The 127,020-nt window shown below is 32.5% G+C and overlaps 12 protein-coding genes, 1 long non-coding RNA gene and 3 other non-coding genes across 27 annotated transcripts; 8 read left to right on the top strand and 8 right to left on the bottom strand.

The window, feature by feature from the left end:
- Positions 1 to 222: 222 nt before the first annotated feature.
- Positions 223 to 21,557, bottom strand: fand (fandango). Its single transcript, XM_962992.4, has 3 exons — positions 21,383 to 21,557; positions 20,277 to 21,333; positions 223 to 1,744 (listed from the first exon to the last, which is right to left on the bottom strand). The coding sequence occupies exons 1-3, from the start codon at positions 21,434 to 21,436 to the stop codon at positions 282 to 284; spliced, it is 2,574 nt and encodes an 857-aa protein (XP_968085.1). The 5' UTR covers positions 21,437 to 21,557; the 3' UTR covers positions 223 to 281.
- LOC107397912 (uncharacterized) lies at positions 5,243 to 8,007 on the top strand. Of its 2 annotated transcripts, XR_010334197.1 has the most exons (5): positions 5,243 to 5,706; positions 5,879 to 5,968; positions 6,015 to 7,332; positions 7,381 to 7,470; positions 7,517 to 8,007. It is a non-coding gene; the product is annotated as an uncharacterized LOC107397912 (transcript). The 2 variants fall into 2 exon arrangements; XR_010334196.1 differs by having other exon boundaries at positions 5,243 to 5,968.
- LOC107397911 (uncharacterized) lies at positions 11,056 to 13,155 on the top strand. The gene is made up of 7 exons (XR_010334195.1): positions 11,056 to 11,170; positions 11,220 to 11,297; positions 11,346 to 11,435; positions 11,482 to 12,734; positions 12,781 to 12,861; positions 12,912 to 13,001; positions 13,048 to 13,155. It is a non-coding gene; the product is annotated as an uncharacterized LOC107397911 (transcript).
- Positions 21,558 to 21,735: 178 nt separating the features above from the next.
- Nup43 (Nucleoporin 43kD) lies at positions 21,736 to 25,553 on the bottom strand. The gene is made up of 3 exons (XM_962917.4): positions 25,230 to 25,553; positions 24,691 to 25,159; positions 21,736 to 22,134 (listed from the first exon to the last, which is right to left on the bottom strand). Exons 1-3 carry the CDS (start codon positions 25,449 to 25,451, stop codon positions 21,776 to 21,778), a joined length of 1,050 nt encoding a protein of 349 aa, XP_968010.1. The 5' UTR covers positions 25,452 to 25,553; the 3' UTR covers positions 21,736 to 21,775.
- A 2,348-nt stretch (positions 25,554 to 27,901) lies between these two features.
- On the top strand, positions 27,902 to 44,877 carry Zmynd8 (Zinc finger MYND-type containing 8). 5 transcript variants are annotated; one of them, XM_008201088.3, is made up of 15 exons: positions 27,903 to 28,117; positions 28,204 to 28,550; positions 28,728 to 28,888; positions 31,495 to 31,667; positions 31,719 to 31,803; positions 31,860 to 32,040; positions 32,190 to 32,882; positions 35,565 to 37,201; positions 39,890 to 40,167; positions 40,225 to 40,426; positions 40,484 to 40,540; positions 40,591 to 44,131; positions 44,217 to 44,408; positions 44,457 to 44,562; positions 44,610 to 44,877. In XM_008201088.3, exons 2-12 carry the CDS (start codon positions 28,412 to 28,414, stop codon positions 40,837 to 40,839), a joined length of 3,855 nt encoding a protein of 1,284 aa, XP_008199310.1. In that variant the 5' UTR covers positions 27,903 to 28,117; positions 28,204 to 28,411; the 3' UTR covers positions 40,840 to 44,131; positions 44,217 to 44,408; positions 44,457 to 44,562; positions 44,610 to 44,877. The 5 variants fall into 5 exon arrangements, with proteins under 5 accessions (XP_008199308.1, XP_064212788.1, XP_008199307.1 ...); XM_008201086.3 differs by having other exon boundaries at positions 27,902 to 28,117; positions 28,191 to 28,888; XM_064356718.1 differs by having other exon boundaries at positions 27,902 to 28,117; positions 28,204 to 28,888; positions 44,177 to 44,408.
- A 2,836-nt stretch (positions 44,878 to 47,713) lies between these two features.
- RagA-B (Ras-related GTP binding A/B) lies at positions 47,714 to 49,041 on the bottom strand. The gene is made up of 3 exons (XM_962757.4): positions 48,892 to 49,041; positions 48,742 to 48,841; positions 47,714 to 48,693 (listed from the first exon to the last, which is right to left on the bottom strand). Exons 1-3 carry the CDS (start codon positions 48,901 to 48,903, stop codon positions 47,879 to 47,881), a joined length of 927 nt encoding a protein of 308 aa, XP_967850.1. The 5' UTR covers positions 48,904 to 49,041; the 3' UTR covers positions 47,714 to 47,878.
- A 2,025-nt stretch (positions 49,042 to 51,066) lies between these two features.
- Positions 51,067 to 61,429, top strand: Pak (p21-activated kinase). 2 transcript variants are annotated; one of them, XM_015979979.2, is made up of 11 exons: positions 51,067 to 51,255; positions 51,369 to 51,633; positions 51,720 to 51,731; positions 55,722 to 55,890; positions 55,944 to 56,113; positions 56,871 to 57,163; positions 57,220 to 57,397; positions 58,112 to 58,313; positions 58,366 to 58,481; positions 60,361 to 60,579; positions 60,631 to 61,429. In XM_015979979.2, exons 2-11 carry the CDS (start codon positions 51,370 to 51,372, stop codon positions 60,712 to 60,714), a joined length of 1,707 nt encoding a protein of 568 aa, XP_015835465.1. In that variant the 5' UTR covers positions 51,067 to 51,255; position 51,369; the 3' UTR covers positions 60,715 to 61,429. The 2 variants fall into 2 exon arrangements, with proteins under 2 accessions (XP_015835465.1, XP_967769.1); XM_962676.4 differs by lacking the exon at positions 51,720 to 51,731 and having other exon boundaries at positions 51,068 to 51,255.
- A 44-nt stretch (positions 61,430 to 61,473) lies between these two features.
- Positions 61,474 to 66,647, bottom strand: SelR (Selenoprotein R). Of its 2 annotated transcripts, none has more exons than XM_008201082.3 (4): positions 66,506 to 66,647; positions 66,352 to 66,456; positions 66,144 to 66,305; positions 61,474 to 61,838 (listed from the first exon to the last, which is right to left on the bottom strand). In XM_008201082.3, the coding sequence occupies exons 1-4, from the start codon at positions 66,591 to 66,593 to the stop codon at positions 61,687 to 61,689; spliced, it is 507 nt and encodes a 168-aa protein (XP_008199304.1). In that variant the 5' UTR covers positions 66,594 to 66,647; the 3' UTR covers positions 61,474 to 61,686. The 2 variants fall into 2 exon arrangements, with proteins under 2 accessions (XP_008199304.1, XP_008199303.1); XM_008201081.3 differs by having other exon boundaries at positions 61,474 to 61,874.
- Positions 66,648 to 67,084: 437 nt separating this feature from the next.
- Positions 67,085 to 67,454, top strand: LOC103314622 (hypothetical protein). Its single transcript, XR_010334145.1, has 2 exons — positions 67,085 to 67,225; positions 67,274 to 67,454. It is a non-coding gene; the product is annotated as a hypothetical protein (transcript).
- Positions 67,455 to 70,707: 3,253 nt separating this feature from the next.
- Positions 70,708 to 83,729, top strand: LOC655887 (uncharacterized protein). Its single transcript, XM_962447.4, has 4 exons — positions 70,708 to 70,974; positions 71,025 to 71,486; positions 75,961 to 76,584; positions 81,154 to 83,729. Exons 1-4 carry the CDS (start codon positions 70,893 to 70,895, stop codon positions 81,690 to 81,692), a joined length of 1,707 nt encoding a protein of 568 aa, XP_967540.1. The 5' UTR covers positions 70,708 to 70,892; the 3' UTR covers positions 81,693 to 83,729.
- Positions 83,730 to 86,295: 2,566 nt separating this feature from the next.
- LOC655802 (uncharacterized protein) lies at positions 86,296 to 102,079 on the bottom strand. 4 transcript variants are annotated; one of them, XM_064356720.1, is made up of 3 exons: positions 101,948 to 102,079; positions 89,132 to 89,439; positions 86,296 to 86,711 (listed from the first exon to the last, which is right to left on the bottom strand). In XM_064356720.1, the coding sequence occupies exons 2-3, from the start codon at positions 89,427 to 89,429 to the stop codon at positions 86,488 to 86,490; spliced, it is 522 nt and encodes a 173-aa protein (XP_064212790.1). In that variant the 5' UTR covers positions 89,430 to 89,439; positions 101,948 to 102,079; the 3' UTR covers positions 86,296 to 86,487. The 4 variants fall into 4 exon arrangements, 3 of the variants coding, with proteins under 3 accessions (XP_064212790.1, XP_015835536.1, XP_015835535.1); XM_015980050.2 differs by lacking the exon at positions 101,948 to 102,079 and adding an exon at positions 96,069 to 96,208; XM_015980049.1 differs by lacking the exon at positions 101,948 to 102,079 and adding an exon at positions 90,924 to 90,955.
- On the top strand, positions 87,832 to 88,890 carry LOC135266288 (uncharacterized). The gene is made up of 2 exons (XR_010334198.1): positions 87,832 to 87,966; positions 88,000 to 88,890. It is a non-coding gene; the product is annotated as an uncharacterized LOC135266288 (long non-coding RNA).
- On the bottom strand, positions 95,258 to 95,630 carry LOC135266287 (uncharacterized protein). The gene has a single exon (XM_064356722.1). It carries the CDS (start codon positions 95,628 to 95,630, stop codon positions 95,349 to 95,351), a length of 282 nt encoding a protein of 93 aa, XP_064212792.1. The 3' UTR covers positions 95,258 to 95,348.
- Positions 95,636 to 96,132, bottom strand: LOC135265222 (uncharacterized protein). Its single transcript, XM_064356721.1, has one exon. The coding sequence runs from the start codon at positions 95,960 to 95,962 to the stop codon at positions 95,636 to 95,638; it is 327 nt and encodes a 108-aa protein (XP_064212791.1). The 5' UTR covers positions 95,963 to 96,132.
- Positions 101,518 to 107,734, top strand: Atg3 (Autophagy-related 3). Its single transcript, XM_008201077.3, has 5 exons — positions 101,518 to 101,763; positions 101,818 to 102,150; positions 104,805 to 105,071; positions 105,128 to 105,255; positions 107,456 to 107,734. Exons 1-5 carry the CDS (start codon positions 101,692 to 101,694, stop codon positions 107,604 to 107,606), a joined length of 951 nt encoding a protein of 316 aa, XP_008199299.1. The 5' UTR covers positions 101,518 to 101,691; the 3' UTR covers positions 107,607 to 107,734.
- Meics (Meiotic central spindle) lies at positions 107,704 to 126,488 on the bottom strand. 2 transcript variants are annotated; one of them, XM_008201078.3, is made up of 9 exons: positions 126,317 to 126,488; positions 125,964 to 126,225; positions 122,019 to 122,474; positions 121,736 to 121,962; positions 116,773 to 116,935; positions 116,321 to 116,679; positions 108,590 to 109,016; positions 108,029 to 108,369; positions 107,704 to 107,970 (listed from the first exon to the last, which is right to left on the bottom strand). In XM_008201078.3, exons 1-9 carry the CDS (start codon positions 126,455 to 126,457, stop codon positions 107,791 to 107,793), a joined length of 2,556 nt encoding a protein of 851 aa, XP_008199300.1. In that variant the 5' UTR covers positions 126,458 to 126,488; the 3' UTR covers positions 107,704 to 107,790. The 2 variants fall into 2 exon arrangements, with proteins under 2 accessions (XP_008199300.1, XP_967201.2); XM_962108.4 differs by having other exon boundaries at positions 116,321 to 116,935.
- Positions 126,489 to 127,020: the final 532 nt, after the last annotated feature.

Consider the following 127,020-nt stretch of genomic DNA (forward strand, 5'->3'; position numbering starts at 1 on the left):
TATTACTACTCAATCTTGTCCCTCATAAATTAGACTGAAATTCCCTATGAATAATGTCAAAATGGCTTTTAATCAAATTCTAACTATTTTTTTCAAGTTAAATTTTTCCAGAATAATTTTATTTCGCATTTCCGATCCATTGATGTAAAAAACAGCCAATGTGATTTTTTGGTCAAATGGTTTTTTTCTTTTTTATTGAACAAATAAGTAAAACAGTAGTAGTAAAAGTAAAACACTTTATTTATCCTTAAATACACATCAGTAATAATAGATTAACCCATTCATCCCTCATCCTGTTCCCCCTGATCATCCTTCTTCTTCAACCCACCAAACACTTCCGACGGAATACTCTGCTTCTCAACCGGCACATCCTCCCCTTCGTCCTCATTCTCCTCCTCGTCGTCATCATCCCCAATATCAATCTCATCCGGATTAACAACCTTATCCTTATTATCCCCTTGCGTCTCTCCCCTCACAAACATAATATTCCCAGGCCGGACCCCACTCGACGTCCCTGCCATTTCCGCCGCCTTCGCCTCAAGCAACCGCATCCCATCCTTAACCCCCGGCGCCAGATCAGCAACAGTCCCCGCCACGGAACTCGCCGAACTCAGCATCTGAGCCGACATCATATTAATCTGAGTGTTGTACATCGCTTGGATACTCCTCTTGATCCTCAACATCTCTCTCATCGTGTCCTCATTCCCGTGCCTCACCTCAAACTCCTTCCAGATCTGCCAGAACTCAGTCGTGACCCTCGGGTCGCAAATCTGGCTACAGTGCGAGTAGATGGCGCGAGCTCGGTCGATCTCGCCCAACTTCGTCTCCATATCGGCGAAACGGACGCACATCTCCCGAGTTTTGTCCTCCGGAAGGACCTCAATCGCTTTCTCGTAAATCTGGCGCGTTTTGGGAATCCCGTAAATTTCGGCCGCCCTTTTGATGTAAATGTTGAATATTTCGAACATTTCCTCCTGAGGGACAGCGTTTGTGGCCCTTTCGTACACAGCCATGGCGTGTCGGGCCATTCCGTGCTCCTCCTCCAACTTCGCGTAAAGGAGGTAGAGGGGTTTGGCGAATTGTGGAGGACAGTTCTCCAAACACTGCTCGAACAAATCGCGCGCCCTCTCCAACTTGCTCCCCCCATAACGCTTCAAGAACTTGCTCAAGTACGTGTTCCAAATGTCGTAAACGTTCGGCCACTTGAACAGCGAAATCCCCTTCTCATAGGCCCGGAACGCCTCCTCAAAATAATTATTCTCCTCTAGGAACAACCCGTAATTGATAATAATCTGCGGGGTTGCAATTTTCAAGTCAATAATCCTGTCGTAGACCGCTTTGCATGACTTAAACGTCCCGAAACTCTCCTCCAAGTCGGCCAACATCGACCAGACTTTCAGCGACTTGTACAGTCTGGCTTGCACGGTCTCGGTGTCGTCATGATAGGCCACTTTGCGTGATGGCATGGTGCTAGCTCTGTGCATGAGTTTGAGGGCTTGCTCGTAGTTTTCGTTTCGTATCTCCATTTCGGCCCATTCGCACCAAACCGTCGCCAAATCGTCCACTTTCACGTACGCCACTTGAGTGGCTTTCTCGAAAATGAGACGAGCGTCCTCGATTTGTTTGTTGGTTTCGTAGAATTTGGCGAATTCGACCCAGAGGGTGTGCAGTTTGCCTACGGCGAGTTTGGGGTCGACGGTTTGCACCGCCTCGGTGTAGGTGTTGATGATTTCGTGTGGTTTTCCTGAACACAAAACAAAGAAAATGTTTTGTAACTCCTGACTTTAGGTTTGATGATTTAAAAAGAACAATTTTTATGAGAAAACAAAAAATAACAGTCCAATAAATTTTGCTATTACTTGACGTTCTTTTGTGTTAAAAAATTATTTTTACAAGGAGACCGATGTTATCTATAGGGTCTATTAAGAGTAATTTTTTACTAAATACAGTGTGACCCAGGGGTGCGTAATCATAATCAATCCATAACTTTTTTGTTATTTGAAATATTGCCATGCCATTTTAATCATCCGATAGATAGTCCGACAGATCGATAGATGGTCCACAAACTAAAAATATTTTTATTGTACACAGAGTGGTGAAGTTATTTTTTTTATGAAACACCCTATATAGTTTTACATAATATGATTCTATTCAAAAAAACTAATGTAAATTTATATAGTTCATTTTTTTTAAATAATCAACTGTCAATGTCAAAATTCTGATAAAGACCAGACTGTATCACCCTAAAAGTTCATGTCCAACCGCTTTTGAAACTAGCTGTATTCTGTATTTGACATTTTGAACACCAGATTTGACATTTTTGAAAATGGGTCGTTAGTGTTAATCGTTAATTCGTTAGTCTAAAGGTGGTCTAAAACAACTACATGTGTTTTTTACGTGTTTTAAACTAGAGACAACTTAAAAAATTTGGAAATTGAATTTTTCAGCTACTCACATTACACCAACCTTAATTCAAAAAAATTACTATCAATGATAATGCCAACCCGACAGTTCTTAGACAGTTGATTATAAAAAAAAATCGACTATATAATCTATTATGGGTCTGTCTTTTTTTGTTTAGGACTTATTTAATTTTTGTTTTAAAAAAAACCAACATTTTTTAAAAATCACTACAAAGTCCCTTACGAATATTTTCCGATAAATTGAAAAATTTAGAATACCTTGTAATTTTAGCAAATAGTCGACTTTTAGTTAAAGCACGCACGTGATATACAGAGTGTAGCAAAAAGCAAAAAGCTGAATAACTATTTTTTTTCAAATGCACCACCATATATCTTTGTCCATGTATCGATAGCATTTTTGATAAGCTTTCTAATAGTATGGGGTTTGCATAGCAAATTTTTGAATATTTTTGAGAATTTTTCAAAAAAACAATTTTAGTACAAGAAAATCTGTTATCCTAGAATCTAGTAAGTCAAATGGTAATTTATTTCTTGATATGTACTAATGTGAGTAATTACATTAGTAATCTAATTATTAGATGATACATAAATGAAGTTTACTTATCAAGAATTAATAACAAAATAAAGAAAAAAATTTTTTTGAGCACTAAGAAATATTTAAAATTTGCTATTACAAACCGCATACGGAACGCAACGGAAAAAAGCTCATAAGGAAAGAAGCGCACAGTGAAAAACCCCATATGGAAAGAAACCCACACCGAAAAAAGCCCACACAGATAAAAACTTACATTAAAAAAAACTCACGCAGAAAACAAAAGCTTAAAGTTCGAGGGCTAACACCCAGGAACTTTAAGCGTTTTCGCATAAGTGTTATTCAATTTTTTTTGTTGGAACATTTCAATTTAAAAAATGTTGCTATTCAGAAGTAAAATTAACTAGACGCCCTCTGGTGATGACTTTTGAACTATGTCGAAAACAGTAAAGAAATTTTCGTAATTCCACATTTAACTGACATTTAATGAATTGTTCAACAATTTTGCGTGTATAGTGTTAATTACTTACAATAGAAAGAATTACTTTAAAAGTACGTACTAGCGTTGACTTTGGTTCTGTAGTTTTTCGTGGTATAAAGTGTTTATTGTTGGAACTTGAAAGTGGATAAAAAAGTGAAAAATATTTAAATTTTGATTACAAAGTGTTATCAAACAGTTGTCTAGTTAAAGATTATAAGTAATGGATCACAGCGAACACAAAGTTTGGCTCAAGAAACCAATAAATTAGTGAAGTGTGTGAATTTTAGGTTAGAATTTTCCACTGAAAAAATCATGAAATGCTGCGGTAAATCTACAAAACTACAATTAAGATTAACAACTGCTGATACATTTAAACGTAAATTATGCCAAAAGGTAGGCTTTTCAATGTCTTTGTAATAATTTTCCAATAAAGAAAGTGAACCAAACAGTCATTCGTTATTCGTGTTTTCCTCGTCATCTCTCATTTGTCAACATAAGTTTCTTGCATCAAATATACAATAATTATTCCGCATAGGCAATGCAATAATTGTGAAGCCTCAAAATTCGTACAACGCTCAAAATATCCGAATAAACATTTTCCCGCCATTTATGGGTACTGTTTTCGACCTAGCTCAGTGGCGCCCCCAACGGTAATTTTATTTCCGAATAGAAAGCGTGTTTTAAAATAGTGTTTATAATCTAGGAATCAGATATTAAAAAGGGCTTAAAATGTTACCATCAAAAAAATACTTACTGAAAAACCCACAGAAAAAAGTTTAAGCGGTGTTTAATGTAAATAGATAGCATGTGATCATTTGAATTTATAATTAGAGTAGACTTTATAAATGTATTAACTTTGATGAAAACGCCGATTCTTATAATTAATCAAGTTGAAGGGTCAAATAATAATGTTTTGAACGATAACATTTAAATTAAACAAACGTAATTTTGGTAGCAAAAATTTTTATAAGAATTTTTTGTTCAAAAACATCAGTTAAGCATTATTGTTTAAGAATAACACTAAATCATAAAATTTCGATTAATTAATATTCTCATATTTTTAATTTTATTAACATTAATATTCTTTATTAATTAATTTTAATTATAAGGAAGGGGGATAACTTCTGAAATTCACATACGAGTACGAGTACACAGAGAAAAACATTAAGGGCGGGTTTACAGAACGTATTTAAGTATTTAACAGCAGCTGCAAACGCTAAATTCGATGAGATTATTAGTTTTCGAGATATAATAGTGAAAGATACTTTTAGCAGACCATCTCGTATACTTTAAAAAGCTATAGCATAGTGCTTTACTTGTGATACTAATTTAATTATCATTTTCTACATTAAACGATTAGTAGTAGCACAATACATATTTAATTGATGAGAAAATACAGAAAACTATTGCTAGTCACTTATTCCTAAAGCTAATAAAATGAACATTACAGAAACCGCAATAATTATTTGTAAAATATGAAGTTTTACTTGTTTGCCACAATTCAAACACAAAAATATAAAATTTGAGTATAAGAAATCGAAATCGAAATATTGCGTTATTCATCAAATTCTTGAACGTGGCAAACAATTTACAGTTTAATCTGAGTATTTTACAAACAGGTTCATTATATGCATTAGACACTGGTTTGAATATTTATTCATATTTAAAAAAACGAAAAATTGCGATAATTCTAAACGACTTGTTAATGGTAAAGAAAATAGTGTGTCGCATCTCTAAAAAAATAATCTCTCTCAAAATAGATTTCCAAGCCATTGTTTTGGTACATGATTGTACAAGTGCTATTTGTAGTAGGTGAATTTTAGGAATCTTTTTATTGCTTTCATTTGAAGTGGAAATTTACATCAACGTGATGTTCTACAACTTGGCGACAATATTTAGTTACAACTTGAACCTGTTCATATTTTACTACGAGCACATGATAGTTTTACGAACTGTATACACATCATATTTCAATACAGTAACAAGTAATAGCACCAACGATCCAAAAACTGTTATTCGAATTTTTACCAAGCCTTATAAAATATCTAACGATATTAACAAAACGTTTCAAATTCCTATTCTTTTACGAATTTTCACCGACTTTGTTCTAACCATAACCATAGTGTTTTTTTACTTGTCAGTGGCACTGTGTTTTTTTCCTGGAATAACTTTTAACTTACTATGTGGTGTTGGAAATAATTGTCTGGTTAACAAAAATCTTATTTGCCATTTTTATCATGGCGAATTTTTTCGACCAAACTACCGAAATGGTAAGCAATAAAAACATTACAATAATTAATTGCCTTGATCTTATAGAAAAATACAATGACTGAAATAATCGACGATTTACCATCGTCACACTCACTGAGTAAAATGCTTTCCAATTATAAAAAAGTCGTACAGAAATTGGTTAACACATAAAATTTTACAATTTCATTTCAGAAAGAATTGCTTCGCTTAAAACTAAAACACGAAGATGTCTGTTTCAATGTTTGTGGCTTCTTCCCTTTAAATAATTCTTTTATTTATATGGTAAACATACAAATGAACAAGATGTCACATTACTTGTATCTTTTAGGTGGTATCTGGTATCACAACATACACGATTTATTTAGTACAGTTTGGGCCAATCAATAATCCAAAATTTAATCCAGTGCAAAATACACAAATTAATTAATATTTTAACAAACCGAAGTAATTATGAAATTTCGTTCAAACAAATGTTCTTTTATAACTTTGTTTCTGTATGTAGGACATAGTTAATACAGTTGATGGTGTTTATTACTTTAATTTAATTATCTTTTATTACTTGATAGTTGTCTCTTGTTGCATTAAATGATTAGCAGTACAATATAAATTCAACTGAAAAGACTTGTATTCAAAAGCTTATAGCTTTGAACACTTGCAAAACCAGTGCGAGATGAACATAACCGAAACCGCTATACTGATATGTAAAATTTGGGGTTTTACTGGTTTACCACAGTTTAAATTCGAAAATGGAAAATTTGAATATAAGAAATCAAAATCATCGATAATTTTAATTTTTATTGTAATACTAAGCATTGTGTTTTTTATTAAGTCCTTACACACGACAAAGGACTTATTATTTTATTTAACTATTTTACAAACAGGTTCATTATATTTATTAGTCACTGGTTTGGGGATTCATTCATATTTAAAAAAAAGACAAATTGCAATAATTCTAAACGATTTGATAATGGTAACAAAAATGGTGTGTCAATTCTCTAGAAATAATGATCTCCTTCGGAACAGCGTTTCGAAGCCATTGTTTTGGTATTTAATTGTACAAGTGGCCATAACTGGAAACAAGATTTTGGGAGCTGTTTTAACAATCTCACCTGACGCTGAAGTTTACCTAAACGTTCTCTTCTACAACTTTGCGGAATTGTTTAGTTACAATATAAACATACTCATATTTTTCTACTTGATAATTTTTCAAAATGCATACACATCATATTTTAAAGCAATAACACGTAAAAACACCTACAACGATCCGAAAATTGTTGTTCAAATTTTTTACAAATTTTACGAGATTTCCAACAATATTAACGAAACCCTCCAAGTGCCTATTCTTTTGAGAATTTTCACCGACTTTGTTTTTACTATATCTTCAATGTTTTACTTATCGGTTTTTTTGTATATTATACCCGAATTATCTTTCTTTGTTCTGGCAAAAATGGTTCTTTGGTTAGTAAATACCTTATTCGCCATTTTTATCATGGCGTATTTTTTCGACCAAATGACAGAAAAGGTAAGTTTCAAAAAATTACAATTAATATTACTTAAAATTACAGAGAAATACAATAATGGAAACGCTTGAGGACTTACCATCGTCACACACTCTTATCAGTAAATTTCATTCCTCTTACAAAAGAGTAAGTATTCGTTAATTTATTGCAAATGATTGAAACAAATAATTTCAGAAAGAACTACTTCGGTTAAGACTAAAACACGAACGGTTCTGTTTTAATGTATGTGGTTTTTTTCCTTTGAATAATTCTTTCATCTACTTGGTAAAAATGCAATCAAGCAAAATGTCACACTGCTTGTTTCTTTTAGATGATAGCTGGAATCGTAACGTACACGACTTATCTAGTGCAGTTCGGAAAAGCCGCAAATGCAAAACAATAGAAATGTAGTAATTGTACAGTAAACAGATCTGAAAATGTCTCCATAAAACAAACCCCTGCTATTAGTGTCGTCCTTCTGAACGCAACCATTGCCAGCAATAAATCATTATCGCTTCGTAAACTTGAAAATACCCTCAGAGAAATTTGGCGAGTTTTGTAATCACAAATATTTGATTGCAATTTTATGTAATTAATAAATTAGTGTAAATAAAGTAAAATTATTTAATAATGGCCCGAATTCTTATCTCATCATTAAGGATGTGATTAGCTAAATACGCTATTAAACTAAACATAAAACGATATAGATTTATGTAAATCTAATGTTGTAGAAAGAGATGCAAACGTTGCCATGGAAGTTAGAGACGTTATTAAATTTAATAATGGGATAAGAATTCGGGCCAATGTGTTTAAATTCTTCTGGTATAATAATACTTAATTAAAAAATAAAGGTAGGTATTTATAAAATAAAAAATATTAAATCTTAATTAATCGAAATTTTATTTCAACGGTGTATTTTGCTGCGTACCTAACGGCAAAGCCGGTTTGGTGTTGACTTTAAGAAAAAAATTCTTAATAACAATTTTTACAAACTTCTTGCATTTTAGGGACCAGTTTACAGAAACGTCATTAATTTAATTCGCAATTAATTGCGTGATTAACTGATCACATGACCAAATTGAACAAATGTGATTGGTGCAATCGCGTTGTTAACTTTTAAAAACAAATTAAATTTTAACAAAGCTTTCTATAAACCGGCCCTAGGTGTTCAAAATAAGCATAAGAAATAATAAGTTTTGCAGCGTCTTGATATTAATTTGATTACGATTTTATACAATTAATGAATTAGTAACTGTTAAAAAAAAACAATCAGTAAACTGTCTTGGAAATTTTATTGATGTTACGAAAATATCAAGAGCCGGTTTACAGAACATTTTAATTGCAATTAAATCTTAATCGCGATTAACTTGATATTTGTCAATGCATTTTAAATGGCAGCTTAATTCAAATTAGTTTAATTCTGAATTAAATATTAATTTCGATTTCTGTAAATCGGTCCTTAATCAAGTGTTCAAATTTTTTTTTAAATCCTGCCAATAAAATAATAACTTTTTAATATTATTAAAATTAAAAAAAACTATCGGTCGGTTTACAGAAAGCGAAATTAAAATTTAATTCCGAATTAAACTAATTCGACATTAAGTTGCCATTTAAAATGCATTGACAAATGTTAAGTTACTCACGAATTAAAATTTAATTCTATTCGTATTTAAAATGTTCTGTAAACTTGTGTGTTTATGGTTTCATACACAGCTATCCTAGAAACAGTAACCCAGTAGGCAATTAAGGTATAATCCTGCTTTTTCCAAAACTTTATGCTAATGTGAAAAGGGTTAGTTGGTTTGATCTCCCGGTGATTTCCGGGGCAAATTGTTTCCCCACTTACAGAATTAGTTATCACTCATAATGCAACAATAATTAATAAAAAGACAAAATCATTTATTAAAGAATGTTGGCACATTAATTTAACTACAGAGTTTACTAAAAGTATAGTTAACATTTTCTCATAAACTAATTAATCACACAGAAATCAGAGTTTTCTATTAATAACTTTTTTTCGGATTGTTTTATTTTTCTACATTTCCTTAAATAAACATTAATTACTAAAAAATTATATTAATCAAATTTAAAATATTATTACGTGTAATTAATTAATTATTAATTTTATCATTTCAATAGTGTTTTTCTAAATCAACAATGCTTAAATGATATTTTAAGCAAAAAATTCTTAATAAAATTGTTGCTAGCCTAAAAATTTCGATCAATGAACTTTTAATATTTTTTATTGTTTATTAATATTTATTATTATTTTTTAATTAATTAAAGGCCAGTTTTATCATCGAATTTAAAGGAGCATTACATTAAATGTTGTTTAGAATGAGAAATGTTTGTCAACAAATCCGTTGTAACCAGCACATTATAAACAACTTTTAATTTAATGCTCCTTTATGATCGATTGTGAAATTAGCCCTTACATTTTATTACAAAAATTTTTTGAACATCTTATTAAATATTTTCGTTAACATCAATAATACTTCCATGTCAGTTTTTTGATTGAACATTCACTAATTTATTAATTACATAAAATCACAATCAAATATTTGTGAATACAAACCTGACCAAATTTCTCCGAGAGTATTTTCAAGTTTACGAAGCAGAGGGACGACGGCATTAGTTGGGGTTTGTTTTGTGAAGACGACATCTTCAGATCGGTTTACTGTAGTCTATTGTTTTATAAGAGCTACTTAAAATTATTGGAAATTTCAAAATTTAGTAACAGAAGCAAACATATTAACACTATATTTCATTTCATAAAAGATTTTTGGAAGAATAAAGAAATAATTTTTAAATATTGTCCTACAGAAGCAATGGATGCAGATATCTTAACAAAGCCCTAAGCTGCAACACGTATGAAATATATTGTTGAATATTGAATTAATTGGTTTGGAATGAATGAAATTCATTGTTTATAGTTCAATTTTTTAAAAAAAGACTGAAAACTTTTACTTCGTGTCTTCTACAAATTTAGGTACAACAATTCGGAACTCTAATTTCGTTACCATCTCATTTTCCACATTAAACGATCAATAGCACAATACACACTTAACTGATGAGAAGGTAGACAAAATTGTTGTTAGTTATTTATTGCTAGTCACTTATTGCTAGAGCTAATAATATGAACATAACAGAGACGGCAATAATCATTTGTAAAATATGGAGTTTTACTGGTTTACCACAATTCAAATACAAAAATGGGAAATTTGAATATAAGAAAACAAAATCATACGTAATTTTAACTTTGGTTGTGATGACCAACATTGCGTTTTTCATCAAGTCCTTGAATGTGACAAACGATTTAATGTTTTATCTGAGTATTTTACAAACAGGCTCACTTTATTCATTGGACATTGGTTTGATTATTTATTCGTATTTAAAAAAACGAAAAATTGTGATAATCCTAAACGACTTGTTAATGGTAACGAAAATGGTGTGTCGCGTCTCCAGAAATAATAATCTCTCTCAAAATAATATTTCCAAGTCCTTGTTTTGGTACATAATTGTACAAGTGATATTAGTGGCAGCTGAATTTTTAGGAATCTTAGTATTTTTCACATTGGAAGCCAAAGTTTACGTCAATCTTGTGTTCTACAACTTCGCGACATTTTTCAGCTACAATTTGAACGTCCTTATATTTTTCTATCTGATAGTTGTGCGAACTATATACACATCATATTTTAATGCAATAACAAGTAATAGCACCAACGATCCAAAAACTGTTATTCGAATTTTTACTAAACTTTATGAAATATCTCACAATATTAACGAAACGTTTCAAGTACCTATTCTTTTAAGAATTTTCACTGACTTTGTTCTATCCGTGACCACGGTGTTTTACTTGTCAGTGACACTGTATTTTTTCCCCGGTGTATCTTATTATGTAGTGTTGGTAACAGTTGCCTGGTTAACAAATATCCTATTTGCCATTTTTATGATGGCGTATTTTTTCGACCAAACAACAGAAATGGTAATAAGCAATAAAAACATTACAATAATTAATTGCCTTGACCTTGCAGAGAAATACAATGACTGAAATAATCGACGATTTACCATCGTCACACTCACTGAGTAAAATGCTTTCCAATTATAAAAAAGTCGTACAGAAGTTGGTTAACACATAAAATTTTACAATTTCATTTCAGAAAGAATTGCTTCGCTTAAAACTAAAACACGAAGATTTCTGTTTCAATGTTTGTGGCTTCTTCCCTTTAAATATTTCCTTTATTTATATGGTAAACATACAAATGAACAAGATGTCACATTACTTGTATCTTTTAGATGGTAGCTGGTATAACAATGTACACGATTTACTTACTGCAGTTTGGGCCAATCAATAATCAAAAATTAAATCCACAAGTGCAAAATATTGGGAATTAATAAATATTTAATGCAAATGATAAACGAACCGAAGAAATTGAGAAATTTTATATTCTAATTTTATATTAAATCATAAAAAGGACAAGTCTTACAAACCACACAATGTTCTTTCGTGACTTTATTTCTACGTAGGTATAGGTGCAGGACGTACTCAATATAGTTGATGGTGTTTGTTATTATCATTTAATAATTTTTTTCTTATATAGGCGTCACTTGTTGCATTAAATGATTCAGTACAATACAAATTTAATTGAAAAGGCTGGTTATTCATTAGCTTTGTACACTTACAAAGGCAGTGCGATATGAACATAACCGAAACCGCCATACTGATATGTAAAATATGGAGTTTTATTGGTTTACCATATTTTAAATTCGAAAATGGAAAATTTGAATATAAGAAATCAAAATCATCGATAATTTTAATTTTTATTGTGATAGCAAAAATTGTGTTTTTTATCAAGTCCATCGAATTGTCAAATGACTTATTTTTTTATTTAACTATTTTACAAACAGGTTCATTATATTTATTAGTCATCGGTTTGGGAATTTATTCATATTTAAAAAAAAGACGAATCGCAATAATTCTAAACGATTTGATAATGCTAACGAAAATGTTGTGTCATTTTTCGAGAAATAATGATCTCCTTCGAAGTAACGTTTCGAAACCAGTAATTTGGTATTTAATTGCACAAGTGACCATAACTGTAAGTAAAATTTTGGGAGTTGTTTTAACAATTTCACCTGTAGCTGAAGTTTACTTAAACCTTTTCTTCTACAACTTTGCGGAATTGTTTAGTTACAATATAAACCTACTCATATTTTTCTATTTGATAATTTTTCAAAATGCTTACACATCATATTTTAATGCAATAACAAGTAAAAACACCCACAACGATCCGAAAACAGTTGTTGAAATTTTTTACAAATTTTACGAGATTTCCAACAATATTAACAAAACCCTCCAAGTGCCTATTCTTTTGAGAATTTTCACCGACTTTGTTTTTGCGATAGCTTCAATGTTTTACTTAGCGGTTTTGTTGTATATTATGCCCGAATTACCTTTCTTTGTTGTGGCGGAAATGGTTCTTTGGTTAGTAAATACATTATTTGCAATTTTTATTATGGCGTATTTTTTCGACCAAATGACAGAAAAGGTAAGTTAAAAAATACAATTATTAATATTATTTTTTTAACTTATAGCGGAATAAAATGATGGAAATAATTGACAACTTACCATCGTCACACACTCTCATTAGTAAATTTCTCTCCTCTTACAAAAAAGTAATAAGCATTGGTTAATTCACTGCAATGGAATAAAACAATCATTTTAGAAAGAACTACTTCGATTAAGACTAAAACACGAACGGTTCTGTTTCAATGTATGTGGTTTTTTCCCTCTGAATAATACTTTCATCTACTTGGTAAAAATGAAATCAAACAACATGTCACACTACTTGTTTCTTTCAGATGATAGCTGGTATCGCAACTTACACGACTTACCTACTGCAGTTTGGGAAAATTTTCCTTCAAAAATTTTAGCCCTCAAATGCACAATAATACGAATAAAAATGTATGGTAGCGCTCAGCTCCATTTGCGTGTGCGTCATCTGACATTTCTGTCACTACGTTTACATAGCAGGGGCATAGCGGTGACAAATTATCAAATATTTTTTGAGGTTACGAAGTGTTTAAATTATGAGTTGTTACAAAAAATACAGATTCACAAAACAAGAACTAATAAACGCAGAATCAAAAACCTAACGAAACGCAAATCACAAAACACAATAAACGAACGTAAAATACTTGCGATTAACACCGATAACACTTTCGACAACCATGCGACGACGTCTATAATTTACTGTCAATGTCAGTTTGACAAATTCGTGACACTTGACGGTGTTGTCGAAGTGCACATGTAAATTAATGTTCAAGGATACCACCCTTAGATAGCCCTTAGCTGTTTAAATTTGCATTGTTTTTGATAATTTTTTATAGCTTTGTGTTGGTAATGAAAAAATGAAATTGATGACGCACACGCAAATCGAGCTGACCGCCACTATAGTAAATGAACTCTATCGTTTTGTTATTTAATTAATATTTAGGCACAATATTTGATGAAATTATTATCTAAACTAAATTTTCCAGCTGTATTGATAATTCTATAATTAACTAAACCGTATTTAATGGATCCTGCAGCTAGTGCTCCCTTCTACATTAAATTGATTGAATAACACATTACTTTGAATAAATCAATACATTAGAACAGTAAATAAAATAGTCACTCATTATTATTCAGAGTAATTTCTCAAATACGGTATGAACTTAACAAAAACAGCTGTACCCAGTAGTTTGTCAAAGGAGTTTCAGTGGTGTGCCCCAATCATGAAGGGCCCCAATACACAATGCAGAATGGAAAAAATGAATTCAAAAAATCAAAATCGTACATACTTTTAATCTTCGTCATATTAGCAAATTTTTCATCAAATACATTGCAATTTTTCAATCGACATGCATCTATCTATTAGTCCAAAACTATAAAAACGCCAACCTCGCATTTTGCCAAATTAATTTTTTTTAATAAATTTGATAAAATTGTAAAACAGTAATTACTAATCAATGATTAGATCTCTCATTTAAAGTATAAATGACATTAGCTATTATTTTTTTAAAGTGCATGAATAATTAATAACAGCTAATTTTAAGAGCAAATGCGACGTTTTAATAGTTTTAAAACGGCTAATATTTACATGTTATGCATAACTTTAATTATTTACGCATATTTGAGTGAGAAAAAGGAAAATTGCACAAATCCTCAACTATTTGATTATGATAACCGAAATTGTCTGTCGACTAACCCGAAATAATAATAACTTTTCCCAAATCACAGTACAAGCAATTTGTTTCGGTAGTGAAAAATCGGTTGTGTACAGGGTGCTGCATTTTAGATGTCCGAATAGGGAATCTCCGAAACTGAGAGGTATATAGAAAAACGAGTGACACATTCTCGGGACCGTTTTTTGAGAAAAGAATTTTTGTCATAACCGCATTCCGCTAATGTCTTTTGTTTTCGACTTATAAACAAAAGTTGACATTTTAGTGAAGTCTTAAAAAATGTATATCTTCCTTATCATAAAAGATACACATTTGAAATAAAGACATTATGCAGGCACTTTTTTACAGAGAATTTAATAATGTTATCCTTTTTTTAATCATTCGTTTAGCTGTCATAACATAAAATTGTATTTTTTTAAATAGGAATAGTGGGCTATGCGATTTTCAAAAAGCTTATTTTTTTCTGAACTGAAAACAATATAAATAGAGTTTGATATTTTTATATATACTTTTGATAAAAAACATATTTAAAATTGATGAAAGTAGTTGACCATGAAAAAATTATTTCACTTAAAAGGTGTGAATAATCTTGAAATTTTGTGAAAAGTTATTAAAGTAAAAAATGTCAAATTATAAAAAATTATAAAGTTATTTTCAAATGAACAAACATACGATCGTCGCAGATTTCAATTACATAAAAAATGTGAGAACGATGTGTCACTACACTTTTTTATGATTTAGTGAAGTGCAATGGAGGTGACGTTGATAATGTTATGCATTTTTTTTACCCCAGATGGGATTTGATTTTGGTGTTTGGATTGTCATTTTTTTGTAAAATAAAATTTTACTGACAGTCAATCAAATAATTAATACAATTTTTTTTCTGACATTTCATGTTTAATTAGAAAATAGATGACAATGTACTGCTTGCCATTTTAAATCTAAAAACAAATAATTTTTATTGATCGCAAAAATAATAATAATGATGTAATAATAATTTATTATGCTGTTTTTGAATTAATTAGTGTTTAAAAAATCATTAAATTATAAATACTTGTTGGGTAATATATTTTTCATAGTTTTAATTGAAAATACTACTTTTTTTCATGGCCTGCTATAAAGAAAAAGCGAAATGTTATGTGTATTTTAAATATTCAAAAATAATTTATTACACAAATAGACATTTCAAATCAGAAAAAATAAGCTTTTAAAAAATATTATAGCCGCCAATGATTTCTATTTAAAAAAATTAAACTTTACGTTATTACAGCCAAACGAAAGTCTTAAAAAATCGCTGATAACATTATTAACTTCTCTGTAAAAAAGTATCTTCGTTTCAAATGTGTATCTTTTATAATAAAGAAGATATGATTTTTTTTTAATTTGGTAAAATGTCAAAATAATTTTCTCAAAAAACAGACCCAAAAATGTGTCACTCGTTTTTTTTTAAACCCTTAAATCAATACTTTTGAAAATTAATATTGATTTTGTTCTCATCACAACTGCTTTCTATTATTCGTTTCCAGTATTTTCCTACTTTTCCAAATTAGCTGTGTTGATAGCTAACATTCTAATGGCCTCTTTTACGACGGCGCGGCGTATGTTTTAGGGGATTTATCAGAAAATGTAAACGCTAAAAAAATAGTTACTAATTTTAGTTTTGCATTTTTACAGAGAAATGATATGATGGACATTATACACAATTTACCAACGTCACACACGTTCAATAAATTATTTAATTCAAATCGTAAAAAAGTTACCTAAATATAATTTAATTATTGCGTTATTTATTAAATTTAATTGAATTATTATTTCAGAATGAATTACTTGAATTAAGACAAAACACGAAAGCCCAAACTTTATCATCTTCTTTCATCTACATGGTAATAAATACAGTATACAAAAGTTTACAAACTTATAAATTATTGTTTTTAGATGATATCTTAGATGGTAATTTAGGGTTTATTTAGCTCAATTTGCACAAATGAAGTAAAATACGTTACACGAAATTTACATTTTACAGCTTGTGTGAAAATATTTTCTTTAATTAATTTAATACAAACAACAATTAAAAATAATCAACAATTAAGTGGATTTCTTCTTATTATATCTGTACAAATTATTCCAACAAAAACAACATTAGTAATGTTGGCTATTTCAGGAACAGATTAAACCAATCAATGGCGGTCATCAAATAAACATTGTAAACAATATAATTGTTTTATCTCTCATTATTTCACCAGAGATGCAACAAAATTGAGTGTGGTGGTCCGAAAAATGAATCCGAAATCACTGTTTTTGCTAGTTTTTGTGACTATTTTGGGTGTAACATCCAGTGAAGTGTCATTCAAAAATGTTACCCTTTGGACGTGGGAGAAAAATATCAACACCATCGATTCCGCAAACAATCTCGGGACTTATTTACCTAAAAAGTGGACTTCGACAATTATTGTAATCGGAACAATACCAATTTTACATGAAAATTCCGTCACAAACGTTGAAAATGTGAAGGAACTTCAATTCCTCAAAAATCAAATCGTTGAAATACGTCCAGGTGCGTTCAAAAATTTAAACAGTGTGAAAACATTGAAAATTAATGGAAGCAACATCACAACCATCGCTGGAGTTTTTGATAATCTCACTTTAGAGCAGCTCAACTTAAATAACAACCAAATCTCGGTAATCCCAAAAGGAGTTGTGAAAAATCCCAATTTGAAAGGACTGAGCTTTGCCGGTAATTTAATCGAAACTATTGAAGAAAGTGCTTTTGACCATCTTCCAAACTTGGAAACGTTGGATTTATTTCAAAATTTACTCTCAGATCTTCCACTCGGAATTTTCAAACATTTACCCCATCTCACGATTGTTTCGTTAAGCAATAATAAATTCACCACAATCAAGGAAGAAATTTTCGACAGCTCGTCAATACGTTACCTATATTTGGATGGTAATTTACTGAAAACCGTTCCAGAAAATTTCATGGGCCGAATGCCAAATTTACAGGGAATTTACCTAAATCGAAACCACTTAAAAACAATTCCTGCTGGCATCTTCAATAACAAAACTTTGCTTCACATAGAGCTAGCCAATAACGAAATTTCCCACATTGCACCAGATGCATTCAACAACATGCCCAACCTGGCAAATTTAATTTTGTCGAGTAATAAATTGGCGCAATATAACAACAACTGGTTGCGTAATTGTCCGAACATCTATCGCCTATTTCTTTCCAATAATCTCATCGAGCAACTTCCAGTCCAAGCATTTAAAAATATTTACAACCAAAAAGAACAGTGGGTTAAGTTAAACAGCAACAAAATTAAGAAAATTACAGCTGAAAATTTCAAAGGATGGAAACTAGTCGATACCTTGGATCTGTCTCAGAATGAAATAGAACAATGGCATGAGGATTATCTTGCAGATGCTGAATTTATCCGGGCTCTCAACCTTGCATATAACAAGATTACGTGTCTGGACGGTGATTTAGATAAAATTTTTAAAGCCAAAAAAGCCACTTATTTAAGTGGCAATCCGTTGAGTGAAGAGTGTAAAAGCAAAATTCGGGAATGGTCCGCAAGAAATCAAGACAAAGTCAGTTTGTGAATTCCAACAATAAATAAATAAAATCTTAAGTATTATGTATGTAATAGCTCCCAATAATGATTTTGCATTTTACTCCCTAAAATATTTGGTTTCAACGTTTAACGGCTTAGTTGCAAAAAAAGGCATTCTGTTAGTTGTTTTATTAGAGAAAACTTTTCAGTCTTTTAGCACAGTCTTCATAACATTTAATAAATTTATTATACTGTTTTTAGATTATTTAGTGTTAAAAACATCATTAAATTATAAATATACTTGTTGGGTAATATATTTTTCATAATCTACGCAAAAAACTTTAACTTTATATAAACTATTTTGGATCTATCTTTTTTCGTTTTGGAATTATTTTACATTTCGTTATAAAAAAAAACAATTTTTAAAAAATCACTGCAAAGTCGCCGATTAATATTTTCCGGTAAATTTGTAACAAAAATTTAGAATACCTGTGAGTGTGCCGAAAGGCAAAAAATTGAAAAAGTCATTTTTTTTCAAATGGAACACTGTATTTTTTTTCATGAATCCATAGCATTTTTGATATGCTTTTTAACGATATGGAATCTTCATAGCAATTTTAAAATATTTTTCGAAATTTTTCAAAAAAATTATTTTATTACAATAAAATTTGTTATCCTGTTAAGTTAAATGATTATTTATTTTTTGCTATGTACTAATGTGACTAATTATTACTTATTAGTAATTAGTAACTATTAGTAATCTAATTATTACTTGATACATAAATCAATTTGGCTCATCAAAAATTAATAATAAAATAAATAAAAAAAAAAAAAATTTTTTGAACACTAAAAAATATAAATATAAAAATTACTCAATTTGAGTGGTCCTTAAATTCCCATAAGAAGTGTGCCTAGTCCTTTGCTATACAATCCGCATATCATTAGAAAGCTTATGAAAAATGTTATCGTTAGTGTAAATAAATATTTGGTGTTCCATTTGACAAAAATGAGTTATTCAACTTTTTGCGTTTTGGCACACTCTGTATATAATCTATGTGCTTTAACTAAAAGTCGTCTATTTGCTAAAACTACAAGGTATTCTGAGTTTTTCTATTACAAATTTTTCGAAAATTATTCATAGGCGACTTCGCACTACTTCGCAGTGATTTTTCAAAAATTGGTACCGAAAAGTTGAATAATTCCGAAACAAAAAAAGATAGACTCATTATAGTTTATATAAAGTTACATTTTTTTGCGTAGCATCCAATTGTGCAAAAATATGTAGGATGTTTCATTTAAAAAAATGTAACTTTGGTTCACCACCCTGTATACAACACCGTGTGTACAATAAAATTATTTTTAGTTTGTGGACTTTAAGTCGATCTATCGGACAGTGAAAACAACATGGCAATATTTCAAATAATAAAAAATTTATAGACCGATTACGCACCCCAGAGCCACCCTGTATGAATTTTTTAAGATTGTTTTGTTTATAATTATAAGTCTAAAACAAAAGACGATAGCGGGATGCGGATTTTATCAATTTTATTTTCTCAAAAAAACGGATTTGAGAATGTGTCACTCGTTGTTTTCTAAAAACCTCTTCCAAATTGCACTACCCTGTACAGTAAAAATATACTTGTTAGAATCCAGTTTTATCAAAATAAGCTGAAAAATCACTGTAGTAGCCAAAATTAAATTATTCTCTTCTTAAATCAACTAAGTTGAAAAGTCTTTTTTTTTTTAAATTCAATCCATTTTGGGGTGGATTTTACAATCGTGAAATAAACTCCGGATATGGTATTTTTGGTATAATTACTATGGTCACAATTGTTACAACAATGTATTTTTTAAAATTTCTCCCCAGGATAAAGTTAGCCGACGATTATCCACCCTTAGAATGTTTTTTAATTTTTTATTAATTAGAAGTGGGGAAGACCCAAAACTTTTTTTTCTACATTTGGACTACTGAAGTGATTCTCTACAATGCTATAAACTCGGAATTCGCCATTTTTGAGACGCCCTGTATGTATTTGAAGAGTCCGTATAGGTTTTTTTTACAATAAAACAGGCAGTAGATAAATAATGGTAGATGAGCAAGTGCCCGATATATATGCAAGTTTTAAACTGCTTACAATTGCATGTGACATCGACGATCTTCGATTCATAAAAATTGAGAAAAATACAATTAAATTTCTATTACTTTCAAAGACAAGTGACCATAAATCGTACAACTTTTACAAGGTAAAATTTCCGATATTTTAGTAATAAATACGAGTAAAATTGTATGATATTAATTTACAAACGTACCTTCATACAGCTGCACTCGCTTGTGCCACTCCTGCACATTATGCGGATTCTGCCTCAAGAGAACCGAATTCAACAGCAACAGCCTCCTCTCCATCAAATTCTCAAACCTCGCCAGCCTCAACTCCAACTCAATATCATCATCTTCAGTCTGATTGGGCTTTTGCGCCACCTCCTCCATCCGTTTACTCAACGTCAACTCCTCAAACTGTGCATAGGCGTCAAAGACTTGCGTAAAATCCCGCACAGTTGTAACCGTCTGAATCGCCTCCTCGTAAATATCCCGCGCCCGTTCAAACAACCCGCTCCTGACATAATACGTAGCCAGAGAGTTCCACAAATGCCCCAACTGATCAGTGTACCGCCTCAAGCCGCCCCTGATAATCGCATCAACATTCAACGAATGCACCTCTTCGGGATTTTTCGAAATCAACTCGCACAACTCGTTCCAGAGCTGGTGTTTGGACTTCCCGTGCTGTGACACGAAATTCTCATCATTGACAATCTTAGCCAACACAACGGCGGCTTCGTCCAAACGCCCAACTTCGGTCAAATACTCAACGTATTCCTCCGCATTCTCCGGACTGAGCTTCAAATACCGGCGAAAAATGCGCACAGCGGTCTCGGAAATGTCGTGCTTTTTGACGAATGTGAGGTAAAGGGGCCAAATCCGGTGGTGTTGGGTCACCGGGAGCGCCCTCAAAGCCCGGTCGAAAACCTTCCGAGTCCGCGTTATCTTGCACTGATCGGTCAGGAAACTGCAATAATCCATCCAAATTCGCGGCATTTTGTGCATGAAAACAAGGGAGCGCTCAAAAGCGTTGTTGACTTCCTCGAATGCGGGGTCTGTGATGCAGCGGTTTTTCACCTGGAGGCGGCGAGTGCGTAAGTAGTTGTACCAAAGTTTGTAAGAGCCGGGGAGCTCTTTAAGGGCCCGCTCGTAAATTATGTTAACGCCGTGCTTCGGGGCCTTCTTCTTGTGCTCAATGTAGCGCAGCCAGTGCTTCACAGAGTAGGGGTTGCGGAGGATCTCTTCTTCGTAAGGGAGGTCTTCGTCTGTCTGGAATTTTCGCAGTTATTTTGGACTAATTTTGAAACGGGATACGTACAAATATAATTTCCATGGGGGTTTCTTTACGAACAACATCGCTAGAGACAGGCATTGCGGCGCTTTGAACGAAAATATAACGTTGAGAAATGTTAGGTTAAGTAGATGAGGTTAGTTATTATTGTCGGTCAAAAGCGAATTCCAACAAATGCGAAATTAAAAATATACAAAATGTGAAATTGTGGTGTTTTTTAACAAGTGGTAGTATATATTGCTCTTATTTCTAAGTTTTAACCTAAAACACCTTAGTAAAATGCTGATGATATGATCAACAAAGATATAATACAGTAGAGTCTGGTTATAACGAACCCATTATAACGACCTCCAGCTATCACGTATATGCCAACAACCAAATAGTGGTTCAACTTTTTATTAGAAACTTTGTACAAAACAATTACTTAAAAACATTAACTCCATTGATTAAATAAACCGCCTCGTTATCGCACCCACAAAGAACCTTATTTCTGTTAACATCCAGACTATTGATTGGTTTGTGCAATTTAGGCATGAGCGTAAAAACATCCAACTTATTTTTGATAGCCTCGGATGCCAACCAAACATTCTCCCCATTCAGCAAACTAGAGGCACTGCCACATTTAGGCGACCAATGCCAAACATCCCCATCAGTGGAACAAGTGAATAGCTGGTCAGGATGATCTGGATGGAAGTGTATTTCCATAACGCCTCCCTCATGAGCATCCAACACATTCACAGGATATGTGTTTTGGCGCAAATCCCATATCGTTATCGAACCTGAAACGGAGTAAATAACATATTTCGAATTCTGATCAGAGTGGTCTATGACTAAAATTGAAGGCAGTGGCAACTTATAAAATGTGCTCAAAAAACTTCGTTCATCAAGTCACATATGAAATTTGAACGTAATGTGCCGCTTAATTTAAATTTAAAATAGTTAACTTGATGAACCACCATTTTTGAACACATTGTATTTTACCTAATTTATCTTTTAACGGAAATTGGAACTATAGAGACTTTTTTCAAAATTTTCTGCAGCAAAAAATAAGTGAAGCCTTAACGTCACAACCGCCTCTCATCACAGAAACCTTTTATTAATCACATATTTTTCACATATCTTCTACAAAATCAAAAAAATAACTACTTTCCAAACTCCTACCTGTTCTAAATTTTGTCTTGCACTTTGCGAAAATATCTCAGAAATTGTGTCTTCATTTCGATATTCTTTGGCAGTGATCAAAAACTATTTGATCTTAAAATTGGACCAAATAATGCTCGAGAGACGGTTATGACGTCATAATCCCAAATTTATATCGAAATAACTTGAAGTAGGATCGTTTCATAAATCATTTTAAAGTAACTTAAACTTTTAAAAGTGACTTCAATTTTTAAAATGCGTTTCAACCTAAAAATTTTCGTAAAATATTTCGTCAAATAATGATTAGGTAAAGACGTAAAGACGGCGGCAAATTACAAAAGCAACTTTAACAAACGTTAAATTTGTCAGTTTTTTGAATTGCACAAAATTAAGAAAGTGTTCATTTTTTCTTCTAATTCATTATCTTCTTCCGAACTGCGAAGACAAAAAATTTATAGAAAAAGAAAAATTATTTTGAAATTGTTAGTGATGTAAATTTCTTCGATCAGTTTCGTTTAACCAAGCCAACCATTTACGCTCGTTTGAAAAATGTTGAATAGATTACGTTCTAACAAGTAAAAGTCTCAAAATTGACGCCTGTGCTATGGCAGTTTGATTTAGGGTATTAATACAAATCGAAAGTTAAGAGTAAAAAATTTTCCAATTGTTCGTTTTAGAGTTATTGATAAAAATGTAAATAATAAGCTTTAGCTGTCTTTCCAATTATTTGTGCAACATAATTGATTAGTTGATGTTAGCGATATTAAAATTCTTTGAATAACTGTGTCTAGTAAAGAGTATTATTAATTTCCTTCGTTTTTGTATGTGTTAAATGATAAGATACCACTTTATTAGTGTATTCGAAATTTTGACGATATGTTAAAAGCTCGGTTATAAGTAAGATGTTTGTATGATGGCAATGCCACTGCTGAGACTAGGGCCTACACGGAAAAGTTTCCAAATCGCATTATAGCATACTTTGTGACAACAAATTTGGTAAATTCGCTTTTAATAAAATTTAATGTACAAATTTTAAATTTTAGATACTTATCAATAACTCGATAACGAAGGACAATTGGACAATTTTTCACTCTTAACTTTCGATTTGTTTTAGTCTTCTGAAGCAAATCCTAAAAGCATGGGCGTCAATTTTGAGTATATATAGGGTATATACTTATAGTTCTCACATTACTTGCTATGTCAACCGCAAACCAACAAAAACTTACCCCACAATTGCAGTTATTATTTTGATCATTGTTGTTTACAAGAAGGAATCCTAAAAGATAATGAGCCTCTTGCAGGTACTAAGAAGATGCCCAAAATAATTGATGCGGTTTTGTGGAAGTTTTCATTGGTTTATGGTATAGACATAGCCAGTTACGCAGAACTATACACAACATCAAAAATAAAAATATTTTCGTCAACACTATAACTATTTCATAAACTTCATCAACAGCAGCAAGCTGAAGACGAAAGGAACCATTATCGTTGATTTTTTTGCGTACTAATGATAATGTGGATTTAGCACAATTATCTGGCGGACTAAATACTAACAAAAAATAGTTATTAACATCAACTGCATTAAAGTTTGAAATATCAATGTCATTTCTTTACGTAAAGTAATCTTATATATGCGTTCCAAAATCAACTATCTCCGCGTTGTTTTTTGGAGTTATGTGTTTGCCTTAAAAGACTTAAAACTTTAGCCACATGTTATTTCAGCAAATACGTAGTTTGAGTTTTTTTATTCCATTTCACTATCTAGTCTTAAAAAAAGGATTTTTAAAAGACATTTTGTTCCATAACCGCCCATCTCCTCTCCAACTTGTTCCAAAACTTGCCACCTCCAACCTTAAAAAAAATGCAGGCTTTAAATTCAAACATTGTAATTAAAGTATAGGTCATCGAATTCTACTCTCTAAGAGGTTTTATATCAGTGTAATTTAAAATTTATTTGTTCAACAGCATTTGTATTAAACATTAAACAAAAATACTGAATAGAGACGGCAGGTTTTGGAACTAGACGACTCATTTTACAGCGTTCAATTTTATTAAAACTTCACGCTGTAAAATTATACCTACCGCACGTATAATGTAAATAACTATTTTGGTATCATTTAAAAGAAAGTTGCCAATACCTTTAAGTTGGCACCATTTTTGGCGTTTGCCAACATAAATAAAAAAAAAATAGGTACCTTCTTCATCGCCAGCTACCACCAAATGCCTCTGTGTAGGGTGGTTTTGGAGACACAATGGCGAGATTTGATCCCCACTCAACATGAAAGTGGTCGCGGGTTGGCTTTTAGGGGCCCGAATATCGAAAATCTTCAATTGTCCACGAAAATTACCGGTCAAAATTTCGCTATGCTTCAGAAAAGCCACACAACGAATTGAGCAACTATCGGCGTTTTCAATTGTGCGGATAACGTTTTGGTTTTGGGCATTTAACAAATTGATAGAACCGTCTTCGCCAACGCTCACAATATCGTTGTCGTAGGTGCAAAAGGCAGTGCAAGGGCAATTCTCCCCATTGGGAAATTTGTGAACTCCCTCCCAGTAAATTTTTCTCTCAATTAAGGGATCAATTCCATGTTCGGAAGTAATCTTCAGCAGACTGACGCAGCCCGACGACGAAGAAGCAACGAAAAAATCGCCGTTTAAGAACTAAAAAATGACAAAAATTGTTTCACTCGCTACGTGGCTCGTATCGCAATACTGATTGTAATATACATACTTTAACTTCAGTTATGTCCCCGTTGTGTGGAAATTCAGCCACCAGAAATGGATAAACTTCGGCATCTTCTTCATTTTCTTGGAAATCCCAAAGTTTGATGCTGTTTTGGTCATTGTCCCAACTGCCGGTTACAAAATAATGCGAGGCATTCATAAAATCGGGCCTCCAACGGATTTTATTAACTTTTTCAGAAACAAATGTTCCATGAATGTTGTGGGCCATATTTTGTGTATAATTAAGCCCATAAAAATTAAAAAAGTGGCGCTATAACCTCACTGTGTCGTTGAAAGCATAATTGAATAATTGTCAGGCAACCCACTATACGTGCGGTGGAGTATACTCCGTATCAAATCTATAAGACAAATTGCTTAACGACTCTACATTTTTTTAAGCCAGAAGTACGTTATAAGAATACATGATTAATGTTTAGAAAATATTGTTACGGCTGAACTGTAATAAGTTTATGTTTAAAAATAAAATAACTATTTAAAACAGATTTTTTTATGTGGGGGGTTTATTTTATAGAAACGGAAGTAGGTGTACGTTCATGGCAACCTGTTCACTGACAGTAATGTTTTCCACTAGATGTCAGTCATGAAATTTCAACAACAGAACTGGCCTTTATAAAGCCCCCCTACATGAAAGGCAATTAGACGAATTTAGTAATAAATACAAAATAAAGTATGTGATAAGCTCTCCCAAAGCCAAGAAATGGAACAGGTCAGTAAAACTAAAACAATTTACAACTTTTTTAACCTAGAAATTTTTCAGATTGATAAAAAAATCGAAGACGAAAATGATTAAACAGCTGTTGCCTGAGGAAGACACTAAGCCAGTTTAGTGTTGTAGCAGCCCCTTGAGGAGCACAAATGTCGTGATTATTCCTTTGAGACGAACCAGTTTCTACATTTAAAGGGACACCATTGAATAAGATACACTATACACACATTAAACATGTGCCTTTGAATCAAATGTGTGATTCCATTCACAGCTTGCGTTAGTTGCAATTTAGAGACGTTTTTTGTATTAGTGTTTCTAAAACTTGCTATTAGTAACAGACATGGTTATTTCAGTACTGTAAACAATATATATTTAAATGTCGCGAATGTTCATATGATGCAAAAAATAAAGCCGGCGATTTAAAAGATCACACACTGCACCACCATATACTTTCAACCTCATTAAATGTCTGTTGCACAGACTATTTTCAAGACGCTGTTTAAAAACATGTTTTTAGAACATTACATATCAGAACAGGTTTAAATGTTTCACTTAACTTTATAGAATAATTTGGTGAAACGTAAGGCCCTTATTGTATGTCACAAATCTCATTTTAAAACCAATAATAATATTAAATAGTTATTTTGTATTATCTTCCAAGCAGAGTAGTTAAGATTGACTAAAGTAATATTTTATAACAGTGCAGTTGACGACAGAAAATGATTCGCAAGTTAGGGTTTCTTTGGGCTTGCTTCAGCTTAGGCCCCATGTCTGCTCATGGTAACATCTGTTCTGAAAAGTGAGACGAAGTGAGCAATAAACATCTTTTTTACTGCAGACTAATCATTTTCTGGCCCCATTGCATTGTTGTCATGAAATATTACTTTAGTATATCTCCACAATTTCGCTTGGAAGAAAATAATGTTTGTCAGTTTAGGACGAAGCATAAAGGGTATTGGATGCGGAATCTTAGGCGAAAACATAATATTGAAAAAGGCTAACAGGACTTACTATTTTTACAATAATAATTCTCTCTATACCTACTGTTAAAAAACATGAGAAAGTGTTTATCGATGATTTTTTGTAATAATACATATTTTGTGACTCTACATTACATAAAAATTGATTATATTATTTTATAACCATTACGACCTGTAAACAGCTGTGGATGTATGGTGTGCAAGTTTAAGGATTTACAGGGATTTCGGGGATGTACTGGGAGTTTACCTTTATCTATAAATTTACACCACTGCGCAAGCCCAAAAGTTAAGACGCATGTCACCTGATTTCTAATGCTCTTGTGTAAATAAAACAAACTGAAGATTTATATTTCGTTTTTGAGTTAGGAGTGGTTTTATTTTAAAAACCTAAACCTAAAACGTTTAATTCTTAAACCAATTTAATTTAACAAAGGAGCATATCGATTAAGGGTAGTTTTTGACGAGTAGGTACTTGGAGTTTGTTTTGAAATTTCCCTTCACAGTAACCCACTAGTTTTTTGTTTAAATTAAATTGACTCTAAATCAGATATGTAGTACTACTATTAGAGTTCAAAATTGCAAAAATAAAACATCCCCCAATATATAAACGAATCGATAATCTTTTTTCACGGTTTGATAAGGTTTTTTGCAAGTTTTCAAAACTGTTACAAAACGTAGGGGATTTCATTTAAAATTTTGAAATAAGGGTAGCTAACAGCAGAGGTATAAAAGCTAAGGCGTTTGCACAAGGTACAGGAAGTATGGTGTTTAAGTTTAGATCTGCTGTTTATCCCTCGGATCATTATAAATTATAACACAGAATTCTTAAATTTTCTTTTAATTTTAATTCTAAGGCATATGCAATTTATAACTAAATAAATATTATTAAAATCAAGTATATGCAGTAACAACTGGGGACTTTTTCAAAGGTTGTGTCACGTGATACCTACGTCAGACACGATGTGAAGCCGTGACGTAAAGTTTCAAGAAAAAACCATGTGACCCACTTTTCCTTCCTCTCCCCTACACCAAACGCTGAACTCCAGTCAAGTTACATTAACATCAGCGCCCCCAACGGCAAATATTATAAATACAGTGGAAGTGTTGTGAATGTGATGCATTCTCTACTATCGATAATGCTGATTTTTCATCAATAATGAGCTTTTCCAATGAAAATTAAGCTAGACGGTGAGTAAAACCCCTTGCTACGACGATGTTTTCCAAGTCAGTCGCTCCAAACATGTGTAGAGCTAACAGAAAGGGTTTTATTCTAGGTTATGTAAATAAGAGCGAAGAAGTGTAGCGAGTTGCCGAAAGCCGGCTTTAGTGCTGAAAAGTGGCCGAATTTTCCTCCGAGCCCGCAATGAACCGCTTTCCACGGCTGTAAAACGCGCATTTCCCTTCCATTGTGCATCGAGTTCAAGTCGTTTGTAACCAAACAATACCAACTGTGCATTTGCTAGATCACTATAACCCACGACAATGTCCGAAAGCGAGCAGCTCGACCTTGCGCCGCCCCCGCCGCCGCCGCCGGAAGCCGAACCGCCCGCTCCACCTCCCGAGGAGCCCCAGAACGGCGACGACAAGCCCCCAACGCCGCCCGAGGAGCCCCCACCGCCAAGTGAGTCCCCTGACGACACCAGCACCCCCAAAACCAGCCGCGAGCTCAAATCCATTCTCGCTTTGTCTAAAGAGGCGAAGCTAGACACCAATCTGTCAACAAACAGACGCAAAACGCTAGACAAAGTCAAGGGCACGCCGAAAAAATCACCCAAAATGACGAGTTTTCCTGTTACAGCCGAGAGCGAGCTGGAAAATTACGACGTGAAAATCGACGAGAAAAAAGCGAAGAAACGAAAATCGAGCTTCGGAGGCGAAAGCGGGGCAGAGGGCGCCACCGCCGATGAGGCAAGGAGGGGGCTGCAGTTTTATAACAACGATTTTATCATGGCAAGGAAGGTAAGGCGGCTCAGAAATACACAAATTGTGTTCAAACTAGTGCTCATTTGAGCTATAAACAAGAAAAGTGGACGCAAGTGTTTGTAAAAAACGCCAACTTGTCACGATCGTGCGAGTGATAGTTGGCTGTGATTTGTTTTTCACACGTTGCACAAACTGTTCAAATGTCAACAAAAAAATATATTTTTACAATTAAATGGTGCTTGAAGCCTTTCTTGCCGTTTCCAGCAAAAGGCCCTGATCTAAAACAGGTTTCATTAACGTTGTATTACACAAAAAGTGTTATTACAGTTGTTGTCTCGAGTACAAGGTTGTAAATATACACCAAGCGCATGTTGGCATATTTTAGTTGTGTAAAATTAACAACTGTTTTTTAGATACTGCGCTAATATTTTACGTCACGTATTATGATAAGTAAAATTACAACTTTTTGTAAAATAGTTCATTCAACAAAAACGTAGATCTTCACTAATTTTAGATTATTTTGTGGTATGTAAGAACTTTGCCAATCACGTAACAAGTGACATCTACATTATTTTTATACAGAGTGTCTATAAAAAACATAGATGGATACTCTCTGTTTCAAAACTACGGAAGTGCCGCCGTTGCATTTTACCGAATTATTTGTTTTAATAAGTATATAAATTGCATTATGGTCCGGTTCAAACATTTAGCAACAGCTGTCAATTTTTAAAACTAATTTTCGCTTTGAATTCTCTTGGCTCTATCGCTGGGATTCTATTTAACACTGAATTATTTCACAGAAACTCTCAATTTGTGCTCTATTCTACTAAAAAAAATGCAAAGGCGCTGTTGCCATTTTCTACTAAGAACTGAAATGAGACAGCTATTAATTTTTTGAAGTGCAAATGAATAATTTATAAGAAGAGAAAATGTGACGTTGGTATTTCCATAGTTTTGAAACGGAGAACAAGTGATATGAAAATTTTAGAAATATGGTTTTGATGTATTTAATGAAATGACTGCACACTTAAAATTAACCAATTTAACACAAAATAACACGGAAACACAGAAAGTTTTAATTTGACTATAACTTTAAAATAGCAAGTAGACTAGAATCATATTCATCCCGTCACCTAATAGAACAAATGATAGTTGTACCTGAACAAAAGCACTTTACGACTATTAATGAAGCTCTCAGGTTTTTGAAAATTCTACCTTCAAGGGGGTTAAACAGGGGCTAAATTTTATATAAAAAATCTTTTTTTTTTTAATTTGAACTATGGAAAATTAGTATTTGGGCTTTTGCTTAAAAATGAAAAACTTGTTTTAGGTTTTTTGGAAATTCCACTTGTAGAGGGTTCAATATGAAAATTCGACATTTTTGAAGATATACAAGGTGTTTACGAAGTTGAGATGTTTCTTTTAACACGAGGCTCTATGCATTATTCTTCATAGTTTTAGCCTAAATCGTCTTAATAAAATGTTTTTATTAACGGAGATAATGTTAAGTTTTTCTAAAATTTTGACTCCGGTCTTGTCTAAAAATTTCGGGCACTTTTAACATTTCATTGTCAAGAAGGATAGGGAATTACACACGTTTATGTCAGCGAAACGTCAAATGTGTCCGAAACTTTTTGCTCGCCATCGTACTATTTAGGCCTTCGGTAAAAAATGAAGAAACACATGTTTCATTCTTTTTAAAATTTTAATCTTCAGGCATCTTCCAGGGGGGTTAAGTATAAACGTTCTAAAGCGACACCTCTATTAGTTTATTATGCACCAAATACAAATAAGAGAGTCACAAATTACAAAACTGTACAAAAATCCGTATGGCGCCAGTGACACAACCGCCATATTCCAGCGATCGCAGCGCCCCCGTCGGTCATGTTCTTCGCTTAGGGGTGGAATTTTTAAAAAAGCATGAAACATGTTTTTTTTTCATTTTTTATATGACAGTGTCATAAAAAATGCCATTTTAATTCAAACTTGATCACCTTTTTTAACCCCCTTGTGGAATGATTTTTCAAAATAATCTATTAGCCGTTTCAAAACTATAAAAATGCCAACGTCGCATTTTACCGAAATATTTTATTAATTAAGATTGATAAAATTGTAGAATTGTTATTAATGATTAGATCTCTCATTGAAAGTATAAATTACGTTAGCTATTAGGTTTTTGAAGTGTATGAATAATTTATAACAGCTAATTTTGAGAGAAAATGCTACGTTGGCGTTTTTATAGTTTTGAAACCGTTAATATAATGTAATGATAATAATTTTCAATTTATTTAATATGTAAATTTTTACAGCTAATAAAAAAATAATTGAATACAAAGTACTTAATCAGATTACATTGTAATTAGTTTAAAATGCAATTACATTATAATCTGATTTTGCCCATCTCTGGATAGATTTTCACAAATTAAATAAAATGAAATGTGCATTTTTGTGACTTTTGTATATTTGGGTGCGAACACTAGGCGCAGGTCTCGTAAAGTTGTGGGAAACACCTTGTATATTTATTACAAGACAGCATGCCATACACCGACATATACCTTATGGACCTGAACTTACTTAAAATAAAATATTCTTCATCTAATGTAGTAGGGATCAGTGTTTTATTTTCTCATGTTTTATTGCAGCCCAACAAAGACATCTTTTGCTGGCGCTGTCACCACGATGGCGTCCAAGTGGCATGCGAGACGTGCCCCAGGGCGTACCATCTTAGGTGTCTCAAACAGACAATCACAGATTTGGAGCACTGGCCATGTCCCGAATGTGTTGCGATACTTAAAGCTGAAAATACACAAACCAGGTAAAAAATGACTAAAAATTTTAATAATCACGCATTAATTCGTTCTTAAAGGTCGAAAGCTATGAAAGGAATGTCTCTCGAACACCTATGTAATTTGCTCAAATTTGCTGTGAAGAGGATGATACAATGCAATGGGGTAATATAATATTGTTTTGACTTGTGGTAAATGTTTTATATGTATTTTTTTAACAGTCTGAACCGTTTATTCATCCTGTCGACGAAAAACAGTTTCCTGAGTATAGAAATTACATTGTCCAACCCATGACTTTGACCATGTTGGAGAAGAATATTAAGGATAATGCGTATGGAAGCACGCAAGCTTTCGAGTCAGATGCTAAGTGGATTTTACATAACAGTATCATCTTCAATTCATGTTAGTATTTATTTTAGTTTTTATTTATTCACTTATCGGGTAAAATTTCTTATTTAAGTTTTTTGGTTCAGTTTAATTTAATCGAAATTGTAGTTTCTAGCTTATCCACGTTGTACATATGAAGACCACGCATATAATCTAAATTCCAGCCTTTCCAGATCAATCCAAGCTCACAACCGCTGCCAAAACAATCGTCAAAATTTGCAAACAAGAAATGGCCGAAATCGAAAATTGTTCCTCCTGTTACCTAAACGCCAACACGAAAAAACACACCTGGTTTGTGGAAGTCTGTCCTAAGCCCCATCTTCTCGTTTGGGCGAAACTCAAAGGATTCCCTTATTGGCCTGCTAAAGTCATGTCGATTAACTCAGCCGGTATGGCAGACGTTCGATTTTTCGGCGCCCATGACAAAGCCTGGGTCAGTGTTAAAGACTGCTACTTGTATTCTGTCAAAGATCCCAATTCGGGTAAACAAAAACGAAACGATATCATCGAATGCGTCAAAGAACTTGAGTTGTACGTGGATAATTTGCGAGAGATTTACGGACGAGTGAATTTCGCACCGTTTAAAACGCCACTTGAGGCTGACACACAGATGAGACAGTTGCAAGTGTTTTTGCCGAATTATAAAACTGACGGAAAGGAAATTGTGAAAAAGGCGAAAATCGAAAAGACTAAGGAAAGTGTAGGTGGTTCTGAAGGGGGTCACAGTGAGGAGAGTAGCGAAGAAGAGGAGAATGAAGAAGAAGAAGACGAGGAAGATAATAAGGCGAAAAGTTCGAATGGGGATAAGCAGAAAGAGGCGTCCATGACGAGAATCGACTATTGTGAAAGTCCCCCAGGTACGGAGTAATTTTAATTTAAGATGATTTATTCCGAGGCCCAGTTTCATAATACCTACTTTAAAGTTCCTTTGGTTAATGAATAGTTAAAAACTAATGTTCTTTTAAAGCAACTTAAAGTTATTCTATGTATTCTATGTATAAAAGAAAAATGTGTAAAATGGCTTATGTTATTCGTATTTGACAACTAATTTATGATATCATGCAAATAATTTGAACTTGAAATGAATAATCAAAAGTGCAGAAAAATCAAAAAATCTTTCTAAATTAGGAAGAAATTAGTTTGACAGAAAATAAAAAAAAATAAACATGTTATTAAATGCACAACAACTATTCAATAAAATTTCTCAGTACGAAAAGGTACTAATTTATTAAAGCTGATTGTCTTTGTAACATAATTACCAATTTCAGGAAAAAGCATGGTTATATGTGTTAAACGAATTTAACAGCAAAAGTTTGCACACATTTAATGTTAGAACAAATTAAATCAAAATTTGTTTCTACTTGTAATAGCAAAAGACAACGTAATTTATATTTTATTAGAAAGAAAGATAAAATTGTAGTAAAAGCTTTTACTGCTTTTTATTCATATTACCTTAAGTCTAAAAATTCTTCAAATTGGTGTGAATACAGGGTGTATCAGAAATACTTGTCTTACTTTTAACAGGTAACAAGGTAACAGAACTCAACAAATAAAACATCTTTTCTATTTGTAATTTTTCAATAGAAAATTCGCATATTTACTTAAAATTTAGAAAAAAATAACATACTGACACTTATACCCGCCTATGGGTACAAAAATAAAAGAACCAAACTATTTTCGTTTTGATAGAAACGGACAATTTAAACAAATTCAAACAACAATGAAAATTGTTGCTATGACTACAAACTAATTATTATTATTAAACACTGACTGACTCGTTTGCACAAAAAATGGAGGAAAACTGTGATAATTATAAAAAGGAATTTTGCAAAACATTGTTATTGTATTTGATGAGTTTTATTAGGTGGTAAAAATTAACACACGTATTTCTGATACACCTGTATACTCCGTAGAAATTAAAACTTATTCCAAATAAGAAACTCCTACATACAAAACCAAAGAAAACTTTTATAAGCGAAAAATAGAATTATCGAAAAAACGTTTAAAAAGGAAAACTATCAAAACCTAAAACTACGAATCTACCAAAGAACAACAACTACAACACAATGTGTAGAGAACGGAAAATATGCACGTCAATGAGGTCAAAATATGCAAAAATAAATTTACTTGCAAGAAATATGTGTACCAGCAATTCAATTTTTACGTTAAATACTTAAAAGATAAATTGTAAACAATCTATTTTATTATCAGTAGATAATGTGCCTTACTTAATGTAACAAAGAAACGATTTTTTGTTTTGGGATCTTTACATCTTACAAGTTAATTTAAACTTAGTTTGAAAATCATTTATTAGCACATTTATAAACACAGTCACGAATATGTTTTATAAACACATTAATTGAATTTAGAATAAAATGACTTAAGCCATTAGCAAATCTTAATTTCTGACATTTTGCGAAACTGATTCAAAGCATTGTAAAAGTTTTTCTTCAAAATATAAATAATCCAAATTGCCCTTATGAGTTGCGGTGCCGAAAAGGTTCAACCGGGTAAAAAGAGAGTTCCAGTATTGAGGATAAATAGTATAGAATTTATACAGGCTTATCTCATTGAAGCACCATTCTAATTTATAGAACGTTGAAAAATAATCCTCTCAGGGAGTTATAGACCTGGCGGTGTTTCTTGGTAGTGTTATTCACAAAAACAGTTTAAACAATTTTAAATTTGTCTTGAAAACAACAATTTTGCCTTTGATATTGCCTAAATATGCGAAATATGCAACTTTTTCCCAAAATATGCAGCCGACTGAAAATACGCAAATATATATGAAATGTGAAAAATACGTATGATCCGTCTTTTCACAATATGCTTCAAAATCTTATGAAAACTTTTAATTGGAATTATATTTCACATCTAAAGTCGGGCAAAATGTTCTGTAATTTGTTAATTACTAATAAGTAACTGATGAACGTGTTAATATAAATCGGTTGAAGGCTTGCAGTGGCCTTGGATACTCTTGTATTGAAGCGAAATACCTACAAAGTTTGCAACTGTTATTAATAAATTAGTCGTTGCATAAAACCTCAGTGTAACAACTTAATCGCTGGCACCTTTACCTCTAAATGCTACTTCTAAAAAGATACGTATGAGAAGAAAATACTTTTGTGTTATACCTGTTAGAACGTAATATATTCAGAGCTTCAGTAGTTTCCTAAAGAACATAAATGGTAGGCTTGGATAAACGAATGGAATATACATCGTCATTAATTTTAAAATAATTTTTCGTTTTTGCGGTGCATATTCTTCATACGAAGAAATTGAACTAAAAAACACTGAACACTTTCTTCATTTTGTGTAATTCAAATAACTAAAAAATTTAACGTTTGTTTAACTTACTTTAACGAATTAAAGGAGGATATTCCAGGTTTTAAAATTAAAGACACTTCATGCCAATTTTTTATTTTAAAACTGAAATCAATCAAACTAAAAAGTCATATTTAAAAGTAAAAGTTACTTTAAAATTATTGGGAAAATTGCGCAAATTTTTTCTTTATTTATTTTAATTTTTTTTTTCCTAGAAAAACCCAAACTGGTGGCAAAGCCAATTAAAACCATAATCATAAGAAAACGTTACTCAATCGATAATCATCAGGAAAACTCTGCGAAAATTGCACGAAAAGAGCTGAATAAAACCGAAACCACTCGATTGTCTTTAGATAATCATGTTAAACAAAATTCAACGCCTGAAAAGACAAATAGTGTTCACCAGGAAGACGAAAATACTTCGGGTCAAATCAAATTGCGGATAAGTGACGAGCTTATCAAAAAATTGGGTGATTTGGACGAAGACGGCAATGAAACGAAGAACGAAAATGAACCCGAGAAAAAGGAAAATGAAGAAAAGACAAATGAATGTGATGATAAAATTGAGGACGAAAAATCCGAAATAGAGATGAAGGATAAGTCTGAAGAAGAGAAAATCGAAGATAAAACGCCGGAAAAAACAGATAAATCTGATGACTTGAAAGTAGTTGAAGAAAAAAAATCAGAAGATGTTAAAGAACCAGATGTAACAATGGATTCAAGTATACGTAAAGATGATACTTCAAAGCAAGACGAAAGTAAGAAACGTAAACATGAAGAAACTAAAAGTAAGGAAGATGAACCAGAAGATGATGCGAGTATTTTTCCGCCAAATAAGATGGTAAAACTTGTACCTATCGAAAATATTTTGCAAAAAAAGGACATAGTCGAACCTCCGTCAAATAAACAAGAACAATTGATACTTTTGAAAGAAATACGAGTCGTTAAAGACGGTAAAGAAACTAAAGCCAAGAACCCAAAACCCGAATCAGACGATAAAACATCAAAAGAGCCTCCAATAAAAATCAAAAGCGAAATAGAATCAGACGACGACAGCGACGTCCAATACATGGAAGCGAAACGTCAATACTTGTCCGCTTTGAACATTTCCGAAAAACAAAAGGTCCCCACCAAACCTAAAGCACACGAAATCCGGACGAGATCGAAAACCGAAGAGAAAAAGAGCCGGAAAGAAGAAAACACCAACAAATCGAACGAAACGTCCAAAGAAATCTACATAAAGTCACTGTCGAAAATGCAAACACCCAAACACAAAGCACGAAAGTCGTTCCCGACCCCGAACTACGCCAAAAAAACAATCGTGGCGCGAAAAATCGTCCCGAAAACGACCCTCGACGACGAATTAACCATAGTCAACGCCACAACGTTGCAACCCACCGGAAACGTGATGATTTTACCGAAATTGCATTACACTAAACCTATAACTAGAGACTTGAGTAGTCCGCCGATGTTGACGATGTTGCCACGTCCGCAGGTCGATGCCCATAATACACAGGCGAAAAAAGCGGTCGAGGGGTCGCAGAATTACATCCCTCAGAACGAAGAGGAAGCTAGGAGTGGTGGCTTGATGTTGAATAATTTGTTAACAAGTCAACCGCCGCCACCGCCGGTTATTGATGTTGATAACCAGTCGAATTCGTTGGATTCTGAGTTGGGGGCGTTGAAGGAGATTCTCCCTGAGAATGTGTCGAAAGGTGTGAGTGAAATTCTGTGCCAACCGCCACCGAAATTAAAACCGAAACCTTTGGGGGTGTTGAATAGTGTGGTGGAGACAGGTGTGCCTAGTACGGCTGGACCGGTGGCGTCAAGGATCAATTCGATGGCTCAAAAGGTGGGTTAAATCACTTTTTCCACTAATGGCATAACTTGTAAAAAATACTTACAGGTATAGAAAATTGTTTATTTATGTTTTTTGAGTTACTCGTTACAAAACTATTGTATCACAATCTACGGATTACTAAAGGTTAGAATACGAAACGACATACAAATAAAACGTCCCCGTTCTCAATAGTTCCGTTAATGTCTATATTTAATAACGGTTAGCACAAGGCAAACAAAAAAATACAGGTAGATAGAAGATGAAATTCTCAATAGTAAGAGATAAAAATAATGCAAAAGTACAAGAAAAATGTTATGAAGAAAGGTGTCGAGAATTAAATTCCCTACAACCTGTCTTCAACCGTTTAGGTCCCAAAGCACTTCAAGCAATGGACTCGTTTCATTTTACCGGTGGTCAAAAATAGGAAAATTAATTTGAACCTAAACCCCTGAATATAGTGTCGCGGACGTTTTTTGTAGGAAATTGAGTTCCCTTCAACTTTGTTTCTTAGTTTTTTTTTCTTCAACAGTATTCTCTGCATTCTCGATAACACGGAACACAAATTGATAATTGCTTATAATTTTTTGCTCTAGAACTCGTACTGTTTTAAAAATCCAATTGTGATTTATCTGTATTTGTAGTTTTTTTTATACATTTACATATCTATTTATAAATGATTGTGGGATTGTAGTAGGTATTAAAAGTTTGCCGCTTCTTTAAAAAAAAAACGAACAATATTAGTATAAAATTTTGTTGTACTGGTTGCCTGAGTAGATAAAAATTTCATAGAAATAAAATAACTAAATGTGCAAAATTCTAATTCTAAAACCACCTAAAATCTTACACTGTTTTATAAGCAGTCCGTTTGTAGTTATTGAAATGACCGCACTCGTTCCACTCAAGTTGTCCTGAAAATATACTTCAAAAGAAATACAAAAAGTTATAATGTAAACAAAGTTAAATTACATTTAAAAATTTAACTTTTTTTATTAAATCTAAAGTATCTAAGATTCTTCCTTTAGCTTTAGTTTTTTCTTTGTTTTGTTTGTGAAGTATGTTTAAAAATTTACAAAAAAATCCATTCGAGTTAAAAGAAAAATCTAATTAGTATTGCTTCAGTTAGACCCTCTCTCATCACCATCAGGGATTTGACAACCAATTGACAAATTCATGTCTTACATGTTGTACTACTTTTAAACCTCATTTTTTTAATCAATTGTCAGTTCAAATTTTTTAAATTAAGGTGGAACCCTGTCACATTGCTAAAGGAACGAAACCTGGACGACTAATTTTAAATGAGCTGCCAACGTTGAAAAAATTTAACAATTGATTTTAATTCCGAATGGAGTTTAGCTCTAGTTACTCCTTTTGTTGCAACTATAAGCGGTTTCCAATTTGTCAATAATAAGGTGGTACAAAAAATATCTGATGAATATGTTATTAAATAAGCTTTTTACATAAATAAAGATTCCTGGTATCAGGTAAATGATTATTTTCAGGGTTTTGTTAAATCTTATAAGTTATATGTATAGTCAAATTTTATTCCAATGAGCAAAGTGAAGTAAATGTACCTATTAACTAATGCTGTAAGTGCTGTATTTAATTAAGAAAAAAATTCCGAAAACTGTAAAAGTTGGTGTTTTTTTAACATTATCTCCCTTCAACTATGAGTACTGAAGAGAAACTGAAATACACAGCGTACATAAATTATCGCAACACGGGTGGTTTTCTTAAATGATTTAGAAACTAAAAAATATATTTTTTTAAGTATAATAAGAATTCAAATAAAACAAAAAATGTTTGCAAAAAAATTTGTTTTTAATGACAAAAATTATTTTTTATCAAAAATTGTAATTCTAATTAGTGTTGGTCCATAAATTCTCCGTTTTTTTTTTTTTTTTTGAATAACACAATAGGTATCACTCACTATAGACGTCATCTAATATTTGAAATTAATATTTATAATAAACTTTTTATTTGTGTACGAACAACTAGATGCGGAAAGAAACTGTGGGTACTACTGAATTCAGGAGACATTAGATATACAAAAACACCTTTCAAAATTAAAACAACGCTCACAAAATTTTTATATGTCGGCCTGTGTTATTATTTTATAACAGTTAAATGTTTTATTTTGGAGGTCAAGAAATATTTGAATATACTCAAGAGCTCAAGAGAACAGGAGAACAGAAATTAAAAACATAACACGTAATCAGGAATAAAGATTGTGCAAACACTTTAATGAAAAAAATATAAAAAAGTAATATTACCCATTATAACGCTGCCAATACGGTTGAAGATATAAAAAAGTGTAAGGAACAAAGTTGTATAGAATGAAATTTCTTATAAAAAAATCAGTGACACCATACTTCTACTGCCTTCAACGATTTAGGTATAAATTAATTTTCCGATATTGGTGAAATGAAACGAAATCGTCGCTTGGAGCTTAAACAGTTGAAGATAGAGATACTTGTGTGGCCTCGCGGAGTTTTAATTTAATCGTCTACAACTTTATTCCTAACATTTTTCTTCTACCTTTAACCGTATTCGTAGCCTTTTGAAAAATATGGAACGAAGCGCATTTTTTTTTCATGTTTCTCCTGATAATTATTTCCCACATTTTCAATTCATTTACAACAAATTGCTTTTGTGGGAAATTGTGTTTTCCAAACAAGTTTTGATGGATTTGTTTGCTTTCAGCTTACTGATTACTTTCGGGGATTGTTGGTTGAGACGATTGGTGATCTGGGCAAGAGTAATAATCCGGAAGCGACGATAAGTACCTTGAAGTATGAAATTGAGGAGTTAAACCATAAACACAGTATTGAATTGTCTGAGATCAGGAGAAACGTATCGATTGTGTTGAAGGATATCCAGAAAAGCGTAGTGGAAGAGAGGGAGCGGATTATCAACGAGACAAAGGCGAATTGTGAGATGGAAATGATGAAGAGAGTGGAAGAAGCCAAATCGAAACAGTGGTATGTAGTCGATATATTGCTACGAAAATTTAAATTTTCATGAATGGTTTTTTCTAGGTGTGCCAATTGCTCAAAAGAAGCCCAGTTCTACTGCTGCTGGAACACCAGCTACTGTGATTACCCATGCCAACAGAAGCACTGGCTGAAACACATGAGTAAATGTACTCAAAACGTTGGCCAAAATCAGACATCAACAACACCCGTCCGGCAGACATCCCAACAACTTGTATTAACGCCGACGGCGGCGCCGAAATTCGGGGTACTTATCACAAACAAAAGCAAAAGATAACCCACACTAACAAATAAACACTTCCAGGCTTTATTCGCCAAACCGCAGAAAGTTTACCTTAAAAGGACAAATGCACCGTTTAAGGTAAATCGACACAAACAAAACCAAAGTTGTATTAATGTTTTCCTTAATAGCAAACACCTGGAAGCCACATAACTCTCGTCGAGTCCACCCCAGGAAACTTCGAACTGTTGGGAAGCGGCCCCATAGCTGTCAACGGCAAAATCCTAGCGAGCACATCAGTGATTGAAAAAATCAAGAGTGGTAATATAGTGACAGTTACGGCGCCCTCTGGACCCACAAACACACAGTTAACGAGTGCGAATCAAAAAGTAAATACGGTTGCGAAAAGTACTGCCAGTTCTTCAGATAGTGAACATTGAATTATGTGTGATTGAACTAAGACTGCCAAATGGTTTTTTCACGTTCGTGTTTCTAAGATCTGATATTACAAAGTTGTTTGTAGTTCGTCATAGAACTTATGGTGTAAAAACAATTATTTAGTTATATGTTAACTCTTTTTATAACATGAGTACACGGTTACTATCACTTTTTTTATTTAGTGTATTATGTATGTGAAGTTAAATAAAACAGCTTTATATTTTGAATTGAGATACATTACGGTAGAACCCATGTACTCTTGCTACGAGTTGTCCAGCTGATCTTACATTTTTCGGAGTACTGAATGTTTTCAACTCAATCACATCCTACATCAATTGCCGACTAAATGCAAAATTCACTCTGACAATGAGTTAGTTATAACATTTGAAGGGCATTTTTCTTTATCTGGCTTTATTATAACTGTAAATATTTAATGCCATATTATGCTGTGCAAATCATAATTCACGGATAAAAAGGAATTTTAGATTTACAAAAAGCAAAGAGAGAGTTTTGCATCTGATTTATGTAAATAATTGTAATGATCTAAATACTTATTTAATTAAAGCAAACCGAAATTAATTAAAACAATTAAAAAATGATTAAGCAGCAGATAGGGAAAATGTTGAAACAAATTTTCACATGATGTCATCCTACTGTTTTAAGTGACAAACCAAAAAGTGGGTTTTGCGCTAAACTCAAAACTTTTATACAGTGTGATTCTTAAGGCCCGTCCGGAGCAAGCTCGACCTTCAGAATTTTACGACACTGGTTCAACTGTCAAGTTGGAATCGGCAGCAATCTTAAAAGGCACCCTATTACGAGCGCATAATTTACAACACCCTAACCGCTGGTACCATTTATTCAGAATTTTACGTAGGCGACTGACTTGCCGCATTTTCAACTCTCAAACGTAATTTTTTAAGTTTGTAACCAATCGTGTATTAGCAATATTATCTTGTAGTTCTATTATTTATAATAGGTACTCATTGCAATTTTAATTTAGTTTAAAACTAAACGAACAACACTCTAAAACTAATTAAAAAATATAGACAGAAGAAAAATAAAACTCCGAAACTCGAAATGTCAGAGAAATCTACGGAACAATGTTTCGAAGGCAAATGATTTTCACTCACTTGTACTTGCATTTATATGAAAAGGGTTGTTGAGTGTATTTGCTTGACCCATATAACAGACCAAACCAATATTAATTTCCCAAAAATAGGAGTTTAGGAAGTTTACCAAAATCAGTTCTTTACTGAAAACTTGATAAAATGCTCTAAAAACGTAAAAGTAACAAAATTTCCAATTTTTCTCACTTATCATAAAACGTGGTAAATTTAACTAAATAGATCAAAGTGACATCATATTTAAAAAAAATACAAAATACATCAATTCTCAGCTTAAAATAATATAATTTTCCACGTAATTAGGTCGCGGTATCATGGAAGCGATGTACTTTTCTAATTGTGCCGCCTAAGTTTTGAACCCAAGGGCTGCCAGTGACTCTTGTGCGTCCAGGTACACAAATTCGAGACAATTAATCGTTTTTCCTAGAAAAGAGGTGACAAAAACGTTTTTACAGGAAACTCGCTGGATTATATACCTGGTTTGTTACTCCGTTCCCCAAATATTTAAATATTTATTTATCACCGGAGTAATTAATGACTGACCAATATTATTTCAAATGCATTCTCATCAATAAAATTTCGTCCTTCGTACCAGAAATAAAAGCAAAACATTTATTTATGTACCTTGTATTTTTAAGGAAATCACAATTCTCATTTATTCAAAAGAATGTTTATCCCAAAGAAATTTTAAAATATCTTAAATCTTCTCTTATAAATCTAGCCATGTATTAGACATCTGTTTGCATCGTCAGGGGTGATCATAAATTATGTTTGAAGTCCGGGTCTAATTGTTTGCGGTTACTTTTTATGGGAGAGTTGTAAATTATCTATTGCTCACTCGATTTTAGATTGCAAATAAGGCTACCTCTGTGGAGGTGTTATTTACAAACATTTTTTCATCGGACTTATTATCGGGATAAACAACAAGAAATTTATTGGCCATTTAAAAAATTCGAAAAAACCTCTTAAAATGCGTTTTCTAGAAATCTTTAACTTAAGTCAAATTTTCTCTACCTTTATTAGAGTTTGTAGGTGACCTATCACCTATCTAAAATGGCCGATAAACAGGAAAAAATAATCTCTTTTACATGATACCAAGTTTATGAAAATATGTTTGATAGTTTTTGAGGTACAGCGGTAGTCATTTACATTGGAACTCCCATAAGAGATTTCACTCCGGACGGCTCTTAAATAGGCCGAGAAACTTCTATTACTATTTTCGTAATAAAAATATTTAAATTTATGTTGGAGATCAAACATACGCCACTGATATGCTCCTAAGTAGTATAAGCACAGTTAGTAGAAAGCAAGATATTCATTTGATAACAATATACTTGACCAAGGCAACAATGATCACTATGTATTACCGACAATTATGATAAAAACGAGCACATTTTGTTCTAATACAATTAATTGAAACTCAGGAGCGCCGTAAGTGGCACGGATTAAAGGGATTTCTACCCCTACGAAATGAAAGCGCTAATGTGCTGCAGATCGTCTCTACTTATCCTTGGAAAGTTGTGATGAAATTGTGTCGGTCTATTTAAAAATTAGCCTGTATAGTTTTATTCTATTAAAAAATGAATTTTATAAAAAAACAAAGAATCATGAAATTACTGTTCAAATTCTAAATATTAAACCGCGGGTAAGCCATTTTTCGAATTTTTGGCAAGGAGTGAGTTTTGCATTTAGCCTGCTCACATTAAAAAAACATTTTTTTGTTTTTTTATTCTAAAGAACAACAGCGTCATTACCGGTATTATCTGGCGCAAAATCTTCAAGAACAATAATAAAAAATTTGCTTATCGTTATCAATAACAATCCGTTTGCGTTAATGTTACACATTTATTTTCAATTTTGGATAACGTCTTCTAAAAGTTTTTTCGTGTTCTGTTCAGGTGGCAAGAAACAATACAATCAACTTATCGTTTATTTTTAATTATTATAAAGGTCAACAATGCACTCGAGCTACATATAATAACAAATATCCCAACAAAAATATTTAGCCCTTTAATTGAAAAGTCACTCCGTTTGTAGATAGCGCATAGGTTTGCAGTATATTATAAGAACTTTCATTTTTGAAATTCATTTGTTGCTTTAAACATGAAACGTTTCGCAATTTTGGCGGTGTGTGTCCTTTTTGGACTTGCTGCAGCTGAGAGTGAAGGTATGTTTTTTATGATAATTGCTAATAATAAAGAACTTATTTTAGTTGAAGCTTTAATTTTGATTTTTCATATTTAAATTTTTAGTGGAAATGCGAGTGTGGCAAATTTTGAGCTCACGGGTTTGCAGGGCTTTCAAGTGCCTTATCTGCACCTTGCAGTGGTAGGAATGCAACTCAATTTTACTTTTGTTCTACCTTCTATCAATCTGTTTACGGACTACAAGGGTGACCTTCTTGTCGCAAATTTGGTCCCGTTTTACGGAGCTGGCAAAGCCAAGTAAGCATTTATAAAACTTAACCATTTGGTTATTAATTCTCTTAACAGTGTTCACATTTTGAACGCTGAAATTCAAGGAAGTGCACAAACCGATCTTAGTAATGGAATTTCGCTCAAAAATCTCCGCATTCAACTTTACGTCGAGTCGGCAACTGTGAGCATTTTTTATAATACAGACTTAAAGTAATTAGGTTCTTTCAGTTTGACATTCATGGAGCTCTAAACAACGAAGACTTCAGCCAAATTTTGAGCGCTCTTTTGAATGACTTGGTGCCTTCGTTTATTGATAATCACCAACAAGTTATTTCTGATATTCTTAGTCCCATCATAGAAGGGCTTATCAACGCTATTTTGAATGGAGGTGGTTCATCGACACCTGGGCCAACCACCACCCCATAAAAGAATTTGCTACTGCTGAAATACATATTTTTAACTTGGATTTTTGTTTATTAAAATCGAAAAAAGTAAACAGATTTGTTTCTCTGGCAATTTTTCTAATTAATTTATGTACCTATGAGTTTTTTTATTCTAATTAGTCCACACTGATTAACAAACTCAATTTATAAAATGCGCCTCATGTCTTTTAATGTCTTTTTAATAGGTAAAATTAAAATATTCTCAAAAATTTTGAAGCAAGTAGTTAAAGCACTCTTTTGAGTGGAAAACTTGATTTAAAATATGAGATAAACTTATCAACTTAAACATAAATCTTTCTGTTTTTAGTTGCAAAACTACAACCCTTAAGAATTAAGAATGAATTAGATTTGTATTAAAAACAATTCGAAAAAATATTACGCCTACTTCTTTATTAGAAAAAATAATAGGTAAAATGGGATTTCTTAAAAAAACGTGTCTGTTTCTTCAATCAGCTTAAATGTCATTAAAAAAGCCGGTTTACAAAACATTTTAATTGCAATTAAATTTTAGTCGCGTCAATGCATTATAAATGGCAACTTAATTTGAATTAGTTTAATTTTAAATTAAATCTTAATTTCGCTTTTTGTAAACCGGTCCTAAGAAGATTAAAAAATACTTTATTCTAGTTAAACCCAAAAACTATAAGATATAATTGTTTCTTATCAAATTGTTATGGTGACTACTTTTAACTGATCATTAAAAAATGTTTGTCACTCACTTTTTGTGGAAAAAGTACAGATAACAGTGATGTTATCTAATCCAAAACTTTTTTTTGAAATATTTTGGATCTTATTTAGCATTGTAAAAAAGTATATTTGTTCTTACAGAATCCGAAAGGTTTATTTTGTGTGTGAATACAAACTCTATCTGTTACTAGCAGTGCCTTATAATTTGTAATATATTGTTGGTTGCATACACATTTGATGATCTATTAAATTAGGGTAAATTGTAAATTGTCAACCCCCATTTTTTTATCGTAGACCGACATTGGAAATGAATTGCGATCAATAATTTAATCAAGAAAACCTATACTTTTATTAAACACTAACATTTTAAAATAAACAAAACTTTTCACTTTTTGTTACACAGTGTAATCAAATATTCAAACATCAAAAGAGGAATGATGGGATTGAGTATCTCAACTGTAAGAGGTGTTATATGAAGAATTATTGTTTCTGAGCTTATTTGACAAACATGGCAAGGTTTTTTGTAGAAAAAAGTAATTCCGACTTAAAGTCGTTTAAATATCTTTGGGCCAAATCACTTATAGTTAGTGAGTCATCTCACCCTGGCTCTATTATGTTGTATTCAGGGTGGTGAACCAAAATTACATTTTTTTAAATGAAACACCCTATATATTTTTGCACAATTAAATTCCACACAAAAAAATAATGTAACTTTGTATAAATTATTATAGGTCTATCTCTTTTCGTTTCGGAATTATTCAAATTTTCGTTATAAAATTTTTTTTAATCACTACGAAGTCGTCAATGATTATTTTCCGACAAATTTGCCACAGAAAAACTCAAAATACCTTGCAATCTTAGCAAATAGTAGCCTTTTCCTTGAAACACGTACATAGATAATGTACAGGCTGTGCCAAAACACAAAAAGTTGAATAACTAATTTTTATCAAATGGAACACCATATATTTTTTTAGACGTATCGATAGCATTTTGCATAAGCTTTCTAATGGTACAGGGTTTGCATAGCAGATTAAAAACATTTTTCGAGATTTTTCAAAAAAAATATTTTATTACAAGAAAATTTGTTATCTTTGAATTTGATAAGTCAAATGGTAAGTTATTTTTTGACATGAACTAATATGACTAATTACATTAGTACTTTTATTATTACTTGACACATAAATGAATTTTACTCATCAAGAATTAATAACAAAATAAATGAAAAAAAAGGAAAAAATTTTGAACACTAAAAATATTTCTAATTTCCTATACAAACCGCATATCGTTCGAGATCTTATAAAAATGCTATCGATACGTTTAAAAAAATATATAGTGTTCCATTTGAAAAAAATGAGTTATTCAACTTTTTACGTTTTGACACACCCTGTACACTGCCTGCGTGTTTCAGACTATTTCCTAAAACTACAGGATATTCTAAATTTTCTGTTGCAAATTTATCGGAAAATAGTCATAGGCGACTTCGCAGTGATTTTTCAAAAATTGTTCTTTTTTATAACGAAAAGTTGAATCATTCCGAAACGAAAATAGATAGACCAATAATAGCTTATATAAATTTAGATTATTTTTTTGCCCAGAATCTAATTATGTAGAAATATATAGGATGTTCCATTTAAAGAAAATATACCTTTGGTTCACCAGCCTGTATACAACACCCTGTGTATAATGAAAGTATTTTTAATTTATGGACTTCAAGTCGATCTATCGGATAATGAAAACGGAATGGCAATATTTCAACTAACAAAAAAGTTATAGACCGATTACGCAACCTTGGAAAACCCTATACTATTAGGAGAGTGTGTAATATTATTATGATACAGATAGCATTGTATACTATATAGGTAACAGCAAAAACACTGTTAAAACAGGTTGTCTATTGGTTGATTGGACTGATGAATTAGGTAAGAAGTAAGGACGTATAAGACTAATACAGGTATGAAGTTGTTTGAAAATTAAAGGATTTCCATTATTTAAACTATAAAACGTCCAAAAAGATTAATTCCGATAGTATAAATAATATTTTAGAAAAGTCCAGCAGAGCTGGTCCAAAGTTAAAGGCGAAAAAAGACTGTAAAATCAGTACACAATATATTCGGATTACCAGAGATACTAAAACTAAAGAACTTTTAATTAAAATAGAAACAGAAGAATGGGGTTATTCTCGAAAATATTAATACAATACCGTTTGGATATTAATCTCTTTTATATAGCACATAGCTATAGTTTATAGCACCTTATTACAATAAATAAAATTAATATTTCAAGTATTGCAGACATTACAAATCCGGATATGCTGAATTGGAACCTTAATTGTACTCTTCATTTGGCACAAGACTTTCCCCTTGCTTCCTACCGGTGTCCAATGGCCGGCGCTGAGCTCGAAACCTTCTCCAACTTCTCGAAATGTTTCCTAGCATTCCGAATATTGATTAGAGTCACTTCTGACGGAATCTGCGGGTCAGACATGCACACCATTACGTAAGTATTGCTAGTGAACATGTCAATATAGGCCGCAAACGCCGAATTTCGAACTTCCATGCTCTGAAATTGCGCCGCAAGTTTGGAGCACGACAATTTGAACTGTTTTATTATATTTGAGACTTTTTCAAACCGGTGTACGTCTCGGTGATGTTTTCTCTGGCAGTGCGAGATCACCAAAAATGTTGCCCTTTCAAACAACAGCACCTCATCAGCGTCGACAATATTCGCGAACTGTTGCAGACTATTTTCCAGTTCTTTGACGTTGGGAATCAACATGTACACAATACTTGACCAAGCTCTGTACAAAGTCTCATCCCAGATTGAAGTCCTAAAGCAAGTACATTCAAGTGGTAGTGACAATCGTTTTAAATCCGCCTCGCGTTCTTTGAAAATAATTTCTCTTTGGTCCTCAGTCACAAGATCCATTTTATGGATTAAGCAGAACACTTTAGCCTCTGGTGAGTTTTGTAAAATCGCCTCAAGACACGACTGGTAGTAGTGCATGTCTTTCTCCAACTCCCGGCTTTCCACGTCGAAAACATAGATAAGGACCTCCACATTTCTGAAAATATTGTCACGCTGTGACGCGAAATAGTTCTCCATGAAGGCCTCCTGACCCCCACAGTCCCACAAATTCAGGACCAAGTTGCCCAAAAATCGGACGTGTGAGTGCTCCACGTCGACTAAAACCAACCCTTATTAAATGTCCAGACGTGGGACAGTGTGCTTACTGGTGGCCCCCAACCTCCGCGTGTCTCTGGCGATGTAATTGGCGAAAATTATTGACCTCATGCTAGTCTTGCCGGAGCCGCTTTTACCCATTAACAGGACCTGCAAAATTTCGGTTAATTGTTGGGGGCTGTCGGAACGCCCTAACAAACCTTCTTCTTCATTTTGTGGCCGTTTTGTTGACTCAAAATAAAATTTGTAATCTATACTCTAAACACAGGACGCGATATATCAAAATCAAAACGTCAAATGCGTCTAATGTGATGTTTTTCTGACCAGTGGCGGCTCGTAAGCTGGGCTCTCGCCAACTTTGCATTTTTTGAAAGTTTCAGAAAATTTGGCAATTCTAGAAGCTTTGATGTCAATTATGAGATTCATCAATTTTGTTCACAAAATAAAATAAAATAAAATACACATTTATGTCCTTAAAAAATGTCCAAAGATTTTGGTGCTCTTTGCAGTACCAACCTGATAAGAATTTGTTTGGTTGTTGAGGATGTTTGTATTTTTTGAAATTAATACTATTAATAGCTTTTATAAATATAAAATTAATAGTACTTTTTTTATATTCGCACAATTAAAAAAATTATGAGACCTTAAACATGTTTCTAAAACTCCTTCGCTGATACAAACATTTCAACTTTTTTTTGTTGGTACAGAGATTGTAACAATTTAGGCCATCTTTTTAATATCTGGATCCTATATTTTAAACACTAGTTTAAAACACGTTTTCTATATCAACGTGTTTTTATTATTATAAAAATACGCTTCTCATAGCAACGTGTTGTAAATTTAATTTAATAACACGTTTAGACTTAAAATTTAAAATAAAAAAAAAAATAAATAAATTAAAAAAAATAATTTAATTTAAAACACGTTTTGTTCCAACAAAATAAAATTGAATAACAATCATGCGAAAACGCTTAAAGTTCTCGGGTGTCTATGCAACTCGCTAACGCTCGTTGCTTACCCGACTGCCCTCGCACTTTGAGCGAGTTTTCGCACTTGTATTATTAATAACTATAATACAAATATTTCTTATTAATTAATATTATTATTTAAGAATTGTAGAAAAATTCTGAAAAAATTGGAAGGCATATAGAAAAAAATTAAGTATTTAATAGCAAAAGCTGATTTTTATGTGATTATTAAACTGGATTATTACTAGTTACACATTATTTATGAGTGACTTATTGCTTTAAACAATTTACTTGAATCATCACAACACATAACTTTACGAGGCTTGCGCCTAAAGTTTGCACCTAAATATACAAAAGTCACAAAACACTAGATATAAAAAATAACTCTTTAATTTTTAATTTTTGAAAACCCATGACAGTAGGGTATCAAACTAATGACTGTTTTATTGATAGTCATAAATTTATGTTTATCACAAGCAATTATCATGTGTTCTATTAAGAGACGGCATGAATATTAATTAATCTAATCTATTTATCTTAATCGTTAACTAACTAAAAACGTTGTAATTTTTCGAAAGGGTGACAAAATAAAAAAGACTATCGAATTTTTCAAAATTTGTAATCAAGTTCGTATTGAAATATGTATTGTTGGTGGCATTTTATAGGCGCAGGCTTCGTAAAATTATGTAAAACGTCCTGTATTTTTGTTATTTTTAAAGCTATCAAATGATTTTTTTAAGTTCTTGATTTGATTATGCTAATAATAAATAATAACATTTTGAAAAATTGGAAACTTCCTCATTGTCAAGAATAACCAAGTTTGGTTGCAGTGTGGCAAATTACCCACAAAAATATTTTCAAATCTGTTGCCAACACACTGTTAGAACTACTCCTTCGGCAATACGGCCAACACCGAAACATGTTTCTATTTAAATCGTTGGATGTTTTTACTTTGGACTGTTTTAGGGATGCTGTTTTTACATTGTATTGTTTTACTTTGAATAATTTTGTATGCGTCCCAATTATTTGAAAATTAACACATATTTAAATTATTGCTATACAACTCAAACGAAAATTTAAAAGATTTTGACCCCATATAATTTCAGGTACGAGCCACCTTTGCTTATACCAGAAGATAACAATAATTAAAATTTATTGTGTTTGTTTTAAGTCACGAATGTAAAATGAATGTAAATGACGAATGCAGAAATTGTTATAACAACGCATAGTCGTAGATTAAAGTAATTCCTCTATTTACTTCAAGATTTGAAAAGAGAGGCCAAAACTTGCTTAAAAGTAAAAACCCCAGATATTGTCAGTTTGGTTACTAAATTGTAGGACCCAATCTCAGACACGCGTCGCACCGTCCATTTCTTTCTACTTCTAAGAGGCAAAGAGAGACGGAACGCCCCCGCATGACGTACGTGCACCACCCGGTGTCAGCAAGATGGTGGTCGTTCCAAAAGTAATCGGTGATTAGATATGGATTTTGTAGATATTCCTCACTAAATGTGCTTAGTTATTCTGTGAATTTGCAAGTGTGTGATTGTTGTGAGTGTTCTGCATCGACTAAACCAGTGCCTGTCACACCTTAAGGTAGGTTCGGATCGTTGTTTGTGAAGGACAAGTCTTAAGGGCTGACGCATACCGGCGCGCCCATACTTTCCGCTGAAATCGCCCCCGGCCTCTTATCTGCTCGTTGACGCCAGGATGTCTTCTGACGAGGAGAAGCCTCCGGCGCCCCCCGTGCGCCTCACCTCCAACCGGGGCACCGACATCCTCTCCAACTCGCTGGCGATGGACCGGCCCCTGCCCAAGGAGCCCGACGACGCCGACCGCAAGAAGAAGAACCTCAAGTCGAAGAAAGCGAGCAAATTGTCCACGTACACCTCCGACAAGCCCAACATCTCCTATCCCACCAACTTCGAGCACACGGTCCATGTGGGCTTCGACCCCGTCTCCGGAGAGTTCACGGTGAGTTTGGGTGTGCTGTGGCTTCCAGTAAGGGTAGGGGCTTGTTTTTTTGTTGAGTTTTATTAACCTGAGCATTCTGTTGCAAGCTGCCACTCAAAGTAAGTAGCCGAAAGTGTTTTGTTTAGTTGCATCTAGATAGAATGGTTGTTTTGGTTTTAGGGGTTCATCCCTTTCCCATCTGACGATTTGGCAAAACCATCCTGTATGTACTATACAGAGTGGACTTGTTACATCGCCATGCCCTACTTTCGTTTCCTTTTCAGATATCAGAAAATGCAACCTAATCTCTAGTGCATGAATGCGACTATCTATTTGTAAATACAGAGTGTTTCACACAACTTTACGAGGCCTGCGCCCCTAAATATACAAAAGCCACTAAACACTAGATACAAAAAATACCCATTTAATTATTTCATTTTCGGCAACCCATGAAAGTAGTTATCAAACTAATCACAGCGGCTGTCCAAGCAAAAACAGTAAAAAATTTTTTTAGAGTTTTTTACATGTTTTGCTTTATTTTTACGCTTAGATTCATTTAAATACTCACTAACAATTCTTTGCCTAAGGGTCGGTTAAATTTATTAGTAGAATAAATCCACAGAAACGATTGTTTTTAACTGTTCATTAAATTTAACCGATATTAATAAACACAATTTTATTGTTCATAAACAGTAACTGAACATTCCTTTTCCCAAAGTAAAGCACCGTATCTACAAAATATTTTATAGACGGTCGATTGTACTCCATTTGTTTAAGTAAAAATAACTCATATACTTAGGTGTAAAAAAGGTATATCTTATAAATTGATTATCAGAGAATACATTTACACAATAATACAGAATGTAACAAAGACGTATGTTAATTTTAACAGGTAACAGAGCTCAACAAATAAAACATTTTTTCTGTTTTAAACTTTGCAATAAAAGTTTCCCAAATTGTTGCTATGAATACAAAATAATTACTAAACATTGAGCGGCTCATTTGGATAAAAGGAAGGAGGAAAACAGTGAAAATAATAATTAAAAATTTTGCAAAATGTTATACAAAAAAGTTGTGGTATTTGATGCGTTTTATTACTCGGTAGAATTAACATACATATAATTTTATTATTATATATAATCTATATAATTATAATTTATTATTAATGAATTGCTTTTGTACAAAAAACTGCTTGAAATTGTTTTTATTTTAAGTAGTAGCATTTAGTATTTAAGTAGTAGTATTGAGTAGTATCTGTAAAAATTGAGCCAAAATCACAGTACATGGAAAAACGATATCTTTAAGTTAAACAATTTGGATAAAGAGTAAGTCATTTAAACTGGCTGGTTAAATATGTCATTTTTGGGTCTAGTGAAAAATTAAATAATTAATGTTTCATTAATAGTAGTAAATGCTTTTTTTTCAGAAATAATTATTATTTGTTCTATCAAGAGACGTCACACTGAGTAGGAAATGCTTAGATCCGTGATAAATCCCTCAAGCTTGTAAACTAAACGTTCAATTTAGTTTTAATTTTGTGTTCTGGGGTTTTAAACGATGAGGAATGCGTCTATCATATCAAATTTGACGTAACATTTTGTTTACAGTAGTAGATATTGGGGGTGGAATGCGTAAAAACCGCAAATATTTTATTTTGACAAAATTGCTCGAACAGATCAAGTGTCTTTTTTAAAAATACTCAACTCTCAAATTGATTTAAAATTCTCCCCTTTTTATATTTTGAATAATGACGTCATCAACACTTTTTTTAGTAGAACACCTTCATTTTTTAGTTATTTTGATAGATCTTTCGTTGTCAAAATGGCAATGCCTAAATATTAAAAACCGCTTAAACAAAGCTAAAAAAATCATTCAAAAAGACGTGAAAAAACAAAATTTTAAGATAACAAAATAAAAGAAAAAAAAGGTGTACTTTATTTCTTCTTTATTTAAAAAATATTTTCGAAGTACCCTCCATCAACCTCTTGACAATAAACATAACTGTGGACAAACTTTCCTTGTACAGTCCGAATCAATCCGGATATTTTTTGTAATAGACATTTTTTAATTAAGTGAAGATTGTATATTTTTTTTAATTGACCTGCTCGAGCATTTTTGCCAAAACAAAATATTTGACGTAATAAGATCATTCAATTATTTCGGCGCTCACTGTATTTAGTTATTTACATACTATTTTAATCAATTTTACTTTATGATGGTTAAATATATTATTTACAATAATGTATATTTTCACATTTTGTAAATTTACATTAAATATTTATAATTATATCTACCCCTAATTTGGTCCTGCAAACAAAATGTTACGTTAAATCTGACATGACAGGCGTATTCCTCATAGTTAAACTGAACGGCTAGTTTACAAGATAGAGGTTTTGATCACACAGTAAAATTAACCCTCCGTGAAAGTTCATATCAAGGTCAGGGGTAAGCAACTAAAAATGTTGCAATTTTTTGAAGGGGTGAACAAAATCTAGAATATTTTTTTAATTTGTAATCGAGTTCGTATTGGAATATGCAGTGTCACAGGCGCAGGCTTCGTAGAATTATGTGAAACACCGTGTAATTGTTTTTCTCAAATCGTCACATGCTTAGAAGCCTGAAGAATTGATTGGTTGTTTTCTTCCCACTCCATTGTGGTACCAAAACACATGAGATGTGTCATGTCGTACCCTCGACTCTAATTAATAATTTCTCTTGCATGTCTCACCACCCCTCATTTAGTAATGATTAATTTGGGGTTTTCCATGCGATGTTTCACTTTCATACACCTTGTATATGGCATCTGTTTCTTTGTATCAGAAAATCTCTCTGACTGAAGCTGTAAAACACTCTGTATTTTTGTCTTCTTGAAATAGTCAAATCCGACATGATTTATTGCAGGACAGTAATTTTCGTTCTTGGTGAATCTGAATGTAATTAGGTTCAAAATATCTTCCTATAAATAGCACGATGTTGTGAAAAGGTACAAATTTTGAGTGATTCATTCAGTCTCCTGATTTATTGTAGATATTTGGTCTCTTGCTCCTATAATATTTAGGCGCTTTTTATGCATTGAACCTGTATAAATTAGATTTATTTTTTCGTAGCTTCTTATTTTTTGTAGGAATTCAGAGTAGAATAGTTTTGTGAAATGAGGTTTAAGAAACCATTCATTCAATAAACTATTGGTTAAAATGGCATAATTACACACATGGTAAAACCACAAGTATTTATTCATCAGTTCTGATTAATAATTTTTCGTGGAAATGATCGGTAGAATTGATTGTAGTTCGTAAATGAAACAAAATAACTGCAATGGATTTACTATCTAATCTACCTATTAGTAAATACATTACTTAAACTTTTGCTAGTTCGCAAACATTCTTCGGAGTAAACCTTTTTCTTTCAATCAAAATTTTTTCTCATGTTATCTTATTAACGTAGCTTGATTTTTAAGACGATTCGAAATTTTGGTTTAAAATATTCATGCACTAGAAAATGTGTTTGAACCTCTAACCATAAAATAAAGCTATTAATGAAACAAATTTACATTTTTTATTTTTTAATCCTCGGTTGAACAAAGAACCATATATTTTCGAGGTAAGTAAACAAAACATAGTTGAGCTTAAAGTTTCATTAAATGAAACCGTTGTAAGATGATTTCGTTATTACGAGAATAAGCACAGGAGTTTTAAAACTGAAATGAAAATAGTTATTAAAATAAGAAATTAAAATAATAAAAAAATAAAACAATTTTTTATTTGTCTCTACCATGTGTGATGATGATAATATTATTCGTCATCTATTTTTTCCAGTAATAGGGCCCCTGAAATTCTGTCTTTGCGTCCTGGAGTTCTTCTTTCGCCAATTTTTACTAAAAGGTTTTGCAAACAGTGCAAACGGTATTGTCACTTTCTCCACTTCGTCCACCATATGCTCACCGACTTTTTCTTAAGATAACAATTAAACTTACCTCACTTCATTCAGACTTTACTAATTGTAAAGCGCACATCTCTCACACTGTATATAAAAACGGCACAGTTTGCAGAAAAAATCAAAGTAAATTTCGGCAAACTTTTTAGATGTTCGTTTTTGTTTTGTGTTAATAGGGAATGCCGGAAGCATGGTCTCGACTGTTAATGAACTCCAACATCAGCAAACAGGAACAAAAGAACAACCCCCAGGCCGTTCTCGATGTTCTCACTTGGTTTGATAATACAACAAAAGAACCGCCAAACACTAAATACATGACGAAAACCACAACAGCAACACATTCAGGTGGGTTGAAAACAAGAAAAATGTAGTTATGAGGTTGGAATCATTTTTTGCAGGTTCGTCATTGAGCCGCGTTTCCAGTTCGAGTCCGAGCAGCACAACGCCGACGGAGGCCGAAGGGGGCTCACATTCCTACCACAGTCCAGCGCACGCCGCCAGTTCCGAAATCGAAGACGAAGCGCCTCCGCCACCTATCGCCAGTCGCCCCGAACGCACCAAAAGCATTGTAAGTTACAAAATTTGTCATGTAATAGTTAATTACATTACACGTGCGGTAGGTAGTATATATTTTACAGCGTGAAGTTAAGTGCTTTAATAAAACTGAACGTTGTAAAATACCTAATGCATAAATAATGTATAAAACTTTTTGTACAAAGATCGTTCTTCGATTAATTTAAATTTCGATTTTTCAACACATGACGGATCTCTGTTTTTACTATTTTCACCAAGAGATGGCGCTGATTAAAATTTAGCAGAAAAAATAAAATTGTGATTATTTTTGAATACCAAATAGATAAATAAGAGCGTAATATTTTCCCAACATTAATAGACTTTATTAACCGTAAAGTATCTACTTTTTTCGGGGTATTTTATGGCACCGCGTGCGGGAAACTACATAAATACCTTTAAAATGTGTAAAAATGTCAATTACAGTAGTCGAGACCAAAATATGTAGTTATTTACCTAAGGTGTTTGGAAAGTACAATTTCTCACATGAGCAATTTGTGACACGAGTGTTGCATGAAGTGCGAATGTGGGAAATTGTTTTCCAAACAAGTTAGGTAGGTACAATATTTTTTGTAACAAATATCTTAAGAAAATCAAAAATATTTTTATAATTTAGTTCCTTTTTGCTGATGGGTAATGACAACTGTCACTTATGGTAAAAAAATCATCGTTTCCATCGTAACGGTGGCGATACCACAATAAATGTTCCCTATGAATGTTCCTAAACGTTATTGCAAAGTAGAAAACAATTTCAGTACACAAAACCAATCGAAGAGGTTCAGATAACAAATAACAGCGTCGGGACGCCGACCCACAGCCTGAGTCCGGCCCATACGACGCCGACACATGGAGCCAACGCGAATTCGACGCCGCCGGCGCCCATCCTCGATCGAAACAAGAACCAAGCCGGTCCTGAAATGTCAAGAGCAGCGTCGGAAAAACGAAAGAAAAAAATGAGCGATGAAGAAATCTTGGAAAAATTGAGAAGTATTGTTTCGGTCGGTGATCCAATCAGAAAATACACCAAAATCGATAAGATTGGTCAAGGGTGAGTGGGTGGTGGTGTTGTTTGTGTCATATGTTTCATTTGTTTTTTTTTTCTAGTGCTTCGGGAACTGTTTACACGGCGATGGAAACGTCCACAGGTGTAGAAGTTGCCATCAAACAAATGAATTTATCACAACAGCCTAAGAAAGAACTGATTATCAATGAGATTCTAGTCATGCGAGAAAACAAACACGGAAATGTAGTGAATTATCTAGACAGTTATCTTGTGAACGAGGTAAGTGGTGTATTTTTCTTCGCTTAACGTAGATTTAAAAGAATTATATAAATGTATTTTAATTATATAATTGTAAAACGTATAAATTAATGAACAGTTTAACAAACCATTGCCTAAAAAGTAAAATCAAAATGAGCTTAACGAAAAAAAAATTATCCATAATAATATAAAGTTATTATATTGTTTTTTGTAAAGTTTAAAAAAAATTAAGGCCCAATTTCTGGTAACGTATTTAATGGAGAGATTAAATTTAAACCGCAGTTAAAACAGCAACACCAATCAGATAAACATTACCGTAGCAACTATAGAAACGCCAACGTCGCATTTTACCGAATTATTTTTTTAAACAAGGTTGATAAAAATGTAAAATAGTTATTAATGATTAGATCTCTTATTGGAACTGTAAATTCATTTTAAAGAACGTTGGCATTTCTATATAGTTTTGAAACAGCTAATACATACATATGTATTATTTAACCATGATATTATAACAGGAATCCCGATAGCTTTATAAAATTTATTTTGTGTCGCATTTTTACTAGACCAGTCTTATTTGAATAACCCTGTTTTTAGTTGGCAGTTTTGAATAAATTTATAATTTTAATTATAAAATAAAAAAATAAGTTTAGTTACAGAACAAATTGAAAATAATTTTTAGGTTTTGTCTGCTTAAAATGCTTTATTTTCCTACCCATTGTTGATGTTGAATTCCAGGAACTCTGGGTTGTGATGGAATATTTACCAGGCGGTTCACTGACTGACGTAGTAACGGAGACGTGCATGGACGAGGGTCAAATCGCGGCTGTGTGTCGAGAAGTCCTTCAAGCGCTCGACTTTCTCCATTCAAACCAAGTCATCCATAGGGACATTAAATCGGACAATATTCTCCTCGGACTTGACGGCTCCGTCAAATTAAGTACGTCGCCAATCCATATCCAACCTCTCCTTTCTAACTAATTATTTTGCAGCTGATTTCGGTTTCTGTGCTCAAATAAGTCCCGAACAATCAAAAAGAACGACGATGGTGGGGACGCCTTATTGGATGGCGCCGGAAGTCGTCACGCGGAAGCAATACGGCCCTAAGGTAATTTTACAAACGGCACAAATTAAGTGCACGAGATTTTATTTAAACGTAAAATGTTTTCGTTCAGTAAAAATATTAAATGTACAGTAAATAAATTTACATTGGAAAAAATTAAACGCTAATAGTAAACGCTAGATAAAAACAAGAAACTTTAGGTGAAAAAAGTAAACCCTAAGGTGTCACTGCAGGATAACGCTTCACAAAGCTAGGCTTACAGATTTAAATGTAGCTTAAAAAAATCGAACTGCACCGTGACATTTTATTTATTAGTTAAGCTGCCAAAAGTCTACAAATATGTGAAACTGTTGCGTATTTTTCTTTTTGTTTTACTATCAAGAATAAAATAGTTCAATGAAATTGAAATTAGTGAGTACTTATTTACTTCGAGCCTTCAAAAATTGCTCCTGAATTGAGTGAAGTCAGAAAAAATGGATGTGTAAACTTTCTTGTTTAGATATTGTAATGTGGGTACCAATAAAAAGTCTAGGTATATTTAGCTTAAGCACGGAAAAATGCAAACGTAATAATTTCAATAGATGAAGTTGAAAATCGGACAAACTATAACTCAACAAATTTGAAACAGCCCGCTAATTCAAAATAATCGAAAAAAACAGTGTGATAGAAGACGCCCAAAAGTCCACACCAGTTTCAAAGTAGTATTCTAAAGTTACAACTTTAAAAAAGCAATTATTTAAATTTTGGAAAAAAAAAGAATTCGAGGTAATGATAAAAAGTCTTTCGCAATTATATACCTACAGTTGAATTTATTACCACGTAGTAGCATTTACACTATATTACTATACTACTATATTAGTTAGTGTCCATTTATTTAATATTTAGGTTTTTTTTTTGGTTGGGATTAAGGATTTGAGGACCAAAATAACGAATTTGAATACCAATTGAAAAACCAATAAATATAAATTAAAAGATGAAGTTAAATTAACTTTTTATTTTACGAGTAAGTATTTTCAAGGAAAAACATTAATATTACGAGGGGAAGTTCAAAACTAACATTAGTTACATTTTAGGTTTCATCCCGTTGTCCCTAGCTATATAAAATTTTTTAATGCCTCCTCACATTTTTGAAATGTCGGAAAGATGTTGAAAATCCTTATCTAACTTTGAAAGAAAAAAAAAATGTGTCTATTTTTGCGTTAGGGGTGATTTATATTTGAAATTTGAAATCTGAGTAATCTTTAGTTTTAGACTAATTTAATTTAAATAAAAAAACACAAGTTGCTAGCTCATCTCCGTATCGCTAGTTAACCTTACTTCAAAATGCCAAGTGGCGCATTGCTGTTGCGTATTGGATACTAAACGTTTATTATTTTTACTGGGCAAAATATTATACAGAGTGTAAAGTGATTCAAAAGTGTCGGACCAACTTTCGAATGGCGACGTATGAGGTTTAGCTAAGCATAAAAATTATATCAGATTTTTGTTTCAAGAGCAATTTTTCTGTTTTTTTTTCTCATTTGTTGCTCTTTTCTTTCCCATGTTGTTTTATTTATTTATTTTCGAAGTTGCCTATTTTGTAAATGTAGTATTCTGTATAAAATAAGTATGTTGATTTTTTTCAATAGGTATCTGCTTAATATTGCAAGGTCCGCAATTTCCTTTAACTAAATCAAGAAAATATAATTTAATAAGCTAAAAACTTAACTCACTTAACTTACTTAACTCACAATTTTTTGTCATAGGAACTTCAGTACCTTAATAGGAACTTTTAACTGAGTTAAATGTCAGCTGTCAGCTAAAAGTCTGGGACCCTGTATTATACCGATCACTTTTAGTTTTTTACTGCGCAAAAATTAATTACTGATGGCTTTATTACCCTTTTACAAACAACAGAGGTACAAACGTAAGTGGATGATTTCAGGTCGATGTGTGGTCGTTGGGCATCATGGCGATCGAAATGATCGAAGGTGAGCCGCCGTATTTGAACGAAAATCCGCTGAGGGCGCTGTATTTGATTGCAACCAACGGCAAACCCGATATTAAAGATAAGGAGAAGTTGTCGCCCTCCTTTCAAGATTTTCTAGACCAATGTTTGGCTGTGGAAGTCGACAAAAGGGCGTCGGCGCGCGATTTATTAAAAGTAAAACACCTGGAGGTAACCCTGATTTGAAGTAATTAATTCCTGTTTTAGCATCCCTTCTTAAAGTTGGCACGACCGTTGGCCAGCCTGACGCCGCTCATTTTGGCGGCGAAAGAAGCGGCAAAACAACACTAGCGATAAGTTTCAGGCTTTTGTCCTGTTCGTTATCAATTTTCTTTTGTATTATATATACGTGAGAGACTATATTCCCATGTTACTAGAAATGCATTCGATTTTTTTAAAACAATAATGTAACATAATCGTATATTTTATTATTTTAGCTTGCAGTTCTAGTTATATGGGTCGTATTTTATTAGGGACGTAAGCATTTAATAGAGGTCTGATGTTCGTATAAGTGACAGGAGACGTGTGCCTAATTTCACAACAATAACGCTGCGTAGGGATTTTTCGTTTCGTTGTCACTAGCTTCTTTTTATGCTTTTGCGCTTGATTGATCGAAAATGCGATTTTTTGTAGCTACAGGGTAGTTCCTGTTTTCGGTTTTATTCCTCTATAAATTCTATGACCAGTCTTTGTATTAAAAAAGTATCATTTTATAATCGAAATTATTTATTATTTTGTTAACGTTTTAGTTTCATCTATATTTTGTTAAGAAGAAAAACTTGTAAAGAAATACTAGGAAAAGCTATATTGTAAAACAAACGCCTGTCAAAGGTCTATATAGATGAAGAATGAGTGTTAGTCTGGATGATTTAACTAGTTATAGTATTTTTGCACTAGTATTTATCAAAGAAAAATTCATATTGTGATTGCCAAGGTATATTCGAAGGCATATTGTTGCCAATGAAAGATTGTGTATGGTAATTAAAATAAAATCATTTTATAATTATCAGTTTCCCTGCCAACTTAACAAAACAAAAACAATAAAACTCATTGCTTTTCTATCAAATTTATTGTTTCACAAAATGTAAAGCCTCTTAAAAAATGTTAATTCGATATGCATAAATACACAACACAAAAGCTAACAAAAACAATTCGAGGTAAGAAATTCGAGTTTGGCTTCAACGATTAGTTGATCACACGACTAAATAAAAACAGTAGGCCTAACTAGTTAGTATTATCACTTTGATTGGTTAGTGGTCCCTCCTAGCTATCACCACCCTCCTTTTTATCCGGGATGAAATTAAGAGAGGCCGAATTTATACAGAACCTCTTCCTCGTGGGCATGGGTCCATCGTTGAACACGTGACCGAGATGGGCACCGCATTGGGCACAAGTCACTTCGGTTCTTATCCGCCCTGGTTGGGATATGAGGAGTAGTAGGTTCGCTCCAACTAAGTAGGCGGGAAGGAAAAGGACCATGGGATGGGATCAAAACAAAAGCAAAACCGAAAAAAACCCAAAACGAAAACAAAAGTGTAATTTTGACGTTTTGTACAAAAGCGACGGGTGAAACAAAAAAGGACGAGGGAAGGACAGGAGAAGATGAAAAGAAAACAAGTCACATTAGCGTCCCGAAAGGAATAAAATACCAACAACCCAAATCAAAACACACAGATTTAGCGTAAGTTTTCGGCGAGGAACTGGAAGTGGGGGCCGTTCCAACATGAGACAAGGTAAGAATTGTTTTTTAATTTTACGGTTGTGGGAGCCTATGACTGAAATTAAGTTGGCAGCCCTAAACACTCATGAAAATTGTTACCAACTTAATTTTCATATTTCCGACCGGAAATGACACGATTTAAGTAGATAATACAGAATTTGGTACCACTCGTTAAAATGAATCTACAGGTGTACCAGAGATTTGAAAAAGTTCGTTATTGAGTTGTAAATGTTAGGAAATTAATCTTTTTCGTTACAAAAGCCGTAATGCTAATCCCCTGCATCACTTAAAAGTGTTTTCAAATATACAGAGTGTCTTAGAAAAGAGCTACAATACAATCTTGTTTTTTTAAATTCCTAAATTTTATTGCATTCTTGGACGTAGTGTTTAATACTGATGACTTTGAGAAAAACTTGAATTAATCGATTCTGCTTTGTTTTTGAAATAAACACGCGTATCCTAAAAAATTATCACACCAAAATTACAAATACTAGAAAAGTAGAACCTTCACCACTTTATAGGGTAAAGTTCAAACTTAAATTTGTTAGCACATTGCACTTAGGAACGTAAAAAACGTAAAAAGTTAAGAAGTTTAAAAATGAATAATTCGAAAAAGTTAAATGGCAGAAACAAAAAATAGGGAATATTTGTTGTTTCTGCTTCTCAGAGATTATTAAATTGTCCATCTAAAACATAAAGTTTCAAATGCCTAAAGTTCATAACTGGAAACATATTTATCTTTAAAAGTTATTTCAGCAACAATGTACATTATTCATTGGTAAACTGTGCCATAACCATGGTAGGTTCACCACGGATCATTTGTTGGAGTGTAGAAGGGGATTTCTTTCCTGTAATTTTAAACTTCGACAACAACTTTGTAAAACCCTTGTGCTTTCGTTTATAAATTATGGACTTGTTATTTACTATTCTTGCTTAGACAATCTAAACAAATATCGCCTGCAAAAAAATTCAAAACAATTCCTGCCGTTTTATTTTTCGTTTGAAGAGGCACGATCATGTATCAGAAAAAAGACCTGTGGTTACAAATTGCTAACCTTTTTTTATATCATTTGTTAATAATTTATTTATCGCTTATTCTTAACATGAACACCTCTCTAGCCTACTATATTCTATGTCTCTAGCTAAGGAGTAAGTTTCATTTTCGATAAAGTATTGTCACTGTCAAAATCAAACTTCATAATTTAGTTGTTAAAGTGCCGCACTGTATCAAAGATCATTCACATAATAAAGTAATTATCAAAATTTCTAATTCTGGAAATTCAGTGTTCACATTCAAGAGTAAAATTAAGAATTTGTTTTTTAATAATTAACTTAATTGGGTGAATTTTTTCCTGTTCAATTTTTTACCTTTCATCTTAAAGAATTGTTTCTTATTTCTTGAGAGACTAGCAGTAATTTTTGTTTCTATGATTTTTATTTTTAGTTTTTATTATTTTCTATTAATTTTTCTTTGAAGTCGCCTCTCCATCTGTTCATTATTATTTAATTTTAATTGTTTATTATTATTATTTACAGATTCGCCATAAATATTAAAATTTTAAATATTTCACTGTAATAAATGACGAATAATGGCCTATTATTAGCTGAAAATGTCACTTCTAATGTAATGTTTTTAGAGACAGCTTAAAAAATTTTTAAATGCGAAAATATAAAATAGGGTTGTTCAATTTAAAATTTTAAGACCGTTTATTAAAATTTAATAGGTGATTAACTTGACGTTTGTCAATGCAATAAATAAACTTAATTCGAATAGTTTAATCTTAAATTAAATTTTAATTTCAATTTCTGTAAACCGACTCCTAAGTTATTCAACTTGCAACAAACCTTTCATTTTTTTTTATCATTTTGATGGCAGTGAGTTAAAAAAATATGCTTTCAGTTTGAATTTTTTTCTTACTGTGGTGAAAGTCCTACTTTTCTGGGATTATTAGTTTTTATGTAATAATTTGAAAAAAAAAGAGTATATACAGCCTGTATCAGAACTCACTCCCCACCGGAAATGTGCGTATAGTTTAGGCAATTCTGAAGCTAAAGTTCCTTTACAAAAAATTCTAACTCTTTGCGTTTGGGAGATAAGAACGTTTGAAAATAGCCAATCATAAATTGCTCTGGAGGTTTAGGGGAACAAAACACGTCGCTAGGAAAACAAAAATAGGTAGAACGGCCAATAAAAGTGGGCACTTGAATTATTTTTTATTTCTTAGTAACGCATCTACTGTCTGCAGTACACCTGGGAGAGAGCTTCTGGGATTGGTCATTTTGAGACCTCTCTATCTCGCAAACTAAGAATAAAAGACCTAAATTTTTTTGCATTTTTGCCATCTCTATTACTGTTACCACTAGCACCTCTCCAGTGGGGAATGAGTTCTGATACACCCTGTATAAAACAAATTATTTGAAAAACTACCCAAAATCAACCAATAATAAAGCTTGAAGGTAATACCAACTCATTTTACTGTTACTGTTTTATTTTTTCACGGAAATTGAAAATGTTGTTCGTTCTATACCAGTAGGCTCTTTTCAAAATTTCCTAAGATGAGAAATAAGCGAGATAATCGCTTCGAAAGAATGAATCTGACGTCACTCAATCACCAAAAACCTGACAATTTGAACACTTTTCACACATCTTACACAAAATCAAAAATTAACGACTTTCTAGACTGTGTTCTAAATTTTGTCTTGAATTTCGCGAAAACTTTAGTTAGAGAGCAGATACAGAGAAACGGTTTTCACTACTGTAGTAAGCGTTTTCAGTACTATCATTTAAGACAAAGTTGTTTTTTAAGTTGACAATGCCTTTAAAAACATCAGTGTTAAAAGCTACATTTAAAATGCAATAAAAATATAAGGTGTTCTATTAAAAAAAAACAAACATAACTTTGTTTGGAGGTAATTTCGGAAACACGTATTTGACAGTAATTTTAGGTGAGTCAAGTGTTTAGTATTTATGGCTTTTGTAAAAAAAAGATTAATTTTCTAACATATGTTTTTCTAAAACGGCTTGAACATTCTGTATGCATTTACATCAACAAAACAAGTCAAATTGTATCTAATATGACTGGCAATTTTGGCGATATCTCACAATCACTTGTTAATATTTTAACGAAATAATTTTGCTTAAAAATTCATTCAGACATAGCAATTATAATTTAAATTTGGCATAAATTTTTTTTATTTACTTCGGGAAGTAATATAATCAAGTTAAATACTTTGTACGGTTTTTCCAGCGATAAATTGAAAGAAAATAAGGAAATAACGTGTGAACGTGATAATTAACAGTACAACACGAAAATATACTGTTTATTTGTTTTAATTACTTATTTAATAAAATCCCTAATCATTTACTGCTAAGTGACAACACTGATAAATGATAACTGAAGTATTCACTTTGAAGTTCAAGATGACAAGACATAATTGTGCGATAGTCATGACCTTATGATCCTTAGCAATTATTTGCAATTTTTAGTGTTACATTAACGGAAATCGAAATTTATGTTGCGTAAAGAAATCTGATTCTCTAGTTTCGATCCGAGCAACAAACGCGTTTCAAACGAACGAACTTGAATTATTTTGAGGCCAAGTTCATTTTCAATTTCCCAACAATACATTCCATCGTAATCGAGCGAATCAAAATAATTAGGTTGAAATAGATTCAATACATGTTGGAACGTCGCAACAATGCAACAATTACTCAAACCTTGACGTGTAAGCAGCCAGAAGGAAAGTTTAATCGCTGCGTTAAAATAAATGTTAATTTATGTTACATTACTTTGAACCAAACCTAAATTTAGATAAGAAAATTAACCACCGAATGCATAAATTTAAAACGATGCAACTTGGAATTATACGTTCGTTTCGGTTAGGAAGTGGTGCAACAGGAAGCGCAAAACTCAAGTGATAAGATTAATTCAAAACTTGTTAGGAAAAAAGGCGTCACGCACTGGTCACGCATTCATCTTTTTTCATAACAAAAAAATACCTCCACTGGTGTCCGGTGTCAATTTGACTTTGCCTTGGTCTAAGACATCGTTGAAGGCAGGCCAGCCGCAACCACTGTCGTATTTCGTCTCCGAACTGAACAGTGGTTGTTCACAGACGATGCAGACGTAAGTGCCCGCGTCGTAGACTTTATTGTAACACCCTGTACATAGAAAAGTAGGATCATGATTCGAAAAATGGGTCCCTACCTGTGAACGGTCGCTCAGTGCCCTTTTCTTGGGTCACATGGTACTGTATGGGAGTGAGCCGATTCCTCAACTCGGCCTTATCCACTTTATCGGCCATCCTCACCACTAGTGCAGCACAAAATAAAAAGTGTTATGCGAAACGAGTGACAAACACCTGGTGTATTATTTACGAATTTCCTGCTCAAACTGTAGACTAAAAAGCGGCCCGATCTACCCAACAGTCCCCCCGTGTGTTTATGCATCACATTTGAGCGCGGACACGATTAGTTGCGCCAATATTTATACAAAATTGACCGAATTTCCACGTTACGTAAGCGACATTATTTTGACACTGGACCTAACCTCACTTTACCGCAACCACTACTTCGCAAATTATAAACACAATTATGTAAATTGAGCACCCAATTAACGTAATAACCCCAATAAACGCTAATTACGCCTGACACGCCTAATTTACCCCAGATTCGCGCAGTTATATACACAGTGGTTCGCTAAAATTTGACACATGTCAAAAAAAATTCGAAAGTGCCGCGCAAAATTCCAGTTCAAAACGCAAGTACTAGAATGACATCTGACCATTTAAAACCGGGCGCCAAACCCACCCCCATAATCAGTCTCAACCATTACATATTTTCAGGGGTTCGAACGAAACCGGCCAAGTTTTGCGAAAAGCCGTCTCGCGATGACATTTACAAGAAAATCCTCATTCCTAAAAATTTGAACAAACCGAAATTTCAGCAAAAAGGCTTGATTTTCGTGTGGCCACAAAAACGCTCGTCCTTTTTTTACAATAAGGAGATGATTTGGCTGTCTTGGGTGGTGGCCCACGCGCTGTATTGGCTGTATGTTGTTGATATTTTGCCCACTGGGAGAGGTATTGTCGGTTTTGGTGGTTTTTGAGTGATTTTACAACCCCCTTTAGCTGTGCCTTTCAAGCAACCCCCCTGGAAGTACGAGCCGCCGTTGCATCGGCCGAAAAGCAGGGATTTTATTATTGAGCCGGATTGGGAGTCGCATCATTATGCCAGTATAGAAAAACACTAATTTTTGCACGGTTTTCAGTTATGTGGGGGCGAGATCGTTAATTAAAAGCTAGTTTTTTATGCATGTGTTTTTTTTTTGCTTGGTATTAAGTAATAGTTTTAATTTTAACTTATGTTTTGTTAAGATTTATAATAAATATTATGAAATAATAAATATAAATGGAAAACCACCAAAATGTGATTAGATATTGTTTTATGTATTTTTATCGTCGTTTCAGTTGCGGCTAAAAATAAACAATAAACGAGTCTGTGATACTGTGGTATTGATTTTTATTTTATTTTATTGTCATCATCATTATCATAAAACCATGAAAATATGTAATGTGTTTGTTGACTGCACCTATAGACAAATTGAAACAGTATAAACACAAATATTTATGTAAAAACTGCCTTCTTTGCTTAAAGTTATTATGAGATTACCTTTGTAACTTTATTAAATAGGGTCAGGTAAAATATGTATGTTGTTACAACATAATAAGCTATACATTACTTATTTAATAATTATAAATAGTTTTTTTGTTGGTAACATTTGAAGCCTTCTTTTTAATATCTGAATCCTAGATTATAAATACTATCTAAAACACGTTTCCGGTAACAACGCGTTTTAAATTAAAATGTTTCAACAAAAAAAATTAATAACACTCATATGAAAACGCTTAAATTTTTCAGGAGTCTAGGTTTGCAACTCTCATACGCTCGTTGCATAACGACAGCCCCCGAACTTTAAATGTGTGTTTCGCACTCGTATTATTAATAACTATATTCGCGTAATGAATACTTTTAAAGTATTTAAAGTAATATTTTTTTAATTTTAAAAAGCGTCGAAGCTCAGCCATATTCCTTAATGTTTTAGAACAATTATTTGAAAACAACGGACACACTCTTCTACTTGGGCTGTATGTGAAAAAATCTCCTAAAACTTGTTCTACTTTATTTAGAAAAAAATATTGAAAACTGAAAAAAAGATAGGTACTCTTTAACGAAGATTAATTCTCCTCAACAGTGAGTGTTAAAAAGAAAACAAAATACTTTTGACCCTGTTATTGTACTTTTGCTTTAACTTGAAGTTGTCAACTGTTAATTCGTAAAATTCTTAAAACTCTTAAAAATTGTGGAAATATTTGGAGCAGTGGCTGGGATTTCATCATTTATATACGGGCTGTTTCACATAATTTTACGAGGTCTGCGCCTGGAAAATGCCACCAACAATACATATTCCGATACGAACTCGATTAGAAATTTTGAAAAATTGGATAGTCTTCTCTAGATTGTTCAGCCCTTCAAAAGATTTCAACGTTTTTAGTTAGTTATTGATTGAGATAAATAGATTAGTATCTTATTCATGGTGTGTCTTGATAGAAAAACGGCAATTTATGGCTATTAATGAAATAGCCATTGGTCTGACAACTACTGTTATGGGCTTTCAAAAATTAAATGTGTATTTTTTGTGTTTTGTAACTTGTATATTTGGATGCGTACATTAGGGGCAGGTTTTGTAAAGTTACATAAAACACCTTATATACACGGTGTCCCAACTAAAATTTGCACCCCCTGAAATCTCCATTCTCGTTAAAGTTTAAAAAAAAGTGCAGAAATTGGCTAATTTTATTTTAAAGAGAGATCATATTTTATGTTAGTTTCAAAGTTATTTCTGCATCTCTCCTGAGTCCAGAGCTTAACCCATCAAAAAATTTAAATAGCAAAAGGGGTCGAGTGACATAATTTTTAAGCTGTTTTCATTTTCTATGCAAAGATGCAGTTTTTTTTTAATTTCGACCGATTTATTGTCTACAATCAGAAAATTGTTTTATGATCACTGTTATTTTGAAAATTGTCAATTTAGAACCCTTCCGTTCCTGAACGATTTTTTGGTATAAATTGACTTATAAATGTTTTTAAAGTAACAAAATAAACTAACAAAGCCCTCCTCAAAAAATTTTAAAAGAAAAAGAGATCGAATTGAATATCCGAGGGAAAATCATTTTTTTCATTTTAGAAGACATTGCCTTGATTGTTGTGAGAGGAAATAAAAGTAGTTTTGAAAAATAACTCAATTTATCATACATTTGTTAAAGTGAGATATTTTTCAAAAATTGCTCAAAATGTACACCTCCTGCACCCAACCTCCATACAATGGTACGAGCAATTGATTTTCAAAACTTTGTCTAACATTTTTGTTGTGTACTATGAACCATTTCAAAAATTTAATGACAATCATTTACGGAATAAAGGAGAAACAATGTAAAAGACTTGGTAAAATTGATAATTTTACTTCCTTCAGCCTTAATTTCTTGTTACTTTATCAATACGTAAAAAGAGTAGTGCAGATACGATAGCATTTTTTAGTCTTTATCGCAAAAAAAATTTCAAAATTTAAGCGAATGTATTTAGATTGACTATTTGGAAAATTTTAATGAAACATAAACATTTCGAAATTCCTAACAAAACGTTCGAAATTGAAAAAAAGTACGTGGTTGCATAGACAATGAAAGCAACTTTTTGAAGGGGTAACTTTTTGAGTCCACAGGGACTCAACAAGGATACAGAAATAACTTTGAAACTAAGACAAAAATTTGGTCATTCTTTAAACTAAAATTGACTTATTTCAGTAATTTCTCCAATCTTGAACGAAATCGGCGTTTTTAGAGAGTGCAAATGTTAGTTGGCACACCTTGTATTAGAAAATTAAAGGTCGGAAGGTTCTGCCCCTTGAATACACATCAGAAAAGTGATTTGAATGCAGCATACAAGGTGTTCAAGGGCGAGTGACTGAGTTGGCATCAGGGAATTTGAATTAGGAATTTTTTATTTAACCATTTGTAACGCTCAGGCAGCAGTCCAGTTCCACCATTTCAAAACTATTGAATTACAGTTTTTTAAACTCAAGTTTTTATCTGAGACAGAATGCTTTAAAAAATTAAGTTAAACATTATAAAAATTAAAGGGCGGGAATAGGTAAGGCAGCAAACAAAAAAATTGACACGTTCTACAGTCCGGCGTAATGTTGGTTGCCTAACCGATTTTACTTTTTGTTTCATTTGATAGTTTTGGCAATTTCGACACTGTTTTAGTAATTGATAAATCGAAATTAGTCTCTTAACGCTAAATGTCCGGTAAAATACTCACTCTTATAATTGAAATTACCAAACCCAACATTGGTCACAATAAATCATGATTTATTTCTTCCACATTTTTTAAAAACTAAATCTTATAGTAAATATAATTAAGAGATTTTCATTGCCAATTTTTGGAATTAATTTGAACACATTTGAATTTTAAATAAACGAAGTGATCGCCAACATAACGCGCCCAAAACCCCAGATTTGACATTGTCAAATAAACGTCAAAAAAGTAAATAATTGACAATGGCGCGTCAAAACAATGAGAACGTTTTTTAATGTTTACAATGAATTCCATCACCGAAACGCAATAACTTTAGGCCGCCACCGTCGAGTTCCAATCATGTTCAAGATCAGATGATACAAACTTACGAAAAAAATGATGGAATGTTTAAACGAATTGTTGATGCATGCCATCATTCAGAACGACTTAAAATGCCTCAAGTGCTACTTAAAGAGAGGTACGAGCAAAATCACCCGATTATTTTATATTAGTCATAATTTTGCCTAGGTGTAAACATCAACAAAATCTGTTCAACTGGAATGACCCTCCTGGGAGTTGCAGCTGAGACAGGCAATCTCTCAATAGTCAAAACACTAATTGACTATTCCAATTGCTCCAGTATTGATTTCAGTATAAAAACTGAGCTAAACACAAAACCAAACCTATTACTAGATTTAAATAACCCGGAACCAAAGTACAAAAACATCGGATATTTTGTGGTGCGCAAGGACGTGGAGGAGCCCGATTTTGGCGAGGGCCCCACCCCCGAGGGCATGGAAGCCCTGGAATGGGACATGGAAGTGAACACAGAAACCACAGAGGTTGAGAAAGAGCCCCCAGAAATGAACATCTACCAGTGGTACGCCAACATTTTGAATCAGAGCTCTTTGGTCTTGAAATCGCCGGATAACGATATTGCGCGCCTTGACAGCCACGGCAAAAACGTCTTGCATTACGCCGTGAGGTCAGGTAACGTGGTTTACCAAATATTCTAAACTTACTCAATAATATCATAATTTTATTACTTAAGTAATCAAGCTAGTTTTGGGCCATTATCAGTTCTAGAAAAAATACCCAAGTACAGGAAAGAAATGGCTATAAAAGCAAGACTTACCGCAGTTTTAACACATGCATGAATGTAGGGGATATCATTTTTATTTAGAGTTGTAAAAAAAATTGGTTAAAGACCGGAGTGAAATTGAAGGGTACAGGTAAAAAACGTTCTCAGTCCATCTCAACTAATATCACGAACAATCAAATTCAAAGTTTTCTAACGTAAACCCGTCACATTTTTCTACAGAACAGTGTATTTTGTAATACATTTTGCTCTGTCCTAAAGTCGTATGTGCTACTATTTCCTGCTTTATTTAATTTATAATACTTTCAAAAACTACAATATTACAACTACATCTTATCTTCTTAAACAAGTGATCTGAGGTCGTTTTTCCCTTGTACATACCCTTTAATTGTAAAATATTATCAACTGGACAAAGTGTATGGGCTAAATTAAAAGCGAATTTATGTTTGACTAAAAATTTTAAGTTAGAGTTTTTTTAACGTGGTTAGGGAAATCATTATAATAATCTATTTGTTTGATAGTGTTTAACTTTTTTCTGAAGAAGTCAGGGCGAAGGGGTGAAGAAAAAAGCCGTTGGAAAAAGTATTTGAGTGAAGCTAATTATTAATTCATTGGGTGGAAGGAATTAAGGGGAATTACCCCCTAGACATTACTAGACATTAAGAAATATTACATTACTGAATTACATCTGTAGTAGGTTTCCTATGAACGTCAAAAATAATCCAACCCAAGTGTAAAATTTTAATGTCTTAATATGGGTGTTAGAGCACAGCACGTTTGGAATAATGTCCCGAAATTATTTTTAATTTTATAAGTGAATATAATATTGGGCTTTATAGAATAAATAAATGAAAGGAAACTATCTAAATCAGAGGCAAATGACGTAATTAATAAAAAGCGTCTAGAAATAAATGATATCATCGTAGCGTGTCTTAGCTAGGCCAGCGTACTAAAAATGCGCATTAATAGAAAAATTAAAATTTGAAAGATTTGGTTTTTAATAAGGTTCATAAAGATTTCAACTAAAAGAGGAGAAAAATCCATCGGTAGCCCTTTAATTTGGGTGTAAAATTTATTCTTGAATTGAAAAAAATATGTTTTAAGACAGTCTCAACTAAAATGGTGGAAATGTTTAAGAATGTAAAACTGGTATACATAGCAGGTATTAACATTAAACGATAGATTTTAACCAACAGCCAACCGTAAAACGTGTTCAACTGGGGGAGTAAGAATAAAATTTTGGAGATCAAATGAAATCAGGAAGACATTTTGGGGGATAACAGTGTATTAGTATCTTTAGTAGTTGGAAGTTTTAGAGTTAATGAACATTCCAGAGGATAAATTATACGAAGAATCCGGATTCTAATTCACAGTTTGCTGTCCATGGACTAATTAATCAAAGTCGCACTTTTTATAATTTACAATATAATAGTATAAAGGTCCATTATTGAATTTATCAGAAACTTTGGAAATTTATAAATACTATCTCTATAATCTTAATTACAATTGTATCAATGATATCGTTTTCTTTTAACGCTTCGGTCCTTACCAAAAATTTTTTTTCAACAATTATAAATTAAAATGATAGTTCCCGCAATTTATTTCTTTTGATGATGTAAAATATAGTTTTATAGTTTCCCTCTTTTACCATTTAAAATTTTTCGCAAAAGGGCGTGATTTTCAATCATCGACTTTAACATTTGAACTTTAAATAACCTTTTTGTTTTAATTAACTGAGATAATTCTCTTTTAAATTTGTTGTTAATATCTCTAACGCCTAATAATGCCATATTCTATTAGGTGTAAGTTGTATCGTTGTGTTAAAATTGAATAGAATAGAACATATTTTTTGTTAATAATTATAATAGTATTTTGTACACATCACAAAACTAACTTAGATTAAAATAAGTATTACATAAATAAAATATCACTAAATTATTCTGAAGATATTCCTCAATCGAATAAAAAGTTTTGGAAATGAAATAGTCTTTAAGTTTTTTAATAAAGACATGTGAAGGAAAGGTAGCTGGAAAGAAGAAAGAAATTTTAATTGCATAATAGTGGATTCCATCTCAGTCTTTTTAGATTTTTAGCCTTAGATTATTTAGAGAAATATAATTTCTTATTATACCACAATTATGATCAGAATCCAGAAAAGAATATTCATCGCTGAGCTTGGAAAACTATTTGAGACTTTGAAGGATACATAATTTAGGAAGTGTAAAATTGTTTAAAGCCTTAAGTAATTTGTACAGTTGACTCTAATACCTCGTCGTTGCAAATGGATAATTCTTACTGAAGACTTTTTCTGACCTCAAACGATTACTAGAGAATGAGAGTGAGAGTTTTTAGAACATTTTATGGTACACATTTTTTAAGATTGAGTAGAAAATAGATATTTTTGCATACGTCTAGCAAGTCAGCTAATGTGTCCATTATGTGTTTGTGTGATGAATACATAATTGTGGTGTACATTCAAAGAAATTTTGTGTGTTCCGTGGTAAAAAGCGATACATTTCACGGTTTAATTTTTATTGAAGTGTAGTTTGTTCGTAAGCAGACAATTTTCCACTTTTCTGGTACAATTCCATTAATGCATACTTTTTGATACCTATTATGAAGAAATAATTACATCAAACTTTGTGAACTGAAATTGTAATACTGTTTCAATTTCTTAATTATTATTATTTGTTGTTAGACCGTCAAAAGCTTTACTCAGATTTAAAAAAAAATGTTATGTGAAACTAAAGAAAGCTTCAAGACATCAGGAAAAATATTGTCCAGAATACAATCGTTTGTGTCGGATTTTTAAACTGTTGTTTTTGTTAGTCATTCCCATGCCAAGGAAAACAAACAAGAATAATACAAAAGTAAATAAACTACTTATTAGTTTGTAGTAGTTTTTTAACAGTTTTTATGACTTCGACGTCTAGTGCAAAAATGTCACGGGATGTACTATTTTTGAGGGAATTAAAACAGTTCGTTACATTGTTATATAAGACTTTATGAAAAGAAAGTTTGACCGACATATGTTTTTTCTAAAAGAATGTCTGTGGGATTAAGTGGAAGAGAATTTTTTTTTATTTTAACTAAATGTATAAAAAAATATTTTTTTGTTGGTAACGTTTTAAACCTTTTTTTTAATATCTGAATCTTGGATTATAAACACTATTTTAAAACACGTATCTCACATCAACGTGTTTTTACTATTATAAAAACACGCTTCCCATTGCAATGTGTTTTAATTTAATTTAAAACACGTTTAAATTTAAAATAAAAAAAAATATTTATTTTAAAACATGTTTTGTTCCACCAAAAAAAAATTGAGTAACACTTATGCGAAAACGTTTAAAGTTCTCGGGTGTCTATATATGCAACTCGTATACGCTCATTGCTTAACGACAGAACTTTAAGCTTGTCTTTTTGCACTTGTATTAATAATAACTATAATTTGTCAGGTGACGATTAGGGATTATATTTTTTTTGGCTGACATCTATGATAATCATTAACTAATTTCCTCATTACTTCGAAGAATTATTATGTTTTCTTAGATATGTTGCGTTGGCTTTAATCCTCTATTCATGATTAGCCTTCCTGTACTTACATTTAACATCATTTTATTATTTCCACTTTAGCTAAAGCTTGATATAACTCGATATAAGTTATAAGCTATAAGTTTTTGTTTGAAAGTTTTACACATTTTTCTAAGTTCATCGTTAAACCAAGCATTATTATTGGCCTTGTAACAAGCTTTAAAGTTGTTTTTAAGATTAACCTTTCTTTCTGGGAAGGTGCGATGGTAAAGTTATGTATAACGTTGTTCATGAACATTTCGTTAATTTATCTTATGTCACAATCAATAAATTCCCAGTGAACTCGTTCTACTAATTCAAAAAGAAAATATATTTCCTAGCTTGTGAAATGGATCTCATCACTTCGCGTTCTCATTTACGATTTCAGGTACACCATCTATTTTTAATCATTTCACAAGGAGTCCGGGGTGATCAGACAAAGATTTACCTAGAGGTAAAAACGTCATGTTATAGTTTATATTAGTAAATAATTACTAATATAAATGTACATTATTATGTCTTTCTTCTGGTTGTGAATTCAACATCTGGGAGCAATCCGTAACTTTCACAAAGATCTTTCAGACTACCAGTGACATGATTTTGGGAATTAAAGTGAACATTACCTAAGTCTTGCTTTTACAGTCAGTTTTTTTTTCTATACTTGTATAATAATAGTCTTTGGGACTTAACGATTTTAAATTAAATTATTGTAGTATTATTGAGTTGGTTTTGACATAATTTTTTTCATATTTAAATAAATGTTTTCATCCACATTATTCTAACAAAATTCAGGTAATATGGAACTAGTCAAATATTTAGTCGAGACCTTCAACGAAATCAGCGTGAATCAAAGCGACGCCGCCTCCGTGAGCCCCCTTCACATCGCCGTGTTCAAGTGCCACCTGCCGCTGGTGCGCTACCTGGTGGACAAGGGGGCTTCCGTGAACTGCGCGTGTCGCGAGCGTCAGACGCCCCTGCACGTGGCCGCCCAGCATGGCTACGTCGAAATCATGCAAGTTTTAATCGAAAATGAAGCCGATATCAACGTTTTTGATATGAAAGAGCGGTCACCGCTCTCGCTGGCTGTGCTGGGCTCTAGGGAAGCTGCAGTGGAATTGTTGATAAAAAACGGGGCCAGACTTAATCAGGAGGATGCGGCTGGATTTACGCCCTTGCGAAGAGCGGTCTGGAATGATTCCACACCGATCGCGATGATGTTACTTAACGCTGGAGCGAGAGTTGTGCAGTCACATTATTTATTACATGCCGCTGCGAGGAGTAATAATCCGGAGATGGTCAAGGCGTTGCATGAAGCTGGGGCGCTTTTGAATATCAGGGATGATCAAGGGAATACGCCCTTGATGGTGGCGTGCTCGAGGAAGAATTTGACGGTGGCGAGATATCTACTCAAAAATGGTAAGGTTTTGCGTTATGTAATTGTTTGTGACGAGGTGTTTGCTCTTGTGCAATTTTTTTCGGAGTTTTGCAACTTTGTCCAATCAACGGTGAAAAAAAGGGGAATAGCCTTTGTACTTTTCCTGTATAAATATTAAAACTAGTGTGTTAACCGGTGGTCTAACTAAATAAAAACTTACCCCTTTTTTATTGTCTTCGGCAGTTTGGCGTACAAACTTTAACGTAGTTGTTACGACAAAAAAATTCATTTAAAATTAAAAAATTCAACGACTCAAAAGTGTCGTGACTTTTAGGTGGTGATAAAAGACGTTCACTTTTAAGCACAAAAATTAAGTCATATTCTTTCAAACAACTTAATTTTTAATATCAAAAATACGTGTGTTCATTTTTAAAAGTAACAGATCTCAACAAATTAATTTTTATTCTATTTGTAATCTTTCTATAAAAGTTTACGTTACTTAAAATTTGGAAACATTTTCGTTGTGATAGAAATGGAATAAAAAGCAATCAATCTTTGATGCCTGATAAACATTGCATGGCTCGTTTGCACCAAAGTAGGAAAACAGTAAAAATAATTTGGCTAAGCAGATTACTTAAAACCGAACATGACAATGTGCGTTGAAAAATAATATATTATAGACTGATCCAGAAATACTGTCTATTGGCAATACTGAATTTAAATTTTAAAGGATACGAATGGATTACGCTTCCCGTTACCAATAATTCTACAATCTTGTGGTGTTGCACATCAAACAAATGTCAAAGAAAACCGAGTCCGGTTGCAGTGTTGCAAATTCTAAAAAAAAAAAAAATATTTTCAAATCTGTTGCGAACAGACTCATTATTTCTGGATCAGTCTGTATTATTTAGTAGTTACAAGAAAGTTAGAAGAAAAATCAAATCCAGTTGCAGAGTTGCAAATTACAAACAAAAATACTTTTAAATCTGTTGCCCACAGACTCAGTTTTTCTGGATTAGTCTGTAAAATTTTGCAAAATGTTGTACTTTGATGTCGAATTTTATTTATTGTCGAATTTGCAAGTTTTTAATAGTTATTTATTATAGTACAAGATGATAAAATTTTATTTTATGTTTGAAACCGATTACAACCTCGAGGCGTAGGCCGAGAGCCTGGAACGCTTGAGAAGATAATGGTGAATTTTATAGTCGTGTATTAGCTGTTTCAAAACTATAAAAACGCCATTGTCGCATTTTACCGACTTTTTTTAATAAGATTAATAATAATATATAATATTTATTAATGATTAAATCTCTCATTGAAGTTATAAATTACAATAGCTATTATTTTTTTTGAAGTGCATAAATAATTTACAACAGCTAATTTTGAGAGAAAATGTGACGTTGGCGTTTTTATAGTTTTGAAACAGCTAATACAATACAAAGTTTTAATCCATCTTTTATTATTTCTATTGATATACTGAGTTATTTTGATTGACAGTTATAAACGTCAAAAAATTCAACAATAAAAAACGTCACTAACAGAAAAACAACAATGGTTGTAAGCCACATTTCACTAGACGATAGAATTTCGTTTTACCTTGAAATAAACAGTGGATAAAATAGCATTTTAGCGTTTTGGATTTTCATTAATTTTTTTCAATAGGTGTAATGTTGTAAGAGCTGTCCTTTTCGCTAAATAAGGTAAAAACCCATGATCTAAAGCACCAAAAACTTAAGTTAAAAAATTAACTTTGAAAAACTACTCTCGTGAAAAAAGTTCTAACAATTTTTTTATTTTTTAATATATTTTGTTATTTTTTTAATTCAGTTTGATGTCCCGAGAAATTGTCGGACACTTTTGAATCACCGGTATCAAAACTGGAAATAATGAATCCTAAGATACTGATTTACAACTATATTTTTGAAAAACTTCATTATACCTATTGAAAGAAAGTTAAGAATACCAAAAATTTAAATAAATTACGTAGTTGAGATATAATTTTGATCTGTATTTATACTCTATCTAATTTAAATCCAATCCAGTGTTCGAGTACCCGTATGTCCTATTTATTTGGTGTTTTTAAAGATAGAGGTTTCATTGTTTGTTGTTTTTTTTGTGGAGGCAGATTTAGAAATTTTTTAGTTGTTGGTTTTATAGAAACTGGTTAATTTGGTTACAGATTTCCCTTCACAATTATTTTAGTTGTTTGAGATTGTTTTTTGTTTCTTTTTGTGTCAAAAAAATTAAACAAGTCTTCAAAAACAAAAAGAAAAATAGAAAAAAATTGGAAAACAGAAAAATAGCAATTACGCTTTTGTTTGAAGCGCTTACTCAAAGGTTTAGAGGGTTAAATGAAAGAGACTTACACTTCACATTACATTTATTTACAGATCTTACATCAAGTTACAGTATTTTCTGTTCTTCAGAATCATTACAAAATCCAACAGTTATCACTATCACGTATACTTCTAGTCCATCCACTACCAATACTTCCGTAAATCCAACTAACTTGTTGACCCCTCGATTCCGGTCAGGAAGTTGCAATTCCACAAATTGTTGAATTTGCATCGCCTGATCGGCTCGAAATGAATCGACCACACATACCCTCATTTCCTCTATCGCACAGTATAAAAGGTGAAACTGTGTTTCACACAGACTTTTGTCACGAAATATTGAAGTCTTTGGTGCGCGACAATATTGTGTTTAATTTGATAACTTTAATTAACGATCATTTGATTGAATGTCTATTAAATTCATAAGCTCTTTTGGCGTTTACAGTAGCATCATTTAAACCTTTCCACTCATACGAGTATCTAGTTTAACTCTGGAGTTTCTTCAAAGTTGGTTTTTTTTGAGATTTTTAAGGAGTGGAATATCATAATCGCCACACTCATACTGATTTATTTTTGTATTAATTCTCTGAAAATTAAACATTACGATTTCCAATTTCCACCGTTCGGGTAAAACAACGACCAACTGCAAAATGAAAAAATTGAGACAAGAAACCATTGATATTCATAAAATATACAGGGTGAGTCTGAATTCCTTCATTCCTTCACTCTGTAAACTGGGGAGACTTAGACTATTTCGCCACATCACGTAAATTCCGTTTTGGGCGATACGTCCACATGACAGCAAAAATGCTATGTAAAGTTTAAGCATAAAAGATGAGTACGCCACTGGTAACTACATTTAAAAGAATCGAGAAATGAAAAACTTATCGCGTACAACGCAAAAAAGGTGCAAAAACTTGTATTACGGTGCAGAGCTCAGATTAGTTTGTTGTTAGTTCGACTTCGATTTGTGAGTCAGCGTATCATAATCATGAAAAATCACACAGGTCCTGAAATGACCGATATAGTCCAGTGTTACGGAAGTGCAGATGGCCTTGTTTTAAGGGTTTACACATTGTACCGCGAAAAATTTTCGTCGTGATCTGTTTTGTTTTGGTTTGTTTTGTACGGAATAAGCGTAAAATGTGAATAAGGGCCTCGAACGTCGTCTTCTTGAGGCTGGGGAAAAATTTCCGTCAACAAGTACCCGGCAGTTAACTCATCAGCTTCTGATCTTTCAGAGCAAGGGTTGCAACCTTGTAATTGTAAGTGGAAAGAATATTGTTTATTTGGAGTTTTTGCTTAATTTGGCCTTTCACTCGTTTTCATTCAATTAAAGCATTTTGCGTTATTCCATTCTCGAAAGACAATAGTGTCTCTTTTTTTAAATCGTTTTTGCGGTCATTCATGTTTTTATTTAACAATTATCAGAACCTTCACAAGCGTCGCGTTAGGGATGGAATTAAGGAAAATTGGACTTAACGCGTTTGCAGTTTTGAACTACAGTTTCGGTTTCTACACATATTGAAGACACTCCAGTTTAGATTTAAGAGATTTAGTTTTAAGAGATTTAGATTTAGTTTTAGATTATGAAGGAATTTAGACTCACTCTGTATAACTTAATTTTTGTCACTAGTCATTTTCATGTGAAATTTATTTGTAGAATTTTCAGAATAGAGCAGCTCTAACAATCACAATACATGTGAGTGAAATTACTCTGACGACATTGAATAAAGTAATAAAATATGTAGATTTTCATTTCACCTGACTGTTGAGAATTATTGTTAGCTAAAAATGTACTACTGGTAACACTGAATTATTGATGATAGTATTACATTAGAATGACTTAGGTGTATTGCTTGAATAGTTTTCTGCAACGAGGGTTTTATACTTTTTTGTTATTTTACGGGTTATTTCGGCAAACTAAATTAATTAAATTAAACCAAAGGTTTGTAACTGGCCAAAGCACCTAAAATAATAAATAAATATCTTGAAGAAATGTAAGACAAGAAAAAATGGTTGAAATTTTTAATCGTTAAAAATGGTGGATGCGCCATTTTAAAATTAGATCCACACTTGAATTAATTATTGAAGTATTTTGGACTTGGTAAAATTTTCTCGAATCAATGTAATTAATTGAATAAATCGCCAAATAATGTGCTATTTGCACTTTTAAGTTTTAAGGTTCATTGTCAGTGGATATGTTATAAACGTTTTGTAGGAAACTTCATCAGTTCTAAGAACATAAAACATTTTCGGTTTTTTTTTGTCTAGGTGCTAACGTAAACGCCGTAAACAACATCAACGGTATGACGGCCCTCCACATCTGCGTGCAAGATATCCGCGAAAAGCGAAGTCTGGAGAACTTAATCGACCTTTTGGTCTCCTACGACGCCGACATGAACGCAACAAGTTATCAGGGAAGTGTTCTCTTCTATTCAATTATTTTAGAAAACCTCCATGGAGCCGATGCCTTAGTGCGGCACGGAGTCGACGTCAATTTACGCGACGAACGCGCTTATTTCGATAATTTAAGTCTTGCGAAAAGACACGGAAACCTCGAATTGGTCAAATTGATAGTTTACGCTGGTTTTCGCCTATCTAACATGGCCTTTGATTTGAATTCGTTGCGGAATCAACCCGACGATCCCGTACACGATTTTTTGGTTTACGTCAAAAGCACACCTTTACAATTGAAGGAAATATGCAGGATAAAAATCAGAGGCTGTCTCGGGCGACATCTTCTGAGCAAAATCACCAAGCTGCCGTTGCCCGTGTGGCTACAGCGGTACTTGGCTTTAGAAATATTGTGAATGATCTCTGTGTTTATGTAACCAGTATTCAACAAGTGTGTAGGTTTCAGTATTCAAATCGTAGATTTTCAAGAGAGGACCATCGGTGTGTTGCCGTTGATAGAAACAAGTAGTGCCCTTAAATGTTTGATGAGTAAGAGAGGTTTAAAAATCTGATGAATATAAATTTTAAGTATTGTGCACCTATTTCTAAACCACCTGTGTACTTAGATGACTTTAGCATTCCCTCCTCTGTTATAGTCTAGTCAATTTATTTAACACCATGCTTTGAAATTAAGTTGGCAACATTAACTGCTAAATACAAACGTCACAATTTTATGGTCAATTGTCACTTGCTTCCGAAAGACGGTCGAGAGATAGCCGTCACTCGACACAATTTAATATCACCAAAAATTCGATGTTGCCAACTTAATTTCAATCAAAGCGTGGTATACATATTTTTTCGGACACACAATGGAAAGGAAAATTATAAGTCGTTCTTATTCGGAAGTAAAGTTACCGTTGGGGGCGCCACTGAGCTAGGTCGAAAACAGTAACCATAAATGGGGGGAAAATGTTTATTCGGATATTTTGAGCGTTGTACGAATTTTGAGGCTTCACAATTATTACATTGCCAATGCGGAATGTATCTTTGGTGGAAGAAACGAATGTTGACAAATTAGAGATGACGAGGAAAACACGAATAACGAATGATTGTTTGGTTCACTTTCTTTATTGGAAAATTATTACAAAGACATTGAAAAACCTACCTTTTGGCATAATTTACGTTTAAGCGTATTAGCAGTTGTTAATCTTATTTGTAGTTTTGTTGATTTATCAAAGTATTTCATGATTTTATCAGTGGAAAAATTCTAACCTAAAATTCACAAACTTCACTAATTTATTGGGTTCTTGAGCCCAACTTTGTGTTCGCTGTGATCCATTACTATAGTCTTTAATTAGACAACTGTTTGATAACACTTTGTAATGAAAATTTAAATCTATTTCACTTTTTATCCACTTTCAAATCCCAACAACAAACACTTTATACCACGAAAAACCGCAGAATCGAAGTCAAAGCTAGTATTTACCACCACGTACTTTTAAAATGATTCTCTCCAATGTAACCAATTAACACTATACACGCAGAATTGTAAAACAATTTATTAGATGTCAATTAAATGTGGAATTACGAAAATTTCGTTACTGTTTTCGACATAGTTCAAAAGTCATCACTAGAGGGCGTCTAGTTAATTTTATTTCCGAATATAGTGGCGGTCAGCTCGATTTGCGTGTGCGTCATCAATTTCATTTTTTCATTACCAACACAAAGCTGTAAAAAAATTATCAAAAACAATGCAAATTTAAACAACTAAGGGCTATCTAAGGGTGGTATCCTTGAACATTAATTTACATGTGCACTTCGACAACACCGTCAAGTGTCACGAATTTGTCAACGTGACATTGACAGTAAATTATAGACGTCGTCGCATGGTTGTCGAAAGTGTTATCGGTGTTAATCGCAAGTATTTTCCGTTCGTTTATTGTGTTTTGTGATTTGCGTTTCGTTAGGTTTTTGATTCTGCGTTTATTAGTTCTTGTTTTGTGAATCTGTATTTTTTGTAACAACTCATAATTTAAACACTTCGTAACCTCAAAAAATATTTGATAGTTTGTCACCGCTATGACCCTGCTATGTAAACGTAGTGACAGAAATGTCAGATGATGCACACGCAAATGGAGCTGAGCACTACCATACCAACTATTTCTTAATAGCAACAAAATTAGACAATTATGTTTTTTACTGGTATAAATATTAAATAGTCCAGTGAAATAAGTCTTTAAATCAATTATTCCGTGAATAATGAAGGTATATGGGTACCTATTTTTTTTGCAAAATATTTCTTAACTCTTAGTGTTCTGGAAAATTGTGTCGAGTTTAGTGTGTTGGAGTATAACATACTCCAATTTGTTTTTTCCTTTACTTAAAATTAGTTAAACATTTTATTATTTGTATAAGTGGATGAATTTACCTGTAATCTCAAAAAAAAATTAAAAGTTGCAAAAAGGGACAAACAAAGCCATCGAATAAAAAATTCCATTAAAATTTAATCAAAAACAAAAAAGTCTAACCACTTGTATCAAGAGAAATTTTCACATAGAACCACCGCATTTCTTAAAGATATTGGAATCCGTCTCAAATTGACAGGTTAAATACTTAACAATGTCTTTAGCGAAGGTACTGAACATCCGAGACCAACCAGTGGGGGCGGTAAAAAATAATAAGCAATCAAAATTTTTTGAGGTATCTCACCACACTAACGAAGAATAAGAATAAGATTTTACAATCGTCAGATAAACGCCTGATAAGTTATTTCAACTATAATTACTATGGTTACAATTGTTACAACAATTAAATTCTAAGGTATACACACAAGCTCTGAAAAGTCTTTAATTCAAGTATCATTTCGACATCTGTAGTTATTGTAATTTTGCGATCTCCATTTCAATTTTTTTTATAAAATGTAGGGGAAAGCGGGTACATTTGTAACAATACCTATAATTTATTGAGAATTTTTTTATTTAGAGTACCTATATGTAATACTGAAAATGAAAATAAAAAAAAATGTGACAAGACAGAATACAAAAAATGTACCCCAGTGGTTTGGCAACGTGTAAAAATGGTGGATGCGCCGGGCCATTGTTGAACAGGGTGACCCAACGTTAGAAATTATTCTACGAAAGTCGTAGATGCTAATCCCCTGATTCACCTAAAATTATTTTCAAGTATACAGGGCGTTTCCGACTTTGGCCACAACACAAACTTATCCAAGATTGACAAGATAACTGGTGGAAAACGATTTTTACGCAACGTTTCGTCTATTATAAATTATAATACAGTCATCATCAGGCACTACGCGTGGAAGGTCAGACAATAAGTCTTATTGTCAGACTTTCTACACATAGTGTTGATGCCTCGTACTTTTTCCAAATTTCGATCCACATAATGTTAATGTCAATTTTATTCACATTTAAACTTGATACAAATTTATTAGCTGTTTCAAAACTATGTTAACGCCAATGTCTCATTTTCTCTCAAAATTATTTATGCATTTAAAAAAATAATAGCTAATGTAATTTATTCTTTCAATGAGAGATCTAATCATTAATAACTACAATTCTATGATTGATAGAAGATTTATTTAAAAAAATTATTCGATGCAATGCGATGTTGGCGTTTTTATAGTTTTGAAACAGTTAATGTTGTTAGCAAATGCCTAGTGACGTCTGTGTTATAATAGACGAAACGTTGCGTAACAATCGTTTTATTACAAGTTTTACACCAGTTATATTCTCAACCTTGGATTTAATATACATGACTACGTTAAACATCTCACGGTTTACAAATTTGTTTCTGTTTTTTTTTAATAGAACACTTTATATTTTTTGCTTTTTTAAAACTTATTACATAAAAACTAAGAATCCTTGAAAAGTAGGACCTTCACTTTCTCGAAAAGATTATTGGTCATTTAGGGCAGAGAGCAATTAAAATTTATATTCTCCGCGACGTTTCGATTTTTATTAAATCTTCATGAGGCTGCAATTATTTTGTCTTACTTGAAGTTGACATGGCACAAACACTTAATTACTTCCTGTCCTAAATAACCAATAATCTTTTTAGGTTTTGAATAAAAAGAGAAAAAAAATGAAGAGGTTTGTTGTAAGTGGAATAACTTAAATTTTTAAACAGACCACCCCTATATTTTTATTTTTGCTTCTAAAAGGCCTTATTAAATTGTCTTTCTATAAACATTAATAGTTTACTGTCTCTTACTGATTATTTAATAGTTATTTAATAAACTAGTTTGTTAATGAAGGAGATTAATAAACAAAACTGTTTAAAGCACGAACGAGCGATATCGAGTGAGTTGAGTTTATTAATAGCCCATTAACAAACGAGTTTATTACAATATTTTTTTGTAACAAAATTATAAATTACAAATCGCAACCGATTTCATCTTTTTCATCGCACAGTTACCTACAATTACGAATTACAATTACTTTTTACAATTTCGAAAGCTTTAAACTGATTGATTTAAATGATTTAAACCCAAATATAAATCCTAACGTTCAGAACATAAACAAGGTATCTGTTCCGGTCTTAACTTTGAGCAATTGTAATATTAATAATACTATTATAAATAACCAAAAATAATTATGGATTATATATCAAAACGTCTTTTTTTAAATAAAATAATTCATTAATATCGAAATTAATAAACGGTCAACGAAAAAAAGATATTTATTTAAAACCGTACATAATGGTGATCGGTGAAATAGTTTTTATTATAGGAAATATATCAACATCTGTTATTGCAACTTAAAGTCATCACACGGAATATTTCTCTTTCTCGCACCGCGATCCCCACCCCAAATTGTGATAAAATGTAATCCATTTTCATTGCGTGTCCGAATTTAGTTTGTTATTATTCTTAAAGAAAAGTACGTTTTTCTTTGCTTATAATACCAATAACTATTGTTCGTATCAAAAATAGATATTGTACAATTTATTAATTTTGTGATATTGTAGTGATTAGGATGAATAAATTTTTATACAAAAAGCGATGCTTCACAGCTATTTATTGGGTGTTTTTTACACAGCGATGGGATATGCTACGATTATTGCAAAATTACATAAAGTGTTGGTGTGTGTGAGTGCAGCCTTTATTAATCTCACTAAATATAATATGACCCTACAAAGTTACTTTTGGTACAAAATGTGAATAATTTAGCGAATAATAAAAATACATTTTACTTAATTTAGTAAAGACAAGAATTCGGTAGTTTGGACGTAGTCAGCTGGTCGTTTCTCGTGAATATCCACTTCGTTTCGCAAACTTGGCTCAACTTCGAGTAAGTATTGACAGATTTTGAGGTGTTTGTTGGCGGCAGCTCGGTGCAAGGCTGTTTTCCCGTCCGCGTCCTTCAAGCGACAATTGGCCTTATTTTCCACCAGGAATTTCACGATTTCAAACTTTCCTGTAAAGAAATTATTTTTGACCTCAAAAATAATAGTAGATTATTTTGGAGAGGCAAATGTGATAGTTTATGTGGGGAAGCTGAATGTTTATGGGTAGTAATAAAGCTATCAGTAAAAAATAATAAATGATCAGTATTTTATTCATTTATTAATGACAAGTAAACCACGCACAGTATTTTATTAAAATTTGTCCAGTAAAAAATCGTATATGCTCAGTTTCTAGTTTCAGTTTGCACAGTTTAAATAACGCTTAGTAGCTGGCTTGCAGACCTAACAGGAAACATACCCCTCGAACGATTAAACTCGAAATGTGGAATTCTACACTCTCTAGTTTTGAGATGCTATTATTTACTGTGCATTTATTATTATTTTTACTGTGCAGTTATTATTTTTATTTGTTCCTCACTTGTAAACGTCAATTATCCGATCTGTCTAATCACTTCGAAACTTCACTTTTACAAGTTAGCTACTAGTAAAACTGACAGGAGCCCCAGTTATAAAATTAACACGTTCGCAACGTTGATTTATATTGATTAGAAATTGTTTTCTTTACAACCATCAATATTTAGCAAAATTTGAGGCAAAATTACTCTTAATTTTCAAGCTTTTATTGCAAACAGAAACAGAATTACTGAATTGAACTAAAAATTATTAAAATACAAGAACAACTTATTCATTATTGACAGGATTAATTTCTCGGCTATACACATTAATAGTGATATTGCAATTTTGATTCCCACTAACATTAAATTTTTCACTTGTTTCTTCTGAAACTGTGGAGGCGTGTTTGGAGCTGGAGGAAGCACTTGTCGGCTCTGGAACTAGAAACAATTTTTTTGCTCGTTCTAGCTTCTGCTTAATTGAATCTTCCACATATCCTTCTGCAACAGCACTAGATTTCCAGCCTCCTGCACGTTTCAGTGCCAAAATGTCGCCCCCAGAATCCACAACCATAGTTGCCGCTGAGCGGCGAAAAGAATGACCGGTATACAATTCCGGTTCACTTAATTTCAAGTACGACGCAATTTTCTTCGGTATGCCACCAATAGTGTGTTGACCAGCATTCAGGGAGATGCATTTACCGCCACGATAAGTTAAGAAAAGGCGTAGACTTTCGGCCTGAGTTGGTCGAAGAGACGCATATTTTCTGTACAAAACGCAAGGTTGAAATCTGCACTCCTCATCCGTTATTGTAAACCTCCTTGTTGTAAAATTTTTTGTATTTCGCAAAGTGACAATTATGTATTTCCCTCTGTCTTCTACATCGTTTGGTGTGAGAGACAAAAGCTCATCACACCGACAAGCTCCGAAAATTCCAAAAATTGTCACAACTTTAAAGAGTAACCACTGGTCGTCAGGAGCTTCCAGCAGAAAAGTCTCGACTTGCTCTTTAGTTAGGATCTTGGCTTTTTTTGGCGTGTAACGGTCATTTTTTCTTTTTAAAAAAGCAATTACTTTATAAAATCTAAATAAAACAACAGTTATTTCTTTCAGTTATTTACAGTAAACAGCAAACCTGTCAGTTCCAATATTTTCTTTAATTTCTAAGCAGCTTTTTAACATTGACCACTTGGACCATAAAGAATTGGGGCTATATTTCATCGACAGTTGATTTAAGTATGCCAATATCACTTCCTCGTTTACACTCCCTACGTTCTGCTTCTTCTGCCAATTTTTAAAATCTAAATGATGCTCGCACCTTGCTGAAGATTTTTTGGGTAATAAACCCGAAACTACACTTCTCGCTTCGTTTCTAATTGCTTCTGGTACGTGAGACATTTTACTAATCTGTTAAAGGTGTAATAATTGCAAAATTGCAAAGAAATTGTTTAATAAATAACATAAATAACGTTGTTGTCATGTCGTTTCCACAGTAATTTTCTACAGCATTTTGATAAATTTTCGAAAATAGCCACATTTTTTATTCAAATTTTATTAATAACTTTCGTTTTGTTTACAAGTGAGAAACAAATAAAGTATTGTACAGTATACGCAAGGTAACCGTTTTTACTGGCTCCAGGAGGTGACAGGCTCGCCTTCGGCTCGCCAGTCATTCCCTCCTTTCGTTAGTAAAAACCGTTTTACCTTGCTAATACTGTAAAATACTATTACTGTGACTTTATTATTTTTATTATGCAATTATTATTTTTACTGTGCATTTATTATTTTTACTGTTCATTTATTATTTTACTGTGCATTTATTATTTTTACTGATCAAAAATACTTGTCGTTTAAATAAAATACTGTGCATTTAATTTGTACCGAATGTTTATTTTGACCTGACCTGACCACATAACTCTCATTTACTTCAAATAAAATGTACTATTTTATCTGCAAACGATTGGTAAAGAATAAAAAGCATTTTGAGACTATTGAAAATCGAGGAAAAAGCGTATTGTTGGGAAAATGCAAAAATTACCAACTGTGGCCGCTCGGTGTAACGGTGTGGCTTTGCCCTGGCACGTGACCGCATCAAGGCAAGCCCCCTTGGCTACAAGGAGCTTACAGATGTCCAAATGGCCGTTTCTGGCTGCGTAATGTAGAGGTGTGTAGCCCGCAGCGTCTCTCTGGTCCACTCCAAAACCTTTATTTAGTAAATGTAAGGCTCTATCGAGATCGCCGTATTGTGCTGCCGACCATAATCCGCGTTCGAATTCTAGTTCATCGAGGGACTGAGATACAGAATTTGGTCCGGAATGCTCCCCGCATTCGCACATGGTGTTAAGTCTGAAACAATGTTGAATTGTTTGGTATTTATAGAATTTGATTGGCTGCATGTAAATTGCAATGAGTCGTTAAAAAAAACGCAACTGAATTACATACAGCGTGCTCAAAAATTGGCGCACCAACTCAATGGTGTGTGATAGAGAAATGGTTACATCTAAAGGTAACAATACGAAAAAAATTCTTTGTATTAAAGTTATTGATAAATAATGGATGTTAAATAAATGATATGTGGCAACGTTGTCTAACAGTCTAACAGTGATCGCAATAGAATTTGATCAACAATAAAAATAAATTATTTTTGAAACGGTTTCCTACGAAATAATTCCCAGTGTTGGCACATCTACACATTGTGATTTTTTGATAAATTTCAATTTTTTTAAATTAAAAAAGCTGCTGAAGTCTAATAGAAAATTTAAAAATAATTATTCATCGTTTTGTTAGGGAACAATTACCTACTGTGAAACATATAAACATTAAAAAATAATGAAAACTAAAGAAGTTAATACAATAAGTTTTTAGCTCCAAATTTTTTAAAATATGACTAGGGGTTTTTTCAACATTTTATCCCGTAATCTGCACTTGCTTCTCAATAACATACCACTGAGTTGGTGCGCCAGTTTTTGAGCACCCTGTATACAGTGCAGTAGCAAGTGCAGATTACGGGAAAAATGTTGAAAAAATTCCTAAAGTCATATTTTAAAAAATCTGTAGCTACAAACTTATTGTGTTAACTTCTTTAGTTTTCGTTATTTTTTTATATTTCTATGTTTCATACCAGGTAATCGTTCCATAACAAAACGATGAATAATTATTTTAAAATTTACTATCAGATTTTAGCAGTTTTTTTAATTTAAAAAATTTAAAATTTATCCAAAAAATCACAATGTGTAGATGTGCCAACACTGGGAATTATTTCCTAGGAAACCGTTTCAAAAATAATTTATTTTTATTATTGCTCAAATTCTATTGCGATCATGACTGCTAGACAACGTTGCCACATATCATTTACCTAAAATTAGTTATTTATCAATAACTTTAATACAAAGAATTTTTTTACTATTTTTACCTTTATATGTAACCACTTCTCTACCTCACACCATTGAGTTGGTGCGCCAGTTTTTGAGCACGCTGTATATTGCTGTTTGATTTTTCTAACAGATAACTGGGTTCAGTTATCTCGATTTAAAATACTACAATTACGAGTTCAATTGGTGGTATTGTAAAGGTTAACGAACTTAAATATTGCACAACAAAAATAATTTCGTGAATTGACGAAAAAAGGACAACTGTGTGTGTCTTCGTCTAAAACAAGCAATTTTATTGCTTAGTTGAATTGATATTGCTAAAATTAACTTTTGTTTAAATAGAGATAACAGCTTAATTTAACATGCTATCGTCAAATTCGAACCAATATACATAAAAATCGATCATATTTATTTACGCGAAAAGAGATTAAACTATTTTTGCAACGTTGACGTACGTACCTACAGTATTGGCGCATATAGTCTTAAGTGTGACTATAAATTATTGGAATTGCATTGTGTACTCGTAGGACCACATCAACTGTAAGTAATTAGTTTTTATGAGTGACTCAGACAGGAAAATTTACGTTTGGTTTTTGTTTTATTAGCATATTGGAAGATAAAACATTAGTAATGGTTAATGAAACGACAATTTTTATATAAAATACATATTATACCTAAACAATTTATGTAAATAAAAAAATATCAGAATTAAGTACGATTTTTGTTGCCTAGTATTGAAAATGATTCAAATTATCATATTTATGAAATATATTTTGAAGAAGAATGCAAGGATGCAAGACAAAGAAATCAAAAGTATAATTAAAACATGAACAAAAAACTCTCTAGAGCTGTAAAATTTATTGTTTTGCTATGAAGAAATTTTTTCCATGCTTAAATTACGAGTACCTACATATAGATTTTTAATAGAATTGGGGGACAATTCAGTATTTTCATCTTGACATAAAAGATTTGTATGAAGTTAGTAGGTACTTTTCTTTAGAGAAAATAAATTATTTTTATTTTTTCTTATCATTTGCAAATTCTAAAACTAAAAATTAAGAAAAGAATCAAATTTAAAAAAATATACAAGTGTCAATTTTATTTATTAAGTTTTTTGTTGGTAACATTTTAGGCCTTCTTTTTAATGTCTGAATCCTAGATTACAAACACTATTTTAAAACACGCTTCCCATAGCAACGTGTTTTAAATTAAAATGTTCCAACAAAAATAGTTATTAATAATACGAGTGCGAAAACACTTAAAGTTAGAGGGCTGTTGTTAGAGGGCGTTTTCGCATCAGTGTTATTCAAACGTTTTTTGTTGGAACATGTTAATTTAAAACATGTTGCTATGGGAAGCGTGTTTTAAAATAGTGTTTATAATTTAGGATTCAGATATTAAAAAGAGGCTTAAAATGTTATCTTCAAAAAATTTGAATAACACTCATACGAAAACGCTTAAAGTTCTCGCATACGCTCGTTGCATAACGACAGTCCTCGAACTTTAAGCTTGTTTTCGCGCTCGTATTATAATAAATATTTCACATAAAAAAACAGACTAAAACCATATCGCTCTGCCGCTAATCTTATTTTAACCGAAGCTCACGGTTAAAAAGGCTCTGTTAAAATTTGCTCGAATACAGTTTGATGATTAAAGGCGCACGTGTTATTTATGGAGAAGACTAGATGAACCTTTTTTTCAAGTACCATTCGAAAAGTAAACCCATTTGATGGCAAAATTTGTAATAGAAGGATAAGCAAAATTTAATATTCCTTATTAATAGTCATTATCTATCGATTGTACTCGTAATATGTATTTTAAAAAAATTAGAATGAACTAAAGATTATTTGCCAGAACGTTTCAAAAACGTTCTTGGGCTCGAGGGAGAAATAAAATTACTATAACGAATGCCAATAGATACAGTTAAAAAAAAATCTGGAAAACGTGTTTCTACTTGTTCGAACAATAAGACGCTTTTTCGAATTTTTCAATTAAAATAACTGAAGCTGCAACAAAAGTATTTTTTTTTGTTTAAAACTAAATGATTGTAAGTTTAATTAGGATTAAACAAAAATCATAATAAATTATTTTTACCAAGTCTAAGGTCAGCTCCATGTTATAAAAAGCTAACAAATGTTATTTTGTCCCCTTCAGTTATAGAGAAGAATTTTTTTTAGAGATATGTATGTACAATGTGTTCAAAAATGGTTGTACATATTAGCTGTTTCAAAACTATAAAAACGCAATTATAAAATTGGCTGTTATAAATTATTCAGGTACTTCAAGAAAATAATAGGTAAGGTAATTTATACTTTCAATGAGAGATCTAATCATTAATAACTATTTTATAATTTTTACAATCTTAATTAAAAAAATAATTTGTTAAAATGCGACGTTAGCGTTTTTTAGTTTTGAAACAGCTAATACACATTTAATACAAATAACTATTGTTTTCCTTTTCCTCACTTTTTTGCATTTTTCGACAAAGTTGTTTCAAATGTAAGGTCTTGATGTCTTGATTTGTGTTTTATACATATTTCTATCATTCTTGTTGTATCTTTCGTTTTTAGATTCGAATTCGTTCTGCATCATTTTGACGAATCTGCCACTTTGATGGCATTCATAGTTTAAATAGGACACATTATATTCAAACTTGAATATAAGGTCACTCGATTATCAACCATTTCTAAACAGTGTGAATATTAATTACATCTTAGATGACAATAATTTGTGGAGGACCAAAATTAAATCTAAATTAATAACATTTTCAATTTTTTAAATTCTTCGAAGCATAATTTCGAAAGTGTTTTAAACGGTAGAAATAAAAAAAATAGAAAATGAGTGCCAACTAAGTGTTCTAATTATTGTCACTTTACCCAGTTATGTACAATTATGAAGAATGCGATTTTTTAGTAGCAATAAATTAATAAATAAGTACACAATTTGTGTTATTTGTGTTGAATAAAACAAAGTAATAATAATGAGTCTCGGACCTGATTGAACATCAACCCATCTAGGACAACTTAGGAAGAAAGATGAGAGCTCTAGAAACTCCTTCGAGGACATTACAAGAGGTCTTTTTCAAATTGCAAGAAAAGTGGTTTACAGTATGGCAAGAGGAGATAGTCATTCTAAACCACAGGTGATCATATACTTTTTTAGTACTTGTTTCTAATTTTGCAAACAAAATGCATACGTTTTTGTTGTACACACATTTTTGAAAAACTGGACTAGATTGAGTATGAGTGAAAATTTTCTTAAAAAAATATTTTAGTTTATCCCTCATTAATGTTGCAGAGCACTGTAGCAAAAGAATCAGTAGCACCCTGCGTATCTTTCCCTTATTTTTTTATTAATATTAAAAGTGTTACACATTATTTTGTGAGTACTTATTCACCATGGTGTACATAAATACACATCGGAGTGTTCTATCGTCTATTCTGTATTCTATGTATATGCGAAAAGGCGGAAAAGGGCACATGTTTAATCAAACCTCGAAAAACTTTTACTTATTTTTGAATCGTATAGCCCAGTCAAATTAGACAAAAATAGGGCGATCGGTAGAAAAAATTCCTAGAGAATTGGATTTTTTTTAAATCTTCCTTTACACTGGGGTAGTCATATATCAAAAGTCTCTGAAGGTGAGGGGCAAGTTCGAGGAGGGGAAGGGGGCGGGGGCTAAAGCTGCCTTTTTTGCTTATATCTCGGAAATGGTCACTCCTATCAATTTGTACCTTCTTACCAAAATTAAAGCTGATAAAATCCTGCAAAATGGTCCTAGCACCATTGTTGTAGGACTAACCGTAAGCGAGCTACTAGTTTTTGAAGTTTGGTGTCTACAAGACATAATTAAACATTAGTATATCATAGCTATTTATATGGAAATAGTGCGTGTAAAGCGTCCCACAGCTAAACTAAAAGAGGGAAATAAAAAAGGAATATACTTTCTTTCCTCGGACTCTCCAGTTAAAGACCACAATTCAGTAAGTGAGGATGTCCCAGAAGATTTGATGGAATGAATTGTTGGACTCAATGCTTTCAGTTTATTATAATTTTTATTCAAAACATCTATATTAAATCATCTACCTATTAATATTGTACTGAACAAGACTGTTTGAGATGAAGACGAAGATGCAGCATCTAAAGACGATTCTGAAGACTTCAGTGATCCTCATGTCTCTTCCTTTCAATTGTCAATAATCAATTTATCGTCAATTTTTCAAATCACAAGACACTCTGTTTTAAGGCGCATTTTTTAATGATATTTCTTTCCAGACCTATAACTCGCTTATGGTTAGTTCTACAAGAAAAGTGCATATTTCATTTTGGTAAGAAGATAAAAATTGATAGGAGTAACCGTTTCCGAGATATAAGCAAAAATCCAAAAAAAGACTGCTTTAACCCCCACCCTCGGGGACTTTTGATATATGTGTACCCAAGTGTAAAGGAAGCTTTACAAAAAAACTCCAACTCTCTAGGAATTTTTTCCACCGATTTGTCTAATTTGACTGGGCTAGTATACAAGATTTGAAATCTGTAACCAATTTTTAGCTACAAGTGAACATGTGCCCTGCTTTTCTTTCCACATACCTACCCACTCACATAGACAGATTCAAATAAGATTACTGTTTTTTGTTTATCGATTATCGTGTTATTTATAAATACATTCCTGGAAATAGCACTATCAATACCTGTTCTGATAACAGATTTGAGATAGAAAACCGACCGATTTCACAAGAGAAATATCTAATTGCAACAAGTTACTTACCTTATAAGTAAATAAAAATGTTAAAATCTAGTTTAATTAAGTAAACCACCGTCTGTTAATGTACATAAGCAAGTCTCTCTTACACAATAAAAGTCTCACACACACACCAGTTGTAATTAAATATCACGTTGCAAAGTCCAGACAATTTCGGCTTCGCCAGTGGTCCCTACCACCCTGTACCCCAGCTGCCCCAAGGCATTGATCACTTGCATCGGCGTCGCTTTCAGCAGAATCCCATTAATCACCTCCTTCTTGTAACTCTCGAAGCGCTTCACCAACGCAACAACCTCGTCCTCGTTGAGGCCGAAAACGGCACTGTCGGAGGCATGAAGCGAGGCCTTCACGGCCACATACGCGTACGTCCCAGTCGACATGAGCAGACTCGCCGGTATCTCCATACTGACTAGTCCTCTTTGAGCTCAGGGGCGGCGCCACCGACGGGGGGCTCCGGCTCGGAGAAGTCCTTGCGCATCGTCCACATGTACTCGTTGTAGTCCTGCTTGACGGAGGTGGAGGAGGAGGCCACCACCTTGTAGCCGAGCACCTCGAGCGCGGTGAGGATGACGCAGGGGTGCTGCATGTACACGATGGTGCAGTCGTCGCAGTAGCCCCCAGAGGCGAAGCGGTTCAGCTGCTCGATGTCGGCGGCTTTGAGGCCGGAGACGAGGACTCGCCAAGGGTATCGCTGTCCGTAGGCCGCCAAGTTGCCGCGCACTAGGATGTAGGGCATGGGGCACGCCTCTCACTGATAACGCGCTGATAACATGCTTCGATATGTTTAGGGTTTATCACACGACACGGGGGCTGGATGGAGTTTTCTTACGCTAAAGACATACCTTGCGCGAAATTTGGTTAGAGAATGGACGAGGACGGAAGAAGGGGCTTGCCGGGACTAGACGCTGGGTTTTTTGCTTCACGTCGGCAAGGTCGTGCTCGTTAGGTAATAGGCAGGACCGGGTTTGGGGCGGGTCGAATGGGGGGCCTCTTGGTGGTTGTTGGAAAATTAAAATTGCGACTGAGATTGTGTGGATTTATTGATTTTTTGTCAATTTGATTTATTTTGTTGGACGAGTAAACAGTATCAGGTTTACAAAATTCTTCCAGGAAATTAATGTGGAAAAGTTGTTTTCTCAATTTAGGTTACACCGGAAGTTGCAAGTTTCAATTAAATTGATGATAAGTGTACTGCAAAAATAAATCATTGATTATCTAAACAAACAATGAGATAAAGTAAGTATTTGGGTATACAGGGTGTGTTAACGAGTTGAAAAAGTCCATTGTTGGCCTTTAAATTACTGAAAAACAATATTATTGAATATACAGGTTTTTCAGAAATGAGCTACAATACAATCTTATGTGTGTTTAAATGGAAAATTCTAAATTTTATTGCATTTTAGACGTAGTTTTTAATACTGATGATTTAGATCTAAATTTGTGTTAGTCGATTCTGCATAGTTTTTGAAAAATTTGTATTCTTTGACGAAAACACGCATTAAAAAAATATTTCACAAAAGCTAGAACTAAAGAAAAACTAGAAGAGTAGGACCTTCACCATTTTAAAGGGGAAAGTTCAGACTTAAATTTATACTAGTAGTTACCATATTGCAACTAGGAACGTAAAAAGAGCTTGTTAAAAGTTAAATGTGACTTCTTATTTTCTGTTTCTGCTGTAACAAATGTGTTATTTGTTAAAGACGAAATAGTAATTTCGGTTCCTTTAGTTTCAGTTTGACCGTTATTTGTCACATGAATCAAATTCGAAAGTGTCGACCAGATTGCGTTCTCGGAAAGCCGACACTTTATCAGTCTTTTTCAGCATTTAAGTTCATGTACGGGAAATCATAAATTTGTCAAAATTAGTGCCGTCTTCTTTAGAAAACTTTAATGTTCGACCACCCCCGACGACCGCCTCTATGACCGAAACGGTCGTCATCTGGTTATTGGGGACATGTGGTCATTTCGAAGAATCGTGGTTCAAAAGTTTCTTTTTGATAATCAAGTCCATGGAACCGAATTACTAGACGCGAATTAAGGGAATTGGCCTTCACATGCTAGAAATACAATGGATGCGGTCCTCACGTAATTGTACAACTTGTTTAGCTGTAAGATCGGCCAGACCAGACAGGTATTCAGGACCATTCTATTCACAGGAGAGTCGCGAGGTCCTGGCTACCTTAGTTAGGCGATGGAACGTACTCAAAATCAAGCGGTGGTACCGTGTAATCTCTTGATTCATATTATTCGTAGAAATTGTATACCGTCACAAGTGTTGAGACGATCCATCAAAGTCACAAGGACTACAAAAGACCTAGCCTCTCTCTGGGTCCTCGCGTTAGTTCGGGTAAGAGAGAAAAATTTGGCAACAACGTTCCGATCGAGAATTGCCGCCAAGGGATGCTTCTAAGTTAATGGTCTAGGAAGTAGCCCCTCTCCGAAGGCGAGCTTTCCTAATTTCAAAATTCCGAAGTTTAGTTAGTTCTTGTTTGATTCCGAGATCGAATAGTCCTTGTGGCCATTACGTTTGTGAGATCAGTAGGAGAATTCTTAGTCTTTTTTTTTCTTTATTTTTTGTATCCATTATTAACTTTCTTTCATTTGCTCGTCAGTGTTGTGAAATAAACGGCTGGTTTCGCTGAAACTTGTGTTTTCTTGAGTGCACTGTGAAGTGATCCCCGAGAGATTATTTCAGGCGGATCGGCGACCAAGGTAAGCGATCCTCCCCTTTGTTTCAACCTCAAGGATCGTCTGAACTCAATAAGGTGCCAATCTCCACCAAAACGAAAACAAATCCACGCTACCAATTCGCTCAAAATTTCAAAGTCATCTTTACTCAAAAATACTCCCACGCATCAGTCTCGTTAGACTGGCACACTGCTTTCTCAAAGATTAACTGTTTATTTAATAACATAAAGTTTCAAATGTTTGAAGTAAATAAATAAAAATACCTTGCAATTTTCTAAAATTTTAATCTAGTTATCCATGACAATTACGTTATTCAATGTCCATTACGGAAATAAGGTTCCAACATAATTGTTCTATGTTATTCGGTGAATATTTTGGACATATTTACAGATAAAGCGAAGTTATTTACGCAATATATTTCACCGTTGAGGTAACTGTCATGGATAACTAGATCAAAATTTAAAAAAAATTCTTGGAACTATACAGGCTGTTCAGTCCGCTATACCACACCATCATACTCTAGAAAAATATTAAAAAAATATTCTCAAATTCGAAGCAGTATTAAGAAGTAAAGTGGACATTTTTTCTCTTTGCATTTCTCGTTGCAGTGTTGCAATTTACCACAAAAATACTGTCAAATCTGCTGCCGGCAGACTCAGTTTTTCTGGATCAGTCTATACTCTGAGGTAGTCTTCTCTAGTTTGATTGTTTACCCTTTCAAAAAATTACGTTTTTGGATACCCAATTAGTGATTAAGATACATACACTGAGAAAACTGACAAATGCCGACGACAATGTAGATCCCAAAAATGCAAACGAAGAAAAATTAATGGCTTTTATAACGAAGTTTAAAGAGTCTAAGAACCACTAATCCCAGAAGGGAACTCAAGGTGTTAATATGAATAAAATTGATTGCTAAGCTTTTGCAAACTCATCTAAAATATCATTTGGTAGGGGTAGTATGAATCAAGAACACGACATGACCTCCGTCTATTTTTAATATTTGACAGTCTTTGACATTTTAGTACCAAAGCCACAAATTTCTTTTGTGCAAACGAGACGGTCAGAGTTTAATAATTAGTTTGTATTCATAACAACAATAGTTGTTTTAAATTGTTTAAATTGTCCGTTTCTATAATAAGGAAAATAATTCGTCGGGTATAGGCGGGTACACGTTTCAGTACGTTTTTTTTTAAATTTTAAGTAAATTTGCGGATTTTTTATTGAAAAATTACAAACCGAAAAGATGTTTAATGTGTTGAGCTCTGTTATCTGATAAAATTAAGACATGTATTTCTGATACACCCTGTCTATAGACTAGAATCATTTTCATTCCGTTTCTTGATAGAACACATGACAACTGTTAACATTGCTATTAATGACAGTGATTAGTTTAACAACTACTGTCACGAATTTCCCAAAATTAAATAATGAAATGTGATTTTTTTGTATCTAGTGTTTTGTGTCTTTTGTATAATATTTGGGTGCGCATTCTAAACCTAGGGCTCGTAAATTTGTGTAACTTATTTATGTAGCTTCAGTTAAGGTTTTGTTTTATCTTTTAACAGGTTTTGATAATGCCTGTAATACGGTGGCGACCAAAAAATTTTGAGCACCTTTCACATTTTGCGCCCTATCCTTTTTGATAATGTAATGTCAAATGTGCCCGAAATATTTTGCTAGTCACTGTAACATTGCTTTCGAAAAATGTCAAGATTTTTCAATTTAAAGTGGTGACTTTATCGCGACCGTAAATGTAACTTGTTTTATCTACCATAAACTAATAAAAACTTCCCCAAAACCGCAAGAAGTTCACCATCTGCTTCAGATTCCATACTGTAAAGTGGAAACACCAACATGTCCAAAATAATCACTGTCGATCGGGAAGTTTTTATTGGTTTACATAATGGACGTAGGAAGTTTCGTAAAACTTTAGTTATTTTTGATAATTGGATTATATCTTATAAAATATTCTAAAATGATTCATGTTACAAATAAAATGATATTATTAAGAAAACAAACTTCTATGTTAGTAAAACAGTTACACTTGAGTACAAAAAAATGTAAAACAAAATTGTCAAATTTTTCACAGGCTTAAAAAAAGTGCAGTTTCTTAGCGTCCACTGCCTTGTATAAATTTCTAAAATTTTGCCGGTGTTAATAAGTCGCTCTTGAAACGGGCCAAATTGTTCAAAGAGCGGCTTACATTAGTGAATTATATCCAAATTACACGAGGAAGTGTACGCAAAGGAAATTAATCTGCCGTATTAGCTGTTTCAAATCTATAAAAACACCAACGTCGCATTTTACCGAATTGTTTTTTAAATAAGATTGATAAAATTGTAAAATAGGCAGTTAATAATGATTAGATTTTTCATTGAAAGGTTAACTTACATTAGCTATTATTTTTTTGAAACGCTTGAATAATTTATAAAAGCAAATTTTGAGAAAAAATGCGACGTTGGCGTTTTACAATATTGTGAAAAAAGTTGTTCTCATTAAAAAAAAAGCAATGTGCGTTTTTTTTCCACTTAATTTTGCATAAGTATTCAAAATCGATAACATTCAAGATTTGGAAAAAACGTGTCGTTATCGATTATGATGCTTAAGATGTTCTAAACAATCGCCAGGTAAAATTATCAAAATTTGAAGAGTCACTTTCTTTTGAGGGATATTTTTTCAAATACGGACCTGGTAAGAATTTTCACATGATAATCTCATGTGACGGATTTATAGATGTGTAACCTAACTCTGCCATAAACCACCCAAAAAGTTAAATAGCTGGCTTTAAAGACCAAAAAATCGTTATATCTTTTGATCTACTATTAGCTATTATTATTATTATCATTAGTTATTAGTAATAACTATTTTACAATTTTATCAATCTTATATTTAAAAAAATAATTCCGTAAAATGCGACGTTGACGTTTTTATACATAGCTTTGAAACAGCTAATACCACTTTATAAAATGTCTACTATTATTAATGATAAACCCAGTAACAAATTTAATGCCATAAAAATCCACTACTTGAAGAAAAAAATAATAGTTAAAATTGACAGTTTTTGCTAAAGCCACTCAAAAAAAAAAAGATAAAAACAGAAAACAGACAATTATAAATAGACTAATCCAGAAAGACTGTATGACCACTGTATGGTAAACTTTAAAATTTAAATTCGGTATTGCCAATAGAAACAATTAATTGAATTAAGAAACGATACAAGAAACGCAACGAGTGACTGTTTACACAGACAGCAGTAGTAGGTATTTACACAAGAAATGTCTTATCCACTTATCTATCACTGGCTCGTCATGTTCATATTTACTCTTGTTGCAATATTTACATTACACTTTGCATTTAAATCCAACAGTTTAAAAAACACAAAGTAAACGCCAGGACATTTCTTTCGCCACACTGGCAATGTCGTAGTCGCAGTTGCATTTTTTGAGATGCATTTATGCATATTTAACTAGTTACATACATTATTTTTAAACGTAAACAAACATTAAGCTGCGTTCACTGGAATGTACCAGTTACGCAACCTTGCCGTTATCACATTGTGTGAATCAGCCTTAAACGTAAAGTCAATTTTATTCGGAATGGACTTTTATCAGCTGTTGTCTGACAGACATTCCTGCCAACCATTAAATCAGAATTGTTAATTGTAAAGTCTAGAAGCGATCGATAACCTAAAACATGGAGTTCAAAGTTTTGTTTCGCAATTTTTGAAAAAGTCGTCCCTATTTCCAAATCGAAATTTCCAGTAATAGCCCAAAAATGCAGAACGTGATCAACAGTGTGAAAGGTACAGCCCTTGGTGTTGCCGAATATCTAACCCCAGTTTTAAAGGTAAGTAATTATGCTGACTTAACAGTGTCGGAAATTTTTATTTATTTTTTGTAGGAATCGAAATTTAGAGAAACTGGGGTTCTAACCCCTGAAGAATTCGTTGCGGCTGGTGACCACCTCGTGCACCATTGCCCCACTTGGCAATGGGCAGCTGGGGATGAAAGCAAAGCTAAACCCTACTTACCTAAAGACAAGCAGTTTCTGGTCACAAGAAATGTACCGTGCACGCGTAGGTGCGAACAAATGGAATACTCTGAAGATTTGGAACGAATTATTGAATCAGATGATGCTGATAATGGTTGGGTTGACACCCATCACTACGATCAAGACCAAACAACGGCCGTTGTTGAAGAGAAAATTTCGGAAATGACTCTCAGCAACTCCAAGGTAACAATTCAAATTATTGCTTCTCGTGAATAATCAATCTTTCATGTCCGAATAATTGGTAACAATTGAAAAATGTTTGCTTACTTTTTTTGAGGAGTATCTGTCTATAAATATTAAAAAAGTTTACTGTAATAATAGCACTTGCTCTACTGGCCAGTTTTTGACATCATATTGTTAATTTGATGATTTGAACCTTTGGGACCGGTTTATAGAAAGCTCAATTAAAGTTAATTGCACTGTTAAAAGTTAACAACGCGAATGAACCAACGAAATCGGTTCAATTTGGTCACGTGATCAGTTAATCTCGCATTTAATTGCAGATTAAATTAATGATGCTTCTATAAACCGACCCTAATTCTTTTTGAAAAACAAATTTCTTTACTTCTTTACCTTTATTACCCATTTTAAAAAACTCTAATAAACCTTAAAATAGACATTTTTGCATTTTTGAAAAAAAAGAAAAGGTAATTTTTCGTTACATAGTACGCTGAATTTTTAATTTTTTCTTATGTTATTTTTAATTTTGTTTTGTACTCATAGCTTTTAGATAACTATTCCCGCACTGCGGTGTTTTTTACTTTGCAACAATAGCTAGGGCTAGACTAGAAACGATTATTTTTTTACTATACATGAGAGTTCATGTCAATTTTTGATTGTTTGACCTGCTACTAACCTATTACCAAAAAAACTAAATTATAAAAATATTTTTTTTTGAGAGATTCGTTACAATAAATATTGTACCTAACTTGCTTGGAAAGCAATTTCCCACATACGCACTTTATGCATCACTCGCTGCACTGGTACCGCAAACAAAGTGCTCATGTGGGAAATTGCACTTTCCAAACTTGTTAAGTAAATAACTATTACATAATGTTATTCTGTGAAAAAATAGGTACAAAATTCTAAATTCAAAGTATGAATAGCGTCTGGACAAGTTTCTATTTTGCGGACGCTATAAGTGTTTAATTGTTTGTTGTTTTGTTGTTTTTTACATATTATGTTTTATGTTTTTTAAGACAAAAATAACTTTTGAAAGAATTCAATTTCTTGTTTCTGCGCTATCTCTACACCAATAGTTCATAGCTTTTTTTACCTAACCTGACTATCTTGCGGACGGTGTTTGATTTTTCGTTTGAAAACTGATAAATAACAGCTACGTGCAGTGAATTTTTTTGTCGTTCCAAATGCAGTTTTCTTATTACAATTTTTTGTTAGTCAAAAAAATCTTTGAAAAAGCCAATTTGAACAAAAGAAAAAAATTCTTTAAAGAATAAGATTAGTTGAATATGTGGGCAAATGAAATATGCCCAAAAAATACAAGTTTAGAATAGTACCTATCTCAAATACGACACGTTTTAAGACAGGAAAAGCCGCCAATTTTTTTTTCCTACAGGGTTCATCAGATTCTAACTTAAAATTTCATAACGAACAATTTTTGTATATGTCTACTAATTTTAACTTAGGAAAAATGTTTTGATTTATGAAGAAGAGTTAAGATAAACTCGAAACATCGACTTAAAATATTAATAATATTTTCTTACAGTAAACGACTTTTACATTTCAAGGACATGTGTGTGTGTTTTCTGAATTAAACTCATTAAAAAAGCCTAATTTCTGTATAAATTTTAAACTAAACCTTCAGTGGTCCGCAGACTTATCTAAAATATAATAAGAGAAGAATTTGTTTTTAGCTTTACATTTTGTCTGATTTAAATACCAAAACAAAAACATGAAACTTTTTATTTTAAATCACCAGTGTGTGTCTTACCGTGTACAAGATATATTTAACAAACAAGAAAATCCGATAAAATTGAATACAAAAGAGCAACAGGAGAAAGACAAAAAAAATTATTAAAAATTAAGTCGCTGGGAATAAATTGAATTTAATTTCATGCTTAACTGAATGTCTTTTATAACAAATGGCAAAAGTATGAACCAAGCATTTGTTAGATAATTCTAAAATTTGGATAATTTTTTGGTACTAGTGCTATGCAGTCGACAAAAGATCTCTGATAAAGAGAAATATTAAGGGAATATTGTTTAAAATAGTATCTGGTGTCGAGCTCATATAAAACTATATTAGCAATAATAGCACTTATAAGTGAGTTCACTGGGCATTGTATTTAAAAAGGATTTTTTGTTAATATTAATATTTATTTTCTTGAACCTTATGTTTCCAATGGACCCATCATTAGAAAAATAGTTACGTTATATCAAATGACACTAAAGCAGAATTATAATTAAGTTCTAGTTAAAATTTTTAAGATTTGTTTTTAACAAAATGAAAATAATTTATTGAAACTTCATAATCAAAACACAGCCCTTATTCACATTTCATTTCACATTAAAAAGGCTTAAATCGTGGCATTTAGGTATTCTTCTTTTACCTATCATTTTATAAATACAACAATTTTTCTAAACAAATCCTCATATTATCTTTCCTTTTCCGAGAAGATTTACATTTTCAATAGCAATGAAAGGAAAAAGAAATGCCTGTTTTGTGCTTATTAATTTCCTCAGTTGAAAATTAGGCCTATGCTGCTAACATTTTTAGACTGTTACCCCCTAAAAAGTCCAAATAAGTGTCCGATTTTCAAGAAGTTGTGATCATTAATTGTGGTTGCGTTTTTAATTGCTTTAGTATATTTTAACAGGGGGAGAGTATGGAAGAAGCAGCTCTAAATGATGAGGAAAACGACGATGAGGACGATGATGATGATGAGGCCGCAGATATGGAAGCTTTTGAAGAGAGCGGAATGCTAGATGATGCACAGGCGACTACAGTGATTCAGCCAAAAGTAACAGCTAAAAAAGAATTGGATGAAGATGGTGAAATAATCCACACACGCACATATGATTTGCATATTACTTATGATAAGTATTACCAAACTCCGAGATTGTGGCTTACTGGTTACAATGAGGTATTGTAACACTTTTGAATATTTTTGTTCAACTTTAATTTGAACCGTTTTTGCAGCATCACAAACCCCTCACTGTTGAAGAGTTGTATCAGGATGTGAGCAAAGATTACGCGATGAAAACCGTTACAATGGAGACGCATCCGCATCTAAGTGTACCCAAAATGGCCTCAGTCCATCCCTGCAGGTAAACAGTTGACTATTTCTAGAATTCAAAATAAAGAAGTTTTGATAACAAAGTGAAGTAGACAGCCTTTCTGATGGATAAGGACTTCTGGATCATCCTGTATAAAAGAAAAAAGAATTTAAAATGCTAAACATGATAATGCAATACACAAATTAAACCATTTAAAAATAAAATTCAGGGTTGTTGCCAATTTATCTGTCATCTTGATCACTTTGATCAATTTTTAGTTTTTTTTTAATAACCTGAGGGACTGGAGACTAAGCAAAATCTCGCTCAAAAATAAGTTAAATTGAAAAAATACCATGAACTTATTTATTTGTGTTTTTTGGATGAGTTTTGACAAAATTATGCAAAATAATTGAGTTGGTTGTTTGTGCAAAAACGAACTAAATAGAACAAAATACTATAAAGTAACATCAGTGAAATATTTCTTTTGTTTTAATTGTACTAAAGTAAAACCAAAAAAAACCTTTATTTTTCGAGTTGTTAAAGGAAAGTTTTCGAAATAATTTATTCATCAAAAAAATAACAAAAACAAAAATTATACAATTTTTGACACAATGTAGCCAATTATTTTACAAGTAGAGATACTGAAATCTTAAACGTGCAAAGTGTTTTAAAAATTGTCATTTTTTCGACCTTATTTGGTGATTTTTCGGTGTGGTTTTGTAAACTGCCGTGAAGAAAACAAAGTTTTTAGCTCAATAACGCACTTAAATGCTCGAAAAAGACAAATATTGCGTTTCTAGCTGGAAAACGTGCTAAAACTCTTAAATATGTCAAAAAGTATACAGGCTGTAAATGAAATAAGTACAATAATTTTAACTGGTAATAGAACTCGTCAAAACCAACAATTTTTCCTAATAACTTTTTTTTCGAAACGTTTTAGTTTTTGAGTTACAATTATTTTAAAATCTCGCATAATTTTCTTACACGCCACTGTAAACAAAGTTACCTAGTCGACAAGATTACCGTATAGATCGGTTACGACTATTATTTCTTATTACTTTTCTTTGTTGGAGCATTTCATAAAAGGGTTAGTTTGTAGGAGGAAACAATGATTTTAAGAGATGCGGTTTTAAAAAAATGATACATAGAAAAAGTGTTTGTCTTTATAAGTTCTACCATTAGTTAAAAGTAATGTACTTATTTCGCTTACATCCTATATAATTTTAAACTTAATTTCATGATTTTTCGATCTGTTCTAGCGAAATCTCACAGAAATCTTGAGTGCTAAACTATATAACATAATTAGGGAAAATGAATACCACTTGCAACTAAATTGTGGTTTCGCGGGTTATTTTTGATGAAGTTTTGCTCAAAAATTAGTTAAATAGAGCGAAGCAGACAAAACATCATCAACTTAGGTTTACTTTTTTGTGATTTTTGATTTTTCGGTTAAAACTTGAACCAAATTGAACAAAACAAGCTAAAGTAAATACCTATTGCAACACTCACTAAAGCGAATTTTGGCCCGATTTGATAAATTTTCGGTGTTTTTGTGCGAAATTTTCATTGTTTCAGACCGAAGAATGTGCAAACTTTTGTGAAGAAAGTAGTTTTTAGCTCACAAAAAAACGCAAAAAACACAAATTGTGGTCTATTTTTGTGTTTTCGTTTTTGTTGTGTTTATTGGAACGATCAAAATCGGCAAAAATATTGCAACTTTAGACGTGGCTTCGTAATGATTCTTACATAAAAATAGTTCACATTTGTAAAAAATACTTGTCAAACGATCAATAAACAAATACCACCATTTTGCTTAAATTTTGCAGTTTTTTTCCTTATCTTATAAAAATAAGCTAAATCGACTGAAATTGACAAAATACGATCACCTTCAAATTTTATGTAAAAAATGCAAAATTGTGTGATTTTCCAACTAATTTACTGTTTTTTTTTTGCTACTTTGAGCGAAATCTCGAAAAAAGCACCTATTTTTCAATGAATTTTCTGATTATCTTTAAAAGAATTTTGGAAAAAATGTCATTTTCGACCTTTTTTAGTGATGTTTCGGTCCATTTTAGCAAACTCTCGTGGAGGAAACTGATTATTTAGCTCAGTACCTTGAAAATAGCCACAGCATTTGAGAACTCATTCTGCGGTTAATAATTAATTCAAAGATGAATTATGTATCTGTTCTCGATCCATCAAAAAGGCTGTAGTTTTGATAACTCCTAATTAATAATTCTTGTTACTTTAGACACGCTGAGGTCATGAAGAGCATCATCGAGACTGTAACTGAAGGCGGCGGTGAGTTAGGAGTCCACATGTACCTAATAATATTCCTCAAATTCATGCAATCGGTCATCCCAACTATAGAATACGATTATACTCAAAACTTCACGATGTAAAGGGAGTTGTTAGCTTCAATTTACTCACTGTGCTTTGTATTGTTATGTTTATTATTAAATCGGCGGTTTTTTTAATTATATTTTTCTATTAAAATGCTTGTGTAATAAATATACATCTTCAAAATAAATTATACAGGCTCCTAATATACATATAAAATACACACATAAATTTCAGGTTTGCTCCTTAGGGCATACTAAGATATTGCGGATTTATAGAATCTTCAATGTTGTAAGTTGTCACTAAGCACATGTTTTGATTATCTTCAGCTACGAATTGAATATTATTGTCCACTTTTGGGTCATCATCGGAGAGGAATTGGATGTTGCTTCCTAATAACTGGCCCTCAATTGGCACATCTATCTTCTAAAAGAAAAAAAACACGAAACGAATTATTTCATATTTTTTAAACAAAAAAACATACTTGTGTCTCCTCGATTTGCGTTACTATTGGTTTAGTTTTTTCTGGTACCGTTGTCAAACTAATTGGTACCAACGTACCATCAGGGAGTAACCCTTGGATATTTTCTTGCCCATCTTCGCTACTTGCCACAACCTTAACCTGTTGCCCATCTTGCGTTATAAAACTAATTGGGTTACCTTCCTGGTCCACAAGTTGTTGCAATTGTATTGTTTTCAAATCGTCAATTTCTTCAGCAACGTTTATTATTTCGTTTGTTTCGACTACTGTATCTTGTGGTTCTATATACGTAACAATCGCCTCACCTCCGTCTTTTTCATAGGTTACAAAGAGCATCTGTTTGTCTGAAATTATACAATAATCGGGGAATGAATTTTTTTCAAGCGCACAAGAACGAAAATAAAATTCTAATTGTAAATTAATTAAAATAATTATTATTGTAATTACGTGTGCATGCAAAATTTCAGGTTACTGTGATAACATGCAAAGTATACGAGACAAGAAAACAAGTTTAAAAAAAAGAAGTGGATCATCGAAAAAAAATACAATATAACTCGGGAGTACCTTTCAAATTTCTGTGAGTCCGTCGATGTTTGGCCAAGTTCGAGCTGTCCGCGAAGGCTTTGGAGCACAAGTCACACTTGTAGGGTTTTTCCCCGGTGTGTAGTCTCTCGTGTTTTTTCAAAGCCCAAGCTTCAGGGAACGTTTTGGGGCATTGCTGACACTTGAAAGGCCTCTCATCAAAATGCCGTCTCATGTGACACCTCAAAGTGACCTTATGTAGAAAACTCTTTTGACAAAACTCGCACCTATGTGGTCTCTCATCCAAATGTCGTTTCTTGTGAAGTCTAAACTGCGATGAGGTGGTGAACGCCCTTCCACAATGGTCACACTGGTAGGGTTTTTCCCCAGTGTGTATTCTCCTGTGCTCTGCCAAATTCCCCTTCTGTGAGAAGGATTTCTTGCAGAACTCGCACTGGTAGGGCCTTACCTAATGTGAGCAACTATGAATAAAAGAAAACGAGGACAATGGGAAAAAGACAAAAATGTTAAAAATCATATATTTAAATCATAGAAAAAAACAGCGCGGGATTCTGCGTCATAGTATTATCCCAGAAGCCTGTAGGTACTTTTTTAAATTTCTTTTTTTATCATAATACTTACGTCAATTACAATATCCGAGTTTAACAAATTTATCAAATATAGAGATGAAAATTCGATCATGCACGTTTTTAGAAATGATGATTTTTAAAGATTGGGACAAAAAATCTTTGATTTATTGGCCTCCCTGCTAGCTTGTTATGTGGAGCCTTGCACCTGAGTCGAAAGCGAATGACATTTTTACATTTGATAAAATTTACAACCTGACAACAAGAATTACAATCTTTAATAGTTTCCCGGTACAAATCAATTTTCAAATTTAAAAAATAATAAGCCATTGAGATAAACGGAGAAGTGTGGAGAATGATATAGTTGCGATTTTCTGTTTCAAATGTTTCAAAACTATAAAAAAACTCTCACTTTTCACAATTGGTTTTGACTTTTAATTAGTGGGTGTTTCCCCTGTAGTATCAAAATTTCAGTTCAGCTTGCTTTTAATATGGCCAACAAATTAAAATAATATTTTCAGGTCACCCTTGTCATTTATTACTTAAACACTATTATCTGTCGTAAAACTTTACGGTGTACAAAGAAACCGTTGCTACAATACTGTTCTCATGATAATTTTAATAGAGTTTAGGTACTTGGCATTTTTTGTCTGAGCTGTTCTCTGGTCACCGTAATAACACTAGTAATCAATGGGAATACTTATATTTTAGCCGAGGGGTTGACCCAGTAAATATGGTGTACAACCATTAGTCAATGTAGTAGTATTTTAAATACATATATTTGCAAATGTCTTCAATATTTTAAAATAAAAAATTAAATTGTTTTAAATAAATTTTGGTAAGAAATGCTAAATATTGGTAAATCCACAAATATAAGAAATAATGTTTTAAAATAGTTATTTATTTATCGAGTCTGATTGTAAATCGGACGCTTTATTGCCGAGTCGATTTTTAAAGGTCGAGTGATAACGAGAGGTTTATTATCCACGAGGTGAAATAAATGATTTACACGAAAACGGGGTCAATACAACATTTTATTCTTCGAATTAGACTCAACAAGGCTTAAAATTGCTGTTACAAAATAATCTGACTTTTCGTATTGAGAAATGCCAAACAGTTGTTAAAACTTCCTTATACAGGAGAAAAGCCGTAAATTTTGACAGCGCAATTTCAGTAATAAATTCAGTCAACTTAGTAATTAAATTACTAAATTAATTTGGTGTAAATAGCTCTAAGAGATGAATGCGAACAGCAGCACTGTGTAAACCTGTTCCAACAATTCATAAATGAAATAAATAATTTGTAAATATAGGAAATGCTTGGTAAATGTAGTAAATATCTGGTAAATATAGTCAATAATTTGTAAATGTAGTAAATAATTTGGAAATACAGTAAATATAATAAAATTATTTATAAATTTTGTAAATTTAGTAAATAGTAAATTTGGTGTACAAGATTTTGTATAGTAATCAACCCCTCGATTTTAACCAAAAGTGTCAAGACCATACATTTTTTAGGAGTCCATATAGACAATAATTTAAACTGGTCAAAGCACTGACAATTTATGTCAAAAGTTAAACTCAGCCCATTACACAATTATTAGAATAATAAAAAAATATCTGGAACTAGATTGTAGTTTAAAAATGTCATATGCTAAATCCCTAAATACAGGGTTATTCTTTCTGGGATTAGCCAATAAGTAAAACAAAAATAATAAAAACATAAATAAATAAATAAATAAACTTGGTTTATTTTCTGTTACAGATAATATGAGGATGTAAGTACCGTTGTGAGAATTAATTTTTATTACTGTTTATTTATTTTTTTATGCACAGCCAGTCTGTTTTTAGATTATAATATTGCTACTAGAAGACGTGTAATGGTATCAATCGTATCAATAAAAGCTTTAGGCATGAAAGCACCACAGACTCGTAAGAAGATTAAAGTACATTTTCTATATTTGTCTTTATATTAAATGAGATAATATGGTTGGTTTGTTCTTTATTCGACGTCGAGCACAGCTTTACTGTAAACGAATCTGGAATTAATGCGGTATTTCCGTTTTAAAAATTAATTTGATAAACCTCAGTTCAAAACGTCAGATGAAAATTTTGAAAATATTGATTTAGTCTATATTGTCTGGCTGTGGATAAAACGTTATATTGCAAATGGGTCTTACATGTGTTTTATTCGCTTAATTAAACCTTTTTTTAACATATTGTAAGACCCTGAATAATAGGAATATAAATACACCGCGCACAAAAATTATCGCAACACATGAATTTTTACGTGATCATATTTATTGGAATTTGAATTATTGGAGTAAGGTAATATTTTCAAATAAGTCTCAGTTTTGCTTACACACATCTGATAGTCGATTACCAGAGTCTACAGACGCCCCGAGAAAATTTATTCTCATTGTAACTTTCGTCGTCACGCTCTTTTCGGTGGAGGTTAAAAATTATGATTTTGGGGGAATGTCTGTTTGAGAACACACAGAGTTGGTGTCTCTACGTTGTGCTTATCTAACAGTTGAGGACATTTTAGAACCTCATGTGATACCCTATGGCCCTTTTGGCGGGAATAATTTCTTGTTTATACACGAAAATGCCCGTTAGTGCCTGACCTCACATAGCTAGAATTATGCAACAGTACCTGTAAGAGGTCAATTTAAGAACACTATAATGGTCTGAAAAAAGTCCTGATCGTATTCTTATTGATTATGTTTGGAATCACCCTCAGCTAGGCTTGATAAAGCACAGAAATGAATTTTGGTTTCTACAAGAACTGTAAAATGCCCTTCTGCAAAGATGGGAAACTTTGTTTCAAAACTATGTTGTTGACCTCATAGCAAGCATTCCTAGAACACTCGAAGCTGTTACTCGGACTAGAGATGATAATACATGGTATTAATGTGAAGGTGTAAGTCCTATAAAAATTACAATTTTTGAAAAAAATTAATTTGTATCTTTAAAAACAATTTTTTTGCGTTTTATTTCAACTCTTATTTACTTTAAAAAGCAATAAAATACTTTTTTGTTTCCAACCATTTAAAAAAATCACCCGTGTTGCGATAATTTTTGTGCACAGTGTATAAAATAATATAAATAATAAATAATCGCCATCAGTCCGATTATCCTGGCGGACAAATAACCGCGGAAATATTCGGCCGCATGTGCAATTTGCGGATGTTTAATTTAGTGTACCGTCAACCGGGTTGATATTTATTTACCGAAATATCAATTTTATTTTTTATTAAAAATTTATTCACAAATAAATCACACCTTTATGTCTGTTTTTAATTCTGATTCCAACGCTTCGTAATTAATTTCAAAGTCTTATGTGTAGATTGATTTTGTTTTGTCGTCTATGTAACCAGACTAGGTTACTCTACGAGTATGAGGTCATCAACTAGATCTTTCCCTTATTTTATTTTTCGAGGAAACTTCAAGTTGTTTGATAACGCGTATGATTGAATTCCATTTTTTAATTGACAAAATTTGTGAAAATTGTATAACTAATATAAAATCTCAAAAGATATTTTTTAAAACCTCATTGTTAAAAATGGTGGATGCGCCGGGATTGCGCATCAACAATTGTGCAACAATAAAATCTTTTAAATTGTGATTTGTGGCAACAAATAAAGCAATAAAAACTTAACAATACAGTAAGATACAGGTTGTTCGCGAAGTTGAGGCGTTCAATTTCAACAACCCCACGGATTGTTTTTAAAATATTTTATAAACAATTTTGGTTTATTATAGTTGTGTACTTTTATGTAAACCCAAAAGTTCATGTAATTTAATGTCTACATACATTTACAAAAAAAAAAAACAAGTTACTTGCAAACGATACGAATCCGTAGAATCCGAAGAGACACTCGTAAAAGTAAATTATTTTAAGTTTATGAGATATCGTTTTTTCTATGTAATAATTTATAAGAGTATGCACCTACAACTAGAGTTCCTTTATTGGGAGAGTTGGGACACTGAACGTCAAACAGATCCAATTTTGTATTATGTGGATAAGGTATATATTTCTATCCTTTTTTATTAAAATTTTTGTTAGTAACTTATGTCAGAGGTTTATGTCGAAAATAGTTTCAAGGTTATAATTTTTGTCAAATGCATAAAATAATTTTACGTCAAATTTAACCAGGGATGTAGGAAACGTAGAAATTTTAGGATTGCTATTTAAAAAAAGAAAATAATTGAATACCTACCAATATTAATGTTCACATTTCTAAAATTTTTCGATATTTATTTCAATATTAAATACATAACTTAAAACATACTTCAATGCTGAAAATGCTTTTCTTTCAGTCACAATTTTTAGCTAAAACATCTCGTCCCAAAAATTGGTCATCAAGAACCCTTCATATTTCTCGTCTTTTTAAATTTTCCAAAAAATTATATTGAAGGTGTTCTCGTGTGAAAAACGTAACAAAATCGTGAATTACCAATAACTTTATAATTTGAAACAGAATCTAAAGTTCACGTAGATGCTAAAGGCGGCCAAGCAGCGACAGGTTCAACTTTCCTAAAAATTAGAACCAATTTTGGGTTCAAGTACCTATGTATTTTGTAAATGCATAGACAAATTCCCAAAATCTCATAGATTTTGTACATAACATTATTTAGACAATCCACTTTTCCAAATGCTTGTTAATAATAAACGTAAAACTTGGCAGGAAAGATTCAATTTCTCTCTCTTTCATCGATGATTACTATTTCTTAAAGTTAAGGAAAAAATGTTTATGATGAAGAGTTTAGACGTAAAATTCTTGTACTTACAAAGAAACCTCTTTTAAAATTAGGAGTTCATATAAAAAAAAACAGTGAATTGACGACGACTGCCAGTCTAAACCATTTCTAAACGCAGTTAGTCGACGAAAAATGGAAACATTCTTTGACAAATTTATTTGACTTTTCGCCAAATTTCAAGTGTAACACCACTGATTTCTATTCGGAAATAAAATTAACTAGACGCCCTCTGGTAATGACTTTTGAACTATGTCGAAAACAGTCATGGCCTCCTTGATGTATGGAGACAACTTCGTTGTTCAGGCCTGGCGCATCATTAAGTTCGCCTGATTCTCCACTGGCGCTGCATTTAGCGGACTGACGTTTATTTGACAAATACCATTTTTGAGGTTAAAGACTAATAAATTTGAAAGGTGTAAGTGTGCAAACGTGAAATACGTAGGAAATGTGAGGATAATTCTAAAGTTGTGCCCTGAATGAACGTTTGGATAGTGAAACTCTTGCAGGAAATCATTTTACGATCATTTGGAGTTTTTATTTTCAGCTTCAGAAGATATACAAATTATTTCAGGGTGAATTGGTGGTTCGTCATCGTTTATGAGTATTTTAAGCATAACCTATGGCACTAGTACGTAGACACAGAGGCAGAGAAAACGACGTTTCAAAGTATCTTTCATTTATTATGCATACTCTATGGTTTTACCAATGGTTTAGGTAGAATGCGTGATTTTTAAGACATGGCTTGAGTTTTCTGAAAGGTATTTGCAATCTTTTAACCAGCAGATATTTGCAATACATCATTTAGGCAAATGAAACTATTTGCCACACACGTATTTTCAAACCCTGCTATTGTTAATTTAGCTTTAGTAAAATGTACAAAGAAAGTCGTTTTTTCAAATGAAATGGTTTAAAAAAGCTCGATCCAGCGTTCCTCTGCTGCGTTACTCCCTGCTGGAGTGTCTATGGACCGTCCGTTCCAAAGTCCCTGTCTGGACCTCTGTTTACTCTCACGCACTGCTCGTGGATCACCAAACTTCGAAAAAACTCTACTACTTTATTAATTTTTTTGAGTTTTTGTATTTAGAATTTATCATTAACAATGTGGGCTCTTTTGCACCTTCTCTTCTGCTGATTGTACTTGTTAAATTCAATTTTTTTCGGATTTAACCTCACAAATGCTATTTGTCAGATAAACGTCAGTGCGCTAAATAGGGCGCCATCTACGGTTTCGAAAAAACCGCTGAAGCTGATCGATGCGCCAGGCCTGAACAACGAAGTTGTCTCCATACATCAAGGAGGCCATGAAAACAGTAAAGAAATTTTCGTAATGCCACATTTAACTGACATTTAATGAATTGTTCAACAATTTTGCGTGTATAGTGTTAATTACTTACAATAGAAAGAATTACTTTAAACGTACGTACTAGCGTTGACTTTGGTTCTGTAGTTTTTCGTGGTATAAAGTGTTTATTGTTGGAACTTGAAAGTGGATAAAAAGTGAAAAATATTTAAATTTTGATTACAAAGTGTTCTCAAACAGTTGTCTAATTAAAGATTATAAGTAATGGATCACAGCGAACACAAAGTTTGGCTCAAGAAACCAATAAATCAGTGAAGTGTTATGAATTTTAGGTTAGAATTTTCCACTGAAAAAATCATGAAATGCTGCGGTAAATCTACAAAACTACAATAAAGATTAACAACTGCTGATACATTTAAACGTAAATTATTCCAAAAGGTAGGCTTTTCAATGTCTTTGTAATAATTTTCCAATAAAGAAAGTGAACCAAACAGTCATTCGTTATTCGTGTTTTCCTCGTCATCTCTCATTTGTCAACATAAGTTTCTTGCATCAAAGATGCAATAATCATTCCGCATAGGCAATGTAATAATTGTGAAGTCCCAAAATTCGTACAACGCTCAAAACATCCGAATAAACATTTTCCCGCCATTTATGGTTACTGTTTTCGACCTAGCTCAGTGGCGCCCCCAACGGTAATTTTACTTCCGAATCCCAATTCGTTTTTTTACACATTCCAACCGACATTCATTTCATAATGAAACAAAATTTCGAAAATTGACATTCAGTGTCCCAACTCTCCCGATATAGGAACTCTACCTACAACTAGAAAGTTTGTTTCGTCTTCGTCCAAACATCGTGGAAATAATTTTCACAAAATAAAGCGCAAGCTCGCCTAAATTGCTGTTTTTTAACGTCTTTACAACAGAAAAATCAAAGTTTTTCAGTTTCTTCAACGATATAGTCCACGTTCACTTAAAAATCGCAGATGTACAAACACGTATGGACTGTGCAGTACCACAGTACTTACAATCGAAAACTTCTTTTACTTAAACCTTCTGCACTGAAATATCTTTCAAAGCAAAACACACACAAATAGAAAAGTTGGTTCCTTTAGCCTTACCCCCGAATGCCACCTCTGGTGCAACTTGAGTGCGGTTTTGTGCGCAAAGGCCTTATCGCACTGCGAGCACCAATGACTGCGTTGTCCCGAATGCACCGTCCTCGTGTGGTGGATGAGATTAGCGCGCGTTTTGAACGCCGAATTGCACTGCGAGCATCGATGCGGGCGCTCGTCGGAGTGCACCAGCTGGTGGCGCTGCAGCAGCTGGCGATGCTTGAACGGCTTGTCGCACTTGTTGCAGACGAAGCGGCGTCCGTTGGTGTGCTCCGAGTCGCGGTGGTACTGCAGACTGCTCGGATGCCGGAAGCTCTTAGGGCATGAGGGGCACTTGTACTGGGCGCTGGAGTCGTCGTCGGGACCTGTTTTGGGGAAGTGTTGCAGAAGGTGGACTTTGAGGCTGTTGGCGTACGAAAAGCGCTTGTTGCAGAGTTCGCAAGCGAAGGGGCGCTCACCGGCATGGACGGCCTTGAGGTGTACTTCGTAGTTTTGTTTGCAGGAGAAGGGCTTGAGGCATTGCTCGCACGTGAACTCCTTTTTGGGGGCGGGGGCTGGGGGCGGCTGATCGGGGTTTGGTGCTTGGAGGGGTTTGAGGTCGGTGGGCAGCTGGAGAGTTCCCTGAAAAAGTGTTCAGGTGTATACAAATTTTCCCATTTTTTTTAATTATTATTACCAGTAATAAAAGATAAATGTATCACACAAATAGACATATCAAATCAGAAGAAAATAAACTTTTCAAAAATATCACCGCCGCCTATGATTCCTATCTAAAAAATACAACTTTATGTTATTTCAGCTAAACAAATAATTAAAAAAAAACGCTAATAACATTATTAAATTCTCTGTAAAAAAGTGCCTGTAGATTGTCTTTGTTTCAAATGTATATCTTTTATAAGGAAGTTATGATTTTTCAAAAATTTCGCTAAAATGTCAACTTTTGTTTATAAGTCGAAAACAAAATACGATAGCGGGCTGTAGTTTTGACCAAAATTATTTTCGCAAAAAACGGACCCGAGAATGTGTCACTCGTTTTTCTCTAAACCTCTTAGTTTCGGAGATACAAAAACCTCTTAGTTTAGGACAAACAAAATGCAGCACCCTGTACAGTAGTGTCCAGTTATAACGAACCTAGAAAATGTATCAAAATAAATTCATTTATCCTAAGTTCGCTATAAGAGGGAAATTAAAAAAGTGTCTTTTTATTTACATATGAAACCCTTTGCGAGTTACTGTGTGAATCTGATAGTAATGCAAACATTTTAAGCAGTGATAGTCGAGCTCAAATGAAATGAAAATAACTCTACTTGCGTTATCAGAATATATACAGTTTCTCAAATATACTTTCGGTTCACTTTTTTAACAACCATTGTGGTGCAAATAAGAGTCCCAATGTAGGAACTCTAGTGCAAATGACTAACCTGTTACTGTGACAACTCGTTTAAGAGTTAATGCCAAGAGCACACTATTTGCACCACAAAGGACACAAAGAAACTGCACGGCTAATAAATAAATTTAAATTTAAACAAATAAATTTAAATTTGGGGCACAACTTTAAACTTTACTAACAAAAAATTTAAACAAGAATGATCTCTAAGGTTTAGTTCTCCAAAATCTTTTACACTGAATTAAAATTGGGAAAAATAGTCACAGTAAAACAAGTTCTTCCGAAAAAAAATATAAAAATAAAAATTTTGCATCGATTTTTTTGGCGAGGATACCACCGAGTTCCATTCCCTCAAAAGCCACCGAATAATATCCCTGTAAACTTTGGAATGAAGTATTTAAAAGACGCAAACGTAGATGATATTATATTTTTTGGCGAATTTTTAGCAGCTAAAAATTATAGGTAAAAACATTCAGATAAAAGACATGGTTTCACAGGTTAAAATGTTTTCAATTAGTGATTACGCTTCGCTTGCTGCTTTGTCATTACTAATAAATTATATACCGTAACACGTTCTTCTAAATTTCTTATAAAAGTCAAATTTAGTTCATCATATCCAGAAGTTCGTTACAAGCGGGTTCGCTATAATTAGACTTCACTGTAATCGTAAAGTAAAATCGAAATAGACGTTCTTTTTGCCTTTTTCGACTAATGAAGCCAGTTTACAGCTTAGATTCGTAGTAAGAGTCTGTTAAAACGGGCCAAAATTTTATCAATAAAGGTAGTTTTTCAACCAGAAACTCAAAAGTTCTACAAAAATAAAGTGAAAAATCACAAAACTGTGTACAGAATGTCTTTTTTTTCGTATATGTCAGCGAGAAACCATATTACTTCGTAAAACAAGACAACAGTTTTGTTGCCACTTTTAATTGTTTTTGTATGTTCCTGAGGTACGATATTGATATTATTTTGCCCGATAAGTCGATGCAAAATTTCGAGCGAAATTTGATAAAAAAAAGCTACAAAGACACAAAATCTACTTGAAAAAGACGTCATTTTGCACACAATTAATAATTTAGGGATATTTTTGAGATTTTGCTAAAACACACCAAAGAAGGAGCAAATTAGATTGCAATTGTTCTTCAAAATTTCCTTTGAAAGAAGTTCCAAATTTAGCCGAAAATTGTGTTATTTTTGCACTTTTCCAACACAAGTGTGAGCAAAAAACTCAAGGCTTGTTTACAGACAGCGAAATTAAAATTTAATTTAGAATTAAACTAATTTGAATTAAGTTGCCATTTAAAATGCATTGACAAATGTCAAGTTAATCTCGAATTAAAATTTGATAGCAATTAAAATGTTCTGTAAACCGGCTCTTAGTTTCTTTACTAAACTTGACGGGAAAATCACCGACAAAGGTCGAAAATGCCAATATTTTTTCCCATTTTTCGAACACTTTCCACGCTTTTCAGCCAGAAACTCAATTATTCATCAAAACAGTTAAAAATGCAGTTTATATGTAATTTATTAGTGATATTCTGGTCCGGTTTAAACTGCTATTTTAGCTTTTTTGGTGTTTTGGCACATTTGACTGTAACAAATAACTTATTTCGGAAAAATTTCCTAAATTAGACCAAAAATAGTGTTATTTTAATCTTTTTCAGTCAGTCGTTTTTAAGGTAATTTTTGAAATTTCGTCAAAAAAAAACTACAAAAATACTAAATGTGCCCGAAAACTTTTTGTCAAATATATGTCAAAATATTAAGGAATTAGGCCGAAGGGTGATGGCAGCAATGACGATATTTTTATTTTTTGAAGAGAATGTACGATTTGGAGGTAAAAACCACAATTTTTTCCAACTACATAATATCTCATTTTTTTCTAATAAAGATTTTACTAAAACACATCAAAAAAGAACTAAATTAGGTTCATTTTCTAACCAAAAACCAATTGCAAGAGCTGAGTTTAAGCAAGCTTTTGCAATGTAAAGCGATTTTTTTTTAATTTCTCAGCATGGTTTTATGGAGAAACGGTCTACCGTGACAAATTTGTTACATTTCACTCAAGATGTCGCTGTAGAGCTAGATGTAAATGGGCAAGTCGACGTAGTGTACACGGACTTTCAGAAGGCGTTTGACCAAATGGATTATTTTATACTTCTCGATAAATTACGGCACATAGGTTTCAGTAGCTTCCTACTTGATCTCTTAACTTCCTATCTTGTTAATCGTGAACACTGTTAGATACAGGAATTGTTTATCTTCTAGCTTCGTATCAACTTCTGGAGTGCTGCAAGGCTCAAATGTAGGTCCTTTACTTTTTCTATTATTTATAAACGATATTACTGCAGCAGTAACTTGTAACAGTCTTCTATTTGCTGATGACCTTAAGCTTTATAATATCATAAAAACCGATAATGATTTTCAAGTCTTGCAGAATAACATCAACAATCTCCTCCAGTGGTGCGAAGCTAATAGGCTAAACCTAAATATATCTAAATGCTTTATTATGTCTTACACAAATAGGAAAATTCCGATCATGTATAGTTATAATGTTAGTGGTCACATTTTACAAAGAACAGACACATTTAAAGATCTAGGAGTTACCTTTGATAACAAACTTTTATTTGTGAATCATATTACAAATATTGTTAATAGCGCGTATAAAACTTTAGGATTTATTTATCGCAACTGTAGAGAGTTTACTAATTTAAGAGCCTTAAAAGTCTTATTTTTTGCCCTTGTACGCTCCAAGTTAGAATATTGTGCAATTATTTGGTCACCTATATATGCCACACACATAAATAGTATTGAATCAGTCCAAAGAAAATTTTTGAAGCTGCTATGGTATATTTCTTTTAAAAATTACCCCGATAGGGGATGTGACCAACTAGTGCTTTTAAGGACATTTAATATCAATTCTCTAGAAATTAGGAGAATTATCTCAAGTATTGCATTTTTACATAAATTACTAAACAACAAGATTGACTGTATTGCTCTTCTTAATAAGATAATTTTTCTGGTTCCTAGAATTAACTCACGGCATTCCATGACTTTTTACAGTTGCAGTTGTAATACGAATGCTCTATTAAAATCACCTTTATATGTAATGTGTAGTAATTTTAACAAAATTAGCAGTAGTTGTGATATTCATTTTCATTCATTTAATTACATTAAAAATCATATAATTAGTTACTTTAGTGGCTAGGTAAAATTTAATTTTAGTTCTTGTTTCTTAATTTATTATTATAGTATTATTATTAGTTTGTTTTAGTTTATTTAAATTATTAGTTTTTGCATGCAGCACGATCATTAAGTTTAAGTTTATTTTCTGTAATTGGGTGTTTCACCTGTTGAAAATAAATATTATTATTATTATTATTATTATTATTATTATTAAACGGTGCACGTTAACAGTATAAAGGGTAATACTTTTTTGTTCGGAAAAAGTAGTGTTAACAGAGCAAGAAGTTAACAGAGCAAGAAGATCATTAAGTTTAAGTTTATTTTCTGTAATTGGGTGTTTCACCTGTTGAAAATAAATATTATTATTATTATTATTATTATTATTATTATTATTATTATTATTATTATTATTATTATTATTAAACGATGCACGTTAACAGTATAAAGGGTAATACTTTTTTGTTCGGAAAAAGTAGTGTTAACAGAGTAAGAAAATTTTGTTTTTCGTCATTACTCATTTAAATGAAATATTTTAGAAACAGTTTTCAATATATTCGGTCAAATGGTTCCAAAATAGTCTTGAAAAAGTCTATATTTTTTTAAAGGTTTGGTTTAGTTTAGGCATCAGTAGAGACAGATCCTATTATCCGAGGTTCTAATACTTTTCTATATTTATGAATGACCCTGTATAAGTAAACAGGTTATAGCTTAATATTTTTAAACAGGATTAAGTCATTTTCTGGTCGCAAGTCAGCCAAATTGTACGAAAAATATCTTAATGTAGAGTAACCTAGGAGATTAACCAATTGGTCTTTTGAACTGGATTTTTTGCACCCTAGTATACATACATATTTATCAACTTTTTCCGAAACTGTGTGACCAGAATGACCATTTTCCTCCTGGTGTTGCTCCAGAAGCGGCTTTTGATCGGTCACAAAAGTACACTTTTCTTGGGTGCAGCTGTACTCCACCTCGTGCATTTTTTTATGCAATTCGTACCTCCCATGGTGTAAAAATTCGCGTCCGCAAATCTCACATTGGTATTTTCGTCGACGTTTTGACTGGCCTGCTATACCTAGGTACATTAAAAATTAGTCAATAGATTAATTTATTGAAATAAAAAAATCGTACTTTTATTTCTAGGACGTGTTTTATTCAAAGTCTTATTTATTATGACTGGTTGGCCTAAATCTTCACCGTTTTCGGTCTCCAGACGTCCTATTACTTCCTCAACCTTATTTGAGCCTTCGCCTTCGTCTAAAATCGGATCGTCCTCGTCTGAGACCGATTCTTCGTCTATAACACCCTCTTGTTTAAACACTTTATCCAATTCCTTCCCTTGAATCGCTTCAGAGTATCGGGTGGGGACCTTAATTCTTCGTTTTCTTTTCCCGTCTTCTGTGGCTTCTTCAAATTGCTCCAATTTTTCTTCAACTTTACAAATATCTTTGTCGTTTGTTTTTAAGGATTGGTCTTCTTTATTAGGCGGTTTTGGGGGTCTACCACGTTTTCTTCGAGGTCTAGTGAGGCCTTCGGCCTTTAATGATAATTCGTGTTCGGGAGGAAACAAAGGTCCGTGTGAAAAAACTACAAAGTAGTGCAATTAGACGAAATAAAAATCCCCATGGGTGGTATTAATAAAAATAAGCATTTCCTAATTAGTAATACATATAAAATTTAATTAAAAAGTTAAATGTAGTAATATTTAGCAAAAAAGGTGTATCGTGTAAAACTATTACACTCCTAAATAATAAATAGAAATAAAAATGGTAAAATGACTTGTAAAGAATAAATAAAACTAGAAGTAAAATCTTTAACTAATACGAGTAAAGGGCCCGTGTTGTAAGGAATGTAACGTTGTCTCTTTATTGTCACAAAGGCAAAGCAACCAATAAGAGGAGCTTACTCTGGACTGAGAGGACATTTGAAAAAAATGTGTAACTAATTCCAGTTCCCAAAAATTCCAGTAAATTCCAAAAAAATCTACAGAAATTCAAGTAATTCATAGTAATCCCAGATTAATTCAAATAATCCGAAATTAGTTCCTAAAATTACAACTTAAATTTTGTGATAACAACTTAGTTTTCGTAGATCCAAAATAGTTGCGTCATCGATATTGTAGTAATTTCCAAGTAATCTCGGATAATTGCAGAAAGAATTCATATAATTCCAGAAAAATTCTAGGAATTCCATAAATTCCAAAGACAATTTTAATACATAATTCCAATTCCAGTACTTTGTTACACGCTTCAACTTGTTTAAAAATGAAAATACAAAAGAAAGGTTTATTGTTTATAAAGATAATTATTAACAGATTATTCTCTAGAACTAAGTGGTTGTAATTCAGTATGTCACCTCTAAAACTTCAAATATTATTAGACCGTTTGCTTTAGAAAGGGAAGAATAAAAAAAATCTTTCAAGCTTTCAAATGCACAGTTTTGTTGAAGTATTTAAAAAACATCTAAAATTAAAAAATAAGATGTGTTTTTTTTAATATACATTCTAATGAACTGGTTCCTTGTTAGACAGGAAATCGAAGTACATATAATAGATTCTTTTTTTCATAGTTTCCCCCACATTTTCAGGTAGAAATCTATTCGATTTAAAAAAATAACTTTTCTTTACTTGTATAATAAACTACTATTGCTGTCTTGCAATATCTATAAATAAAGCGAGAAGTAATTATTGAAAAATTAAAAACGGCAAATGCAAACTGCATTGGTAAGACTGAGGTGTCAAATAAATCCGAAGATAAAACACAATTATAATAATTGAAATAATAATTGAAATATAAGCAGAAATATTGTCACTTATACATACAAATTATATGATTCTGAGAATACTTCACGATCTTGTGTGTTTTAGGTTTATTATATAGAGCGAGTAACCCGAAAATTCACCAGATTTTCTAAATTCTTTGCGAATAAAAAAAAACACAGTAAAATTGCTAATTAGTCTAAAATTACTAATTTTTCCGTCTTAACCCAGTTCTTAAAATAGAAAATGGCAATAGCGCATTTGTTTTTTTCTTGAGTCAAATATAATAATAATAAATTCTGTGTAAGAAAAGAATGTATTAAATTGAATCCCAACAACAAATTTAAAACCAATAAAACCTACTAATTTAAAGAAAAAAATATTTTTTAAAATTGACAGTTGATAAAGGATGATACAGATCATAAGCATTTTTACATCAAAAAGAGCGTGAACATTATTTTCAACAGCGTCAATTCGCAAAATATGTCTTTCGTCATATAGATTTTATTAATTGAAAAACAAAATCTTTTCTTTAGCTTTTACATGCTATAAACAGTATATTCTTTAATAGCATTCATCATAAACCATATGCTGAAGCTCTATCGCCACAAAATGTTGCAGACAGGGCTCACAAAATCTCAACTTGCGCATGCGCGTTCTTTGAAAATTTCCTCTGATGTCCTCTATTTTATACATCGATTGTATAACTTCGAAACAAACAAAACAAACAAACAAAAAAGGAAAGCACATGTATATATGTGTAGTAAAACATTTTTTGCAGTCACACCAACGACAAATCAAGGACCAACGAGTATATTTTTTTGTTGAACAAGGTGAATTAATTGTGGTTTAACGTTTAATTCTAAAATTTCTTTAAATGTAGCCAAAAATACAACTTACACTTACCACTGAATACTGCATTTGATTTATAAATAATTAATTGAATAAAATTGCTTTCTCTTTAAACAATATTATTAGTTCATTATGAAATGTTCGCAAAACTACCAAAACAAAGTTGATAATACAAATTAATTTTGTATCTTTCTAGAAATTACATATTTCGACAGCTAGAATTAGTATTAGTATTTGTTTCATTAAAAAAAAACAGAAATAACCTAAAAATTGATTCACCCTTGAAGAATTTATGTTTATTTATGTAAATTATCAAATAAAACTATATGAAAAAGCAATATTCTATATCACAAAGCCTCGAGAGCTTAAATAATTTTTTGGAAACAAATACTTCGACTTACAGAGGTTCCACTGTAATTGTGCTCAACAGAGGATTGATAAATTTGTAAGTCAAGCATTTAGCAGACTTATTTTTAGAAAAATTTACTTAATTAATTTATAAGTTTATCCTTATCTACATAATATGTTCTTATATTAGTAGAGAAATAAGCATTACTTCAAGGTGAATAAAAAAAAAAGGAAATGCTTAATAGACATTCAGTTGAACTTCGGTAACTCGAAATTGTAAGCAAAATAGTTTGAGTTATCGAAAATAACTGCAAAAAAGAAACTCAAGATTTTAAATAAAATGGTAAGTTAATACGTCTAGAATTTTAGTCAGCAATAAACGAAAAACACGTATTATTTTTACAAATTAAGTATTTTGACAATACATAATAGTAGTATTATCAATAAGGGAAAAAATTCCACTCAAAAACGCAAATTTCGGTCCAGTGATCGTAAAAAGAGTTCTAAATATCAAGAAATACGACTGAAAAAATTACTTACACTCCGCGATAAAAATAGTACCGAGTCAAATTTTAGTATTGCCATTAAAATGATTTATGTATTTCTTTAGATGAGTCAGAATGATTAGGATTAAGCTCCTATTAATAATTAAGTAGGAATATTTGCATTTGCTTGTCGAAAATTGTAAAAAATCTTTAAAATGTTCGTCTTGTGAATGTCTTCAAATAACCAAAAACACATCCACTACCAACAATAAATATTTACTAGAACCCAAACCAAAAACGATTATTAATACTTTAAAAACGGCGTTAAGCAAAAATAATTCCAAATCTTTAGCACAACACCTTATATATTCAAATTTGATGAACCACAAAATATCACAGTTGCAAAATCGGCGGAGAATTACAAGCGCGGGAAACTACCAACCTAACAGTATTCACTAAACACCCCGCTATCTGTGCCGCTAATACGTATACCTTAGTGACTTTAATGATTCCAGGTTATTTAAAAATGCTAATCGATCGCTGGAAAAATGCTATACATGTTTAAAAAGTCCCTTAAAATCGCAAGTAAAAACAAATGCTTATTTTTATTAACATCACCCAATAAATCAGTACTTTGTATTAGAAATTTCTCTCCAGTCTCATCCGACTGAATGGTGTAAGTATCGACGCTGGAGTTGGGATTAACACTTTTCAACGCCTCTTCTAGTTGCAATCTTTGCTTTTCCTGCCGGTTCAACTTGTCTTGTTGCAATTTATACAGCTGTCTCAGCTTAATTTGGCCTTGGACTATCAGGTCCATGAACGATTTGGTCGCTTCCAGCTGAATGTTGCAGCCCGGGCAGATTTTCGTTGGAAACTTTCGGTCATTCTCGATCTGCAATTGCAAAATCAAATCTCCCGCCAAAAATTCCAGTAAGTAATAAAGGAATCAAAGCCAGGTTCCGTTGGTTGTATTTCGTGCTTACCTTCAACGGTAAATATTTGTTAACAAGTTCACTTAAATCCGGCTCGTTTTCTCTTGTTGGAAACAATTCCGTCCCGTTCACATTTTCCTCACCGCACAATCGACAAAGAGACATTTCACATATCAAGCCTGTCAACTCCATTTTGTTTCCAGGTTTTCGGCCAACGTCGGGAAATTACCGATACTTGGGGCCAATAGGAGGCAAGAACGCAGTCACGTGGTTTTTGATTAAAGGAAGAAAAAAGACAATGGGGTAATAAATAATTAAAATCCTTGTGATTAAATGATTACCACCAATTGTTTATTGTATTACGATAGAAATAACAAGAGAAATACATTATTTTTTCGGTGGAAAAGAACAAGAAATTTTTACTTTTGTTTTTGTCACAGTTTTTATTAAATTATTTCATAAGTACCGCATACTGTTATTAAATTGCATTTAGTTTTTAGAATAAATTAGCTACTTATTGGTTTCTATCGTTGTCATTCTCAAAATTAAAGACAAGCTATTTAAATAAAAGTAAAGTAAAGTATTTAAAGTAAAAAATAAAAAATATTTTACTGTATTACTGGTTGCCTATATTGGGTTCCTTTAGTGATATTTGTTTATTAAAATACAGGTGTTTCAAATAACTTTACGAAGCTTGCGCCTAATGTTCGTACTCAAATGTACAAAAGTTACAAAAGAGATACAAAAAATACACA

This window comes from Tribolium castaneum, chromosome 5 (genome assembly GCF_031307605.1).
Source record: "Tribolium castaneum strain GA2 chromosome 5, icTriCast1.1, whole genome shotgun sequence".
Classification (NCBI taxonomy): Eukaryota; Metazoa; Arthropoda; class Insecta; order Coleoptera; family Tenebrionidae; genus Tribolium; species Tribolium castaneum.

What these genes read in the sequence shown, in the direction of transcription:
- LOC135265222 (XM_064356721.1), bottom strand. Translation starts at nt 95,962, where the DNA reads ATGCCCTACATCCTAGTGCGCGGCAACTTGGCGGCCTACGGACAGCGA.
- SelR (XM_008201081.3), bottom strand. Translation starts at nt 66,593, where the DNA reads ATGCATAAACACACGGGGGGACTGTTGGGTAGATCGGGCCGCTTTTTA. An exon ending in ATTCGTAAATAATACACCAG is followed by an intron (nt 66,457 to 66,505) that starts GTGTTTGTCACT and finishes GTGCTGCACTAG; the next exon opens with TGGTGAGGATGGCCGATAAA. An exon ending in CACTGAGCGACCGTTCACAG is followed by an intron (nt 66,306 to 66,351) that starts GTAGGGACCCAT and finishes TTCTATGTACAG; the next exon opens with GGTGTTACAATAAAGTCTAC.
- Meics (XM_962108.4), bottom strand. Translation starts at nt 126,457, where the DNA reads ATGGAGTTGACAGGCTTGATATGTGAAATGTCTCTTTGTCGATTGTGC. An exon ending in CGGAAAAAGTTGATAAATAT is followed by an intron (nt 116,936 to 121,735) that starts GTATGTATACTA and finishes ACACTTTTTCAG; the next exon opens with GGAACTCTCCAGCTGCCCAC. An exon ending in GACTCACAGAAATTTGAAAG is followed by an intron (nt 108,370 to 108,589) that starts GTACTCCCGAGT and finishes GTATAATTTCAG; the next exon opens with ACAAACAGATGCTCTTTGTA.
- LOC655887 (XM_962447.4), top strand. Translation starts at nt 70,893, where the DNA reads ATGATGGAATGTTTAAACGAATTGTTGATGCATGCCATCATTCAGAAC. An exon ending in CAAGTGCTACTTAAAGAGAG is followed by an intron (nt 70,975 to 71,024) that starts GTACGAGCAAAA and finishes AATTTTGCCTAG; the next exon opens with GTGTAAACATCAACAAAATC. An exon ending in GAGATATCTACTCAAAAATG is followed by an intron (nt 76,585 to 81,153) that starts GTAAGGTTTTGC and finishes TTTTTTGTCTAG; the next exon opens with GTGCTAACGTAAACGCCGTA.
- LOC655802 (XM_015980049.1), bottom strand. An exon ending in ACACCGAGCGGCCACAGTTG is followed by an intron (nt 86,712 to 89,131) that starts GTAATTTTTGCA and finishes ATTTCTTTACAG; the next exon opens with GAAAGTTTGAAATCGTGAAA.
- Pak (XM_015979979.2), top strand. Translation starts at nt 51,370, where the DNA reads ATGTCTTCTGACGAGGAGAAGCCTCCGGCGCCCCCCGTGCGCCTCACC. An exon ending in CACAACAGCAACACATTCAG is followed by an intron (nt 55,891 to 55,943) that starts GTGGGTTGAAAA and finishes CATTTTTTGCAG; the next exon opens with GTTCGTCATTGAGCCGCGTT. An exon ending in CGGCGCGCGATTTATTAAAA is followed by an intron (nt 60,580 to 60,630) that starts GTAAAACACCTG and finishes TTCCTGTTTTAG; the next exon opens with CATCCCTTCTTAAAGTTGGC.
- LOC135266287 (XM_064356722.1), bottom strand. Translation starts at nt 95,630, where the DNA reads ATGGAGATACCGGCGAGTCTGCTCATGTCGACTGGGACGTACGCGTAT.
- Zmynd8 (XM_008201086.3), top strand. Translation starts at nt 28,412, where the DNA reads ATGTCCGAAAGCGAGCAGCTCGACCTTGCGCCGCCCCCGCCGCCGCCG. An exon ending in GCTGAAAATACACAAACCAG is followed by an intron (nt 31,668 to 31,718) that starts GTAAAAAATGAC and finishes TCGTTCTTAAAG; the next exon opens with GTCGAAAGCTATGAAAGGAA. An exon ending in TCAATTCGATGGCTCAAAAG is followed by an intron (nt 37,202 to 39,889) that starts GTGGGTTAAATC and finishes GTTTGCTTTCAG; the next exon opens with CTTACTGATTACTTTCGGGG.
- Nup43 (XM_962917.4), bottom strand. Translation starts at nt 25,451, where the DNA reads ATGGCCCACAACATTCATGGAACATTTGTTTCTGAAAAAGTTAATAAA. An exon ending in GGGACATAACTGAAGTTAAA is followed by an intron (nt 25,160 to 25,229) that starts GTATGTATATTA and finishes GTCATTTTTTAG; the next exon opens with TTCTTAAACGGCGATTTTTT. An exon ending in GGTAGCTGGCGATGAAGAAG is followed by an intron (nt 22,135 to 24,690) that starts GTACCTATTTTT and finishes ACTCCGTTTCAG; the next exon opens with GTTCGATAACGATATGGGAT.
- RagA-B (XM_962757.4), bottom strand. An exon ending in GCGGAGGTTGGGGGCCACCA is followed by an intron (nt 48,694 to 48,741) that starts GTAAGCACACTG and finishes GGTTGGTTTTAG; the next exon opens with TCGACGTGGAGCACTCACAC.
- fand (XM_962992.4), bottom strand. Translation starts at nt 21,436, where the DNA reads ATGCCTGTCTCTAGCGATGTTGTTCGTAAAGAAACCCCCATGGAAATT. An exon ending in CCCCCATGGAAATTATATTT is followed by an intron (nt 21,334 to 21,382) that starts GTACGTATCCCG and finishes CGAAAATTCCAG; the next exon opens with ACAGACGAAGACCTCCCTTA. An exon ending in GCGAGTGCAGCTGTATGAAG is followed by an intron (nt 1,745 to 20,276) that starts GTACGTTTGTAA and finishes TTTTGTGTTCAG; the next exon opens with GAAAACCACACGAAATCATC.
- Atg3 (XM_008201077.3), top strand. Translation starts at nt 101,692, where the DNA reads ATGCAGAACGTGATCAACAGTGTGAAAGGTACAGCCCTTGGTGTTGCC. An exon ending in ATCTAACCCCAGTTTTAAAG is followed by an intron (nt 101,764 to 101,817) that starts GTAAGTAATTAT and finishes TATTTTTTGTAG; the next exon opens with GAATCGAAATTTAGAGAAAC. An exon ending in TGACTCTCAGCAACTCCAAG is followed by an intron (nt 102,151 to 104,804) that starts GTAACAATTCAA and finishes ATATTTTAACAG; the next exon opens with GGGGAGAGTATGGAAGAAGC.